Source organism: Equus przewalskii, chromosome 10 (assembly GCF_037783145.1).
Source record: "Equus przewalskii isolate Varuska chromosome 10, EquPr2, whole genome shotgun sequence".
NCBI lineage: Eukaryota > Metazoa > Chordata > Mammalia > Perissodactyla > Equidae > Equus > Equus przewalskii.
In genome coordinates, this window is record NC_091840.1 from 32,144,102 (window position 1) to 32,286,404 (window position 142,303).

Consider the following 142,303-nt stretch of genomic DNA (forward strand, 5'->3'; position numbering starts at 1 on the left):
TCCCCCACCAAGAGCTCTGTGCAGGGGTTGTGCTGAGGGTTAGCGGCCCCAGGAAAGGCTGAGATGCATGAGGCCGTGGGAATAAAGGGCCCAAGGTGCCCAGAGGGTGCTGGGGTCAGGGGTGGGGACCAGGCGGTGTCCGTGGCTCAGCAGGAGAGATGGGCAAGGGCAGGGGCTCTACCTTCAGGCAAAAGAGCCTCTGGTAGGGTCATCCTGCCCTTTCGGGCACTCCAATTTTTGCCTGTTTTCTGGGACTTTTGTTTTTTTTTTTTTAAGAGGGGGGGTTGGAGGTTGGATCCTGCATTTCCACTCATTGCCCATAGAACAGCCTGGCTACAAAAGGGGCTGTCGATGGCTGCCGCCCCCCAGGTCCTTCATCCAGTCACAGCACACAGCTCCGAAGTTCCAAGTCCCATGGAAAGTGGCAGTGGCAGTGGCTGGGCTGGACTGTGGCCGGAGAATCCCTGGGCCTCGGCACTCAAGCACCATCGGTCCAGCTGCAGCTGGCTCTTCAGCTGGGGGCTGGTTTTGCTCTCCGGCTGCCTCTGCCGGGTCAGATCTTCTCCGGCAAGGAGGAACTGCTGGCATCTGGTAGGGAAAAAGGATGGAAGAAGTCTTTTTCAGTGGAGCCCAGGGGTGTTTCCTCATCACTGGTTCCTGGCAAGAGGGGTTTAGGCAGAAGCTACCAAAGAAAGGAGCCCTCTCTTTCCTCCAAGGACTCTGTGTCAGCCTTGGCACTCTGCCTGGGGTCACCTCCCCCCAGTCCAAGCTCCTAGAAACAGCAGGGACTCTGGCAGCTAGAGATGGAGTGGGGAAGCTGGAATTCCAGGTGGCAGAAGCTGTCTGGGAAGGGCTGAGAGGTGGGGCACTGGCTGGTCCGTTCTGGTACAGTGGCAGCTCAGCTGCGCTAGACCAAGGGCATCTGTAGGGGCAGAAAAGTAAACTGAGTTCAGAACTTGGTGGGCCCTACACCAGGCTGAGGAGTTCATATGCCTTTACTCAGAAGCCCCATTCTGAGAGCAAGGAAGAAATGGAAGTAAAGCATAGGGTGACGGGGTGAGCAGAGGAGGGACGGTGAGGAGCCCAGCCACTGTCAGCCAGCTGATGAGTCTCCCAGGGCAGTGATGGAAGGAATAAGGAAGAGAACTGAAACGGGGAAGTCAGGACGACTGTCTGGCTTTCAGTGAGTTGACATCCAGGGCTCAAAAGACAATCATGGGTGCAGCTGGGGATACAGAGCAGACTTGGAGGACTGACTGAGATGGCAGTTCACATTCTGGAGCCAACTGCACAGAAGTATTGCTGATGCTGTAAAAGAGGGTGGTGGCACCGCTAACGAGAGAGGGCAGTGAGAAGACTTTGGACAGGGTCAAGGGCAGAGCTGCGGGGAGAGCCCGGATTGAGGGAGTGGAGGAGCATCCAGAAAGCACACAGGAATAAACAGCAGAGAGCAAGGAGGCGCAGGATTCCTGGGGCCACAGGAGCCAAAGGAGGGCAGTCTCCAGATGATGGGTATGGTGTGCAGAAGAGAGCACCAGAGGATGCAGAGCAGCAAAAGGCCCTGGCGCTGGTGGGTGCCTTTCTTGAGTCAATCTGGGAGTGAGGGAAGGACTGCCAGCCTGCAATGGGTGAAGGAGGATGCTACCTTTTTGCAAGTTGGATGTTGAAGGAAAATATCGAGGACTCTTGGTTTTTAAGAGGGGGAGGAGGAGGATGTAGATTTGAGGAAAGAGCTGGAAAGGGAAACACTGGAAGACTCAGGAGTGAAATAAATGATGAGCCAAGTCCTGATATGGGGTGGCTTTGGGCTGGATACATTTTCCCCAGGGACCAGTGGGAAGGAGATGGCAGCAACCCTGAGGGGGAGGGGGAGCCTGTCTCCTGGCTGGCTTTATGTGAGCATTCCAGAGAAGTGAGAAGCGTGGGTGTAGCTCCTCGGGTGAAAAAAGCCTGAGAGAACAGAAGGGATCTGGAAGTGTCTGGTGGAAGATGTGGCAAGGAGTCAACAGAGGTGACGTGATGGCCAGCGCCCAGGCTGAGGAGAGAGGGCACTTGTATCCTCCCTGGCTGTGTCCTCAGTGCCCTGGTTTATCTCACCTCCATTACAAGTATCCTGAGGGTAGCAAATATTTCTCCATAGTCTGAAAGAGGGCTGTACCTGCCACACTGTCAGCTCAAGAAAGCACTGTAGATGCTGACCACTGGGATCAGGACAGCGGCTGGGGGAAGGGCCAGCTGGAAGCTTCCTGATGGGGGGAGGGGCTGGAGAAGGGACAAGTGTGACTGAGTCCTGGAGGAGGTGTTGACATTGCCTGTTTCTCCCCCGGGGATGCACAGGAAGAGGAGGAAAGCAGCCTGGGGGCCCAGGGCTGCAGCCAGAACCAGAGCTGCCTTGAGAGGGGCGATTGCCACCCGACCCAAGCAGGCAATGGGAGAGTTCTGTGTGTGCACACCCGGGTGAAGCCATCTCAGCTTGTCTTAAATTGTCTCCTTAGTGTGCTGTGTGTGTCCTGGACTGTCTTCTCAACTGGGCTGTAAACTATTCAAGGTCAAAGCTGATTTTTTTTTTTTTCCTGTTCCCAGCATCTGGCATAGGCAGGTGTGATTATCTTCTGTCAAATGAATAAATAATCAAGTCAAAGAAACGCAAAGCCTAGTTTGCATGCAGAGAAGCCCGCATCCCCTGCCACAACTATGAAGGAAGAAACCCAGGGCCTGCGCTAACCAGTTGCCTGAGCCCAATGCTGCTAGACCCCGGGAAGCCCCCTGGCGTGTGGGGCCCGGCAGGCCCGGCCCGAGGCCGCTGTGGCTCAGGCCTTACCTCTTACTGTCTTTCCCTTACGGCTTCCTCCACCTTGGGCGCCTCCTGTTGCCTTCCCCGGAAGTCTTCATCTGAAAGGCAGAGAGAAGCTGCCTCATCATCCACCCTGCAGAGCCTCGCGCCAGCATGTCCCCCAAGCTGGGCAAGAAAGCTGACCCAACTCTCTCCATGCCCTCTCTTTGCTGGTGCACATGCTGATCCCAGGGGGTGATACGTGGGTCTGGTGAGAGGCAGCAGGGCACTGTGGGGGTTAGGACAGCTGGGTGCTGGCCTGGCTCCATGACTGAGCTCTGAGATTTTCAACAAGTTCTTCCCTTGGTTTCCTCGTCTATAAAATGGGATGGGGAAGTTGGACTATCCAGATGACCTCCAAGGCCCTTCCAGCCCTTGCTTCTGGATGCCTCCTGACCACCAAAGGGCCCCTCTGCTCTGAGGCATGAGGCTCAGGGTCTGGCTGTGGGCTTGGTAGGGTCCAAGGCAGCCTCTTCTGGCCTGTGTAGCCTTTGGGAGGGGCCGGATGATCGCTGACAGACCTCTGGGCCCAGAGACTGAACCTGCCTAGTGCTTGGCTCTCAAGGTGAGGCCCCTCCATGTGGATAGGGCTGTCTGTCCCCTCACATTCCAGAGAATATTCCCCAGAAACAGCACGTGGTACTTTGCGCTCCAGATAGAGATCTAGTGGAGGTGTGGCTGGGGCCCCCTGTCAGGGGCAGAAGGAAGGGAGAGGCAATATGGACCAAGTGGGAGGACCCATTTCTTTAGGTCACCTGCCCAGCAACCCTTGACGTGTCCCCCAGATTAAGTGCTCCCTCCCCAACAAGTTGGGTCCACTTATGCAATATCCAGGCCCTCCTCATGGACAGCCACCCATCACAGGCAACTTAGAGCTCAAGCTTCCCACTCCCCCGCCTCACCACACGTGTGGCCCTCCACGTCGTCCAGGAGATTGGCTGTTGACACTGCAGCCCCCAGCCTGCCCGGCCATTCAGGAAAACTTTCCAGGGATGGGTGGGCACTGCCATAGTCTTCCCACTCCCTGCCCCTAGCCCTCCACCACCCACTCCAAGCTCAGGAGGCTTCTGCCATACCAGCCTTATCCCCCAGCCTCCCAATGCCTCCCCCAGCCTCCTTTTCTTGGGCTCAACTGAGCAGCCAGGTCCTGACTCTCTCACTCCACTCCCATCCTGGGGACAGAGAAGCGACTTTCTCCCTGTTCTTTGGCTGTTCAGCTTCTGATATCCTGGGGCCCTGTTTGACGAGCATGGATGGGAGTCTGAGTAAAAATGTGGAAAACCTTATTTTACTTAAGGAACTGAAAGTCAGGGCAAAAATGCTTGAGATGAGGAGGTGGAAAGATCTGTCGATGAGCTACACTAGAGAAATGAGGGAAAGGTTTGCTGATTCTGATCGGAGAGCAAGTTTTCTCCCAAGATGCAGTTTACTCCAGACAAAAAGTTGAAAAGTTGTAGGACAACTTCTGAGCCTACAGAAGGAAGACAGCAGACGCTGGCCCACTCCCCAGGCCTGGTCGTGGAGGGCGAGATTGGCACTGAGAGAGGGGGCAGCAGACTCGCAGCAGGGCTCACGGAGGAGAGGAGAGGGCCTCAGAGCCTGGTCCGACTCCTGGGGGAGGGTGCAGCCTCAGGGAGCCCAGCCCACTGCCTCGGTGCCCTTAGCGTCCCCCACCCCTCCCAGTGCCAGGCTGGAAAGGATACGACTGATGCTTCGACAAGTGTTTCCTCTTTGACTTCCTCATCTTGGTCTTCTCCGAGAAGGCCCTGGCCAGTTCAAACAGCTTCCTCCGGGTGGCTGGGGGCAGACAGACCTGTGAGCCAGCAGCCTGGGCACTAGGTAGCTGCCCCCCAAGGCTGGGGCAGGCCCCCCAGGGTGGGGGCAGGTGGGCAGGCTGGCTTGGGAACCCAGGGAGCAGGTGACGTGACAGGAATTGGGGACACGGGCCAGGCTCGTGCCCCGGGGCAAGGAGGCTGCCATCCTGGGTCGGCCTGCAGGGGCAGCAGAGGCCATGGAGAGCCAGACCAGGGACCGTGGCTGGCAGCCAGAGATCCGGGTATTCCTATCCAGCTACAACAGACAACGACACATCTTGGCTTTCTTTCCTGCCGCCTTCCCGCTCCCCTTGCCACCTCCTGAGTTGGTTCTGGGATTTCCAAAACTAATCCAAGATTTTCCCTGAAATGGAGCCTGAAAGGATGGCAGGTTCATTCACACATGGTTGTGTGTCAGGCGGGGGGCTGGGGGGCGGGAGTTGGTTTGGGATGGCCCGTTGGGACTTTGTGGGACCGCCCGCAGAAAGTGGACTTAGTGAAGGCCTCCCCGCTGGATCAGGCCCAGCCAAGCCCCTTCAAGCCATAGAGAACACTAAAAGGGGGGTTGGGGGTGGAGGGCAGCACATTATTCTTCTGCAGACAGCTGGCTCGAGAGGATTTAAAACTTAATTTGTATCCAGACTCAGCTGCAGAGGGAAGTGAGGCAGGAAGGCTGAGGGAGCAAGCCTGCGATTAAAATGTCACTTCGGTTCACCAAGAGTCAGCTGCATTAAAAATTCTGGGTGGCTCCCTCCCTCCCATGAGGCCCCAGGGCCTGTCTTAGAAGAGTTGGGGAGGGGGACATCAGCTTGACTCACATTTTCCCATGTGTTTCAACTTGTCCCTGAATAAGGCATCTTCAGACACAGCGGGGTTGGCGTCGCCGGTTCCTGGAAGGGGGAGACACCTCTGAGGGCCAGGAAGCGAGGAAGGGTGGCGGCCCAAGGCCTCAGGAAGTGGGTCAGGGCTGTCCCCGCAGGACAGGGGTTCAGCCGTACCCTTCCATCTGAGGGAGGAAGCAAAGAGCAGGCTTCTTCCCTGACCAGGAGGGAGCTCAAAGCAAGGATGATGCTCGGAGTTCGAGGAGCATTTCTTTTCCCACCCGAGCCTCGCTTTCCCCCTCTGTAGAAAGAGGGACAGTCCTGTGGTCAGCTGTGTGTGCAGAGAAGCCACTCACATGGGCTCCAGGCTCTGCTTCTCTGACCAACTCCCTGTTCCATGAAGTCGCATTGGTAGCTTGAAATCAGCCGTGATGGGAGTATTTACACCACGGAAGTCACCAGACACGGAGCACTGGGGCTTCCCCTGCACCCCGACCCACTGTTAAACATTCACCAGCACGAGGCTGCCTGGTCTGCATCCCTACATGGTGGGAGAGTTAATGAGGGGGATGGAAGGAAGGTGTGGGGCACAGAGCAGGCCCTCGCCTGCCCCTGGCGATTCCTGTCCCCTTCCTTCCAGGGCCAGCCCCCTCCATTACTGCCCCGAGGCAGAGCTTCTGCCTTGTTAGACAATGAGTGAGAATGAGAATGGGGCTGGTCCCCAAGTCCGAACCCAGTCAGTCACCCAGTGTCCCCGCTCACTCAGCACCCATTCGGGTCTCTCTCTGCTCTTCTAAAGCCCCTGCTCTCCACCCAGCAACTCAGCTAATCCCGAGTCACCTTGCCTGCTAAGTCCCCTGTGAGTCATTCTGATCCATCTCAGCAGCCCTGGTGTCTACAGTTAATTCAGGATCAAGGACAAGAGGCTGTCCTTAAAATCCCCAGATGCACTTCTGGTGGGGCCTAGGCTCCCAGCCCGCTGCTTATGAATCAGTTCCACGGGATTTTCTCTCCTCGAGCCAGGATCAGCTGAGCTCCTCATCCTTCTGTTCCCCCACCCTCACTCCACCGTGCCATGTAAGGTCTGTTTGGGGCTGATTCGTTCTCTGAGGCAGGCAGCCTGTGTGTGTGTGAAGGGCACTGACTGACTAGGGGCCACTATGCACACGTATAGGCAGAGACCAGATGGCGAGTGTGAAACCCGGGCCTTTCTGGACCTCTCGGCCCCACGTTCCCAACTCCAGCTCAACCCTCATCTATGCATCTCAACAGCCTGCTGTCGACCCCTGACCCTGTTTTGATGCAATTCTTGCTTCTCACCATCTTGTACATGAAGCTCAAAATTCTCTTCCTCCAACACTAGGGCAGGGCCTTGCCCACGGCAGATATTCCCCAGATACTGAGCGAATGAATGAGGGAACCCTCCCCAGAGGCATCCTGCCCTTCTCCTCGCCATGTGCTTGCTATCGTCAACGAGTGTGTCCTCAGCTTTGCTGGTCCACTCTACCTATTTCTTGGATGTAGCTCCTGCATTCCCCACAAGACCCTCAGCTCCCCAGGGCAGAGACCAAGCTGTCTAAGTCTCCCAGTCCCTCCCACCCCATGGGACATTATACGGTGTGATGTGTGTCCCCTTCTTGCCCATGCTCCAGTCACCTCTAAGGAGTCAGCCAGCCTCCTGCCAATCCCAGCGGTGGGCTCGAGCGCCAGCTGAGTAGGTAAGAACCCAGGGCTGCTAAGAGGAGGGACCTCTCACTCCGGGGAGAGTGTGGTAGGGGCAGAACCTCCCCTCAAGCTTATTTCCTCCTTTTACCCCCAAACTCCAAATACACAGAGCACAGCCGGGTGTGGGCCCCTACACCCTCCAGGCTTCTCCCCCAGGAAGGGCACAGTTACCTGGGGCAGGAGATGGAAAGCCAAAGTCGTTGCCCACAGCTGTGCTGCTGGATTTGGATTTCTGGGACTCGTATTTCAATCGATCTGGAAAAGGACCACATTCCGGGCAGGGAAATTAGTTCCTGGGCTGAGACACAGGACAGTGTTGGAGGGCAAATCCCCACAGTCGCACACGAGCACACAGAAAATATGTGCACACACAAGCGATGTCATAGAAACTACTGCCCTGACGAGCACCTGGGATGTCAGAATGTCAGAGTTAGAAGGACCCTCAGGGGCCCTATAGCCCAGCCCCTCCTTTAAATGGAAAGGCCCCGAGCCCTGCAGCACCTTTGCTGCAGAGCTAGGGCCAGCCTTCTCCCTGCACACCTTGCTCCCTCGCCCCCCGCTGTCAGTCACACATACGCACACACACACAAATATACACACACTGTGACCCTCACAAGACAGACCCCCCCACAGCTCTCTCACTGTACCCCACCCCAAACACACTCCCATCCTGAAGGGGAAAGGCAGCCAGGCTGGAGAGCAGGGTTCCAGGCCCAAAGACAACCCAAACCCCTCAAAAACTCAAGAGTCCCAGCTCCAATGTCTGCTTAAACCCCTGGACACAGTCACTCTGTTCCTGGAGCTCCAGACACGTCATGCCAAGGCCAGTACCTGGCACAGAGCAGATGTGCAGGGGGAAGGAGAGAGCCTAAGGGGACATACCCCTGCTTCTCTGAGTCCCAGGGGAAGCAGAAGGGGTGGCTGGTGACTCGGGGCCCCGTTGGCGGCATTCTGGGGTTCCCACAAGGATAACTTGGGGAGAACTGTGTCTCAACAGGACAAAGGCCACCCTTAGTCTCCAGTTCAGTGCCCCTTCTGAGCCCCAAGGCTAAAGCCAACACCAACTGCCTTCTTCAGCCAGAAGAGTGGCCGCGGCGCCCCACCCGGTGCGCCACCTCTCTCCAGGGCGAGGAGGAAGTCGCGGTTGCGCTGCAGCTCCTTCATGAACTCCTCGTTCTGCAGGAAGAGCGCGACCCTCTCGTCCTCCAGGTACTGCTTCCAGCGGCTCTCCTGGTCCCGGGGCCCAGGTCCGGCTGCAGGGGGTAGGCCTCCCTCTCCGCTCACGGGCTTGGAGCCCCCGAGGTTACCCTGAGGAGGGGAGCAAGCATGCTGAATGGCTACCCACAAACATCCATGCACACCTGGGTGTACACACGTTCCTTCCCAGGATCCTCTAGCCTCACCCTGCGGCCTGCACCTCCTAGCGGGAGCTAGTCGTCAGCCAAAATCCAACTGCACAGGCCAGAGCTCTCTCTGCTGGGGAAGCAGCAAGGACTTAAAAGTTGTTTTTCCTGCCCCTTGGACCACCCCATCCCTTCATCTACAACCTGGACAGTCCTGAAAAGTGACCTGCAAATAGCTCAACAGCCAACACATGGATTCCCAAACTCAAAACTCTGCCTGTACTCAGGTTGAGACCCCCGCTCCTGCCAAGGCCCCTTGGGACATACCAGCATCTGGGGAGAAGCCCTCTGGCCCTTTCCCAGGGCAGGGAAGGAAGGTGCTGCCACCCTGTGCTGTTGGTTGCCCCCATGCCCACCTCCCTCCAGCCAGGGGCGATGGTGCAGCCAGAGAGTCTTCAGGGCTGTCACCTCCCAACAGGAGACCTCTAGACCCAGACAGAATGGGCCTTTTGGTTCAGTATTCTTTCCCTGCAAACCCGGGGCAACAGAAATAGCTCAGCCTGGGCTTAACCATCAGGAAGTGAAACTGGCTAGCACAAACCATGTGGGCAAGCAGAGACGCTGACAGGCAGGTGGGAGGCAGCCCCCTTACCTGTATGCTATCCAGCTGCTGGGGCAGGATGCGGAGAAAGTCATCGGGGAGGTTGCCCAGCAGTGGTGGGTTCCAGTTTCGATAGCGCCTCTGGCTCAAAGGGGGTCCAGAGCCCAGGACATCGATGCTGGGGGGTGAGAGGAGACAACGAGGAGGGAAGTCAGGCCCACACACAGGTGTCCCTGCCCATCGCACCAGGATCCTGCTCAGAATGGGGCTCGGCTCTGAAGCTTCCCATGGCCTCCCCTGCCTCCAGGACAAAGGCCCGGTGCTCCAGCTCATCTTCTCAATCAGGCCTGGCTGACCCCAGCCCCTGGCCCCTGGCCTGGGTTCCTGCTGCACCCGAGTTCCACCCATCTCCAACCGCTCAGTGCCCTCAAGGTCCCGAGGCCTAGAGCCCTCTCTGCCCATGGTGCTCATGGCACTCACATTGGGCACTGTGGCCTGAGAAGTCGATGTTTATGAGAGTCCTCTAAAGACAGCAGGGGTCATAGCCTTTCGTCCTTATATCCTAGCACCCGGCACAGTGAGCTCATGGCTGATGAATAACAGGTAATATGAATAGACCCATAAGCCACCAACAGGACAGCCTGCCCAAATGTTGGTTTGCTGGGGTGGGGGAACAGGGGGACGCCAGGATCCCTAGAGAGAGTAGAGCGGATCCAGGCTCCAGTTCTGGCTCAGCCACCAGCCAGGAGGGTGGTCCTGGGCAAGACCCTGCTCTGGGCTGGGGCTCAGTTTCCTCATCTAGAAACTGCTGCCTCTCTGCCGACGCAGGTGGGAGCCCCTCAGGAGGCTGTGCGGAACGGCGTTCTGAAAAGGCACACTGCCGCGTGGGAGTGCGAGGGGTCTGTGTCCAGGGGGCACTCAGGAGCCACTCTTCAGAGGTAAGGTGCCCCGGAGGGGTCTGGGCCCGGGCAGCGGCCGCCGGCGAGGTGGGAGGAGAGGCGGAGAGGCGGTGGCACACGCCCTGCCTGACCCCCAGGCTGCAGGCCTGCCTTCCCGGGCCTGAGGGCAGCCTGGGGCCCGGCCAGGAGCTCCCCACAGCTCCTGGGCAGCCTGCAGCGTGGCAACCGCAGGACACGTGTTCTGCTGAATCAGGGAAATGACACACACAGAAGGCAGCCGAGGGCCGGGGGCGGTGGGGGCCACTCTCGCTCTCGGCCTGGCTTTGATTTGGCCTCCAGCTCCAGGAATCCCGCCCGCCCCCTCACTGGAGGGGAGCTTTTCCGGGCTGCCGCTGACTATGGAAATAACTTCCTTTCCTTTTCTATTTTGGGCGGGTGGCCTGGCGGGGGCGAGGGGGAGGGACGGGGGCGGCAGCAGACGGGCTAACAAGCTGCTAAGAGCACGGTGGGAGCGCAGCGCACGCAGACTGGAGCCAAGGGAAACCCGGCGCGCCCCGCCCACCCTCTCGCGGTACCGATGAGGGAATGGTCCCCAGAAGAGCTTGCGTCACAACCCGGGACTCTGATTCCTGGGCAAATTTCTCTCTACATCACTCTGCCGCCTTCCGTGACTCTTGGAAGCTGCGTTTTTCTCCAAGGGCCTGAGGGCAGGCGAGGGGATGCCCAGCTCTCAGGGACTTGCAGACCAGCACGGAGAATTCTCTCAGGGTCACCACCCTTCCTCGGGCTTCAGGGTCTTCGTCTGGGACACGGGTGCCCACTCCAACTCAGCCACACCCAGAGCCACCCAGCAGAGCTTCACGGGGAGAGCCCCGGTATTGCATTTGGACGCCTCCAGCCATTTGTTACTGAGAACCCAAGTGGGGAGTGGGACAAGGATCGGAAGGCCCCGTCCTCAGCCAAGTTCCCCTTGCTGCTGGGCCCGTGGTCCTGGAGGAAGGACAACCCCAGCCCCCTCCCGGCCCCTTGCCTTGGCACCAGGCGGAGATGAGGTCAGCCCGCAGCTGCGAGAGCCAGGGGGGCCCCCCCGGAGCCCAGGCGGCCCAGGCAACTCCATTGTGGTCGGAAAGGAATGTCAGAAATGAGCTGAGAGGCAAATAAAAAACTTCCAAGGCTGTAATTTCAGCGGAAAAACAGCAGGTGGCCCGTGCGGAGGGGCACCTCTGAGTTTCAGAGCCGGTCTTCCATTCAGCAGATGGAGGGAAGGACAGGCTGGGGGAGGGGAAGGAGAGAGAAGGCTGGGGAGGCTCTGCGGCCCAGAGCCTCTGCCCCTGGACCCCAAAACTAGAACTTCACACCCCATCAGAGCCCCAGGTTTACCACGGGACATCAGACCCCAGAAGGATTTCAGAGAAAAACCTTCCAGGCAGGACTTTTGGTAAAGACTGGACAGTGAGGTGCAAATGGGGTCAGGCCCTGTCTCGGGGTCCACAGATCATCCAGGCAAACCCTGGGCCCAGGGACCCTGGCTTTCCAGGCACACTCCCCTGGGATCACCCTGCCTCTCTGTGTCCCCGTGGGGCACGCTCCCAAACTCGGCCCATCTGCAGTCTCACAGGCACCCCAGTGACTGGAGGTGGCAGAAGGGTACCAGGCCATTCCTCCCTGAACCCCCTACTCAAATCTGATCTCCCCCAGTAGCCAGAGGAGATTCCAAAACACTAACCTGGTCACATCACTCTCTAGTTTAACCTGCTGGCTGCAGGATAAGGTCAAACTCCTTGGAGGACCCACGAGGCCCCCCATGATCTACTGGCCTCTTCAGCCTCACCAGCCATTCCATACTTCCTGGAGCACCCCAGGTGGTCCCCTCTTTCCTGCCTCCAGGCCTTTGCACATGCTGTCTCCTTTGCCTGGAACGCCCTCCTTCTTCACCAGGTCACAGCTTGGACCTCACTTCCTCTAGGCTGCCTTGCCTGTGTCTATGCCTCCCCCAGACTCTGATCTCCTTGGAGGCTCCTTGGTATTCAACCCAATGAATACAAGGTCCCTGTGTTCATCTCCACATCACACATATTGCAGGTGACTCAATAAATGCTGGAAATGAACGTCCTGGATGGAGAGACTGAGTGAGGCCCTGGAAGTGGCTTGGGGTGGATCTGGGCCAAGCAGGGCCATCCTGGGGTAAAGAGGCATGTGCTCAGAGGCTGGCCCTGCCTCTTGTGAACACTGGTCTCTGAGGGGAGCCTCACCACTGGTCTCAATGTTCAATGTTAGAGCTGACCTCCGAGGCCAGCCAAGCAGCCATGGGGTAGAAGGAGCAGTAAACCATTGATGGCAGGTCTGGGCCATACCTGGACTGCACTAAGTGCTCCACACACAACATCTCATTCAATCCTCCCAACAGTGCTGAGGCAGGGATTAGTATTCCCATTTCACAGATGAGGCAAATGAAGCTCAGAGAGGTTTAGCAGTGAGCCAACGGCCACACAGCAAAGGTACCTAAAGAATCAGAAGTTAGGCAGCTGAAGGAAGGGGATGGGGAGAGTACTCTGCTTCTGTCTGACTCACAACTCAAGTTTTCTTCCTACATCCACCCCCAGCCCAGCAAAGCCTTCATTTCTGAGTCAGGCCCCTGAACCTCAGGCAAGGGCAATAACTTGTCCAAAGTCACAGGCTGTGAACGAGGCCTCCTGAGCCTAGGTCTAGTGCTGAGGTCACCTTGCCCCCAACTGGAGCTCCCATCACTGGGTGCACTCCCCCTGCCCAAGGCCCCACCCCAGCCACAGCAGCTGAACACCCAGCCAGAGGGGAGTAAGGATGTGGCCAGCGTAGCCAGGCCAGGTTTACACTGGGATTCTGTCTCTTACAGCCTCAGTTTTCCCTCCTGAAAAATAGGCAGAACTATTCTGCCTAACAGAAACTGAGGTTTTTGTAAAAATATCTTAGGATATTAAAAACATAAGTCAAAGGAAAACCATTTGGCCCCGGGCTCTGTGACCCATTCCGGCCGCAAGTCCTGCCAAGGCCTCATCCAGACCCACCCACTCACTCCCTGCCTCCCACTATTACCATGACAGCCTCCTGGTGCCACCTGTGATAAAGGAAGGACCCCCCCCCCCCAGCTCTGCTCCTGTCCCTGCCTTGAAACACTGCCCCTCCCCCGCTCCCCCCATAACTTTGGGGCCTCCTTTAGCTCCCGGAGCTGCAAGCACAGAGACTTGTCTCCTTAGGCATGTGAAGGACACAGCAGTGAAGAGCACTGGCTTTGGAGTCAGAATGACCTCGGTTAAATCCCAGCTCTGAGGTCTTGGGGAAGTTACGAGACCTCTCGGAGGCTAGGATTCCTCCACTGGAAAGTGGGGATGACCACAGTGCCTCCCTCGCAAGTTGTTAGGTGATTGGAATGTGCTGGTGTAGATCCAGGACCTCGAACATTTCTGGCATTCGAAGGCGCTTTGTAAATCGTAGCTGTTCTTCTGACCTACGCCTGGATGACAACAGCATCCTCCACTGCCCCTGTCTGGGGCTCCCAAGATCCCCAGAAGGAAGGAGCCACTGGAACAAGCCCCCTGACCCATCATTACCACCCCCGGCCAGAGTCATTCGAAGGAACAGTGGCTCGAGGACAAAGAGGCACCCGGGCTCCTGCAGCCCCACCACAAACAGGGGGCACAGGAAGCCAGCACCTCAGAGACCCATGGGAACTGGCTGGCAACCAGCTTCACTTTAAACTTCCAAATTACAGAGTCCCTGACCTGGAAGAAGTCTCTGGGGACCTAGCAGTCTATTTGCCTGCCTCTAGCTGTCCAACTATCCCAGAAGAAGAGACTTGCTCCCATTGCTTAAAAATCCTCCCGGCATCTCTAGACCAGGGATGGCAAATAGATACCATTCCATCAATTACTGATGACTGTTGGGAGTGCTGTGTTGAGGAGGATTCTGAGGTTCCGTCTCGAGTCAGCAGGAAAGAGTACAGTGATCAATCAGTACTGTTTGCGTGGGCTCGAGAGGGGAAGTGTCAGCACACGTTCCATGAGTTTGTCATTCCCACTCTGCATGTCCCTTAACTCTAAGCTCCCGGAAAGCAGAGGCCGAGCCTTATTGTATTGAACTCAGTGTCCTGTAAGGTGTTCAGCACCTAGAGTGGGAATTTAGTGAACCTTTATTCTTGCGATCCTTACATTTTGAAAGTTCTCCTTGTTATCTAGCTAAAATGTCTCTTGCTGCAATAGAAGTCTTTTTTTGGTGTAATAATATACTGAGGGGTCCAGGCAAGTTTCCCACTGTGTTTGTATTCAACCCCAACCCCGATCCCCTTCTCCACCGCCCTGCGCTCTGAAAGGAGGTGGACTCTCACCGGGGAGGCGGGGTGGGGGGGGCCAGAGGGTAAGGCCTGTCGAACATGTGCATGTGGTAGGCCGGTGGGGAGTACACAGGGGGCGGCTCTTCATCGGAGCTATCAGGTTCCAAAGTCCTTTCCAGGATCTAGATCAGAGGCAATAAAGAAAGAAATATTAACAATCCTTCCTTGAATGTCAGTAACATTCAGATGAAATCAAGCATGGCCGAGGAGGTGCAGCGCGGGAACTCTGCGTTGCTGGGGAGCGTGTAAACTGATACAACCACCACTTTGCGCAACGCTTTCGGCTTTATAAACTAAAGCCAAACGCACGGCTACCTCTGCCACTACGATTCCAACACACGCAACAGACATGAAAGCGCACGTCCCCAGAAGAATGTTCGGAGCAGCATTACCCATCCAAAGGAGGTTCCGAAACAGGCCAGACAAAGCACAGTGATAGAAGCAGAGCCATGTGACCTCTGTGGGGTGGGGAAGGCTGCAGGGGGCACAAGGGTCTCCAGGCTCTGTAGATGCTGCTTCTTGACCTAGGTGCTGCTGAAACTTCACTGAGCTGCACACTTATGATGCGTGGACTCTTCTGGACATGGGTTATTTTTGCTAAATAACTTTAACGTCGTTCATACCCTCTCTCAAAGCACGTCCGTGTCGATTATCTCACCTTAACCTCAAATGACTTAGCAGGGAGGATGTGGATCGTCCGCCCCATTTCACAGATGAAGAACCTGAGGCCTAGGCTGACTAAGTGGCATGGCAAAAGCCATACACTGTTTTCAGAACTGAGTCTTCTACTTGGACATGGTCTTGCATCAAGGGTCCCTCCCTGCGGCACGATGCCTGCACACCCAGACGGGATCCTCAGGGCGGACAGTGGCCAGGGGAGAGGCCAGGGGCGTGCCCAGGATGCCTGCTCTCCCTCCTACACTCCTTTCTTCATCCAGATGCTAGAAAGAGGGGCAGGAAGAGGCCAAGGCTGGGCAAAGGCTTGGGTTCCTGCTACACAGACTGACCTGGACCCTTCCCCAGAGGACCACAGAGGAGTCTGGGGCAGAAGGCGGCCATTGACCAGGAGATCCCAGGTCACACGCACTTCAACCAGCCTACAGCTTAGCCTCCTGCTCCCCTCTCCTCTCCTCCCCAGCTCTGTTTCCATCTCCTCCAAGACCAAAGAACATGGGAAGGGCTCAGAGGCGGTCAGTCAGCCCCAAAATCCCCAAGCCCCATGATGCTTTAACCCCAAATGAGTTTGCAGAAGTCACTGCTAACCCACTCCTGCTTCTGCCTCTGCAAGCCTGGGCTGCACTGGCACATGCCTGGCCTGAGCCCAGCCATGCCCAGGCACCTGGGGATGCACAGGGACACCTGCAAGGGACACTCGCAGGAGTGAGCATGCGCATGAGTGCACACACATATACACACACACACATACTGCCACATTCTGTGTACACACAGCCAGCCTGACCTAAGGAGGCCTCCCGCCCTGGAATGCACTAACGTTCTTTCCTTTGAGGCGGAAAGTATTTAAACAGATGCTTTGCAGAAAAAGAAGAGTGTAGCTGCTTTGCTGGCCACTGCTCTGTTTACCCCAAATTTCCACAAGAAAAAAAAAACATCGCGATAAGCTCCACTCCTGTTCTTTGGCGAGCCCGGGACAGCACCGGGGGACAGCGGTCCAGGCTGAGCCTCTGCTCCCTCAGCGGCTGGCCTGGCCTGTCCCCACTGAGGCTGGTCTGAGTGAGTTGGAGGGGAGAGCTCGGTAGGAATTGTTTCCAGAAGGAAGCTTCTCAGCATTCCCTGCGTCTGTGGCCTGTAGCAGTGGGCCCCCCAGACTCAGGGAGATCATTCTCCGAGGCGGCACCAGAAAGCCCCCTCCCCTCTCAGCTCCTCAGCGTGGCCTCCTGGGGCTGCACGAACCAGACGTTCATCAGAGGCTCCTGGAGCAGAACAGGGAAACGCCAAGGGGCCAGGCGGCAGGCCAGGCACGCTTGGGAAAGGCTGATCCCACTTCTCTGGGCAGAGTACCCTCAGCCATGCTCTGGCCTCCTCCAGCCTCTCTCCCCCCAATTCCACCAGCCACAATGAGGTGGTTCTTCTGGCTCTAAAGGTGCTGAAGTTGTCAGCTCTGCAGCCTCCTGACTTAACTCAGTGTGGGTGATGGATGCCTGCCAGGTGCTCTCGGGGCCAGGGTCTGGGCCATTTATCTGACAGGAGATATTTCTCCGTGGCAAGGATACCCCTTAGGCCAGCCCACCATCCATCAGCCCCCAGAGAGGGGGCTTTTTCCAGTCAGCAGTTATTGTCATTCCAGCTGCTGCTCATAAATTTTCCAAAGCACTTTCCGCTGGCTCAGGAACTGCCTGCCGATGGGCCCAGGCGGAGCTCTAAAGGTGGGGGGCTGGGGAACAGCCGAGGAGGGGTGCTGAGAAGGGGCTCAATCTGGAGAGCAAAATTCTTAGGGAAACAGAAGCACACACAGTGCGGGCCCATCTAGCGGATGGTGCAGCCTTGTGGAGATTCACAGGCTGTGGGTGCCGGGGACAAAGGAGGAAATATCTTACCTGCCAGACTGTCAGAACAAATGAGACTGTAGAAAGGGTCAGAGTTCACAGAGAACTTTCCTTCCAGCTCACATTTAAAGTATGTATCTGCAAACACACACACACACACACACTCTCACACTCACACCTTCTTTTCACATAGAGGATCTGGTTTTTCCAAAACTCCCTCCACTGGCTAATCCAGGCAGATCACAGGAGTGGTCTTCCAGGAAAAGGGACTAAAAGCTGTGCAAAGACAGCAGCAACACTTATTCATTTAACAAACACTCCCTGAGTGCCTGCTACGTGCCAGTAGTGTCCTGGGTGCTGCAAGTGAAATAGGGATGAGCCAGATGTCACGGCCCACAGAGCTGCTCCTCTACCTGGAGAGAGAAATCTCAGGCAGCACCCACTAAGAGAGGAGGATCAAGTGGGCTCTGACCTGCAGGATGACTCTGATTGATGGAGAGCGGCTGCCTGCAGGGCTGTGTTGAGAAGGACTCTGAGGCCACATTGGGTCTAGGTTTTCTCACTGTAAATAAGGGTAATAATGATGCCACCTCACAAAGTTCGTGAGGATTAGAAAGAGACGATACACCTAAAGCTTGTAGGAGGGTGCCTGGCGCAGGATGCGACTCAGTGAAGAGCAGAGTTAAACCCCTTCTGCTGGCTCCTTCCATCTTCATGTCCCAGACGCCCCTGCAGGCAGGAACCCTCGCACTGAAAGATTCTGTGTCCCTTCTGTGCCCAGCACCGCAGGTCCCGTGGAGACTAGGGGTCCAAACGTGTGCTGAACTCTGAGATGGGGCCAGGGAGGACTGGCCACGGCCAGCAGGTGGGCCTGGATGCAGTGGGGTGGTGACTTCTCCCCCAGCCACCTCCCCAGAGAGAGGAGAGAACCTCTTGGGTGGCGCTCACTACCGCCTCCATCACCCCATGATCAGAGGACTTTAGCTAGCTAGTCTGATCCATCGCTCTCCTCCGTGGCTCCTCATGCCCTGGGGATACAGCCCCACTGTTTCCGAGCAGCCTTGTCAACCTCCCGGTACCTGCTGACTCTAGGAATCTAACAGAGGCTCCTGCTGCCAGTTCCCTAACTACTCATGCTCTATTTCACCTCTGAGCCTTTTCACAAGCTGTTCCCTATGCCTGCACACCCTTCCCCTCATTCTTCACTCTTCCTTTGGGTCTCAGCTTAGGCATCTTTTCCTCTCTGCTGCTTCCATTTCTCCCATCATAGCACTCACCACTCAGGACTGGGATTGCCTGACTCTTGCCTCTAGTCCCCACTGGACCGTGAGCTCTGTGAGGGCAGAGACTGTGTTTCTGTCTTGGCCAAAGTGGATACCCAGAGGTTTGAGAGGAGCCTTTCTTGAAAAATACAGACTAGAGGGCTCCAGCCTGGAACTGGGATTCAGTGTTGGGGTGGGGCCCAGGTGTCTACATTTTTAACAAGCTCCTTGATTCAGATGACCCCTGACCTAGAGTCTAGTACTGTGCCTGGCACACCACTGAGTTGGTGCTCAGTGTTTGTTGAATGACTGCATGATTTCTGCCCATAAAATAAGTCCACTGACTGACTTGGGTACAGTTTCTCTGGGAGAAATAAGGCTGCTTGCTAGTTAGAACCCAGACAGGGGTATAACCTAAGGCCGCTAAGAGGTCCTAACAGTTGTTGGAGCTCCTGGTGAATTCCCGGGCCGCGCCCCTACCTCCGCGGGGATGCTGTCCTCCGAGTCGGAGCTGTCCTCGTAGACGCTGCCGCCCCCGGCCTCCAGGTTCATCTGCAGCAGCTGGTCGATGGTGGCGTCCACCGCGCCGCTGTTGGCGCGCAGCACGCACTCGATGATGTCGTAATCCATATTGGGGAACATGGTCTTGAAGTCGTCCATGGCCTGGTTGAACTCGAGGCGGCGCACCTGGCGCGCGGGCCGGCTGTTGTTGAGCTCCTGCGCGGCGGCCGCGGCGCTGCCCTCGGCCCCGCGCGCCCCGCCGCCCCCGCCGCCGCCGCTGCTGCTCCGGCGGAACAGGCTGGTCATCCTGCCGAGCCGCTGCGGGAGAATGTTTCCAGGCGGCCCGAGCCCCTTCCCCCGGGGCCGCTCCCTGCGCCGTCGCCCTCGCTCGGCGGGGCGGGTCGGGAAGCTCACTCCCGCGTCTCCCCCGGGGCGGCCAGGCGGGAACCGCACGCGCGAGGTCCCTGGGTCAGGAGACTAGGGCGCGGGGCCACTGGCGGCCCTCGGCGAGTGGTCTTCGCGGGGCGGCGGCATCCGGGCCTGGGCCGGGTGGGGCTTCACGGCTGGTCATCCACACCCCCGGGGCATCCTGGGGCCGGCTCCACGGACGGACGGTCCCACCTGAAACCAGGGGAAACAGAGTCAGGGGCACAATGCAATCAACTTGAGCTCAGGGGGATTAGGGCGACCCCTGCCCCGGGGGAACTGCTGCTTTCTGCTCTCTCTCCAGCTGCAGCCAGAGTTCTCTCCTAACACAGGAGAGCTACCAGCCAGCAAGGGCTTACTCTGGGCCAGGCACCATCTAAGTGTTCTGTGTGGGCTAACACCTGACACGGCCATGAAGCAGGTGCTAGTATCCCCATTATGCAGATGGGAAAACTGAGGCTTAGACGCTGAGGAAGTGGAGGAGTTGGGATTTGAACCCAGGACTGTGGCCCGCAAGCCACTGGTCTCAACCAATACACACACTGCCAAGGACCCCTGAGGACCTGGTTGGGGCAGAAGGGGCTCTCTATAGGCCATGTACTGCCCCTCTGGTCTCCAGCCACATCCAGCCCCTGCTTTCCTCATCTCCCCACATCACAGTCCCAACATCATGGTGCCACCATCATGGCGTCCCATGTGTGCAGAGCTCCAGGAAATCAGCGGCAGGGAACCTGCAGCCCACACAGAACAGGACATGGAAGTGACCACCAAGGTCGCACTGCTGTTAGTGCATCAACTGAGAGTTGAATGTGTCCAAAAACAGCAAGTTCTGACTTTCTCATGCTTATTCCAAGATTACAGTAATTTTGCTAATTGTAGAAAAGTAGCAGCTTTATTTTAAGGGACTGTTCCATCAAAGGACGTTCTTAAGTTTGATGAAACGGGTGCAAACCTGTTTTCCCTTTTCTGGGACTTGGGGTCTTAATCTTAACAGCCGATAGAGCAAAGTTGGTGTGAGCAAATCAACGGGATGGTCTTCCTTGCCGTGATCTCAGCAGTCAAATAACAGATGACGTAAGGAAGACCAGACCAGCAGGGTGCGGAAGGTGCGGTGGACGTGCCAGCTCTCACCCCGGGGCCAGAGAACCCATCGTTACCACTGATTCCCTCTGTCCCTTTAGGTCAGCCCCCTCAGAGGTAAAATGGGACCTCATTTTACTGTCCCCCAGTGCCCCAGAGCCACCATGCTGAGTTCTTATCTCCTTCAAACCTCCATCTCCTTAGGGGGACATGGAAAGTGTCCAGGGCTCCTGTTCTGGGCCTTGCTGGGTGGCTGTCTGCCTCGTCCGAGGGAGGCAGGCCCTCTTCAAGAACAGGACACGAGAAGCACGTGGGCCCCAGGCGGCCTCCGGACACTGATGTTACAGGACAATAATCTCCTCCCACCCCCAGAGAAAATCTGCTAACACTCTGGTGTAGGGAGATCTAGATGCTTTTTCTGTGCATATACTGCCATATGTCGGAATTTATTTTACTGAAATGTGATCAAACCATAAATTCTACTATGCAATTTGTTTCTTCCACTTAATAATTTATTGTAGCCATCTTCCCGTGTCAGAACATATAGATCTACTTCATCGTTGTTAATGCCTGAGTAGTATTCTTTGACTGGGTGAAGTATGATTTACTGTCTAACCTCCTCCACCCCATCTCTTCCCAGATGAGGAAGTCACAGCCCAGAGAGGCCAAAGCCATTTCCCAAGGAGACAGAGAGGGGTGACCTCAAATGATCAGTCCAAGAATTTTGTTATGAGAATCAACACGGGAAGGTGGCCAAGTATGACACAGCCTCCCTCAGCTGGCTTTAGACACCCAGCTCCCCACCTCCACGCCTCCCACCGCTCCCGACACGCTGGAAGGTTGAGGATGCTGCTCGACTCTGTCCCAACCCCTCCGAGGCGCGGTTCCACCCCGGCAGCTGCTTTTATGCTGTGTTCAGGAGACCTGCCCTGAGGCCTCTAACGAGGACCTCAGGGCCAGAAGTCCCCAGAAGCCAGTGCCCCGGGCTGCCATCTGCTGTCCTGGTGTCGTCAGACACAGGGGTCAGCGCCTTGTGCTAAGGCCTCTGGAGTCAAGACGCCTTCTCCCTGCCCCTCAAGTAATTTAGTAAGAGAGATTGAGGGACCCAGCTCTCACTTTGCCAAGGGCAGTCCCTTGGAGAAGGAAGCCAGGACCCCATCCACCCTTGGCAGAGGAAGAAGGAAGATGATGAGGCCATCATTTCCCCCATTAACAGCCCTCTTTAGGGGTCCCTCGGGCTCTGAGCCTCTCTGACTGTTGGGAAGCCCCAGAGAGGCATTCTCTCACTCCTGCCATTTATAGTAAATGCCCTGTTTCAGACTCAGGCTGCAATTCCTGCTCCGCCAGGCCCAGCTGGGGGACCTCATACAAGTCTCCTCTCCCCACTGTGCCCAATGCCCTCACCTATCGTATGGGGCTTCAATGAGAATTAAACAAGATAATCGTCAGCACCGTGCCTGGAACATGGTTAGCAGCTCGACTGTTGTTGCCCCTACCCCAGAAGGCTGGCCAAGAGCCAGGAGCAGTTGGTATACTAGCCAGGCTGCTACCCGGAGTGGATGGGGCGGGGGCTCCAGGAGATGCTCCCCCAGCATCTGGATGTCAACTCCTGGAATTCCTTCAGCCCTCTGCTGACCTGGGCAGCTGGATCAGACATCGCAGCTCAAGCAGCCTCTTCCTACCCCAGGTGCAAAGCCTTGAGAACTAGCATTTTGTGTGTGTGCTGCGACATATAAACAGCTGACAACTTGAAGGCGGCCGCACACCCTGTTCCACATTACAGATGAAGAAATGAGACCCAAGACCAGGAGGGAGTTGCCCAAGGTCACAGAGCCAGGGGTGGCAAAGTCTAGACTTTTCCATCAAAGGGCAGTTCTGTGGGTGAGGAGAAACAGTGATGAGAAACGCAGACAAACAGGACTCAATGTACAGAAATACCATTTTCACTTGATCTGCAAGGACTCACAGACTCCCGAAAGCCAGGCTGCCTATAATTAGCACCAGGTGGGGCTGTGGGGGCCCCCACTTCTCACAGGACCGTCCCTCTCCCCCTCGCTGAACTCAGGTGCAGAGTCTGCGGCCAGGGCTGAGGTGTGACTAGTGTGGCTGGGAGCAGAGAGAAAGACTGTCCTTGGGGTCAGAGTCATCCGCACCACCCTGCCTTTTGCAACCAGCACAGCTCAAATGAAAAGCAATTTAAAACACATGAAAGAATTAAGGCAGGCAACTTAGGTTTATGAACTTGTGCCAGGCGCTTTCACATTTAATCTTTATTACAACTCTGGAGATAGATGTTATTGTCTCCATTTTATAGCTGTGGAAACCAGTTCAGAGAAGTTAGGTAACTTCTGCAAAGTCACACAGCCAATATGTAGAGAGGCCAGAATTAGGAAACCCACTTCCTAAGAGCCAAAAATGCCAAGTCAGGCTTACAGGGCTAGGAGCCAAGGAGCCTCAGAAATGCAGCCACGTGTGCCCCAGGCTCAGGAGACTGGGCACAGCATAGCTGACTCGCCAGCAGAGGAAATGTGACCCAGACAGCACTGGGGGAGGGAGGGGAGGAAGGGTGTCTGTTGGCTCTGCCCTAGAGCCCTCTCTGTGACCTTGAGGAAACCACTCCACCTCTCTGAACCCCAGCTGCTGGGCGCGGGCAGGGAAACAGAGGGAAATAACCCCTGACAGTCTTCTGAAAAAGGAGGCGAATTAAACCCGCTGAGCCCATTAGGCGTCTTGGAGGCCGACTCAAAGGTTCTCCTGAACTCACAGCTGTGAGCAAGCTGGGGATTGGGAAGCAGAACCCCACACCTGTCCTCCCCCAGGTCCCAGGGAGCCAGACCTTCCACCTCCCCAGAAAGGAATCCAGGCCTGGCAGGGCGGCAAATGGCCAACCTTCACTCCAGGCTGAGCAGACAGCCAAGGCCTGAGTCACTCCCGGCCTGGCCCAGGAGGTAGGCATGCTGCGTCGTTCTCCTGACCTTGCTCAAGGTCATCCCCGCCAGTCTCCTGCAGGGCCAGGTGGGCCCCACATGGGGGATGTGAGAGCCCAGGAGCCAGAGGCCCAAGTTCCCATTCTGACTGGGCCAAGTGAGGCTGTGTGACTTGGAGAAGTTCCCTCACTTCTCTGAACCTCAGCTTCCTCGTTTGTCCAAACAGGGATAATACGGACCTGGAAGGGGTGTTGTGCTAGAACTTATTCAGGCACCTGGAGCATAGTAAGCACCCAATGAGACCGGTTGGCGTGGCCTCGGGCACAGGCCTTGGCTCTTTTCTTGGGCTGCACTCACGCCCAGAGAGATCTTATCCAGTCCCATGGCTTTAAATACCGTCTATACACTGGATACTGGCTCCCAAGTTTCTCTTGCCCTGAGGTCTCCTGGGAACACGCCCTTCACCTCCACACATCCGACCTGCTGCCTCCACTGGGACAGCCAAAGGCAGCTCCTCCATTGTAACAGGTCATCCAACTTCACGGTTCCATCCAGCCGCGACCTGCTCCTTCTCACCTTCTCCACCTCTGTTAATGGCGACTCCAAGTGGCTCTGGCCAAAGCCAGGAGTCGTCCTGAGTGCCTGCGTTCTCTTACACCCCACATCCCAACGCAGCAACTCCAGTCTTCTCCATCTTCAAAATGATTCCAGAATCTGGCCACTCCTCGCCACCTCCACTGCTGCCACCCTTGCCTGTCTCCCTGCCTCCCTCATTGTCTCCCCCATGAGACTACTCATCACAGGGATCACGTCGTTCCTCTGCTCCAAACCCCCCATCGCATTCTATGTCCTCAAAACACAACCCAGAGCTTTACTGTGGCCCACTAGGCTCCACATGGTCCTGCCCGTGCCACCTCTCTGACTTTGCCGTCAAACCACGCACACACACAGACCCTCACTCTCTGCCCGCCTCACTCTCTCCAGCCATCCTGGTTCCTCGCTAGTCCACCCACAAGCCACACACGCTCCCATCCAGGGGCTTCTGAAGCTATTCTTTCCACTGTCTGCCATGTTCTTGTCCCAAATATCCTCAGGGCTCCTTCCGTCCCCTCCTTCTGGTCCCTACTCAAGCATCAACATATCAGAGAGGCAATACCACGCACCCCATCTGCCAGCGTTCCCTGACCCTTTACCCTGCTTTGTTTTCCTCATCAAACAGACCACCTGAGAGATTATATACTTCATTGTCATTGACCGTCTTCCGCACTAGAATGTAAGCTCCATGCGGACAAGGTCTTTGCTTTAGTCACTGTAGTGCCCCAGGGTCTAAAGCAGTGCCCGGCACTGTCTGTGGACATTTGTAACATGGGTAAGCAAAGAGAGAAGGAACACAGTAACTGCGGGCTGTCTTCCCCTCCCTTCCTCCTCGGGTTCACAGCAAGTGGAGGGGTGGAGGGGGCCGTTTAGTTTCTCCTCTGTGTTCTCAGTCCTCACAGCAAGCTGTCATTATACAGGGCCATGCATTACTATCCCGCTTCACAGACGAAGCGACCAAGGCCAAGGCGGTCAGTGATGTGGTTAGGGTCCCATGAATCTTCTGCTGCCTGGCCTCAGGGCCCCCTCCCTGGCACACAAGGTTGATGGCAGGCTGGTTCCCTTTCTAAGCCAGCGTCAGCTCCAGAGGGCAGGAGGTCGACCCCCTCTGAGATCTGACTTGACCTTCCTCTGCCCCCAGGAGGACAAAGACCCAACTCTGAAAGGTGGGGTTAGAACAGGAGGCCTCAGGAGAAAGTGTGGGGCCAGGAGGCTAGAGGTCCCAACTGCCAGCACTTTCCTGCCCCCTCCCCAGGGTCACTCTTCTGAAAGACAGTGAGACTGCCCCAGGCCAGCTCTGTCCCGGCACACCCCTGGCTCCCTCCTCTGAAAATTCCAGAGGGACCAGCGACGGACTGGTCTCGTGATCCATCTGTGACTGCTGTGATCCCGGCCTGCAGAGGGACTTGCTGTCCCTTCTTGCCTAAGATCTGGGCCCAGCCCAGTGGCATCACCATGCCAGGCCACTAGGTGGTGTCCCAGGGCTCAAGCCATGGCTGCTCCCAGAAGAAGAGCAACCAGCAGCTTCTCTCCCAGAACCCAAGAATGTACCCCACCTCCACTCTCAGACTGACTAAAAGGGAGAGGAACCACCTAACCGCCCCAGAGGTCTGAGAATCCAAGGCTTGCAGAGTTTCAAAATAATTGACTCCCAAGGTGGGAAATACAAGGCACACTTGCCAGCACTTTCTATTCCGTGTCCTTGGCAGACATCACTAATCCATCCAGGTATTATTGTCCTATGAACCCACACAACCTCAGAACCCTTTTCAACAGGGTGCTCTGGGCAAGCCACCACCAAGTGATTAGCACTGGCAGGCAAGACGCCACCTGCTCACTAGCCCTCTCACTTCCTGGAGGAGGAGGCTTGGCCGGGCTCTGTCTCATCAGGAGCCCAGGCTGCAAAAGCCAGCGGCGCCAGAGGAGGTCAGATGACCCCTGGGATGCTTGTGTAACCATGGTTAAGTCCAGGGGAAACCTCCAGTGGGTAATGGCAGTGTTGATGGAGAAGCTGCTGGGCCCCGGCAGCTGCATCCTTGTCCGATATTCGCCTCAGACGCAATGGGGGCAGGCGGGGCGCAGGGAAGTCTGCCCAAGCTTCTTGGCTTCTGCGCTGGAGGGACCCCAAAAGGGGGAGAAGAGAAGGGGGACAAGAGACAGAAAGAGGTTCTCAGGGTCTGTGTGAGTGTGTACGAGTGTGCAAGTGCATGTGTACGTGTGTGAGCACCCAGTGGGAGGAGGCGGGGGAGCCCTGACAGAGGCGCCTTGTCCTCCTGCCCCTGCACAGGCTTGTTTCCTTCCCAAGCTATTAATGTCGCTGCAGCTTCAAAAGCCGGGTGACCTTTAAATGCCGAGCCTCCTGCTCCTGCCGAAGGCACGGAAACGGCTTAATGGAAACTCCAAGGGCCGCAGCTGCTGGGGCCGCAACAAAGCCAGCCTCATTCCCAGGATGCCCAGGGCGTCGGGGCAGCCACACCTGTGACCACCCCGCGTTGGCCAGCAAGGGCAACAGCCACTGGGGAAAGGAGGCCAGGCTGGATCTGAGAGGAGGAGGAGGAGAGAGGGAGAGGCAGACTCCACTCTGCCATGCCCTGCTGTGTGATCTTGGGCTGGCCACTCACCTCTCTGGGCCATCCCCCATCATTTAGTCCAATGTAAGGCATTTCCCCTCCCCTCCAAAAATCTTCAGGAGAAAAAAAGAGAAAGAAGATATTTTCTTGCCTAATTTTTCTCTCTCTTGCCTCAAATTCTATGATCAGGTCTGTCACCAAGGAGGGTTGTAGGGCAGGACCAGGGTAAGAGATTCCAAAGGAACTTAATAAGGTCCTTCCCCTGTGGAAGGATTGGCCCCGAGCCTCAGTCCTAAGGAAATTGTCGTTCATCTCTGCTCCTGAGGCCCAAAGACCAGGCTTGGTGGCCGTAAAGGGTGCCACCAAGAAGCCAACTCTGCCTTCCAGTTGAAAAGATCCAGGATGAAGCTCCTCAGGCATGAGCAACATGTCACTTGTTTGGCTCATGTTGGTAGGATAATGGAAATACAGTATTAGGGATAATAATAACACTCACTGCCTGCTTCTTTACGTGCCAACCACTGTTCCAAGTGCCTTATGCCTGTTAACTCTTCCATCCTCTCTACAGCCCTAGGAGGTGCCTATTACCACTGCTAGTTCCACTTTACAGATAGAAAAATGAGGCACAGAAGAACTGAGTAACTTGTTCAAGGTCACACAGCTAAGAGGCCAAGCTAAAATGTGAGCCCAGGAGGTCCGATTCCAGAGTCAGCACTCACTCACACATCAGGATGGACCACTGCTCGGTATGCCCTGGAGCTGAGCACAGATCTGGCCACACAGCAAGAACTCAGTAACTGTCAGTTGAATTGAGCTCTAAAGGGGCAGAGTTGCCCATGGAGAGGCTGGGGTGCCTGGTGCTCCTGTAAAGGGAGTGAGGGCGGAGTCTGCAGGCAAAGCCTCTTTCAGAAGGACAAACAGAACCAGAGCCGTGGTAGTGTCCTTATAAAACCCTTTTCCCCACCCACCAAGGTTGTCAGGCTGCCTGAGCACCAACTGTTTTCCATCTCTACCTGAGCTGGTTGGGAATATTTCCACAACAGTCCCTCTCTCCATCAACAAACGCTACCAGCTCAGTCAAGACAGTCAACCCAGGCACCTGGGAGGAGACCAAACCTCGCTGGACTGAGCAATTGCTGCTTGTCCTGCCCCACCCAAGGGCTGCAGCCCTGGGAGGCCCCTCTCAGCTGGCAGGAACCTGTGTGTACCTGGGACCAAGTGCAATGGCCCAGATTGGGAGAAGGCGACCACTGGCAGCTCAGGTGCAGGGCCAGTGAAGCTGGGCTGGCTCCAGGCATGAGCTCATGCCGACTCAGGTCCAGCTCCTTAGGAAAGAAGGGCCAGCTGCCTTTCCCTGGGCCTCTCCTTCAGGCAGTGAGGCCGAAGGCCCCTCCACAGGTGGGGCCTGCATGGTCTGGACAACAACAGGAGACGTCTTTGGGCCCTGGCACAGGCGGTCAGTTGAGGCTGCCACACACTTTGTATCTGAGCATGCCCTGGGAGTCCAGGCCAAGGAACCGAGATTAGGGAGAGGTACTCAGGGTGAGCAGAGGAGGGTCCTGGGAACAGAAGTCCCAACCCCTGCTCCCTTTCCCCACACTAACACAAACTTTGCCCCCACCCACTGATCCATGAGTTCCACTTCTGTGGAATTCATATAATATATATAATGAAACACCATATAACAGTAAACAAAGATGAAGCATCTCTATGCCTCTATATTGCTACGGGGAACAATGCAAGGCACAAAACAGTGAGCAGTCACTACACTGTAGAGCGTGATGGTATGAGAGCGTCTGTATGTCTGCAGGGGGAGGGGGGAGTGCTCTGTAGGGTTCACAAGAGACCCATAATGTAGGTTTCCTCTGGAGAGAATTGGGTCGTAAGAGACAGATCAGGGAAATTTTTCCCTGTAAATCCTTGTATACCTTTTAAATTTTTACTCATGTTTATTAATTTAAAAATAAAATAAGCAAATAACCTACAAAGGATATCAAAGTGACAGCATAGGCAGTGATTTTTTATGGTGTTTTTGCATACATATATTATCTACAAAGGACATGAATGAGATTTTAATGACAATGATAGCAAATATCTCTGAGCACTCACTATGTGCCAGGACTTTCTAAGTACTTGGCATGCTTATCTCATCAAAGCCCCACAGGAAAGCAATTATTCCACCCAGTTTACAGATAAGGAAACTAAGGCTCAGAGAGTTTAAATAACTTACGTAGGTAGGTAGGGTCTCACAGTAGTCACAGAGCCCGAATTTGAATCCAAACAAATTCTAGCTCTGAAGTCCATGCATTTCTTAACCTCCACTTATATTGTCTCTTTATTTAAAAAAAACAGGGGCCAGCCCCATGGCCGAGTGGTTAAGTTCGCACACTCCGCTTCGGCGGCCCAGGGTTTCGCCGGTTCGAATCCTGGGTGTGGACATGGCACCGCTCATCAGGCCACACTGAGGCAGTGTCCCACATGCCACAAGTAGAGGCACTCACAACTAGAATATACAACTATGTACTGGGGAGCTTTGGTGAGAAGAAGAAAAAAACGCAGATTGGAAAGATATTAGCTCAGGTGCCAATCTTTAGAAAACAAACAAACAAACAAAAACTGAATGATGATAGAAAAAGAAATCTTAAGAAAAAAGCAAACCACAGAGCCTCTGGGGCTTTAAAACCTTTACCATCCTTAGAATCCCGACTCAGTTCTTCCTGCTGCCACTGTTTCGACAGATCTTCTCCAGTCTTGCCTCAGTGGGAACCCAGGCACTGCTCCTCCCACGGGGCTTCCTGGAGCCCTCCTGGTCAGGGTCCTGCCAACCTCCTGGTGGAGTTGCAGAGGAGAATGAAGGCCCAGTGGGCAAGGTCATGATCCATGCCACAGCTGTTTCGGAGGTCAGACCACGGGGTGGGGGCCGCACAGGGGCACAGCAGGGTCAGGGCTGGCCAGGAAGCTCCTTCTGGAAGATATATGGCAAGTTGGATTTTACCGGTCCTGAGTCTGGGGCACCAGGCCATAGGGCAGAGCGGTTAAGACTGGGGCTTTAGCTCCGGGCCGGCCTCAGCTCACATCCCGATCCTGCTGCCTCCTGGGTGAGCGGACTTCTCTGAGCCAGTTTCATCATCTGTAGAACGGGATACCTACTCCTCCTTGGATGAATTCCTGAGGGGGATTCATGTGATGGGCACGCACAGGCCCCACACGCAGATGCTCTCAGTGGGAGGCAGCTGTTAGCAAGACTGTCATGGGCCATTTAGGCCTGAAGGCCACATAGTTCTCAGGGGTTGAGTCTAGAGCCTGACCCAGGAGGGGCCTGGGGTTATGATCTTGTATTCAGCCCTGGAGGGGGAGAGTGTGCAGCACAAAGGCCTCCTCTCAGGACCTCAGGCTGGGGGGGCTCTGGGACCCCTGAGTGGAGTGCAGAGCTGGGCCACAGCCCTTTCCTGCCCATACCCTGCCCCTAGCTAAGCTTCCCGGGGAGAAGAAGTGACTGGACTGCCCTGGGTTGCCCGGGCCTCCCACTCCTGCTTGGGGGGGTGGTGGTGGCAGGCAGGGGGAGGCAGTAGGAGGTGGCTGGACAGCTGGACAGGGGCCTGCCCTATTGGGAGGGACTTGAGAGACCCCAGGCGGCAGGAGCACAGCAGAGTGGCAGTCTCAGAAGTGCCGCCTCAGGCAGCTGAGGAATGCAGGCCCGGCTGGGGAGTACGGCTTGGGGAGGGGGTGGTTGGCCCGTGGCTGAGCTTCAAAAGAGCAGGCGGCAGCTGCAGCTGGGAGGGCCATGCCCCGCCCGCCTCGCCTCGGGCAACGGGACACATCAGAAATTCCACCCCTGGAGAAGGGCCCAGCCCAGACAGCAGACAGGATTGTTTAGAGCCACTTACCAGGCCAGCTACTCCCCTCAACCACAGGCTGCTCACTCCTCCTCGCCTCCCCTTGCCCCTTCTCAGTCTGTGTAGCAGCAAAGCTCCCCTTCCACAGCCTGGGGCTCCCAGAGGCCAGCTGCCAGGCGTCCTCTCCCCACCTGAGGCCCTCCCTCATCCACACTGCTTCACCGCCACGTACCCACACACCCTCTGGAGACGCCACGGCTGGGAAGGCAGGAAGAAACCTCATGTTCTCACTTCCAGATGGTGCGTGTTGCCAAAGGTCACAGAGCTCAGTGGTCGCAGAGCTGGGATTTCAACCCAGAGCTGTGACTCCTGGGCCAGGACTCTCTTCCTGAGCAGGCATACACACCAGTACGTGCCAACACACAGCTCATGTGCCTGCGTGTGCCACATGCACCAGCTCACTCAAACCCGTTCACTCACACAGCGCCACATGCTCCTCTCAGGCCCTCACAGCCATAGGACACAGACACCTTCTTCAGATTTTTCCTGAACCCTCCCATCCAGGCCAGGCACTCAGTCTACTCCTCTCTTCACCCAACTCTGAAGCCGTGTTTTTAAAATTACAGCCACACTCTCCTACACACACACTAATGTGCACCCATAGCACCCTCACCCTTTCCACAGCTCAGCTGCAAGCCACTCCCTCACTCGGCCGACGGCAGGGCCAGATGAGGCCCGGATCCCTCTCTCTCTACCCTTCTGTGCCCAGAATGGTTTCTACAGTGTCTGGTGCAGCGAGGATGAGGTTGGGCCAACCTGACTTGCAGCAAAACTGGCCAGAACGGGAAAGTGGCACATGCTGGCCAAGATACCGGCTTGCTGGTTGCCAGCAGGACCAGCTCCTGGAAGGGAGTTCAGGCAGGGGCCTCAGGCCAGCTGGGGCTGGTAGCCCTGACCCTCCAATCTGACAGTCAGAAGAATGGGGCAGAAGCTCCTAGGGTCCCATAACTAGCCTCTTAGCCTCCAGGGACCACAGTTTCCACCTCCAGAAAATGGAGAGAAACAGTCCCTATTCAGTCTGACCTTTCCCATCCCTGGAACCTGCCAGGGATGCAAGGACATGGGCGGGATGGGTCAGGGCCCGAAAAAGGCACTCCCATACGCAGTACAAACCACGAGGACGCCTCTGCAGAAGGAGGTGGCTGCATCTCAGGCCCAGGTCCGGAAGGACCTGTACCTTTTCTTTAACTACAGAACCGGAACTCCTCTCCTCAAATGAAATCCACAGCAGAAGTCCATTCTATAAAGACATTAAGCAGAAGCCTGCCCCCCACCCTGTGCCCCTGCCCCTTGTTCCCCTAGCAATTATGCACAGCCAGAGAGCCTGCCATTTACTGAGGGCTGGCAAGGTGTGTCTCGTGCATCGTGTCAGTTCATCCTCACGATAATCTAGTACTGCAGATTATTTCCTTCTACCATTATCAGAGCCATTTTACAGATAGGGACCCTGAGTCACGTGTGACCCACAGGTTGTCCAGGGTTATGCCACATCCAAATTGCATGGCCTTACACAGCAGAGACCAGTGTGCCTGTCAAGACTCCTGACATGCCAGAGTCACTCTGGAATGTGGTTTAAACCTGGGGTTAACCCCTTGTGCTCTCATCTCCGGAGCTCTTTGCACCCCTGCCTGTTTCCCCCACTGCCCACGACCAGCTCACGTGGCTCTAGGAAGTGCCCCATGTGCTTTTCCATCAGTCTAAGAAGGAAATGCTCTGTGTGTTATAGCAGTGTATCTCCGAGGGTGCTGGACACACCTTCATCAGAACCCCCAGCAGTGTCGCTAATAACACATATTCTCCACTCCACTTTTAAGTCAGAATCTCTAAGCGTGTGCCCTGGGAATCTGCATGTTAGCAAGCTCCCCAGGTCATTCTGATGCCCAATAAAGTGTGAGGACCACTACCAGGCAGGAGGATGCAGTTTGCAGCCCTGGATTCTGCTTTTAGCTCCATCAGCCAAGTGACTTTAGGCAAGTCATTTTGCCTCCTGGACCTTCAGTTCCCAGCTGAAAAATGGGCAGGAAGGACTAGATGCTCTTTAAGACCCTTTCACCCCTGACATCCTCTGTGGCTGCCCTGAGTCCCCAGATGGTCCACAAGTGCATGAACCTGGTCCCGGTAGCAGCCAATGTACACTGTAGGCACACATTCAAAAGAGTTCCTGTCTGGGTGACTTAGGGAGATCTGCAAAAATACCTTATCTCTGGCTCCAGGCCCTAAACAAATGGCTCTCGGATTATTCATGCCACCTCCCCACTCCCCCAAACGTCTATCTTCTTCATTCCAACTTGAGCCAACCAGAACTCTGTAAACACTGGGTCTGCACACCTGGGCTTAGTTAACAGTCATTAAACAAAAGCATTGCCAAATCACCCCACAAGCCCAAACCCGCATCCACTCTGTCTCTCCCGGGAGGCAGCCAGCCTGGAGGTGTGGACCCTCCACTCCCTCTTGTCACAGAAGGGGCATGATGGGTGGGTCAAATAGAGGGTGCCGCCAGAATGGTCCTGGTCTACAAATGGGTAGCAAGGTTATCCAGACTTAATGCGTGTGAGGCAATGGCACAGGGAGCACCCAGCAGTTGCTGGAAACTTCCAAAAGCAGCTAGACATTCCTCAGTGCTTTGGCTCTTTGCTGATCACCATTAAAACACCATGTATTCAGCTAGTGCTCAAGCATTGCTTGCTGGCGCAATCATATGACTGACTCGCCCTTCAAGGTCTAGGAATCCTTAACAGAGGAGCTGTGGGGGTTATCAGACCACAGCTCGCAGGTGAATTCTGATTCCTGCTACCTTTGGTGTATGGTGAACCTGTGTGTATGTGAAATAGCCAAAGAGGAAGGACGAACAGGAAGGGCAAGAAGGAAAACCCAGCTTCCACAGTGGGAATATCCGTGAATTGTAGCCAGGGTCTGCTGAGCCCAGTCATTTAAAAATCCCGAAATAGATCATTCTCTCACTCTGAGCATGCTGACTGCCCCAAACAGTCATGCTCTACACGTGCATGCACTTAACAGTTTCCAGCGCTGGGGGACGGGGTGCACGCGCCCTTTCCATTTAGCCAGGCTCTAGACCAGGCAGGGACCCTACAGCTACCACCCTGCAGGGGACTCGCCCTGGCACTATGCTGGGCACGTTCCCTCCATGGAATCTTCGCAACAATCCTCCGAGGTAGGAAGTGCTATTTTGCAGAGGAGGAAACTGAGGCACAGAGGAATTAAATAACTTGCCCGAGGTCCCACAGCCAGGAAGTGGCTGAGTCAGGATTCTGCCCCAAAGCCCACACTCTCAACCACTTACTGCACTGTCACCCCACTTATAATGCTGAGCCTTTGACCTCTGCATGGGGCAAAGAGGGAAACTGAGGCTCCAGGAGGGTTGGGAAGATGGGATCAGCCTAGCAATGGTCCCACCTCCAGGCATCCTGGAGCAGGAGAGAAGTGGCTGCACAGAGGAGGTTGGGGAGCAGGGGTTGGAAAACAAGCGGGTGCACCCCAGCTCAGAGCTGAGCAGGCTAGTCCTGCCACATGCCTCCTCTGCCACAGCAGTCCCAGGCCCAGAGGGGACTGTGCCAGGCTCCCGCTCCCACCCCCAGCAGGGCCTCCCTGTCCCCGTCTGGGGTCTCTTCAGTTGTGTTTCCATCCTAACCACATCAGGCAGCAGCCAGAGTGAGTCAGGACAGGCAGGAGGAAGTGGCCACACTTGAAAATCATTAACATGCAGGGCTGAACTTGGGGCTTTTGTTCTTGAGCAAGGACTGTAGCATTTCACTTTCAGGAAGGAGCTGGGAGGGTGGGGCAGGCTCAGAATTGCACAACCAAAGCACAGGCTCAGACACACACAGGTCCCACGTGGAAGTCTACTTAGACGGGCCCCCTGCAGAAAAGCTCAAGCCGACCCACCAGTCCTCACACACGGCAGGTCCACACAGAGGGAGGGTTCAGGCCAACCCATCCCCACTGCTTTTTAAATCAGAGAGCGCTTCCAACAGCAGGTGAGTGGGGCTTTGTGGTCAATTGACTTTCAAGTCAGGGAAGCCAAGCAAAGGAAGGAAGCAGAAAGGCGGCAGAGGGAGGGTGGGAACTCAGGCCTCTGACCACCACCATGCTGGGAGCCCGAGGTCCCAGAGAAGGACAACTGCCCCACATCTGCCTGGGAGGGGCGGCCTCAGCCCTGGGAAGACTGCCTTCCTGCACCCTCTTCTTCCCAAAGACAACATCCCTCCTCTAACCATGCAGGTGTCACGTGCCCCCCGACCCCGTGTCTCCCAGATGCAAGGAAACTACAGCACACAGCCTCACAGGCTCCCCACCACGTCCTGAAACACCGCGTCTAGGGCAGCCTTCAGGGCTGCGGCTCCCCCTGAAAGCGGCACATCTCAGCCACCAGCGGTGGTGGGAAAGGCTGTGAAGTGAATTAGTCACTTCTGGGGGAGGGAGAATGACGGTTGGGGAGGTGAGAGGGAGGGAAGGAAAGAAGTCAGTGGACAAGGAAAAATCTGTTTCAGAAAACGTAATACAAACAACAAGAATAAAACAGGCTTTGAGCAAGCCCCATGAGCCCTTGGAACCAGGACTGTCCCTCGATCCCAGAGAAAGGGCCCCTGCTCCCCGCCCCTCCTTGCAGGGCTCGGTCAGAGGCTAAAGTTTTACCCTGATCCCCCCCTCCTGCGCCTCATTAGAGCTTCAGCTCCAGGCCTTTGAGGAAATTGGTAGAAATGAGACCCTTGTCTTCTGTCAATTACAAAGTAAATGCTCTCTGGGGGATCGCCCTCCTTTGGGGGATCCCCTCACACTCTCAGACAACCCCCCGGTCCCCACCCTCCTTGGCTCCGTTGGGGACGGCAACACGAGGTAGAGAGGCCCACTGAAGGAAGCTGGCTTCTCAGGGAGTGTTGTGGGGCGTCTGGCAGAGGCAGGCCACCCACCAGGTCCAACTCACCCCCTGGAGGCCACTCTGTTTGTGAAGGGCTTTGGGGACAGGAAGCAATAAACAGAGTCAAGCGGCCAAGAGGCAGGGGCTGATTATGCAGTTTATGGGTTTTCCAGGCCTCTGTGTACTCTCCCACCAGCTGCCTGGGGCTCTGCAGAAAAGGGTGCTGGCGAAAGCCAGCCTGCTCCTTGGCTTGAAAGGTGGCCTTTTGCCAAGCCTAAGCTGGGTCTTTCCAAGTGGGTGAGGGGATTGATGGCCTCACAAGCACCTCCTCATAGCCCCAAAAAGAAACCCGGCCCCAAACTACTAGATCCCAGAGACATACACATATACACACTCTAGCCCGCTGCTCACCTCTCTGCCCAGCTCTGAGTTCCTTATTTCCGAGGAGGCTGGCTCGTGGAATTCCCAGAGGGGTGGGCATTCCTGGCCTGGGCTGCCCACTAGCTAAGGCCAAGTGGGTGGCCCTCCCCCACAAACAAGCTCCCAGCTCAGCTTAGTCCAGTTGCCCTGGAGGTGCAGAGTAACTAGAGAATAGCAGAGACTGGTGTGGAAGCTGGTTCTGGGCTGCATGGCCTCCCCACTGCCAAGCTCAGCTCCCATTCCCCAAACAGGCTGCAGTCCGGTGAAATGGCACCCCACGTGCGCAAAGCTGTAAGTACAGAGCGGTTTGTGAGAGCGAGAAAGGGGAAAGCACCTGCTTGGCTCTCAATACAGAGTAACCAATAAATAACACAAGGTACATCCACAAAACGGAGGAAACACATGCAGCTGAGACCATCAGTGCCAACACGGAGTGACATGAAACACCATGTTGCGGTACCACGTGTACCCTCCACTATTTTTCTTGACGTGTCCAAGTGTATACCCGGATACGTGCATATGCGCAGGAAGATGTCTGAGTGGATACGCACCAAATACTAAGCAGCAGTTGTCTAAAAGGTAGGGTGGCATGAGGAGGATCTTTTGCTGTTACTTAATGCTCCTCTGCATCCTTTGAAATTTTTCAGCGAACATGAATTGTTTCTGTAGTTTGAAATTAAGAATTTAAAAAAATAATAAGGTGCATTTCTGGTGGGAATGTAAAATGGTACACCTGCTGTGAAAACTGTTTGGTGGTTCCTTAAAGAGTTAAACACAGAATTACCACAGATCCAGTGATTCCATTCTGAGGTATATATCCCAAAAGAACTGACAGCAGAGATTCAAACGGATGTTTGTGCACCAATGTTCACAGGAACATTATTCACAATAGTCCAAAGGTAGAAACAACCCAAGTGTCCATAATAGATGAATGGATAGACAAAATGTGGTATAGACATATGGACTAACGGAATATTATACAGCCATAAAAAGGAGTGAAATTCTGATATACACTATGACGTGGATGAACCTTGAAAACATGCGAAAAGCCAGACACTAAGGGACAAATATTGTATGATTCCACTCTTAGGAGGAACCTAGAATAGGCAAATTCCTAGAGACAGAAATTAGAATACAAGCTACAAGGAGCTGTGGGGACAGGGGATTGGAGAGTTAGTGTTCAATGAACACAGAGTTTCTGTGAGGGCTGATGAACAAGTTCTGGAAATGGATAGTGGTGATGGTTGTACCACATTGTAAATATACTTAATGCCACTGAGGTGCCAATTAAAAATGGTGAAAATGGTAAATTTTACGTGATGTATATTTTACCGCAATAAAAATAAATGAAGACACACGTGAGGCAGGGTGGGGCACTGGGCTGTAGAAGGCACTGTGAGGCCTCGGGCAGAAGGGGGCACTTCTTGGGCTGTTCAGACACAAGGCAACCAGCGCACAGGAAATCCTGCCTGCACAGAAGGGCTCTGTCCCCATGTGCACGGAGTGGGCCAGGCGACAATGCCACCCCTGTTGATGAGGACTGTTCATGCGGCCGGCAGAGCCACACACGCCACGGGGCTGGCGGGAGACAGCGGTGCAGGGCTTCTTTCTGGACGTTTGGAGTAGCTGGATTAGGATACGTTAGGAAACAGCTATTAGAAAAGGCTAGTGTGCTGGAAAACGAGGCACACATCTGAGAGCCTCGGATAGAAGGGGAGGGGAGAGGAGGGATGGCTTGTCTGTAGTGCAGGGGGAGAGGAAGAGAAGGGCAGGAGTAGGAGAGAGAGAGAGAATAAGCAGAGGTCTGTTCTCGAGGGTGCTCTGGCAGGCAGAAATCACTCACTCATTCATTCAACGAACATCACAGAGCGCTCCCACGCACTAGGCAGTGGAAAAGCGGGGGCGGGGGGAGGGATGAGAGGACCAACTCATCCGGCAAATACTTCAGCGCACCTTCAGTCCCATCATCCGCCTTGTTCAAAAATATATACATATGTAAATCAAGAAACCAAAAGCTGCCCCCAGCCTCTGCCTTCTCGCAAAGGGTGAAAATCCCTCTTACTTGAGGCCGAGCTGTTCAACCCAGAAGAGGAAATAAGGTTAAAACTGCTGGCGTGGGCTGACCACCCTGGGGACAAGGCCTTATTCACACAAGATGCCTGTCTCCAGTCACCAGGCATCGACCGATACCAGGTTCTTTCTTCCCAAAGGGGAGATGCACGGAGGAGCATGGGCGTGCCAGGGGGGGACACCAGGTTCTGGGGCCCGAGACTGCTGTGCTCACACTTCTCGGTGCACCCTTCCTCAGGCCTTACCCCGCTTATCTCCAATTGTGCAAGGACAACGAGAAGCCACCCGTGGGGCCCCATTTGTGGTCAGTGGCAGCTCTGCCTCATTTGAGATAAGAATATATCAACAGCGGACTTTGTTATAAAAGGACATCGTGTCCAGGGCCTTCCTGAAATGTGTAATGTGTGTGCTTGTGCACACAGGGAGCAGGGGGCAGGCATTCTGAAACATCTCAACTTGGCCACATGTGGCCTTCAAAGACCTACTCCTTCTAGAACTGTACTGTCCACGAAGGTAGCCACTACTCACATGCGGCGATATAAATTGAAATTTTAACTAACTAAGCTTAAATTAGATTCCACCTTCAGTTCCCCGGTCACACTACCACATATCAAGTGTTCGACAGCCACTTCGGCTTGTGGCCATCGTATGGAACAGTACATATTCCTGAACATTTCCAATGGCAGAAGTTCTATCCGACAGTGCCATTCCAGAACGGAAAGGGCAGCCCTCCTCACCAGTAGGAAGCCAAGGTTCACGTAACTGAGGGCTTTCTTACATTATCTGGGGAAGACCAAGGACTGTGGACAACCGAGCCCCAACAGAAGGGCCCTTCCACATGCTTCTGGGAAGGGTGGGTAAGTGCAAAGACCCCCTTCTCCTGGGCAGGCAGAGCACTGGCCTGCAGTGAGCACTAGGCCCCTTCTGGTGGCCCCAGCCGCATTCAAGATCAAAGCTTTGGCCTGGTTCCCGTGAAACTTGACACCCCAGGCGAGAGAAGCAAGAGGCCATGGGGAGCCCAGTTCTGGGTTCAGCACTCGCAGGGCCCTGGGCTCAGAGGACCCGATTCAGAAAAGGCCCTGCAACATGCTCGCCAGGAGGAAGGGGATGCTCAGCATCGGCAGGGCTCCCCCACTGTCCCCTCTCCTGGGTGTGCCCCATGGTGGCCCGGGCGCTGCCTCCTTGGGCTTCTCCAGAGCAATGGGAAGGAGTCAGAGAAACAAGGCAACTGGGGCTGTGGTTCGTGTGTGAGGGTTGGGGATCCAGGGGGTAAGTGCTTACTAAAGAAAAAAACATCGTTTCAAGGAATCCGATGGGTCAGGCTAAGGAAATGAACTGAAAGGGGTTCTGAGAAGGCAGAGATGCCTGGGTGTTGGGCCTGAATCTTTGAACTAACCAGAGAGAGAAAGCAGTCAAGCACCTCCTCGCCTGCAACACACACTGCACATGATGGTCCGAAATGGCTGAGACACTTTCACTCCGAACTTAACCAATCTCCTTAAGAATTTCCCCATTTGAGTCAAAGGGTATCACTGTTCTCCCCGCAACTTGCCTCAGCTTCGCCCTGAAGGTAAACCAAAATGAGCTGTAAACCTGCAGTTTTTCCGGCAAGTGCAGCTGGGGGCTGGGGGCTGGGAGCTGGGAGGTGAGTAGACAACCCACCAAGCGTGGGAACAAGGGGAACGAAGACCCCGAGGGGGACCTGGGAACCTGGGCTCGGGTCCCGGCTCTGCCACATGGATCCTCGAGCAAGCTCCTTTTTCCTCTTAAGGTTTTTCTTAAATAAAATAAAACAGATACAGAAAACTGCACAGCACAAATGAGTGTTTAATGAATTATCATATGGCAAACATCTTGTAACCACTCATGTCAAGAACCGAAACTCTGCCGCCACTCCAAGACCCTCGACGTGCCACAAGCCGACTTTCGCAGTCGTCACTTCCTTGCATTTCTTTATCACTCCAGTGTACATCCCTGGACACTCTAGTCTTGCCCGTTGTTTTAAGTCTATTTTAACCTACAGGTTCCCCTTCATCCATTTTCTTCCTTATAATTTATGAGCTGAAGAACCTAGGCTGTTTGACTGTCGACTTCCCTACTGTCTGAAGTTCCTGGAGCCAGTTTCCTCTTCTCTCTGAACCTCAGTTACTTCTTCCTGACCAGCATCATCCTGCCCAACTTATGGGGCTCCCGTGACAATAAAAGGAGACGGCCTGGAAGCACATCAGGAAATGCTTATGATATTTGTTAAGCAAAGAATGCAGGATGCGAACAGATACGTATGGTATGCTTTCAACTACATAAAGAAAAAATGCATAGGAAAAAGGACCAGAAGAAAACATGCCAACGTATTAACAGTCGTCCTGCACAGTGGAATTCTGCATTCCCCCTCCCTTTTTTCTTCTCTTATATTTTCCCACAATTAGCATATAACAATGTGATGGGGACAAGTGGTTTTTAAACATTTTAAAGAAAAGAGTGCTCTTAAAGTGTGACATGAGATCAAATGTGTCACCAGGCTTGTCCACTCTCCCTTCACAGGACCACTTGGCTGTGCTCTCTGTTTCCACAGCCACCACCAATCCAGCTGAGATCCTCAGCATCCCAAGCCTGCTTCCCTGGGTGCCTCCTAGCTGCTCTTCCCGTCTCCCTCCTGTCTTCTCTCTGTGCCACCAACAGATGAACTCATCCAAAACATACCCGGTCACTTCCCAGCTCCTCAGCTTCTCGTGTAAAGATCAGACTCCTTCCTTTTTCTGTACCAGCGGTGACTACACTCAAGGAGCATCAGGGTCACCCGCAGGGCTTGTTAAACACAGGCTGCTGGGCTCCACCCCCAAAGCTCCTGGTGCCCTAGGTCTAGGGTGGGGCCCAAGAATTTGCATATCTGACAAGCTCTCAGGTGATGCTGCCACCCCCAGTTCAGGGACCAGATTTTAGAACGATGATTTGTACCTCTCCTCTGTCCTTCTCAACAAGCCCTATCGAGCTTTCAGGACCTAGCTCAAGTTCCCCTTTTTCAGGAGGCAGTCTCTGGAAACTTCGCCAATACTGATCTCTCTCCACTCTTCCAGACCACCACTAGTGATGCCACGTAAAGTGGTCTGGTGGTCTGGAAGAGGGGAGAGGGCACTTAGTGGCCATGATGATGGGCAATGTGGCACTTTATCGTTTGCTGTCTCTCTCTAGCCTATGGGCTCTTAAGGGCAGAATCTGGCAGGGACACTTCTTCAGGGACCCCACATTACCCAGGAGGTGTTCTACATGTCCCAGTGAACGGAATCTGTTTCATCACAGGCACCCCAGTGACATTCACACACAGACTTCTAATTATTCACTCATTCATTCACTGTCAGTCAAAAACACTTAGTGAGGACCTACTGTATGTCAGGATACATAGGACAAAAATCTCTTTTCTTGGGGCTGGCCCCAAGGCATAGTGGCTGAGTTCCGTGCACTCCACTTCGGTAGCCCAGGTTCACGGGTTCAGATCCAAGGTGCAGACCTATACCACTCATCAGCCATGTGGCAACCCACATATAAAGTGGAGGGAGATGGGCACAGATGTTAGATCAGGGCTAATCTTCCTCAAGAAAAAAGAGGAGGATTGCCAATAGATGTTAGCTCAGAGCTAATCTTCCTCAGCAAAAAAAAAATCTCCTTTCTTCACGGAGACCAAGAATTGCAATAGCATGAGTTATAACAGAAGCCTGCAGAAAGGCTCCATGAGGAATCCTTCTAACTGCAGCCAAACGGCCCCCCGCCCCTGCAGCCCTGGAGACCGCTACGCACACACAACCTTGGCCTGAGATGCAGGTGTTGGTGCCCGCCAGCAAACACACACAGTTGTGGTCACACCCTCGTGTAGCCATGGTGAAGGTTTGGCCGCCAGTCGAAGGCTTCGTTGTTCCCCAGCTAAGCCACCCTGGACTCGGGGACAGGATTTATGGGCAGATATTGTTAGGAGAACAGATGTCCAGGCAAGCGGGCAGAGCAACTGGGAACAATGGCCGTGATTGTGCAGGCCTGGAACCCACTGGGGGGAGGCAAGAAGACACTGCCTCCTGGTTAAAAGGCGGTAAGCGTCTGAGGAGCAGACCCCTGCCCCATTTCTTCAAACGGCTGGGGCTCTGGACACTTGAGCCCTCTGCCCCCCAAGCCATTTTGAGCAGGCTGAAGACACCATGGATTCTGTAAGGCAGATGTTGGCTTCTCGTGACCTTGGACCACTTTGACCGCTTTGTGCCCCAGTTTCACTAATATCTTTTTAAAAAGTAGTAAAGCCAAAAGATGAGTTGATGGAGATCCCTTTTGGAAGAATAAAAGGAGAGATTCAAAAACAAATGAGAATAATGCCACTCTGTAAAAGTAAAAAAGAGAAACTGGAAGGAGACAGGGCAGGGAAGATCCATCCGCGGCTCAGGGGGGAACCCTAACTGTACACAGGCATCCTGAGCAGCGATTCTCAGCCGGAGGGTGCGGCAGAATCCCTGCGGAGCTTTTGAAAGACAGAGGCCCAGGGCCCCCTGTGAGTCAGAATCTCCTGGGGTGCACGCCATCCCCATCCCCCAAACCCTAGCAAGTCAAAGAGGTTTGGGATACTCTGCGCTACTCCCAGTTAGGAGACGCCACCCCAGGGGTGGAGGGCAAATCATCCTGTAGGAGGAAAAGAGGGAAAAGCAGTGGCCTCAGGGGCTATAAAGCAACAGAGGAGCCCAGAGACCAGCCAGAGAGGAGAAGGAAGGTCAACACTGAGGAGCCCTTCATTTCTGCCCCCCGCCCGAGAGATCTGGTGCTGGAGAGGAGCTATCATCCTCCTAGTGCAGGTCCACCAGTCCTCCAGGGCCCTGCTGCGTCAGCTACAGCATGGCCAAGTCCTCGGCAGCTCCTTCCTCCGGCCACCGCTGACCACACCCCATCCCAGCACATTTCCCTGGTCCTGCACCCTCACCCCTCAGCCCCAGCAGCCTCACCCTGGTCAAAGGTAACTCTTTATTTTAGGATTCTGACTGCAGACCTCCTCCTCCAGGAAGTCTTCCAGACACCCTCCTTGGCTCACCCCCACATGGCCTCGACCTGTTAGATTCCCTCTCTTCCTGCACCATCGAGGGGGCAGCATTAGTCACGTGATGTCACAATTACCAATGTGCCAGGTTGGTGGCCCCAATAGACAGTGCCCACCTGGAGGGCAGGCAGAGATTTTTTTTGGCCTCATTCAGTTCTCTGTCCCCAAAACCTAGCTCAGTGCCCAGCACAGAGCAGGCAAGCGACATGTATCTTTATGCTGATCAAGAGAAAAGGGAAGGGAGGAAATTTTAAATCAAACAGCTCCACTAGGCAAATTTTTCAAAGCTCTAGGGAAATTACAGCAAATATTTTTCTTAGCACTTCCTACGTGCCACAGAGAAGGCTGAGACACAGGGAGGTAAGGTGTCCACAGTGGCAGAGGCGGGCGAGAACCCGGGCAGTGCAGCTCCAGAGTCCTTGCTCTCAACCACTCTGCTATGGTATTTGTGGTTCCAAGGGAGATAGAGTTTTAAAAATCTGGAAGAAAATAGCTACCTCTGCAGTCCTTGCTCCCTGTGGTTTAGGGGTCCCAGTGACTCCATATCTCACAGTTTGGACAAAGCACAGATCCAGGGTGCTGTCCAGAGGAGCAGAAGCAAGTTGTGTCTGCGGAAGGCCTCTCGCGATGAGGTACCAGGGACACTGCCGCATCCACTGGGAGAGCCTGGGAGTCAGCAGTCCCAACTGGGAGCTCCTGCAGGCCATTTTGCAAACAAGGACAGGAACAACACCATCCAAGGCCTTGGCTGTCCCACTAGCCCAGGGGAATCTACTCAGGAGAGGCTGTGACGAAAAGCAGGGGCCCAGAGTGGTGTAAAAGTAGACAGGAAAGAAAATGCATTTGGAGTCACCTGGAGTAATTGAAAGCGAACCATATGCCAGGCACCTGGCTAGGTGCGTCCCCACAGTCTTTATTTAATTTTGTCAGCAACCCAATGAGGCAGCTACTATTCTCCTTGTCTTAACAACAGGAAACTAGGGCACTGTTCTGCTGGAAGGAGAGAAAGCGAGGAGGCAACCCTCAAAAATCCGGTGTGTTTGGCCAAGGCTGAGTAGAGATTTAAGGGTCTTTGAGTAAAGCATTAAGGATACCTGCTCTTTGTTCTCTATCTTTCTTAAAGACAGAACAAAATAAAATGAGATTTAGGTTAGATTCCAGGAGAAACCTGGGGACTGTAAAGACGTATTACTTCCCGGGACAGATCCCGGAAGTAGCGGCTCCATTAGGTGCCCATTCTGCAGGCAGAAGACTGAACAAGCTGACCTTGATCACCATGGGAGCCTCACCCATCACACTCAGAGGTCTCGCAGGCAGCTTAGCTCCAGCTCCAGTCTTGAGCGGGGCTTTTGGACAATGCAAATCTGAGGTTAAACACATCCTTTGCTAAATTTAAAAAGCAGATGGGTAGAGAATTCAGATATTAAAATGCAGCGTGGCATTGGCTGGCTTCATCCATGAGGTGGATGTGACTGGGCAGGGTTAGCACAGTGCAGGACCGTATCGCTCAGCCTGCTGTTTCTCCTGCTGGGTAATGTAGTTCGTCCAACCAGCAGTGACCGAGATGACTACGGAAAGTGTGGGCGGCAAATGGCTCTGGCAGAAAACTGCTGCTTGGCCTCAGGAAGCCCATCCTGCGTAACCATCCTCGCCCACTCACTGCTGAACTGCTGGGAGGACCGTGAGGACGCAGAGCCGATCGGCTGTGGTCCCGGCTGCTCCGGCCAACGCTTGTACTTCGGCCTGGAACAGAGGGCTCCCCTAACAGGCCGTGGTCAGCCCGGGATGCAGGACACCCTGGGCAGGAGGATGAGCCATCTGGGGGCTGGATCATAAGCAAGATGCTCAGTCTAAAGAGAGGTTCCCGATTCTGAAGTTTCATTTCAAACCAGGCAATTCACTGGTTTGAATCACTGACTTTACTATTCACCATAGAACAATCCTATGACAATAACTTTGCAGAGTTTACCCAGATGTGGGGTTTCCTTAAGGTAAAAGGGGTCACATTACGAAAGAGGTTCAAAACCTCTCCACCCTCTAAGGAGAAACCAAGGCCCGGAGAGGTTCAAGGCCTTGCCCTCAAGGTCCTGCCAAAGAATCAGAGCTGGTGCCAGCTCTCACACTCAGCCTCCCACCCAGGTGGCAGCAGCTGCCTCTGAGAATACAGTGGGCCAAGGGGTGCTGAGAGTGTCTATAGACCACTGTACACTCCGCTCCATCCAACGGCCTCATGAGGAACAAGGTGCGAGCACACAGGGCAGGCCAGGCCAGGAGCCATGCCCCGGGGTCCTCAGCTGGAGGACTGATTATAGCTCCCTCACCCCTGGTGCTTCAGGCCACCACAAGGCCTCCAGCACTGCCCCCACCTCCCCCTTTGATCCCAAAGAGGGGAGCGGGGTGGAGAGCAAAGAGAAATCCCCAGTCGGCCCGGCCTCGGCATCGATTCGCCCAAAGCAAAGGCAGCACAAAGGCTGCACCTGTTTCCATGGAGACGTGATTGGCGAAGCAAAGGAACAAAACAGAGCGAGAAACACAAACCCGTCACCACCTTCCGGGCCAGAGTGATCGATGGCGGGCCAGAGCCCCGACAGGAAGACATCGGAAGGATTAAAGGCAATCAGAAGATCTAGAAGCCAAACCGGGAGCCCTTTCAGTTGGTGGAGAGGGAGGCAGCAGCCTCCCCCGCCCCCAGGCCTACGAATTAGCCTGGGCCCCACTCTTGAGACAGATCCTGAACAAAAAAACCCCAAACAGAAATCCAAAGTGAGCGATTATTCACTTGACAAAAGGATTCTTTGCTTGACAAAGGGATTCCTTGAAACTGCAAAAGCCCACGGTGGACTGGAGGGCCCTGTTTTGTCTCATTATTTATTTCTCTGCGGCTGAGGAGGAGGAAGACAAGGGAGTAACTTCCAGTTGAAAGTTTGTAAAAAAAGATGACAAAATTCCCAAGGGATTGGAGGGGTGGGGACAAGACTCTGTTTATAAAACATCTGCTGGGAGAGGCCCACAAGAAATTGAGACAGAGCAGCTTTAAAACGGAAAGGCGAGTGAGCTGAGCGCCTGTGGCCGGCCGGCCGTTCACCAGGGAGGGCACAGGAACCTCCATGGCAGTGGAGGAGGCTGGGCAGCAACAGGTTTCCAATAGGTCCCCAGCGGGGTGGACCCCTAAAGCAGGGCACTCTCAAAGACCTTAGGCTGAGGGGAAATGTGTGGAGCAGTAAGAGGGCAGCCCACTCCGCCCCCCCCCCCCCACCTCCCGCAGCAACAAGAAGTCAAGAGGCTTGAAATGCTCCGGGGTGAAGGCCAGAGGAAGATGCCAACAGTCAACAGTTGGGGATCAGCAGCTGGTGGGGCTCAAGAGCAGCCTTAAGAGCCTCCTGGCTTGCTCTCGCCTTTCATCAGGTGACACGTATTAAGTGCCTCTCTGCGCATGTTGCCATCCTGGGAAGGGGACAACGCCACGCACCAGCATAGCCCTGCCCTTGGAGAGTCCCAACCAGGCCTTTGCTCCATGCAGTCTTTTCCTGACTGTAATTCCTACGGAACGAGAAACCAGCACGACAACAACAATAATAGTTACTGAGCACGCTGTGTGGCTCCAGCACTAAACAGCGATTGTCTCATTTATCCTCTCATCCACCCCATGAGGGAGACGCTATTCTTAGCCCCATCTACCCATGTGGAGACAGGCACAGAGAGAGAGGTAACTTGCCCAAGGTCACACAGCTATTAAGTGGCAAAGCCCGGATTCAGACACAGGCCTGTCCGACTTCAAAGCCTGTGAACACCAGGCTAAATGCTACCACATCAGCCCATTTCACAGAAGGAGATGCCGAGGATGAGAGACTGCAAGTGACCTGCACTGAGGCAGGGCATGGACTCTGAAGACCAGCTCTCCTGACCCCCCTAAGGCCTCTTTGCCTTGTGAAGCCTCCCCGGGAAGGCTTTCTCAGTGGGGTACATGGACTGTTCTGTGGCCATGAAGTCATTCTCCTGTTCTGGGCCTCAGTTTACCCCTCTGAGACAAGGAGGCATCATTGTAGTGTGAGCCCCCCGCCACCGCCTCACTGAGAGAGAGGAACTGGGAGGAAACATGGGACAAGGTCCAGGGTTGTCATCAAGGAACCTGTAGGAAAAAAAGGCTCCGTCCCAGCTCTGCAAAGATTCCCAAAGATCCACAGCCCTGGAGAGAGCAGCGTAAGGTAACAGAGCAAACCCTGGGCAGCCTCTCCAGGAAGCAGCTGGTCCAATGGTCTTCCCACCAGCGTACATTCAGGAAACCCGGGGACTTCCTGGGGGTGTTCAGACATGGTTGGCTTTCGGGGAATCAATTTCCAACCCTCCACTTCCTCTCGTAGCCTCCCGTAAACTGGTGTGCTGGGAACCGTAGGGGTCCACCAGTTCTCTTTCACAAGGGCCCTCCTAAACATTTCAAAGGCAAGCCACCCTCCCAGCCATCCCAACTATACTCATGCTCTGCCCTGGGGTGAAAAAGCCACCAAACAAAGGGACAATGGAGAATAGAGCACTCCTGGGGGAGCCGCCCCTGCCCCCCTCCCCCCAGGATGGACACTGAGATGGGGCTGGCCTTTCTTTACCAAGGCCTTATCTATCTTACCGCCCATCCGTTTGTTTTAGGCTTAGAATTAGGAAGCAAGGAAGCTGACACAGGGACACCTGTTTAACACATTTATTGGAATCAAAAAATCGAGTCAGACATTTTCTGCCACGAAGCGTGACTCGCCCACCGGTCTAACGGCGAGGTCCAGCTCCGCCAGTTAGGAATTACAGCAGGCATTCTCCATAACTGCCTGGGCTGAGTTTGCCATCCTAAGGCTTTGACAAAAATATATTTGAAGCAAGTATATGACTTACAATAAGCCTGGAAATACACTCTACTTCAAGTTAAGATAAGAAATTTATATGTGAATTTTAAAATGTGTAAGGGGATACAGTTTTTTGGCAGCCTTTTCACAGGTATGGGAGGAAAAACAGAATGAAGCCTATCGCGTCACTTCCTTGGAGCCATGCTTCAGAGGCTCTAGCTTCCAGGCCACCGGCAGCCCCACTGGGCCACGCCAGTAGTAAGCTCTCGAGAGAAGGCAGCCACAGTGTCTACAACAAGCACTAGACCTGGAGCCTGGGTGGAGGTTTGTTTCTGCTACGTTGTAGCTGTGTGGATCTGGTTACATCACCCAAACCGTTGGAGCCTCAGCTTCCCCAACAGCAAATGAGAATAATACCATATAAGGCATATTAAAAATGCTGATGGAGGCCAGCCTGGTGGCGTAGTGGCTAAGTTTGAGTGCTATGCTTCAGGGGTCCAGGGTTCACAGGTTTGGATCCCGGGTGTGGACCTAGCACCACTTGTCAAGCCACGCCGTGGTGGCATCCCACATAAAACAGAGGAAGACTGGCACAGATGTTAGCTCAGGGCCAATCTTCCTCACAAAGAAAAAAAAATCCTGATGATGATGATAATACTAAATGAATAATGGAGAAGTGCATCCGCATAAACAGCCCCAAATAGCAGCCAACCAACAAGCATTTTCTGTTTGGCTTGGACAACTTTATGGTATTTGCCTCTAGACGACATTAATAAGTGATATTTATTGAGTGCTCACTATGTGCAGCACTGGACTGAGTGCTTCACAGGCCCCAGCTGATTGTGTTTTCACTGCAATCCTATGGGCAAGGTGTCATTCTTAGCCCCGATTCACAGGCGTGAAAAGCTTACACAGTTGCCCAGCTCCATCAGCCAGCAATGAAAGGCGGAGGGGGTCTGTCTGATTCCAGAGCCTGTGCTCCAAACCCAAGTATGGCCTGCAACCAGCAGCATCTGCACCAACCGGGGCCTGAACAGAAATGCAGGATCCCAGCACCCACTCTTAACCCACTGAATCTGAACCTGCATTTTAGCAAAACCTACGGGTGATTCACACGCACATCCAACTCGGAGAATCACTGCTCTAAACCACCCGTCCCGCTGACTCACCATCCTGGCTTTCTCTGCGGAAGGTAATATTAGAATGTTTGCTTTCTCCACGCACACACACACAGCTGGCAATTAAAGCAAGCAAGATGGTGAGGGATTATAATAATCCGTCAGCAACACATGCGAAATGCATTTTTTTAAAGGGCTAGGAGGATTTGCATCCAACTGTCATCAGTAGTTATGTGATGAGGAGCGGTACGGGATGGGGAGACATGGTGGTCAAAGGGGAGCTTTCTATTTGTATTATTTGAAATTTTTACTAACAATAATGCACTTATGTATTGGTTATATAATTAGAAAGGAAAGCATGTTTTAAAACATAAGTTCAGATCACTGGAATTTTTTCTTCTTCTTCTTCTTCTTCTTCTTCTTCTCCCCAGAGCCCCTGAGTACATAGTTGTATATTCTGGATGTAGGTCCTTCTGGTTGTGGCATGTGAGATGCCGCCTCAGTGTGGCCTGATGAGCAGTGCCAGGTCCGCACCCAGGATCCGAACTAGCGAAACCCTGGGCCTCTGAGGCAGAGCACACAAACTCAACCACTCGGCCACGGGGCCGGCCCCTGGTGGAAACTGATTGCACTTTATGAGCTACACCTACCCAAGGCTATTGGCAGACCCCAGCTCCAGGCCCTGGAAAGCCAGGGGAGGGAGCCAAGGGGAAGCGTTGGTGGAACAATAGAGTGCTATGCTTGGAGTTAGAAGACCTGGATTCAAGTCCAGGCTTGGCCCCTAATTTGCTGTCGGACCCCAAGCCTCTCACTCAGCATCTGTAGGCCTGTTTCTTCCGCTATAAAATGAGGATCACCCCCCCACACACCCTTCCAGCCCCACAGTGTTGATCCCACAGGATCAACCCTGCACTGAGATGCATGAACGGCCCCTGTGAACAGCAAGGTGCCGTACAATGCAAGGGCTGAGTGTTTTCTTGGAAAGAAAAGCGATGAAAAAGAGCTGTGAAATGTTCACCCTCACTCATTCCCTTCTCTGCACAGATACTCCATGACTTTATAAGGAAGACATACAGAGTAACCTGGACGGAGGTTCCACGGGAGCCGCAGGCTGAAATGCAAATCCTTATTCGAACTTAAAAGTTCAATTTGGACGTAGTTCAAAACACAAAGAGAAAGGGCTGTTTCTCAGTGTCTGGCCCATTTTCTTTGCTCTGCTCGCCTGGTTTCTCTGCGGGCCCACAGCTCCAGGGAGGTTCTGTTGCAGGTTCCGTGCACTTCCTGTTGGGGCGCAGCGCCCGTGCTCTGCTCTGCTGCCCACGACCGCCTAGGGCAGTCGTCCCCAGCCAGTCATCCCCAGCGCCGCCTCCCACCTGCTCCTGAAGCAAAAGACTCGGGGTCGCGGTGTGGCTCCTTCTGGCCAGCGTCTCCGCCTCCCAGCTTTTACCAGAGAACTCAGATTGGCAGGGCTGGAAGGAGCAGCAAGAGGCACCCCTCGCTCATCAGGCGGGCGGGGGGGCTGGGCATAGAGGGATACAGTGACCTCTCAGACCCACACAGGGAGCTTAAAATAAACAGAGCCGGGCCAGGTCTCTGTGACCTTTGGAGACACCTTCCCTCCTTAAGATCTCTCTCGCATTCGTTGGCAACTTGCCTGTCACCGACCTCGCCCCTCTGTCCCTTCATTCTAGGAGACACCCAAAGCTGAGGACTAAAAGCGGCTGTGCTTTTCCTCAAATGAAACGATCCTAAAACCACACAGTCTGAAAGTATCGTTGAAATTGAGCCAGAAAAGAATCCCCTGCCAGATTTTCCAAGGAGAACCAGGCCCGTCTAAACCATTATGAGCTCCGGTTACAGGAAAGTAATGGCAAGAGAAACCTCTGGGCAGACAGTTCCAGCCCCACTGCTTACGTGGCCCTGGGTGCCTTGCTTCACCTCTCTGAGCCTCAGTTTTCTCACATCTGAGAAAAATCACTCAGTGACAGTGAGGGGACTGCCGCCTTTCCGTCTGGAACAAAGACTCTAGATAAGGGTTACATCCTTCACGCAGAGTAGGAGCTTAATAAACAGCAACTATTACCATCATGATCATCTTCGTTTGGGACCATCCCTCCCAACAGGGGTCCAGGTCAGTTCTCCCCTCCAGCAGCACATTAGAATCACCTAGGAAAGTTTTGGTTTTTTTGTAACACCAATGCCTGGATCTTATCCTCAGTGATTCTGATTCATTGGTCTGGGGTGGGACCCAGGGAATCAGGACTTTTTTTAATAGTTCTACATGTGATTCTGAGTGCCCCCTGCGGTGGAGAAACCATCTAAATCAGTGCTCCTCAACCGTTAACGTGCACACGAATCTCCGGGGAATCGTGCTCAAACGCAAGTTCTGACTCAGTAGGTTTGGTGTGAGGCCCGAGAGTCTGCATTTCCAACTAGCTCCCAGGTGATGCCAGTGCTACTGGTCCATGGCCTCAGGAGGAATGGCACCCACAACTCAAGGTCTTGGGGAGATGGCAGGAAAGTTTATAAGATTCTTCTCTGGACAGTCTCACAGGCCAGCTCTGTCTGACTAGACTAGAGTTCACTGCCTCCTGGAAGCAAATAATCAACCATATGACCCCAAACTGGGACACGGGGACCCAGAATCAAAGCCTGTCCCTAGATGACTCTCTCTTTGGCCCCCTGTTGGCTTTTTGGGTCCAAGCAAGAGCCTGCAGACAAGCGTGGCCACAAGGACGTGCTAGCAAATCAACCGTGACGCCACACGCTGCGTTCACGTGGAGTTGCCTTCTCAAGGCTGTCCAGGGGAAAAGCCAGAAGGAAAAGGCCCTAGTTACTTTCACTCGGATGAGCAGGGTGGAGGAGAACATGGCCTGACTTGGCAGGATGTCCCAGCCAGAAGGAGCTGAAAACAATAGCAGCTCTGGTCAGCCAGACTCCTCTGATCAGCCAAGCAGAAAGCCTCCTGCCTGGAGCTGGCTCGGCAGGTACACAGTTGAATGGACTCCGAGGAAACGTGAGCAGGAAGGGGGCTGGGTGGGCAAGTCCCTTCTGGCTTGGAGGTTGGTACGTTTTGTGACCCTGAACAACATCAATGAAACAACACTGATTGGGTGCCTATTACGCACCAGGGAGTTTTACAGAAATATTCTCATTTGCTCCTACATCAACTTTGCAAGTCGGGCATCGTTGTGTTCATTGTGTAGATGAGGAAACTGAGGCTAGGTGGATAAGTGACAGCAGAACTTACAAAGGACAGAGCCAGGATTGGAACCCAAGCCTGGCCAATCTTCCCTATTACTTTACATTGCTGCTCAAAACTCTTAAATCTCTTGATACCCCCTTTACCCTTTCACCGGAGCAGGGAAGAAGGGGACAGGGTATAAATCAACAGAACTGAAAGCAACTTCGGGTCTCCAAGAACAAAGAAAATGCCTATCATCAGTGTAATTCTTATTAATCATTATCATCGTAAGAAGTGTAATGAAGAGACACTGGGAGGAAAGGATGGTGTCCATCCTGACGTTTAGGTGGCTAAGCAAGGCACCGGCCCCAGGCAGTTTCCAGCAGCCCAGGCCACTGCAGTCCCAGCCCCTCTGAGAAAGGGTGAACAGCACCTGATGACTCCAGGGTGAATACCGGGGATCCTTGGGGGAAGGCCCCGGCTGTGGCATAGAACAACAGTCCAAAAACCCAACAGCTCAAGGAAGGAGACCGAGCTGGGTCACAGGAGCATGTTCCTGGCAGTTGGGCCACTGTGCCAGGCTCGAGGCTGGAAAAGACACTCAACTGATGCACTGATGGGCCCTGAGAGCCAACATGACCCTGTGTCCCATCGCCTCCCCCCTGCATAAGCCACAGAAGCTTCCTGAAGCAGCCAGAGGCCACTCGAATGAGTGCCCTACTTTAAGGACTATGGAGTTGAAGGCTGATGAGATCATCCTAAGAGCCTCTGTCCCATCAAGGCCCTGGACCTATCCCATGGCCAGGCCCCCCTACCAGTGCCTTGGCAAGAAGGGGCCTTGGTAGAGGCCCCAACTCTGGATTAATACTACACCAACAGAACCCAAACAAATGGCTCCCGAGAGTCATGCTCCCTACAATTTGGAGGCTTAGAATAAAGATGTGTTGGGGAGGAGGGTGGCTGACAATAGGGGAATGCACAAGCCAGCCCTGGCATGGCCACTGGATGAAATATTATACAGCCATTTAAAATAATGTTTTAAAACCACACCAATTCATTGAACATGCTCACTGTGCAGCAAAAAGCTAGATATAAAAGTGTGTAACCAGTAAGATCACAGTAAAAAAAAAAAAAGTAAGACTTCTTTTTTTAAATTCAGGCACGTAAAAAAAAGAGCAGAGGGAAATACAACCAAATGTTACCAGTGGCAGTATTTAAATTACCAGAATGATCATTTTTTGTTGGAAATTAAGCACTTTCCGCTTTTTCTTTAATGAGCATGTAAACTACTCGGGGCAAGGGGAAGACATTCTGACCAAAACTGGTGTCAGAGAAGTCAAGATGAAGACCTGCTGGGATGGCATAAACCCACCCCCATCCAGGCAGCCACAACAATGAGATGGAACAGGCCCAGCTGTAATCCAGAGGCCCACGGGGCTATTGTGGTCACACCTGGACAAGCAAGCCAGGGGGGTGCCCTTCCCAAGGGGCTGAAATTCTCCAGGGAAGATAACAAAAAGCCCATCAGCCGTTAAAGTGCTCTAAAGGATTTTGGTGAAAGACGCCAAAGTGAAACAGTGCAGTCAGGTGCTCTGCCCCCGGCAAAGAGACAGAAGACAGCTGCCACTGCGGGGCCAATGTCCCTCGGAGGCCCGCAGCAGACGAGGATTTCTGCCCACAACCACGCAGCACAGGGATATAAAAGAGACAAGCTTCACCATATGGGGCTCAGGAGCCTCCTGGGAATGCTGGTGGGAGGGAGAGTGGCAGGTCCCTAAGCCATGTGCAAATGTGAAGAAGGAAGGGGGTTTAGAGAGAAAAAACTGCACCAGCTGTCTCCAAAAGAACACTAATTACAGGCGCTGTGCTGCCTGAGCAAGGCCTGGTACCACAAGCAAAGATGCTCCCAGGGGCCCAGCAGTCACCCAGCCGCCTGTGCTCGGCTGCCTGTGGCTGGCCCAGAGGGCATCTGACGGGGGCTGGGGGCCTGCCGCCTCCCTGAGATGGGCAGGGAAGCCCAGGCCCAGAAAGCAGCTTCCACAGGTCCTGCTTACTAAGAAGTCCACATGACAAGGTCAGGAGGCCTGTGCCGGGTGCCAGGGCTGGGAGACACAGGAACGTGGAGAGGACTAGAGAATTTCCTTCTCTGGAGATTTTAAAGACCTAAGCATCTGGAATAGCTCAATCCTGGAATGGAAAAAAGTGACGTCCTCATCCCTTGAAGCTGGGGACGCGGCAGAGTCAAGCAGAGAGATTAGAAACCCAAGTTCCCAGGGGTCCCTCACTCAGGGGTCAGAGCAAGGAGCTCAAGTTCACCATCACCCACGGTGCCCCTCCTGGATGTGGTCCTGCCACTAGCATTTTTGCTGAGACACCGGGAGGACTGAAAAGGCCCAAACTCATGAAGTCGGGAAGGCAGGGAGGGCCTGGGAGTCACACCAGGGTCTTGTCCATGGTCTGTTGCTTCCTAGCTGCGGGGCTGGGGGCAGGCCCCATCGCTCTCCTGCAACAGGTGTATTATCCATCCTAGTTACTGCATAAAAATGTTTGCAGACCCATGAGAAATGTATGGGATGGTACTTCTAAAAACTATCAAGTTCTAAACAAACGGAAGGTGTGACTGTGGTTAGTGGGGTGCCATTATAAGGTGGGGGCATTTTGCTTCCCTTTCATGATAACATGCAAATTAGCAGCAAAAACAAAGGAGCAGGTTAATTTTCTTTTCAAACTATTCACCTATACAGTCTAAAACAGGATTGGATGGGCTGCTTCAGGAACATGTGAAATGGGGCTCGGAGGCTGGGGGCCACATCTGACCTCCTGAACAGGAGGAGAAAGGAATGGCTCGGAGAGAGGAAGGGGAAAGAGGGAAAGGAGTAAATGGAACCAGGGGAGAAGTAAGGAGGTTAGAACAGAGATTCCACCCTCCTGGGAAGGAGCCCCGCATCCCTGGGAAAAGGGCCGAGATGAAAGGGAGGCGCAGCTGGGGGAAACAGGCCGTGAGAACAGACCGGCAATTGTCCGCCAGGACAGGCGGGCGCTGCACCCGAGCAGCCAGCCGGCACTGCGCTTTGTGCCTTAATGTAATTAAGGCCCCGGTGGGGGCAATGTTTGGAATCCTTTAACTCCTCGCCATTCTCACAGAGCAGCTGAGCCAGAGCGTGGGGCTGGGACTGGGGGCGGCACCCGGTTTCTGGGCAGCTCTGCTAAAAGGGGGCAGCAAGGGGCTGGAGGTCTGGGCAGCAGGAGGTGAAACCCTCATTCTAGGCCTGAGAGGCACTTCCTCCTCCTCGGCACTGTCCCCAGGAGTGCCCTGAAGCCCTGCCACTGCCCTGACCCCAGTTAACACTCCCACTAATTGCTGGGGCTGCCGGAGAGCCTGAGAGCCCAGGCGAGCAAAAGAGCCAGAGTTAATTAAGGAGAGAAAAAAAGTCTGCTTCTCTTCATTTCCCTCCTCCTCAGCCTGCTGGGTTGGGCGTCTCGTTTCAGGGAAGCTCCGGAGGCGGGAGGCAGGGAGCTCCACGCCCAGAGCCAAAACCAACAACGGCACATGGAAATTATTGAACAGGAGCAGCTGGGTGTAGAGGGCTTCTAGGAGCTCTGCTCAAAGTTCTCCAAACCTCCAGAATCCCAGAGGTATGTGAAGGGGTCCACTCCCCACCCATCCAAAGAGAAGCCTCGTGTTCTCAGTCCAAATGCTGGGTGCTCTCCAACAAGGGCGGCGCAAGTTCTTGCTACCAAGGTGGGATTCCTCCAGAGGGCAATGGGACACTCCGTAGGCTAAAGCAACACAACGCAACGTAAGCATCTGACAAACATTCCCTCATCTAATCTCACAGCTACCCTATGAGGCAGGCGCTATTCTTGTCCTGCTTTATAGATGGGGAAACTAAGGCTTAGAGGAGATAAATAACCAAGGTCAACAAGCCAGCAAGTAGCAGAGGAACAATTCAGATCCCAGCACATTGACTCCAAAGCATTTAACCTCTATTCCACGCTGAAGGTCACTCAGATATTCTAGAAACAAGCCTGGTGGTGCTTACAACCCAGTAAGAAGTTCTTAGCCAAGGGTCCTTGAAGTTTCAATGAGGTCCACGGACCCCCGTCCCCAAAATCAAATGCACAACTTAATGTGTTTGTGTGTGCATGCTGTTCTCAGGGTGAAGGGGGTGTCAAAGTTCTCTTTAGATTATCAAAGGGGTCTGGGACCCGAAAAGAGGCTAAGAGCCATGGGCCAATGAGGTAACACTCCAATGCCTTGCTAAACTGACGCTAGAACACAGATCTTCTGACTTGAGTTCTCTACTTTTTCACTTCACATCTTTGCTCTGCACAAATGACCAAGAGGGCAGTCTGAATTTCTCCAGAAAGAGAGGATGCACTGGCAGTCTAGAATTCAGCAACTTGGCCCTGAGTGTGTATCCAGGAGATATTCTGCGGGGGGGGGGGGGGGCGGGTTAACAGCTAGGCCCTGCGGATGGAAGGGATTTTCTACACAGTGTTTCTTACTTCTCTCCATCACTTAAAAACAAGTTCCAGCAGTGTCCCAACTCTGATCCTGGCTTTTGCTTGAATCCATATAGAGGAAAATTCATTACCAGCAAGCCCAAACTATCAGAAATTAGCAGGGAAAAAGAATTCCTGTTCCAAACTAATTTGCTACAGTTTTAAAGACCACTGTCTTTCTAAAAACAACAGTATTCCTCAACTGGGGCCATTGTCCTCATTTTCAGATGCTCCAAGACAGCAAACAGTAACAATGGTGCTGCTGCTTACATTTGACAGCCAATATTATCAAGCGCATATTCTGTGCACTGGGCTCCATGCTTTCCCCATGCTTACTTCATTTCATCCTCATCCCAATCCTATGAGGCAGGAGCATTATTACCTCTGACTTACAATGACAAAATTAAGCCTCGGAGAGGTTAAATAGCTGCCCATGAACACACAGCAAGTAAGTGACAGAGTCAGGATTCAAACCCAGGTCTATTTGACCCTAAAGATAGGGCCCTGGACCAGGACCAGTAACAGCAAGTCCGCAGACCACTCACAAACTGTTGGTTATGGGTTCTTGGCAAAATAAGGAGAGGAGAAGAAACTAAGTAAGGATTTGGAAATGTTTCTAGCAATTTGACCTTGCCACATCATCTGAGGCGTGACAGCGAACTTGCCTCTTTGAAGAAGGAATGCATACAGACCAGTTGAGACACCATCAGACTTGTGCAGGCTGGTCATGCTCATTGGGACCATAGATACGTCCCCAAATGAATGAAGGAACAACCTGTCCTTCACCTCAGAGTTTGGGAAGTGCCCTGCAAAGACCTGCTCAAAGGAGGCCCTCAGTCACCCCTCAGCACCCTGTCTTCTAGCACAGCGCTTCTCAGACTTCAGCAAGCACACACACCACGCGGGGATCCTGTTAAAAGGTGGACTGACTCGAGCAGTCCCAGGTGGGGCCCAAGACTCTCCATTTCCAACCAGGTGACATGGGTGCTGCTGGTCTGGGGACTGGACTTCGAGGAGCAAAGCTCTAATTGCACAACGACACCGGGGCAGATGAGGCTGGTGCCGGAAACTCCACCTGACAAAGGCAACCAGAGCCCAGCAAAGGGCCGGAGAGCAGGCTCCCCTGTGGGTGTGGACCAGCTGCGAGGAGGGCAGAAGGTCTTGTGCGGGATGAGGCTCGCCTCACAGGCAGCCCTGGCCACACACTCTTCCCCCACTCCAGACTGAGCCTGGCACACCCAGGGGCCCTTTCTTGCTGAGCTGCAGAGACAGAAGTCCTTTCTGTCCCAAAGGCTTGACAGAAGGCAGAGAGAAGCAGCTCAGAAGCATTTGCGAATGCTCAGAGGAATACTACCTGTAGCCATACCCGAGGAGAGGAGGTGTTCTGAGAAAACTGTGCTTCCCGCCTCGGCTCTGCTTGTGCCAGGCTGCGGCTGGCTCTCACACAGCAATGCCCTGGGAGGATTACCACACACGCACACTCGGACAGCACTTTTTACTTCTTAAAAAAGGATACTCGCATCTATTGTGAGAGCTAAGAAATCTAATTAAGAGCTAGAAGCCTCAGAAGAAGGGGCGTAATGTGGGTCACCTCAGGAGTGCAGAAGTTGCTCCTCAGTGGCCACTCCTGCAGCCGGAAAGGGGCATGAGCAGCACAACTCTAAAGGGAAGCGGTCCCCACTTCCTTCAGGTCAGCCTCAGGTTACCTGTCCTACTCATGGCAATTCTTGACCGTAGAGGCCTTCCTCCTCATTACAATCTCAGTCTCTCCTAATTCAACTTATGGCACAAGCACTGAAGGACTATGGACTTATTAAGAGCAACCCACAGTAAAAGGCCCAGATCTCCCATTCATTCAGAGCCGCACTCATTCATTCAAAAACATTTATGGAGCAACTGCCACGTGCCAGGCACCATCATGGACCTGTCAGATGAGGGCCCTTTCCATACCTTTCTTGGAAAGCAGGAATAAATGACAGAAGGGGCCATGAAGCCGTGAACTAAGGCAAAGGGCACTGCCTGTTCCTGGAGCTGGAGAAAGCGAGCTCCTGAACACTAGCTTTCACATACGCGTGGACTTACGGAAAGTCAGCCCGAGCTGGGACTGGGCATTCGAAGCTGATGGTACCCAACAGGGGCTCCTTCACTTGACTCACACAGAGCGAGGAAAGGCCTGAGGGTTACGGACACACACAGAAACAGTCAGAGGGGCTTGATGTCCGAACCAAAAGTGTCTGGACAAGAAGCAAACCCAACTCCAGGCAGCATCAGGCTGTGAAACCTCTAGATCTCAGATGACTCTCATGAAACCATGAGCCCCTTTCTCCTTTGCAAAAACCAAACCACATTCTCCTATCTCCAAACCGCGCCATGTGCTATTTCCCTACAAGATGGTCTCACCCTGCCCCTCTCCACCCAACCACCGGTCCTTCCCTCTCTCAGAATTCTGCTTAACACAAATCTCCAGGTCTGGTCCAGGCACAAGAGCAGGGTCTCTCAGCCTTGGGTACTACTGACATTTGGGACCAGATAATCGTCTGTTTTGGGGGGCTCTCCTATATATTGGAACATGTTGAGCCTTCTACCCAGAAATGTCACTAGCACCCTCCCCTCAATTATGATAACCAAAAATGTCTCCAGACACTTTTGTCTCCTGCCAATGTCTCCTGGTGGACAAAATCATCCCCATTTGTGAACACTGCACTAGAGGGATGGCCTGCAACCCTAGCTGCACGTAAGAAACACCTGGAGAGCTTATAAAACTCACCCATGCCTGGGCCCCCACCCCACACACATTCTGATTCTGGTCTAAGATTCTACAAGTAAACAAGAGTGTCTGTCACTTCACAAGCCCTTAATGTTCTTTTAATGTGTTGGTTGGTTCATCCATTAGATTGAATCTCTATAGAAACATGAACTGTATCTTCTTTTGTCCTCCCTCCACAAAGCTCTAGACACTGCTCCATGCAGTCCCTCCTATCTTATGCTAATCAGAAAGCTTTGGAAAGTTACTGAGCCCCCTCCATCCCCACTTCGGATGACGAAGCCACGTCAAATGGCACCATCTCCCCCCAATTCAACAGCATATGACAAGAAGAATTTACAACCTTGCAAACTTCAAAAGGAGGAGGAGACGGAAGAGATGGGAGTCTGTGAGAATCCAGCCACCTGATTTTGGTCCCAGTGTCCAGCCTCTGAATGAGCCCCGGTTCATGCATTCTCGAGTGTGAGGAAACTTTGCTGAGTGGCCAGGACGCCCACCCATGCATACTTAAGTTTATGGCTCCCCATCCCTCTTGACCAGAATGGAAGGCATGAGGCTGGGGGTCAATAACAGTAGTAAAAACTCCAATCTACCAGATTGGACGCTGTTTTCCTCAGGCTGACAGTGACTTGAAAATAAACACACCCAAGCCCAGAATCAGCTCCTTCCTGAGTGCGAAAGGCTGGGATCTTTTCCCACACCTCCCTCAAGAATCCCCATGAGGACTGGCGAGCTGACCGAGAGAGGCCCGGCCAATGTTAACAGTTAATAGAGGTAGTCGGGTCTGTGTCCTGCCTCCCCACCTCCCCACACCTGAGGCTGCCCCTGCTGGTCACCCCTTCAGACAAAGCCAAAGAGGAATGCAGAGTCCAAGGAGAAGATCTGATTATTAACCCCCATCTTCCCTAAGTGGAAATGCACTCATCACTCACTCATTCAGTAACAAACATATGGAGTACCTTATAAGCGATCGAGGTGCTTAGAGAGCAGACAAACCATCCTTCTCGATTTTTATACTTGGCTTAAAGACAAAACGATGGGAGGGAATCCCAGGACCAAGCTCCCCCAAAGAGAGCAGAGGCTACTGCAGCTCCCAAGATCAGCATTCTCACTAAAACTCACTGGTTAACACCTAAGAAACCAAATTGCCAATGCGGTTGCATTACATTTAAGGAATGATTTTGTGTTTTCTCGGAGATTATACTCATTTGATATTTACTGCCAAAAGGATGAGTAAGTCTTAAAGATTGCTTCAGGTGGCCCTGGCTAACTAGCTCAGTTCCGTCTGGGTGCTCCCTTCTGTGGCACATATACTGAAATGGGTGCAGGGCCCTGAGGCTTCCATTCTGAGGTGGCCTAGGGGGATGGTGATTTTTTTTCCAAGCTTCCTTCCCTCCCCTCAATCTCAAACACACCCTGTTGCCTGGAGACTGAACACATTCCTGATGCTCAGGCTTCTTTTCATTCTCCAGAAGCAGGAGCTTTGGAAACTGGGGCCTGCAGGAAACATGCCCGGGGCGGGTGAGAAGGGGGGAACCCGGAGTGACATTTCCTCACACACAGGCCCGTCCGTCCCGGCTCCCCTCCCCTTCCTCCCAGGTTTGAAAGGCCCCAGCAGGCTGGAACTGAAGGGCTCCCACAGGGAACAAGGCCCCCTTTGACAGCCTGTGTTTACTGGCCGGGCAGGGGTTGCCATGGCCACGGGCCACGGCGGGCCAGAGCCGGCCTCAGCGCGGACACCCGCCCCCACCGCCTTCCAGGGGACCCGTCGGGCCCCCAGCACCCTCTCCCGAGCCCCGCGGGGCTGGAAGCGCTGATTCTCCTCGTGTCTTCGGCGGAAAACCGCATTCTGAATGGGAGGAAGGAGGACTAAGGCTCCCCCAGCAGGCCCAGCGGCCACCTCCCTGGGGCTCCCCAGACAAAGGCCGGGCCACTGGGCCCGCCCGCGGCCCAGGGATGCGGCTCCGCGTCCACACCACCCCGCCCGCCGCCCGCTCCTGGGGGCGACTTCCTTCTGTCGCTCATGGCCGCCGCGTCCCGAGCGGGCAGCGTCGGGGGCGAGCCCCGGGCGCGGGGAGGCTGGAGGGCCGACCCTGGGCCTCGGCCTGAACTGCGGTCGCAGCGCGCGGCCCAAGGACAACGACGGGGCCCTGCGCTCGCCGGCGGCCCGGGCGCCTCAGCCCTCGCCGGCCCCGCCCTCCTCCCTTGTCCCCTCCCCCGGAGAAGCCAGGGGGAGCGGGGCACCCAAATAACTCAGCCCGCAAATCGCTCTGTGGTCACAGGTGTCTTCGCTTCTTTGTTAACTCTCCGCGATCTGCAGGCTCACTCCGGGGGGCACCTTAGTCCCACTCCGCCTGCACCAAGACCCAGCGCCTCCCCAGCCCCGAGCCCAGGACTGCAGGAAGGAGCCGCTAAGCTCCAGAACTTCGGCGGGGCCGGCCCGAATTTGGCGAACGCCGGGGCGCAGCTGCAGCGGCTGGGAAGCGGGCGGCGGGCTCTCCAGGACCGGGGCACCAGCTGTACGCCCGAGCGCATCCTTCCCAAGGACCGAGCGTCAGCCCGCAGACCCGCCTCTGTCCCACAGGCTGCCCGGCGCCCTGCGGCTTCCCACCCCCCACCCACCCCTGCGCAGCCCTCGGGTTCCCTGTGACTCAAACGGCTGGGCACACAGCATCACCACACCGCCCAGTCCCTGGAATTGGCCAGCTTGGCTTCTATTAAGAGTATTAGCTGATATTTTATTGAGCACTCATTTCATGTAATCCTCGCAACAATCAACTGAGGGAGGTACTACGAAAATCCTCATTTCACAAGTGAGGAAACCGAGCCTCAGGGAGGTTAGGAAACTTCCCCAGGTCTTACAGCTGGCAAGTGAAGAACAAGCACTTAGATCCAGCTAACTGCAGACGCCGCGCCGTTAACCCTCACCTTACACAGAAATATGCATATGCTGCACATGCTGAATCTTCAAAGAGCAGAACTAAGCTCAGAGAGGTGCAGTGACTTGCTCATAGTCACACAGCCAGCTGGGCCAGTTTCAGCCAAGGACCAAAGTGCCATAATCTAGGCTAACATCCTTTCTCCATCACACAGCTTCAGCTACAGAAGCATCCATATATACGCAGGTGAGAGCATACTCAAGGTACTTTCTGTTTTACAGTGTTATGGTCTAATAACCTATAAATCCAGCCTGGCAATGCCCCCTGCTAGTACCATCCACTGCCTCGAGTCCCTGCGCCATGACCTTCCAACGAACAGCTCCCCCTCCTGCACCAAGACTTTCAAATTCTCTCTCACACCATTATAATCTCTCCCGCCCGTCTTCAGGGCAGTGCAATCTCCAAGATTCCTAAGGAGAAATCCCGCCACCATGCCAGCTCGCATTTATGCAGCACATAGTTCTTGGAGCTTTCTTACAGACATTATCATAGACATTATCCAATCAACTCGATGACCCTTGAACCAGGCAAGCAGCAGCACCTTTCTGAGTACTCCTTCCATCCCCATTCGCAGACAAGGCCCCCAAGCCATGATGATACTATAGGACCATGTCTTCTCAGCTACAGCTGATTGGACCAGTGGGAGACGGCTGACACAAATGGGCCAATCAGATTCCTTCCCCAGGAATTTGAATCAAGGTTCTGAGATAAATTCAGTCTGATGACTACTGGGACCCAGACAAGTGTAGTTGGGAGATGAGGGGCCATGACATCTGGCACATGTCCACAGAAGCAGTGGTAGCCTGCAGTTCTAGACACTTGGGAGTTCTAGACAAAGACATATTTCCTGCTCTTGAGTCTTCCATTTCCGCCTGACTTCAAACAGCTCGTGCTGGTTTCTGTTATTTGCAATCAGTAGAGTTGAACTAAGAGTTGGGCTAGATTAAGATTTTATTTTTCTTTTTTCTCCCAAAGCCCCCCAGGACATAGTTGTGTATTTTTAGTTGTGGGTCCTTCGAGTTGTAGCATGTGGGATGCCACCTCAGCATGGCTTGACAAGTGGTGCCATGTCCGCGCCCAGGATCTGAAACAGCAAAACCCTGGGCCGCCAAAGCAGAGCGCATGAACTTAACCACTCAGCCATGGGGCCGGCCCCCCTATTCTCTTTCTTTTACAGATGAGGAAAGAGGCTCACTGAGGTGAAGTGACTAAAGGAATGTCACATGACCAACATGTAATAAAGGGGAGGTTAAACTCCCTGTTATGTGACTGTCCTTCAATGCCATCTCATGCCTCCTTCCCTGGATCAAAGGACGTGGCTGGTGTTCCCCTCCTGTCAGTGTAAAAAATGGTAACTGAGGATAAGTAACTAGGCCAGAGGCTAGTCACTCCAATAGACTAAAGCCAGGAAAAAGAAATACAAAATCCTCTCCTTTGAAACCATGAAGACAGCCCTTGTCCCCTCTACATTTCCCAGTATCCCTTGCAGTTAGGTTGGAGCCATGTGACTAGTTCTGGCCAATGAAATGTGAATGGAAGTAACAGGTGTCAGTTTCTTGCCAAGACAGTTAAAAGCCAGGGGCTGGCTCCATCTCTCTCTTCCCCTCCTGTGGTAACCCTGAAGGCCCCATATTCCAGATGGTGTGGCTACAGATCCGGTGTGGTGGGGCGGGGGGGAGGAGGAGACTGCCTAACCCACATCAGACTTTCCATGAGCACAAATTAAATCTTCATTGTGTCCAGCCCCTGGGATGTCAGGGTTTGATTATTTTTGCAGCATAGTCCTGCCTCTTCTGACTGAAGCACATAAATTATTCAGCCTGGGCCCATCAGCACATTTCTCTGATGTGCAGGATCCTGCACTCGTTTGTTTAACAAATATTTGTAGAGCACCAATGCCAGATGCTGTAACGGATACAGCCAAGAGCACAGTGGTAAAAAAAAGACCCAATCCTGCCCCTCAAGAAGCTCCCGATCTGGTGCCCCACAGGCCCTACTTCGGGACCACAAGGAACGGTGCTACAGGAGTGAAAGCAGGACCTCCCACCCAGCCACTGGCTAAACTGAGCCGGAGAAGAGGTAAGCTGCCAGGAGGCAAAGACAGCTTGTCCCAACAACTCTGGGAGTATGGCAGCCAAGAGTGAGTTCACACCAGATTTTCACACCCTGGGCTCTCCCAGCTCCCTTGCCGCCAGCCTCGTGGCCAGACACAAGTGCTTCCCTTGCCCTGGGCACAGAACAGAGGAGAGAAGGCATCAAGGAGGAGTCATCCAGAGAGCAGGTGGCTAATAAAAAACAGCAGCAGCAAAAGACGCAGCTCATCTGCCCTCCCGCTCTGCAGCAGAAGTATCTCCTCTGGGGATCACCCCCCTGCTTAATTTATTTTAGCCCCAAAAGTCCCCAGTGACTGAGCTTTCCTCCCCTGACCCCTCATAGTTGAGGACCAACCAGAGAAATCATCACTCTGCCAGGAATTGGGCACAGTTGAGAAAAGCACACAGTCTGGGAAATGTGTGCCAGGAAGCCAGAGAGAGTCTGAAACACGACCACCCCATTAACATTCCTGAATCGGGCTTCCAGGGGGCTGAGCCCCGGGGAGCTTTCCTGCAACCCCTCCCTCCAGGGCAGACTTCACATTCTTCTGGGGACCCCAGCCTCAGCTCAGAGTCCAGATTAAGGTCCACAGCAAGGTCATAAAGAGTGGCACAAAAAAGGATGTGCTCCCCAGCCTCCCGGCAAACTCAGAGAAGGGCAGGGCGGCTCGTGGGGTGAGCGGCTGGCTGGGCAGGGAGTACTCACACCTGGAAGGAGTCCTCAAAGAGAACAAGAGCTCCCCAAAGGTGTCCCAGGGTCAGGCATAAGCACAGAGAGGGCCCCTGCCTGCTTCACGGAAAGGGGTATGACTAGCCATTCACATCCCTGAGGGTCAAAAGCTATTTGTGAATTGTCTAGTTTTATGTAAGGAATTTTTATGTTAATGTTTTCAAAATTATCACTGCTGTGTGTGAATTTCACCAGTGGTTTATCATTATAAAATGACACACTCTATTCATTTCCCCTTAAGGCCTATTCATTCCCCAGAGCCGCACAGGGATGGAGAGGGCTGAGGGTGGCAGTGACAGGAAGCTGGGATCCCGACCCAAAGTCCCTAGAGGGACCTCACCCTTGGCTCAAACCACCAAGGGCCCACACTGTCAGCCTCTGCCCTGGGAGACGGACACAGAAGGCTTCTGGTTGCAGTCAAATGCCATCTCACTCACTCGTTCTCTTCTTTCTTTTTTCTTTCCCAGGATGAAAGCTAATAGGATGATTCATTCTCTTATTAAGTTGCCTCATAAGAAAAAAGGAAGTCACCCAAGTTCGCAATCCTCTCTCTGAGGAACGCAAGCCACTCCATGGCTCATCCTCATACGCACTTCACAGAAACGAAACAACAAAGAAGAAAGTCGACTAAAAAGCCCATCCCTCACCTCTCCTTTCATGTCTCAAGAGTTCACTATCCTTGGCAGTTTTCTAAGTTTCTAAAGCTGTCACAGCTGAGGGCTGAGTCGGGATTTAAAGACGGGCTTCCAAATAAAATGTGATAGGAGAGGGAGGAGACACGTGGCTCTTAAGTCCACAGACCCTGCAGTCCCTCAAGGCAGATAGTAAAAATCCGCCCAGAAAATGTCCTCTGTCCCTGCCGGCTCTCTTCAGCTCTGGCCCAAACTTAGAAACAGCTGTTTCCCTTTAACTCCAAAAAAAGCTCTCATATGCTCCGTCTCCTCATTCTTTCCAACACTGTGATCTGTACACTTAATCTACCACCAGGCTCAGCTTATCCCTCCCACAGCTCGTCAAATAAGAAGAGGAACAGTCAAAGAATAAGAAGCCCAATGCTGCAAAGTTATAAAGCCCTTTTGTAAACACATCTACAGACCCAGCAGCCTGGCTTTCTGAGTTCGGATCCCAGCTCCTCAACTAACTAGCTGTGTGACCCTGGGCAAGTCGACTTAACTCTCTGTGCCTCAGTCTCCTCATGTGTAAAGTGGTGATAATACTATACTCATATAGGGCTGAGTACATAAATTTTCGTAAAATGCTTAGAAAGGTGCCTGGCGTGCAATAGCATGTAATAAATGTTAGCTCTTACTAGACCATCAAAACAATCCTGTGCAGTAGGGACTATGATTACCAGCTCTATGTATCAGATGTGTTCAATAGGCATTTGTTGCTGTGGGTATAATAATACATTAGCCTCAAGAAAAGTACAAATTAAGAAGTTAAGTGATCCTCTCAGAATGACACAGTCCATTCGTGGCAGAGCCGAGACTGGCTCTCTGGTTTTTGGACTCCAAATCAAACACTCACAGATTTCACACTTTAACACACTCCCTCCCTCAGGCATGGAAATTTGAGAAGTCCCGTGGATCGGCATCAAAAACAGATTAAAGTCTGTAACCCCCAGAGAGCCGGCAGTATCTCAAGGGAATGTCGCAGGATTTGCCAAACAAAATTAATTTCCATTTGTTTTCATATTCTAAGGAAACATATCAAAGCCTTACAGGAGAGGGTGCCACCCGATCAAAGGTGTCAAAAGACCCCTCTGGGCTGAGGATCACACCTGCCTCAACAAGGTTTCAGACTAAATGGGCTCCCTTGGGAGGCTCCTAGGCTGTCTGCAATTTGCAAAAAGGGTCAGTGCGAATCATTTGAGAGCACATTTGTGCAGGCATGGCCTAAGACATGTGGACTTCTGCCAAGCCCATAGTTTTTTAAAACAAGTACTGTCTTCACCCTTGATAAATAGCAGCCAGGCTACAGAAATATTTCCATTACACCCAAAAGCTTGCTTGCCACCACAACTCATTGAAATGGATGTTTCCAGTTTGAGAAGAACGCCTCAACAAAAACATCAAAAAACACCCCAACCTCTCCAGCAGAGGTAACCAATCTGGCATTTAAGAAACCTCTAAACACTAGTAAATAATATTTGTGGAAACAAATTATCTGGTAAAGATACACCCTCATGCCCAAAGTCTCATTATATCGAATAAACGGATTAAGCCCATTTCTTCCAGCTCTATTACGAACATTCATTAGAAGATTTCTACAGAAACACTTCCATAAACGCTCTCCACATATTTCAAGACTGTGATGAAATCACCTACGGCCATGCTCGAGACAGCTAAGAATAAAAAGAGTTTAGCCTGATAGCCCTGGCTCCACCACTAACTAGCCACATGATTTCATGAAATAATAATAATAACAGCAGCGGCGGCAGCAGCAGCTGACATTTACTGAGAATTTACAATATGCCAAGCATCATGCTAAGGGCTTAATAAGTATTTGATCCTCGCTAGCAACCATTAGGGAATATTCCTCCCATTGTATGGCATCAGGAAACTAAGACTCAGAGAGACTGAGTGACTTGCCCCAGGAACACAGCAGCGGCTAGCGGAGGCTGGATTCACACACAGGTGGTCTGACTCTGACTCAGTATTCTTAACCACATACCATAGGTCTTTTCAAGGTGCTTAACGACCCAGGACCACAAATTCCTCCAGGAGCAGTCTGGATGATCTTCCAAATCCTTTCCGGCTTTAAAATTCAGTGATCCGCTCTCTTAGAAATAAAATGAATTTACCACTTTGAGAAATAAAATGCAGTGATGGTCCAAGCCCTGTGAAGACGGAATAAAACATTTGTGCGTGCCTCCCCCAGGCGCAGACAGGGGAGGAACACTGCCGATTTTCTAGGATAATAATGCCCTGTGAAACAACCAGCCTGGCCTCAAACCGTCTCAGGAAAAATGACAGCTTGAGGTTCTTAGAGGATGCACCAACTTGCAAAGGTCTGCAAGATCTCAACTATCACCCCTCAAAGCTTCATTTGACTTTTTTTTTTTTTAAGGAAAGTCAAATGGAAGAAAATGCAGCACAGCGGGGGCTGGTTTTACGGATGTCAGGACAAGACGCATGTAAGCCTTGTGGCATACTTAACACCTTGCTTTCCTCTCGGGCCTGCACCTGCTCATGGGAAACCCACCTCATCCAGGTAATCCGTGTGTTACAGCCTCCCTAAGACCCCCTAGCCTGTAGCTCAGTAGTCCTGTAATTGCACAGGTTTTGGTCCTGGGCACACCTGCTGATATCTTCGCACACTCCCTCTCTCATCAGCACCCCTGTCTCCAGATACACGGACACTCAATGGCTGCCTTCCCCGACTCCATCTCTGATTCATCTCCTTCCCCTCCCTGCTCAGCACAGGAGTTCCCTGCCCACCCACCTTGCCACTAGCCGACACAGCCAATGGCGAAACTCTCTCCCAGCTCAGCCCTCCTCTCGCTCTCCCTAGCTCGCCCTCTCAGCTCCTGGTACAGCCTGAAACCGAAACTAATCTCAGACCTGAACAAAGTGAAATCATTTCCTACGCCTGATCACCCTATGTGACCACAGAGAATCTCCTCAACAGAGCGCCAACCCAGCTTGCTGGTCCCCCAAAAAAACAGCTCTATAGGTGCCCTCCTAGAACCTAATGCTTTCTTAATGAATAGGGGATGACGGGGTTACAGGAGGAAGCAAGAGTTCTTGCCATAGTGTTTTCTGCTGCTGCTTCTCTTTAATTTGTACAAGTCAATTTAAATTCACCCCGGAAAGTATACAACCCAGTATTTTAAACTCGTTGTCTAGCACCAGTTCATATTTGGCTCATGCTTAATCAGAGTCTCCTCTGGGACCAAGCCTTGTTCTCTTTGGAGATCCCTGTGGCCATCTTGCTGAATGCAGTTTAGATTGCTATGCTTCATGCTTTTCCTAAATTTGAAAAAATGCAGCCTTGACTTTTGTGCTAGGAACAACAAAAAAAAGAAAACAAACCAAAAAAGCAAAAGTCATTACAAATGAACATAACATCACCTCTTGATGATCCTTCTGAAAACTATAAATTTTGAGAAAGATCCTAAACTGTGTTTTGTTAATTACTCATGCCCCCAGCACACTTCCGGACACCTTTCTCTGTTGCTGGGGGTATTATGGAATGATTCTACTGTCGGCTTAAGCAAAACAGAACTGGCAGGGTAAACGCACCAGCCCAGCAAGTATATGGTAAGAGTATTAACTTTTGGATTGTCTGCTATGTACTCTTCACTCAACAACGTTTACTGAAGACCCTGTATGAGCACCAGAAGCTCCTCTAGGTGCTGGGCCAGCAGGGTGAATAAGATGACCCTCTAGCTCCAACTGGGAAACTTATTCTCAGAAAAATCTCCTGAGGAGCTGGTGCTTTCTCCAATTCCAACAGCCAGACAAATGGTCAACTACTTGCAGGCTCCCTGCAGCCCTCTTTACCAGGCCTGGACTCCATCCTGTAGGGCTGCGGGGCCCTCCCAGCGAGCATTCCATCTGAGCAGGAGCAGCGCAGGACAAGACCCCAGCTGTGGGGCAGATGTGGTTTGTGTCCTGGCTCACTAATTAATGGATGAGCCACTCACCATTACTGGACATGCTTCAGTCACTTCAATGGTAAAAGGACGGGTAAGGCCAGATTTGAGCAACCTTCTGGCTCAAAAATTCCAGCTCCTTTTCCCCTCCTATCACTGAGCTGACACAGACCTCTAGGGGCCTCTACTGCATCTTCCTGTCTCCAGATGAAAGCTCTTAAATCACAAAGACAAATGAAACTTGTTCCCATTTCTAAAGACCTTTGGGAGGCCGTTCCCCTCTGACCCTCTGAGTCACTTGTTCTCACATCCTATCTGGAACGTGGTCCCCATATCTTACTTGAGTCCTTGCTCTGCAGTTCACATTCCTTTGGCCCTGGTTCTGCTTCTAAGTATGAAGAGACAAGCGTGAATCACTGTGTTCTGGGCAGTACTCCTTATGAGATTTTTATTTCTTCTTCAGCATGTTCACTGCAGGCATTACAGGAGGTGACTATTAAAAACCACAAAGGCATCAAGGAAGCCAACCACACTTCCCAGTTCCTGCCTCACCCTGGCAAGGGTACAGCAGGATCCAGAAAATCTGACCCTCGGTCCTACGTACTGTTCACAGAGTAGGAGAGCAATGTCCTCCTTGGCCAGAGCAAAAGCCCCGGAGACAGCAGCCACCTTTACCCTCACTCAGCTCAAGTGCCTCCCCTTCCAGGAAGTCTTCCCCGCCCCAACTCCTCTTCTAGATGGCAAAGCGCCCCTCTCTTCAGCACTTTGTCTCATCGCAGTACTTGCAACTGGGGCTCTAGGCTAACATGTTTGTCTCCTCTACTAGACGATAGGCATCTCGCAGGCAGGGGCCATGTCTTAGTGACCTCTGTACTTGGGGTCAGGCTCCTGGAGAGAATCTGGCACTTGGCCAGTGGTTCTCAGCAGACTGTGCTGGGCTGAACCCTCCAGGCATGTTCCAGTGATGCTTGAACACTGCATTGTCAGGCCTTCAAGCAGAGCACAAAAGCCCTCCAACCCCCCACCCCCACCCCATCATCCCCACCTGACTCCAGCGCGGAGCTCAGCAGGGGTCTCTCTAAGAATTTCTCTAAGGATGTAAGCTCTGTAGCCAGGCCTTTTGGGTTCAAATCCTGGGTCTGCCACTTTGTAGCCACATGATCTTGGGCAAGTTATTTAACCTCTCTACGTCTCTCTTTCTTCACTGAACAATACATATAACATCTCATAGGGTCTTGTGAGGATTAAATGAGCCCATCCGTGAGAAGCACTTGGAATAAAGTCTGACCCACTAAAGTAAGTGCTCAGCGGGTGTTGGAATGACTATTTTCCAAAGCTATTCCTTCACAGAACCCCCACCCACCCCCTGCAGCTTCCACTCTGGGCTACATATTGGTCCTGCCCCCTCACGAGATTCCCCTCCTCCTCCAGGACAAATGCTAGCGCTAACATAAAAAGCCATACGACCCTCCTCACGAGTTACCACCCTCCCCCTCAAATTCTCCCAAGAGCAGAAGACTTGGTTCCATAGCCCGGCTACAAATGCTGAGTCGTTCTGCGCCCAACCACACTTCTCTATAGTCACCCTTGACAGTCCAGGCTCCCTGGCTCCCCACTGTGCAGTCTCCTCAGCTCATCATTTAAGAGCCTTCCCCTACCCCATGCCACCCCTCCAAAAGCCAGCCTCAGGCTCTACAGTTTTCACCAAAGATTTTCCTTAACAATAAGGAGCCTCAGCCCATTAGCATCCCTGCGCAGAAATAATAATAATAACAACAGCTTCTACTCCAAAGCATGCCTACTCTTCGTCTGGCATACATGTTAGATCTCCTTTAACTCTTTCCAAAGCTGAGAAACTGAGGCACTTACAAAGTCCTCGAGTAAAATGGAGAGCTGGGATTCTAACGGGATATGTAACTTCAGATCCTACACTCAAACCACTAAGCTCTGACGGAAAAGGGCATGAAGTGGCCGGACAGTCTCCTGGGGGTGGAGGTTAGAGAGAGTTGGGACTTTTTTACCCCACCAATCATTCCTCAAAGATACTTGGTGCCACCGTAACCAGGCGAAACGGTCACTTTTTCTGAAAAGGGAGTTTCTGTTTACAGCCATTGTTACCATTTTTATCATTTAGGACCTGTTTCAAAGATGAGAGTGGTAGCTGCATTATTAGGAGTCCATTGTATTGCTCTGACACATCAGAGGAGGCCGGAAGCAGAGGGAATCAGAGAAGCACTGAGTGAGCCAACACAACCAGCATCCTAAACTCAACAACCTGTGGCATGTGGGCAGCAGCAGACAAGTCCTGGCCACCGAGGAAGGTGAATCTTTAGTCACTGCCATAGGACCCTTACATCCAACCCAGACAACTTCCAAGTCACAAGTCAGGGACCACCTGCCAACAGCATTCCCAAGGCCCTTTATGGCTCTTACTTCCCATAAGTGTAAGAGCAACACAACAGAGGCATCGCCTCTTCCAGGCTACCTTGTATAGTCAGAGGTGGTCCCTGTCTGCCTCCCAGCTTCCTGCCCCCGAGTACTAGAATACTCCTGCCTATGTTGCTTATGGCCAGGATGGGGAAATCCATCAAGGCAGAGCAAATGTAGGAAGCTTTTAGGGAAGAAACAAATGTGAGTGCTACGATATGCCAAACATGGCGCCTGCTAGTTAGACAAAGAAAAACCCCATGAGCTACAGTTGTCTGCAGGCACTTGAGCCTAAGAAGGGCTTCTCAACACCAAGGCAGGGAATTCACAGACGCGAGACCCTACTACAGGCTCTTCCAGATCCCCGGCGAGTGTAGATGCCACAGTCACCTGAGCAGCAGCCCAGGGCCCAGTGAAGTCTGGCTAAGAAAGAAAAAGCAGGCCAGGCGCCCTCGGGGATGCCCTGGGGATGGTGACAGCCATTCCCTCTGGCCCCCACTTGCCTTTTAAGTCCAGAAGGACCTGAGGAACCTACAATACCTAGATCCTGACCTTGGACAACTCTGCCCCCACACCTCCTCAAGAGGAAGAGTGTCCCCCTTACACTCTCCACTGAAGCACCTTCTCCCACCTCACCCCATTTCCCCAAGAATGAGCTGGGGCTCCTAAAGCACCTGGCTCCTACAGCCAATTGAAACACCAGAACATCCATCCCTCACCCTAATCCCTGTATTTACCTAATTCTCTGGGCCAGCGCCCAGAGCCTTCCCACCACACGCACAGCAAAATCAGCCCCGGAGAAGGGCCACCCCATCTGCCCCCATCCTCTGGCTATCCGTAAGGAGCTGGGATCTGGTCCAGGGTTTCCAGATCTCCATGGCCACAAGCCCACATTTGCAGTGGAAGGTCATGAGAAAAGACCTCTCTTGAGAGGTCTGCTCTTCGCACCCTGGGGGTTATTCACGGACTGCTCACAAAGGAGGGAACTGTTCTGAACGGCCTAGGCTGGACTACAGACTCTAGATCAGGGGTCTTAATAGGCGTCCCAGTTGCAACGGGTAGAGTAACCCTCTGATACTGCATAGGAAATGTGTCCCTGCAGGCAGGCATGTTTCTGAGGAGGAAGGAGTTAGAGCTTTCATCAGATTCTCAAATGGGCCCATCCAACCTCTGGCCCCAAATTCCCCCCTAGTCATAATAATATCATCCCCAGGCCATCCTAGTGGTCCAAGGTCTCGCTCCTATTCAGGGATGTGCCCTGGCCTGAGGCACCTCTCCTGTTCCCCTGTCTCCTGCTTCCTCCAGCTGCAGAAAGTGGACAGAGGGGTTTCAAACCCAGCCTCCAACTTCCTGGAGCCCTGAGCCATCTTTGGGATGATGCCACCCTCCATTCAAATTGAAGTCCCAATGGCATCGACCCCCAACAAGAGAGAGGGCCCAATTTCACACTTGATCCCACAGGAGCCGAACCTCATGATGAGATGACTTCCCCCATGAGAGTTCCTGGCGTCCCTCACCTCCTTCAGGCACACCTGGCTAACTCCACCCAGGCTGTAAAGATGAGCATGCCTGGCCAAGAAAAGAGATAAGAGGCCCAGAGCATCTCCTGGAGTCCCTTCTCCTGGGCCAGGTGGCTCACCCCGCCGCAGGATAAACAACAGGAAGGTGATGCTCCTGCCTCAGGGTCAGGTGGGGAGTGAGATGGTCTTCTCCTAGCCTGTATCACCTCTAGGATATCTTATTTCTAAACTCGCGGTCACTCCCCTCACCTTCCATTCTCACCAAAAAAAAAAAAAAAAGTAAAATCTAAAACCTCCCTCCCCCTAAAACAAATTCCTCTCCAGGAATTTAATTTCAGTATAAATTCTTGGAGCTAAAACTTCTTTTAAGGGGAAAAGACATGGGCAAGCCAGCGCTAGGTGTAAGGCAACAATGCAAGGAGAAAACCAAGAGGAGAGAATGAATTAACGGCAACACCAACCCCCTAGAGCTTAGAGCCCGGGGCACCTAGCGCCGGAGGGGCGGGGGAGCAGGGGCGGGGACAGTGCGTGCTGAACTTTCCTAGCCGAGCCGGCGGGAGATGCAGCTCCCAGGGGACCGGGTGGGACCAGGAAAGGCTGAGCTGACCTGTGACATCGGCGGCGGCAGGAAGCGAACCTCCCCTCCTCCTAAAAGGAGCTCTGCCCCCTGCGCCCCCCGCCAGCCGTCGCCAACCAGTCAACGCCCCCAGGCCCAGGCACAGCGGGGAGGGGCGCCCGCACAAAAGGGGGAGCGGCGGGAGAAGGGGCTCAGGGCGGCGCCGGCACCGGCACCGGCGCAGGGAGGCCTCGCTTCCCTTCCCCGCGCCCACCCCTCTGATCCCACGCCCGGCTCCCAGCCCCGGCTGCCCGCACGCCCCGCGCGCCCACGGCCCGGGATGAGGTGGGGGCTCGGGCAGGAAGCGCGGGCCGGACCTGCCGCACGCGGCCGGGGCGGCGCGGGCTCCGGGAAGGCGCGGCGGTAGCACCGGGAATCAAACTCGCGCCGACCCGGCCCTCCCGGCGGCGCCTCGGCGATCGGGGCCGGGGAAGGTGGGGCCGCCGGGCCGGGGCCGGGGCCGGGATCGCGCGCGGGGCGGCCCGCGGGGTCTGCGGCCGGGGCCCGGGCGGGCGCCGGCGGGGGCGAAGGGAGGGTCTTACCGAGCAGCCGCCACGCGCGTCCGCTCCCCGCGGGCCGGTGGGGCCGGCGGGCGGGGGAGGGGCCGCGATCCCGCGGCGGCGGCGGCGGCGGGCCCGGCGCGGCGGCGCGGCTGGGGCGCGGGAGGCGGAGAATGCGAGGCGAGGCCAGTTTCCTAGCGGCGGGCGGCGAGAAATGCAGCTGTCCCTGCGCGGCTGCCGGCGGGGCCGCAAGTGGGGCGGCGGGGAGGAGCGGGGCTGCGGGCGGGGCGGGGGCCAGGCCGCGGCGCCCCCAGACCCTCTCCGACGCCTGACTCCATGCAAGAGAGGCCGGCAGCAGGAATGGGGTCCGAAAGCAACACAGTTTCGGGGGCCGGGGGACGCCGGGTGAAGATTAGGAAAATCCCGGTCGTGTCCCCCCAACCCCCCGCCACCCCCCGCGCCACCCAGGACCGGCCGCGGTGACTCCTGGTGAGCGAGGAGCCTGGGTCTCCCGGGCAGAGCGGGGTGCGGGGCGTCCTGCTCCCCCTGGCTCGAGGAGCGGCGCTGGGAAGGCGCACCCCCAAGAGAGAGGGGCGGGGAGACCCGAGACCCGGGCTCGGAGGGGAGCCTGACAGCAGGGCTGCACCGAGAGAATGCAGTGTGTGGACGCACATCTGGGGCCTGGGACAGCTGAAGGGTGGGGGAGGGGCGGCCTTCTAGGAGTTAAGGCTCGGGAAAGGAAACAAATAAAATGCTGAGGTCAGAGGAGATGGTGGGGAGGGGGTCAGGAAATCAAAGATATTCCTCATTCATACCATCAGATACCACTTGCCATCTCCCCTCCTGCTTCCCCAACATCCCTGGCCACTTCAGGGGTTTATGAGCCCTGAGAAGATTTTCCACAGAAGATTGTTTAATAAATGGGAAATCAACCTTGGCTGTTCTTTCTCCACGTAGTTTGGTTTCTGACTCCAATTTGGGGATGGGTAGGGTGGGGCACATGGTGACCACCAAGCACCTGCTTTGAAGAGGAGCTGCCTTCGTTGTTGAGGAGGGTGAAGGCCAGAATGCAGTTCCAGCTCTGCCCCTAGACAGCTTGTGAAGGGTCTGCACCCTCCTCCTGGAAGAGCCTGCCTTGGAGACCCACTTGCCCGTCGGGGCTCAGACTCCTGGGAATAGCCCCCTCTCCCCTCCTCCTCTGAGGGCCTGCAGTCCCCTAGCTCTGCTGAGACACATCAACATGCTCAGCCACAGAGACATCTGATGGTAAAAACCACAAACCAAAGTGCCCCAGACACCAGTGTGTTTCCATCATTTGCATGTCAAGGGTAGGTTTCTTCAGCAGGTTGGGAACCTGGGAGGGGGAGAAACCTCAGAACCGCACACTCTTGAGGAGGCCCAACATTGGGTTCGCATGTGGAGCTGAGCTCCAGGACTGGGTTCCCCTACGCATCCCAGGATCTGCTCTCTCCTGCTGCCTCTCCTCAGGCTCCTTTGCCTGGTGGTACACTCAGTTTCAGAGGGCTCTTGAAACCCCAGGACGTGGTCGACACACCCAGGTTAAAGATCTTAATCTGGATGGCCTGGCCCTTCCTGCATGTTGACTCCTGGCTCCTCTGCTGAAGCTGTCACAGAGCTCAGGATTCAGCCTCCTCGCTGGATCCTGCTGCCACGTTTGTTACGCTACACATGCATGGCGTGGTTCATCGGCCACTTTTCTGCTTACTCGCAAGATCCTTCCGCAGTTCCTCCCTATCACTTTGGGGTTTCAGAGCCCAGAAAATGCATCTGCAAACTTGGGGGTTTCCCTGTTTGCACTCGCCTCTGAGTGCTCACAAAATCTTTTAATATGTTACTCACATAGTCATGAAATGAAACCAGTCGCGGTAATGGACGCTCTTCCCTGAAGAACTCTTCTTGGGCCTGGCTAACGGATGCTTCCTTTCAGGGCTGTCTTGCTGGAAGCTTTTCCTCAGACCCCTTCCCTGCCTCACACAACCACTGGGTAACCTCCTGCACTCCCACCACTGCCTCTGAGCTGACTGTTCCCCATGCTCCAGGCTCCCAGGCCAGACCCCTGTCCTGCGGGTCAGACCCCACACCCAGCTGCCCACAGAGGCTGTCCACCTGCCGGTTCCTCAGAGGCCTCATCCTCAAGGAGGCCACAAGCAAACTCAGAGCCTTTCCCTCCCCAAGCTGCCTTCTCCCTCTCTGGCTTCCCAGCAGGAAACCTCATTCCTCAGTGTCCCACTCTCCACATTCAGTTGGTTATCAGGTCCTGTTCATTCCTCCTTCATGCCCCTTCACCCTTTACTCCTCCAGCTTCTACCTGGTTCAGGCCCTTATTGTCTCTCCTCCTGTCAGAGGATGAGATGTCCTTTTTGCTCTCAAGCCCAACCCTCCTGTCTGCTTCAGGAGACACTCAGTTCCTTCTTTCTCCCCCTGTCTCTGCTTCATACCTATAAACACCACAGGATGCCCTCTTCTAAGAAACCCTTACCCCAACTTTGCCCTGCCCTCAGGCCATTGCCCTGGCTTTCCACAAATCCTACAATTTGCTGGATGTTCTCGCAGAGGGAATCCAGCGGAGCGGGTACCACCATCGACTGGTCCACTTGCACGCTACATGACTCTGGGCCAGTCACTCACTCTGTGCCTTAGATTCCTCATCTGTATTTGGGGCTCACAACTGTGCCTACCTCAAAAGGTTGTGGTGAGAATTAAATGCACATGTGTGAAGTATCCAGCATAGTGCCTGGCACATTACCTGTTCGATAAGTGCTAGTGTTGTTACCGATGATAATGCTGTCAGGTGCAGTGTGTTGATGAACGACTCCTGCACCCGCTCCCTCTCTTGAGCTCCTGACTGGATTGTGTAGCTGCCATTGGACAGACTGTCCCACAGCCACCTCACCTTCAGCATGGCAAGTCTGGAACCTGTCATCTCCACATCCTCCTCTGCCGGAATTCTCTGTCCTGGAGAAGGGCACCTCCCATTCACCCGAGCTACTGACTTCACATGCTGCCTTCCTCCTCTCCCACGTTCAGACCCCTAAGCAAACTCAGGGCTTTTACTTCCTGAATTTCTCTGGACTCAGCTGCCTCTCCATTCACACTGCTCAGGCTACCAGGCCCCCTGCCTTTCAGTCCATCCTCCTCGATGCCGGCATTACTTCCTAAAGCGTAGACTGGTGATGTTTCTGTCCTGCTGAAAAGTCATGGATGACTCCCCATTGCTTGGAGAATGACATTTCAACGCCTTAGAGTGGCACTTCCTAGCCTGCACTTAACCCACAATCCAGCCCCTCCCCTCTCCTGTGCTCACCCCACCACCCTCCCCCAGGCTAGAACAGCTAAGACCACTTGCTGTTCCCATGGAGTACACGGGAAGGTGAGGAAAGCCTCTTGCCAAGTCTCTGGTGATATTCAGCACAGAGAAATGGGAGAGCGTCTGCCACGTCTCACTTCTCCACGACGATGAGGTTCATGGAGTGCTGTGGGGCTCAGGCTTGGAAAGAGTAGGTTCCAGCTGGACCACAGGGAAAACAGGACATTTCCCTTCTGGGATTTCCCCAGCCCAGGACAAATGCCAGGGCGCGTATGGTGGACGAGAGCATATGGCTGCGGCTTTGGAATTGACCACATTGTCCCAGCCACCAGGAGACCTTCGCATCCTCCTACAACCACCAGGGGCAGCTTAAGGAGGCCCAAGGTGGGAAAGAAAGTGATGCTAAAATCCAGATAATTTGGGTAGTCCTATCCCTTTCTCCATCTTCATCTCATCATCTGGTGTTAACATCCAGGTAAGCTTATCGCTTTCGCCATCTCTACCATTTGACCAAGAAACTCAGAGGAAACTTTTAAAGAATTAGCAATATCACTTGGGAGTTTTGAAAGAACAAGCGTGTGAAATGTGGAAGCAGTGGCCCCCCCCAAATGAGTAAATGCCCCCCTTCTGGGATAATAACCAGATGGATGCCTATGGGATTGCCAGTGTGACTCCCATCTGAGAGAAGGGTTCCCAGGGACCCTCATCTCTTTCCCAGAGTGCCAGCACCAATGCCATGCCCATGGCACTTTCTTTGAACCCTCCTTCCCTTGCAGTCCCTGTGTCTATCCTGCCAGCCTATATATAGTGTGTGGTATTGTTGTTGGTCTCTGCACGAGCTCCCAGAAGGTAGAAGGTGTCTCCTGTCTCAGTGCCCGCACCTCCCAGCGTGAGGCTGGCAGGTCCCACGAGTGAGTAAATATTTGCCAGAGGACTGGCTTCTGACAGGCAGGTGAGCCGTGCCCAGTTTGCTCTTACAAAAACCATGTGTTTTCCCTTCATGGGCAACATGAGGCTCCAAGGGTCCCGCCTCTCGGACGAGGCTGCCACCTTGACCTCTACAAGGTGGTGGGGTGGACAGTAGGCGTAGACAAATGGAATTCCATATAGCCATTAAAACTGTTTTTCAGGAATATTTAATACCTATAAGAATATTCATGATATGTTATGGGAAAGGGAGGCCACAAAACAGTATATGCAACGTGAGCCCATTTATTTATTTTTATTTAGTTAGTTACAAACGTAGAAGAAAATTTACCAACATGTTAACAATTGTTGGATGAGGGTTTTATAGATAACTTTTACTGTGTTATTAATATTTTTCCAGATTTTCCAAATTTCCTACATCAAACATTCTACATTCCTTTATAATCATATATATGTGCCTAGATTAGGCCTTCAAGATCGTTATGATTGGAAGGAGGAGTTAACATAACTAACTGTTGTCCATAGTCACGTTTAGCTGAGGCTATTTCAATCCAGTTCCATGACTGGTTTTGTTCACCTCCCATGTACCCATACTGAGACCCAAAGATGAACAATCTGTAGCCCCTCCTGGCCCCCCACGTCTAAAGGGAAGGCGAGATGTGGAGCAGCTAGCAAATAGTACAAGCAGAGCGTGACACTTACTAAAATCAAGGTGTAGGCAGAGGGCTCTGGGGCTGCACAGGGGGGAAGTGCTTAATTCTCGTGGGGGAGAGGTCAGAGAGAGCACCTTGAAGAGCTGGCTTTTGAGCTGGGCCTTGAGAGATAGAAACGATTTTCGCTGAGGACAGGGGTCTTCCCATCTTGGGGCACAGCATAAGCAAAGGCACTAGGCTGGGAATGTTGAGACGTATTTGACGTGGGGGAATATCCACTGTGGCCGGAGTGCAGGGTGGATGGCAGCAGCAGGGTGGGCGGTGGGTACATAGCAAAATGAGGCTGGAAAGGCAAGGAGGGTGTGACAATGAATAGCCTGGAACACCAAACTAAGGAATCTGCAGAGAAGGGGTGTTTTACAGGCTCGGGCCTGAATTTGAAAATGCAGTATTAACCTTTGCTCTGATTTTCCTGACAACACCAAGAATTGAGGCAGCGAGGTCCCCCGGTCCTGCACCGGACCAGCTCCTGGGGAAAGCCAGCCTCGAGTTAAGCATTTGCTCCAAAAAATTCAGAGGCTAGAGGTTCAGTCCCAGTTTGGAGCAGCAGATTCCTTCTTCCTCCTATACTCTGTCTAAACTCCTTAGGGACGGTGTGGTGGCTCAGCGCCCAGACCTTTGTGCCAGTCAGCCCAGGGCACACAGGAATCCCTGCTGTACCCACTTATGAGCTGGCTGGCCTTGGGCAAACTACTTAACCTCTCTGAGTCTCGGTTTCCTCATCTCTAAAATGATAAGAATAGTACCTTCCTCCTCATTAGACAGAAATAATCATAGTAGATGATAAAGTTTCTTGAGCATTTACAACATGTCTGGCCCTGTTTTAAGCACTTTTGCACATTTTATCTTATTTAATCCCCAGAAAAACCCTAAGAGGCAGGCATTATTGCCACTTCTATTTTACGGATATGGGAACTGAGACACAGGAAGTTGCCCAAGGTCCAACAATGAGTGGTAGAACCAAGACACAAACCCAGCCTGTGGCTCCAGAGCTCACAGCCTTCACTATGCCCCTGGAGATAACAATATTGACAGTAACAAAAATGATAAAAGCAGACACCACATGAAGCTTACTATGTGCCAGTTAACATTTACATTGTTAACTCACTCACTCCCCAGTGGCCCTGTGGTAGGTACTACCATCAGGCCCTGTTTACAGATGAGGAAACCGAGGCACAGAGAGCTTAAGGAACTTGCCCAAGCCTCTTCGCAGAGCCAGGATAAGAACTCAGGTGGTCTGGCTGCTGAGCCTGCTCCTCATCACTCTGATACACTCCATGAATGGTGCCTGCTTTACTCCTTGTCGTGGTTATGATTCCAAGCAGGCCTGCCTGAGATCAATGTAGGCCAGATGTTCAGATCTGGTTCTTCCCAGTGATGCAGATCCACGGAGGAGGTTGGGGGTGGGGCAGGATGAATATTCCTGAGTGGGACTTGGGGAGCAGGGCCACAGGTAGAGGGGCCTCTGGGTGGTGTCCTGGGGAGGGCTCCTTCCTACTTGGAGGGTAGACGGTAGATGGCCAGGGAAGGAAGGAGAGGAAGCTGGCACGACCTCGTCAGCCCCTGAGTGGGGCTCTGGGCACTAGTGGAAGTGGCAAAAATCTCTTATTCTTTGGTGGGAGAGCCTCCCTGGGGTGGGGCACAGCCAGCTCCCAGGTGGTGGGTGGAGGACCCTGGAGAGCCGAGTGATGTCTTTGGGGGAGAGTTCACTGAACCGTATCTCTTTAAAAGGGAGAACAGAAAGCTCTCCCTGAGGCGAGGCTGAGCCTCTCTGGGCAAGAGGACCCTGCGGCTATGGCAGGACTGGGTTCCCAAGTCCAGACTCTCAGCTCTAGGTCTCCCACTTGAGCCTCTGAGCCTGCTTCCTTTGAGGAAGGGGTTGGGGAGGGGTATAGTCCAGGGCTCAGTTCAGCTCTATTCCCTAGGCAGGGAAGTGTCACCTGATGGTGGCAGTCAGAGGAGTCAGAGGAGAGGCACAGCTGGTACCATAGCACAGAGGGGCACAGCAAACACTGCAGGGCTGGTTTACCGGAACGCTGAACTGAGAGTTAAAGGAGCAGGAGGATATAGTCACTCATTTATCAGGAATTCATGGATTATTGGTTTCCTTCAATAGCTTATAATTTATTATTATCATTATTTGCTTTTCTTTTTTTTCTTTTTTAAATTTTTTGTGAGGAAGATAGGCACTGAGCTAACATCTATTGCCATTGCCAATCTTTTTCCTTTTTTTTCTTCCTCCCCCAAAGCCCAGTGCATAGATGTATATCTTAGTTGTCAATCCGAGTTCTTCTAGACACCGCCTCAGCATGACTTAATGCGCAGTGTGTATGTCTGCACCCAGGATCCGAACGGGTGAATTCCGGGCCACCAAAGCAGAGTGCACAAACTTAACCACTACACCACTGGTTGGTCCCTATCATTATTTGTTTTGATGCTTAGATTGTTCTGGATTTGGCCATTTGCTAGCTTTTGCGTTCTTTCAATATGTTCCCATTCTTATATGATACATTCCCGTCCTTACCTTCTTGTGCAAAGAGATGTTTACACCATCATGGTAAACACTGAATCAGACCATCAAGGGATGCTCAATCTAGGGGGAAATTTTGATTAAGAGTAGGATATTTGAATGGTCCTCAAAGTGTTTCCCCGCAGACTGCTTATTAGTTGCAAGCGGGGTGGGGGGGGGAGAAATCCTACGGTGGAGAAACTGTGCGACACTTGGATTGGATGATCTAAATTAACATCATCTATGAGGGAGAGAGCGACATTGTGTGACTCCAGATATGACATCCTGAAGACACATGGCCTCGGCAGTATTCCAGCTGAGGATGCATAATCTCAATTTAATCATGGGGAAACATCAGACCATCACAAAATGAGAAATGTCCTATTAAAAAAAAAGGCAAGGGTCTGTAATTAAAATAAAATAAAAAGCCAGCTACGCAAGTGTTCCAGATTTAAGGAGACTAGAAAGACATGACAACTAAATGCAGTACCTGACCCTAGACTAGACTTTGTACTGGAGGGGAGAAATAATTAGATCAACTGACAAAATAGGAATATAGATGATAGATTAGTAAAAGTGTCATATAAATGTAAATGTATAAAGTTAATAACTGGGCTGAGATGTAAGAGTGACTCTCTATTTTTAGGAAATAGAAGTATTTAGGGGTAAGGGCCGTGATGCATGAAACCCTGAAATGGTTCAGAAAAAAATGAGAGGGAGAGAGAGAGAGTGCCCACACATGATGAAGCAAGGGATAAAATGTTAATAACAGGTGCGTCTGGTTAAAGGGTGTACAGATGATTCTTAGACTATTTTCATTTTTGCAACTTTTTGCAAGTTTGAAATTATTTTCAAATAAAACGTTTTTCAAAAATTCCAGGCTCATTTTGTGTTTTCCCTGCCCAAGCCCTGCAATCAGCCTTTTGCTCTACAGGATCCTATTGAGCAGGATTATTTAACCACAAACAAACGATGTAGGTAAATGAGAAAGAAAAGTATTCCTAGCATACGGAACAGCATGCCTGAAGGCAAGGAAATGTGAAATGTGAGTGTAGATGGTAGAAAGGACTGGTGCTGGCAAAAGTGGGTCTTCTGAAAAGCTAACCCAAAAAAGGGCATCCCAGGATAAACCGTGACCTCGCCCGGAGATGCATAACGCGTCCTCCCACAGCTTCCCACAAGCCTCTCTCCATTCACTCGCACCTGGGATTTGGACATATGATACAATAAACTGACAGATTCGGCCGTCCTTCAGAGGGCCAACGCTGTATTCGGGGACATGTAATCTATGGAAATCATAGAACTGAATTTTATGTATTTACATAGAATGCGCACAACTGTTGTGCAGAGTGTAGAAAGTGTAGCAGCAGCGATGTAAACTTCAGCCGGAGAACAGCAAAGCTCTCTGTGAATGAGCAGCCTTACCCAGCCAATCAGAACGCAGGAGATATCAACCAATCCCGGCTCGGCAATGCTCCCGGCGGGGCGGGCCGACACGCCCGGGGTTGTTTGTTTGCTTGGGCTCCCCACCAGCCCCGCTCTAACTCGAGTCTACGGTGGGGGAAATCGCGGAGGGGAGGCCGGTGAAGCAGAAGAGGCCAAAAGGTGGAGGGCGTCGGGTGCTAAGCCTGGCAGCTTGGGCACCACAGCAAGTTGACTGATCCAGCCCTGGCAAAACCCACATTTGTAGCGCGCTCTGAGGGGCTCCTCTCCCAGAGCGCGTGAGTCCAGGCAGCCTTAGCGAGAGCGGGTGGAGCTGATGAGGGCTGACTCGGAGCGAGCAGGTCTGAGAAGGATGTCAGGCTTCCCTCCTCCATCCTGCTTGGGTAGGTGGTGGTGCTTCCTTTCCTCTTGGGAAGGAAGGGTGCCAGGCCTGTGCCAGGCTTGCAGCATGTTTTAAGAACTAACTCTCCAATTGTCAGGATGGTGAGATTGGAGAGGGGGGCTGTCCAGGCGTCTTCTCTAGCTATAGTGCCCGTGGCGGAATAAAGTGGTATGAAGCAGGATGCTTCCCTTTCCCGGATAGGCACATATCACGGCACCTTTTCCAGGTCTCCCAGTCTGGTGATTCTTCTCTGGCTCTAACCTGAACCCTCCTTGGCACATCTCTGGCCAGCCTTCAATTAGCTGCTTTTCAGGAGATGTGCTGTCCATCTAAGTTTCTCATTCCTGGGATAAGGCTTTGGTTCCCATGCTGGATACCAGTTCTCAAAATCTGAGTGGGGAAGCCATGCAGGAAGGCATTTGACTCCTTTGCCGGTGTTTCAGAGAATGCAGTTGGTGCCTCTGAGCGAATTGATGTTGCCGTTACTGAGACAGGAAATAGGAGGACTGGGTGGAGGTGGGGTACATTGAATTTTGAGGCTCCTTTCTCTATACCAGGCTCTGTGCTAAGCACTTTACAGACATTAGATTCTCAAATACTTTACTAGGTTGGAACCATTATCATCCTTATTTTACAGCTGAAGAAACTGAGGCCAGAGAGGTTACATATCTTGCCCAAGGTCACACAGCTCCAAGGGGCACAGCCTGGATTTACACCCAGGCCTGTCATATTCCAAGCCTCTGTTTTTGACTGCAACCCTGTATCATAGCACCTCCTGGCCGTCCCTTATGCCAGCTGTCGCCCTGCTCTGGATCCTCTGGGGGCCTCACTTACCTGCTGTTGCTGTTTCGGGCCATGGTGCTTGGTTCCTCATTGTGTTTCAGGCTTCCTGGACATTGGGATTCATTGATACAAGGGAAAGTCAGCAAAAACCATAGACTGCCATGGCCCCACTAATTTGGGACCAAAAATTTAGGGGATGTGGCAAAACATGTGGAACCCATAGTTGAACTTACGAACTAGCCTCCTTCTGGGGGGCGCTGGTCTACCTCCACTTTATTTGGATATCTCCCAGCTCCTCCTGTTATACCAAGGAGGAAGGAACCAATGGCCTAAAGTTACAGGGAAGGTCTCAAAGGGAGCAACATTTAATGTGGACTTTGCAGGATATCTGTGGTCTCAGAATGGAGAAAAGTGTTGAAAAGTTGCTTGTGGGGAGGACATTCTAACCCTAGGGAACAGCGTATACAAAGGCTCTGTCTCCTTTCTCTCTCTCCAGCGCCACCCTTGCCCCATTCTTCACCCTCAGAGATCCTTGACAGCCACACAACTTCTGATGCTGACAAAGTGGTACAACTTCCCCCCCCTGTGTTGGACAGGCCACCCTGGAATCGGGGCCTCCTCTCTTGGGATGAAGCTCTGGGACTCCAGGAAGGTGGAGGCCCACCTCTTCAACTGGAAGTGGCTCATGGGTCCCCACTGCAGGGGCGATTTTGTACCAACCCCCTGAATCTTGCCTGTTTCTTCAGCTACTGATTTTGTCCTTTTTCTGGCTAAGAAGAGCACGTCTTCTTTTCTGCCCATTGACTAAAGCTGAAATTGTCACAGCTGGCTTGGACTAGCAGCCTGTCTCAGAGCCTTCTGAGTAATCATGTCCAGCCCAGGGCAGATGCAGGGAGAGCAGAGGGGGTCAGGGTAGGGGTTACACCACAGGAAGCACAAGGACATTTTTTTCCAAAATCTTTCTCTCCCCTCTCTGGGCCTCTTCCTAACCTCTAAGTCTCCCCTTTCCCTCCTCCCTCTCTCCCCATAAGCAAGGCTGATTTCTCTCTGGCTCTTTTCCCACCATTAACAAAGCTAGGAATTTCTTGGCTCATGAGCAAGGGCCTTGGGGATCCAGCCTCTTTCAAGCCAGATCTCTGAGTGGATTTAGGCTGACTCTGTAGGGACTGTGGCTTTGGTGGCCCCCAATTGCCTTTAAGATCAACAAAGGCTTAGCTTCCCATCTTAGTCTCTGAGGCTGACTCCCCTCTCCGTGAGCAGCCTCTAGAATTGGCACATCTGCTCCCAGCTGGACCTGAGCACTGAGTGCCAGACAGAGCTGCTGGACCAGTCACTGGAAGGGCATGTCCCTTCCACTCCCCTTGGTCTCCTCGTCCTCTCCAGCTACTGTGCCAAAGGAATAGCTCACTGGCAGAACAGAACGTTGTCCTCAAATGTCCATCTTTAGACGAGTAGTTCTTGCTCCAGGCTCTTTATAGATGTGTTTAGGAAAAAGTGACATTCAGGTAACAGGGCTGATGCAGCCAAATGCAGCAGATCTCACTTTGAGAAAACTCCATAAACATTGTGAATTTACAAAAACACCCAGAGAATTCTTCCTGCATAGTTGGCAGTTACACACATCAGAAAGGATTCACTCCAATAAGAATAGTGATTTTAAGTTATTTTATGCACTCTTCAAAGAGATATTTAAGAGTTGTTAGGGAGGTGGGATGTCAAGAAGATAATCAGGGATGAAGAAAATTTCTGAAATTATGATGGAAGTCAGTGGCGATACAGAATTTGAAGTGTGAAAATCCATTCCCTTACCATGACAGGGCAGTTTTTGTAAGGTGAAGTATACTTGACCCTCATGGTCCAGGGCCAAGATCTGGGTCAAGTGCCTGCCTTGGGAAGGGGAAAGCTAACTAGCCAACCCCCAATTGTTGGTCCAAGCAGAGGGCTAGATCATACAAAGATCCAAAGCAAAGCCCTTGACCCTCCCTCCATTTCTTTCTTGGCAACTAAATGGGCCTTAGATTGCCCAAAGGTGGGCAGCCAAGACAAGGTGGATTCTCGATCAATGCACAGACCCAATCAGTGTTCAACCCTAAACCATTACTCATTGACCTGCTGCCCCCCGACTTTTACAACACAGGGGGAGGTTATCCAGTAATCTGCCAAGGTCAGATCAGCTGTAGAGATTTATAGGCCCAAACGGGGACAAACGGAATTCTTTCAAGCCAAGACTCTTTGAGGAGGAAATGGAAAAGGTGCTGGACTGAGGGCCAGATTTATTAGGCAGGGAGGGGAAAGTGATTATCATCCTATGAACACATTGGACTTTCAGTCCAATGATCTTTGCGGATACTACAGAGAAAACCTCCAGTATCCCCTATACATCCGGAACCCAAGTCTTTCCAGGGTAGACCAAACTGCAGGGCTGCTTGAGAAGAGCAGAGACACCTGATCAGCCAGGACTGGAAAGATTAACCAGGAACTCAGTGAAATAACACTTTCAGTTCCCAGACAAAAGCAACACAAGGAACACTTTTCCTCCAGCTGGTTTCACTGAGTCAATAAGGAGACTAAAGCAATTATCAGAGGAAGTTTGGAAAGCCTCTATTCTATATAAAACAGATGTAGGTATCCAAAACTTTTTCATTAAATTGTCAGATTCATCTTTATTTGCTGTCTAGTGATACTGTCACTTGGGTACTTGTCATCTCTCTCTTAACAGCATCTGTGAAGGCAGCAGCCATGTCTTAATTGCCTCTATATGCCCTACAGTGCCTAACAGTGCCTGGCACATTATTGATACTCAGTAGACATCCGATGAATCTAACTGAACGCAAATGGCTGGAGCACCCAGCCTAAAACCCTTTTCAAATAAAGAAACTGGGTCCTAGAGCATAAGAGGAAATGTTCTAAACCCATCTTCTCTGTTGGGTAGGTCAGGAGCCTATGGCCACTGCCCCAAGGCCTGGCTTCCTGGGCTTTACTCAAGCTGGTTGGCAGGAGTACTTCCCCTCCTACAGTCAGTCTGGTCCATTTGAACCCTCCCCTCTCTGTGGTATCTCAACCCCAACCAGCCTGACATTAGTTCCTCTCTCTCTCTCCAGCCCAATCCTGAGATGTGTACACCTAGAGAAGCAGTGCTTCAAAAATTTCTCTATCATCATAGTGAATTGGTGAAGCTTCTGAGGTATTAAGCAATCCATCATAACATTTGTGACCGGTTAACTTTAATTTGTTAAAATAAATCTGCAGTATTTTGCATGTTAGTAATACAGTGCTGGTATTGACAGGAAAAATCATCATCTGCTTACATAGAAACCTTCATTTAGGAGCACACCTTAGGAGGGAAATGGATACACAGTAAAAGGCAAATGCAGGCCAAGCAGCGAGCCCTAGAGCATAACAGGCTGGATGTCAGATTTGAGGATTATCTAATACAACTGTTTAGCTGCCAATCTGATAAAAAGGAAGCTCTCAACCAGGTTACAACCAGAAGGGAAAAACAAACTGCTTTTTCGTAGAGCGGTGGCCGTCGTGCCTTCAGCACTTGGTTGAATCAGTTCATCAGCATCAAGACTCAATTCCAGTTCCAAGACAGGAGAATTTCACCACGCAACCTATTCAGCCCCCCTCTCAGTGGCCCGCTGCCACCCCCATCCTGCCAACTCTCTCCCTCCCAAAGAAGACACGACGTGGCTTTATTATTGCAGACAAGCTTCTTAAGTGAATAAAGAATGCATACAAAATAGCATTTTAACTGAAGTCATACAATGAAGTCTCACTCCTGTTTATTATACAATGAATTGATAAAACAATCATTTCTAGTATATATCTTTTTTCTTTAAGAACTAATACTTTCAGGGTTCTGATGACCACACTCTAGCCTGGGGGTAGGGTCCACACCTGCCCCCACTGAGGACTGCTCTTTAGGCCACTGTGGAGGAAGCCTGGGCTGTCTGAATCATGGGGAATCACAATTGCCAGCCCAGCCAGAGAGAGATGACAAGTCCCAGCAGGCAGAGCCAGAACCGGGTCCTGGGGCTGCATGCCAGGAAATGTGGGCTTCCTCCAAATGTGGCCACTACCTGCCCAGTCCAGGCCTCAGCAGGGCCATGCATGGGCCTTCCCTACATGAGTCCTTCCAGTAGTCCACACATAATGCTCTACATATTAAAAAACAAACCATCTTTGTACTGTGGATAGGAACAGTTGTAACAAAGTCATAGCTACATATTTTTCTCTACATTTTGTTTATTGAGACAAACTAATTAAAAGGCACAAACATAGGGCATGTTTACATGGACATTATAACAAACATATACATTAAAAGTGTAGGAATGTGTTGCCTTCCTGCTAAACAGAAAGTTCCTAAGCTTTTATATATACAAAAGTTGTACAATTTAATGTCCTAAAGTACAAAAGATCATTTATAAAATTATTTTACACTAAGTACTATTTATTTTATTTTTTACTATGTAGTTCAACCCCCTAGAACTGTTTTGTATAATGACACACAGATACCTGTCCCTGATGTAGGAAGTCTGCCTCAGATGCAAGGTATTTTGATGCTTGAACTGACACAGTGGGGTATAAATGGAAGTCATCCAGTTTGATAGTCAGTCCTGCAAACATTCTGCAAGATTAACACAACTAATTTCCATCTCTCTTAACTGCAAGATTAAAATAGGAAAAAAACCAAAAACATATTCCAACTTAAAAAAAAAATCACAGAGTCTTGGTTTTAGTAACTTTTTAAAAAAACACAATGCTTTAAAAACATTAATGTGTGGCATGATGGTGTAAAGAGTATCTGTTTCCCTAGCTTTTGGTTTCTACTTTATGTACATCCTGCTAAGAAATAAAAAGCACATGTCTTAACGTGCACTGTTGGGTTTCTACAGGGAGTGCAGACAGCTGTCTCCCTGAAAACACCACAAAGCTGATACAAGTGTTTTCTCAAAGAAAAGAAAAAAAGTGATGTCCATATTTACAAAGTTGAACAAATCTGCACAATACTTGATTAAGAAACGGAAGGAGAAATTAAAAAAAAGAGACACTCTGCTTGTTCTGAAGGGGCACACTACCTAGTTAGTGGTTAGAATAAAAACTGTATACAATTTAATATAAGACATAAACTCTAGTGAGCGACTAACACATCTTTCCCTGTTGTAACATCAACAGGCTCTGATTGGGAGAGAGAGGGGCATATCACATCCCAGTGCCTCCAGCGTCTTCCAATTTAAAGCAACATATTTTAACTGTTCCAAAGTACTCCTTGGCTCCTGAATAGGAGTCCCATTGGCCTCCGTTTGTTAGGAGTCTGCCTGTCCGCAAGCTTGACTTCTCCTCTGTCAGTTGCGGCCTTTCCTTACCAAAACACAATTTGTATATTTTGGTTGGGATTTTTTTTTTTTAATTTTTTTAAAAAAGTCAACTACAATGCTATATTCCATCAGGATTAATATGCTGAGCAATATTTACATCTCCAAATATCAGGTCACAATCCCTATTATATGTTGAAGTTAGAATGATAAATTATCATATGCTTTGCATATCAGAGCTGGTATCACCTTTCCCATAGGGAATGCTGCCTGAAATTAACATATTCCCAAAGGTAAAATGCATATTCTCTGAAATGCATTTTATTATGACAATGCATGTATTTACTCATAAAAACAATAAACACAGACAATTCTACACTAGCTCTCAATTCGTGGATTTAGAACTTCAGGTTAAAATCAGCCATCCACCTGGTATAGGGAGAAGAGTTCTGCTAGTGTTTAGAATAAAATAATTTCTTGGGATTAGAGACAGTAATGCTGTTTTTTTACTTTGAAATGGGTTTTGCTTTTTTATGACTGGTTCAATTCTGGCATTTCATCTTGCCAGCTACTATCCTGTTTAAGCAATGCTGTCAGCTGAAAGGAATTTCTGATTAAACTAAAGTGGTCCAGTGATAAGTTACACACACCCTACTGTGAACAATCCCAGCCAAATCGGAGAAAAATGCTACTACACTATTATTAACTAATGTAATAAAATCTCCCAATTTCATGGTTTACTTTTTGCTTTAATAAACTAAAAGTAAGTTGCTGGTAAATATTTACTTTAACCCATATTTTGATTTTATAATACTGTTTACCAAGGCGGTGATGTAGGCAAAGCTTGGGGTAAGAAAGGCATGCTCTCTACAGGCCTCATTGCTATATTGAGAGGGGCAGCTAACGTCATAGGTGTGGGCAGGTTCATTGGAGACGTGATCGTGACAGGGTGTGCTATATTCACTGGAGCAGTGACGGGGGTGGGGAGGTTGACTGGGGTAGTGAGTGTTAAAGGGGAGGTCATGGATAATGGACTGGTTATAGTTACAGGGTGCCCTATGTTCATTGGGCTGGTTATGTTAACCGCACTTGAAACATTTACTGGACTTCTCATGCTCATTGCAGCTGCCACTGTGACTGGGTTTGACATAGTCCCAGACGACACAGAGGACGTTATATTGAATGGAGTAGTGAGAGTCACAGGTGTCGTAGCAGCCGTGGAGGTTTGGCACAGGTTAGCAGCTTCTAAAATAAGAAGATAAAAGGGCCTTTAGAATCTCAAAACAGTGAACAAAATTCAGTTTCTGAATCAACTTCTTTTAATTAAAAAGGACAAACATTAATAAATTAAATTACAGTTTTCATCAAGTGGTCAACAGGAAGGGAGGAACCTTCTGAGCACAAGACCAGGGGCCAGGATCCCAGTAGGTGAATTTGATGCTATCCCTCCCACAAAGACTTAGGCATCTTCTTTAGCCTTGGAGCTTCTGGTTTCAACTTTAGATTTACTTACCTACCTCACAGTGATGCTGAGAAGATCAGTTAATTTCTGCAAGGCACTCTGAGGGGCAGAGATATCAAGTAGGGCTAAGTATTCTCACTACCACTTCATGCAGTTCCTCTGAGTTCTAAAGACTTTCGTGGAGGAGCCAACCACTGGCAGGCCAGGCGAAAAGAGCTTGTTTACAAAGAGCTGGGCCGATGGTTACACAATAACAAATAATCAGAAAAACCTTCTCATAACTGTAACTAGCAGAAGAGGTGTATATCCTCAATGCTATGTGCTCCACAGCCTTCTCAGACATGAAGCCACATTCTGTTAAGGTTTTAAAAATCCATAAGTAGGGACTGATACACTATTTTAACATCACCTGTTTATTTCAGTCTTAGGAAAATCATTTTAGTTAAATACTCCGGTTGTTCCTGGTTATGTTTCTTTACCATATTAAAAAAGAAAAAGCTATCCCTCAGTAGGTTCATGTTCTCCTCCCCACTCTTATTTCTTCTCTTTCTGATGTTGACATAATCACTGACTTTATGCCTAGTGTCATTCAACTGCACATCTTACACATAGCACCATCCACACCACAGACGACTATGCAGGCAAGGAGAGCCTTCAGTGAGTTAGGGGATCCTGGTCCTTATTATCCAGCAAAGCCTGGGAAACTCTTAAAGAAAATTTCCCTCAGAGGTGACACCCCCACCCCGCCCCTCAACAAAACTCAGTACCACCTGCTGATGTGTCAGAAAACATCAGTAAGAAGAAAGATGGGTGGGCTGGCCATGACTTGACTGTCAAAGTGGAGAAATGCACTTGAGACTAAAGATGGAGGTCTGCATGCATTCCCACACATGGGTCAAATCACCTCAGGTAGACCCTGGAGGCAATAAGCAGCTCTTCCTTGATCAATATGCTGTAACTTTGGCATACTCCATAATCCACATCAGGGGTTCCCAAATCTGGCTGATGATCAAAATCATTTATGTAGGGAGCTTTTTAAAAAATGGCTTTCCAGCAAATTCAATACTGAGACTTAGATGGAACTGGGAGATGTGTATGTTTAAAAAGCTCCTGAGATGATGATCTGATTGTCATCCAGGTTTGGGAACTTATATTACCTTATATAGGTCTGATATTTAAAAGGGACATTGTTGATTCAAGTTTAGGTTTTCAGGTCAGGAGTCTCCTCTTCCCCAAAATGTGACATTTACTAACATGAACACAGAAGTTTCTAACATCAGTGGTCGTTTCCAGAGAGATTCATGCTACAAATGGGAATACAATAGCATTTTGTTTCATGGAGGTCAGAAGAGCTAAACAACTGAATCTTATTGTGCAAGCAAACTGAATATAATACCAAATAGAAAAGTGCAGAAAGAGAGAAAAAACCCACTCACTTTTGAGGTGATGGTAGCATTGCTAAGGATATTCTTCTCCCATTTTCAATAAAGGAGTTTTTACTCTCACATGCACCACCTCCCTACCTCTCCTCCCACATCTTCTTTTGAATCTAAAGTGTCCTTTTTCCCATAACTTCCACACTTTTACTCTCACTCCTTCTCTACATACTATGCTTTCAACCCACTATGCAATTATCATAGCATATACACATATATACATTTTTCTTCTTCCCCCTCCGATTCTCCACCCCTTCTCCTACCACAAAGCATTTTATCAAAATAATGACAAATCTTCATTTGGAAGATAGGAACAAGCAGCACCTGAGGAATGCTGGAAAGCCTATCTGGACTGCTGCATTCTTTTCCTCCAATGCCAGTAGATGTATGTAAAGGGATGCTATTCCTTTTATCTTTATCCAAGTACAGGATGTTTAGAAGGGTCTGAGGAAGGGAACAGCCACACTATATGAAAGCAAGGGATGGAAGAAACTATACAGCAAAGGAATTACTGAGGAGCCAACACGCAGAGGATTCCTTATGAATTTAAAATAAAACAGTAAGACATGGCAGGGGTGGTGGAGGAAAGAAGGAATTTAGGAATCTGTCCTGTGGCTGGTGATACACTGACAGAATGATTTATTTGAAATGGCTGCAAAATAGTACAGAAGCCAAAGCTACAGTTAGTAAGTTAAAAAGGGGTGTTGAAAACTGATACTCCAACTGATTCTTTATAAGATACATATGAGAGAAAAGCAAACCATTCTCAATTTTAGTAACAATTACAGTAAAGTCCCTAACAACTGTTAAGCTAATGCCAGCCCCAGGGACAGAGAGAACGAGATTAAGGGTGAGACTAAGAGAAAAGACATCAGCATTATAGAGTCTGACACACATAATAAATAATACAATGCAGAAAGAACACTAAACAGCAAACAGCACAGTTGTAAGAAAATAAACTTATGTACACAGAAGGATATTTCATCTACCTCTAAAAGTGGGAATATTTTAGAAAGAAAAATAAGAAGCACATAATGCATGGAGGTTGACATAAAAATGGAACTCTGAGCAGACATAGCAGAGGACAAAATTTGGCTCCAAATTTGTAACAAAAAGTCAATCAAAAGAAAGAACATGACAAGAAGTACTAGGAATTTTTATTTCCTAGTAAAACAATTTATCTGGAAGCCTGGAAGCTTTGTTGCCAATAACTTAACTTTACCAGATACTTCTCAGCATATAGTATATCCATGTTTCCATAAAGCTAGATTCCCTAATCTGTGGCTTCTTTACTTCGATCACTTGGCATACTACACTTGGCATACATCTCTGCCATTTGAGCACTTCATCTTACCTTTCTTTCTTGCTTTGACAGCTTCTTCCCACAGTCTCAGTGTCTCTACCTGCTTCCCTGGCCAGCTCGTCACATGTTGTTGTTGCTGCTGCTGCTGCTGCTGCTGCTGCTGCTGTTGCTTCTGGTTGCTGGTCTCTTCACTCATGCATGCTATTCCAAAGAAAACCAGAAACACTGTATTTACCTTGAAAAACTGCGGCCATTTTTTCAAAATCTTTAGATACTCTGACTCCACATGCCTCTATGATCTTTATCATCTGACTTGATAGTTTTTACTATAGTGCATCCTTTTTGCTGCTTGTGTCTATATTGGTCAAAATAGGTAAATTAATAAAAGAGTGTAGAAAAAGTATAAATTGGGAAAACCAAGATAAAAGAAAAAAGTTCTTTGCTATATCAAAAAGCAGGTGTCTTTTAGAATGGAACTTAGGTATTATTAGCATGGACTAATTAATGCTCATCAAAATATCTAACATACTTGGTTACTTGACCACAACGATGTACTCTAAAAGTGAATTCTTGTAAAGTTGACAAAATATGACATGCTAGATAATAAACCCCACGTACTTACAAAGAAGCAAAAATGGATGAGATTAAAACACATTAAGCGTTCTTTCCCATTCACTTTTGGCCACCTATTTTGAGAATTTGATGTTTTTGCTGCATAAAGTACACACATAACAGAATACAGAATTAGGAAAACACTTTCTTCTGGTGGTTAGGGCGATCTTAAAGAAAAAGCCTGGCTAAACGCAAGTATTGAATTTTATCCAAAGTCCCTGGAACATTCCATCTTCAACTCTAAATTTAAGGTAAACAAAGCATTTAAATCTTCAAATGGATATGATATCCCATTTCCCTACAGATTTGGATTTGAAAAGCCAACTTATTAACACTGCTTTCATCTTTAAGATCATTAAGGACATGTTATTAATACAATCAGGAGACACTGATGCTTGAGAATCTTCCTAACATTAAATAAAAACAATTAAAATTGCCTGGGATAAGATGTAACTTCCTAGCACGGCTTCTGCTGCCACAAGTCTAACACACCAGAGCTTTTTATTCAAACCCCATAGAAGAAGGGACACACTGAAAAACAGCTATGGGGAAATTCTGCTCTTCTAACACGGGTGTTATGGGTAGACAAGCACAGGATTGAAAGCAAAATTAATGGAGAGCTTATCAGTGCTGTTTCTATACATGCATGTGAAGGATACTTCTAACACTAATGCACACTCTCCATTGATGTGTGTTTGCAAACTTCAGTATTAGGGGGAAACATGTAAGATAACACTAAATATAGTCCTGAGAGCATAGTGAAAATATCTTCGATATATTATAAAAAAATCTAGATTTTCATCAATCTGAAATGCAAAAGAAATACAATTTGAAGGGTCACCTACTTTTACTGATGCCTTGTTTACATGTATTACAGTTGATACTTTGGCTCTGCCCATGTGTCTTTAAGTGGCTGGTGATGTATGCTGCGCTCAGGAGCTTCCCACAGATGTTACATGATACCTTGCCTTCGTGGCGCACCATGTGTGTCCGCAGTCTGTCTTTGGTGGCAAAGGCAGCAGTGCACGTCTGCATGAGGGAGGAAAACTTTTTTTAAATATAGACTATCCTGTTCTACCCATTTTAAAGTACGTTATATTCTAGGCCTTACCCTACCCATGTCAGCAAGCAGACTGAGCTGAATTTTAATTGCATGTGTTACCTAGAATCATAATCATCATAAAACACTTGGTGAATTTTAGACCCTTACATTTTGGGGGAAGAAAGAAATATCAACACAGAGTAGTGTCAAGATGTGAGCTTTATAGTCAGTTAAACCTAGATTGAAATCCAGCTCCCCGAGTCACTAAACAGTGTAACATCGAGCAAGCTAGTTAACCTATCTGAATTTGTTTCTTCATCTGGAAAAGGAGAATAATACCTACCTCACAAAATTACTGGTGGACTAAGGGCATGGCCCGAGGCCTCACACATAGCAGACACTCACTCAATGACACTAGCTTCCTTCCTCCAATTGGATTTTTCTTAGAACTCATATCATTTACTTAATAAAATCAGTCAATAACAAATTTAACTGAAAGGAGCACAAAAAGACTTCCAGCAACAAACCAGAATTATTGATGCTTAAAACATTCATTTGATTTAGCAAGATTCTTTGTCACATCTTACGTCGAATAAAATCATTAACATGAACAGATTTTCAAACAACTAGAAAATGCTCCAATTTGGCAATAGCAGACAAAAATCCACTAAGTGATAACATTTGGGAGAAAATTCATATTTTCTTCTATTACAGTTAAAACAACCTCAATCATCAACCTAGAAACTAATTTAAAGCACTTTATTCACTTCAAATACACAATGACCTTTGCAAGACTATAAATTTTATTTCTTGTAACAATAAATACTGTTGCTCAAGGAAAGGGAAATGTAGCTTAACAAAAACAACACATTTACATCTTTAAATGATCTTGCCTCACAGAAACAGAAGCTGTCATTTATATTTTATAAAACTAGAATTCAAATGGACCGCATTTACTCAAGTCAGTGATTTTAAGACTATTCAAGAACAGTGAGATTTGATTGGCTCAGACCTTCTGGATAATGTGCATTAAGTGCTACACTAAGGATAAGTCATTTTAACTCTTACTTGGCATTTGAAGGGTCTTTCTGTTGAATGGACATGTTTTACGTGACAGCTTAAGTGGTCAGGCCTGTGAAAGAGAGAGTTTCAACAGAGTATGTAATGGAACACACATAGAGAAATGCTACTTACTGTGATGTTTACATGCTTGGCAGATTTGGGTGGGGGGCATTTTAAAGAAAGCTACCAGAATCAGCAATTCCCCGCCACCCCCCACGCCGTGCAAGCCTTCTTACCTCTCTTACCATAAACAAAAGTCTTAGTCCTTTACCTGTTAATTTTCTCTCCTAATCAACATCAAATCATATGAGATCTTGATTCTTTACAATCACAAAATACCCAAAGTTTTAGTTCTAACACTTGCCAGAAACAGCTACTACAATATTAACTTTAAAAGCCTTTAAAAATGAAAATTAGTGAAATGTTAGTCACCAGAAGAAAATGGAAAAACGTTCTTCTAAAAGTTTTAAGAGTATTCAAGGTCATCTCAACTTCTAGGAAATACGTTTCTTTGATTTGAGCAAACAGTGAACCTCATGTCTAGTCACCTAACTGGACTGGAAACTGGTGGTTTTGCAATGATAAGAAGTATTGATGTGCCAAATGAAGACCCGAGTCCACCCAGGCACTTCTTAAATGAAATAAGAAGTTAATCACTAAGTCACCACTTGTCAACCACACCAAACTGAAATTAGACCTGGAGGTGTAATACTTTATTGCCAATCTCCTCTAATAACACAGGCCTGCCCACAACTATTCTCACATAAACCTTCTAGATCATACAGAGACAAAACTGAAGTTCACTGATACCATAGTGAAAAAAAGCAAAGCAAAATGCAGTACCTCGAGAAGCCTTTCCCACAAACACTGCAAGTATACGGTTTGGTGATGCCTCCTTCATGAGACCTCACATGGTAAGTCATCCGGTCCTTCCTCTTGAAGCGCTGATTACAAATAGGACACTCAAAGGGCTTTTCGTCGGAATGGGAGAGCTTGTGCCGATTGAGGTGGTACACATCTCGGAAGGCCTTCCCACACATCTCACAAGCATGATTCTTCTTGACAGGCTTACTGGGTTTCTTGACAGACTGGGTCACGGGCATAGCTGTGGTGCTGGCACTGCTACTGGGGTTGGTGCCAGAGGAGGATGTAGTGACTGTTGACAAGATGCCTGCAATGGTTGAGACCAACGAAGTTCGGCTGCTGTCCCCAGCGATGGTGGAGATAAGGGGAACCACCGTGGTGGGGGTTTTCTTTGGCCGGGACACCAACTTGATCCCTGTGTGGCAGGACTCGTGGCGCCTCAGGTGATAGCTGTCCCTGAAAGCTTTACTGCAGTAAGTGCACACAAACGAAGTTTTGGGTTTTTCTTTTTTAATCCCAATGGCATCCTTTAATGTTTCTGGTGCAGCCTGAGGTTTCTGAGTTATTGGTATTGGAAGCAATGGTTTCTGATCAGGGGGCTCCACAGCAGAGCTCAGGAGGGGCAGCAAGCTGTTGGTGGGTGCCTGCTGTTGGTGATGGGAGGCTTCATGGGCCTAAAACCAAACATTTATACTTCAGAAACTCAGCCTCTCACAATGACCTTCAAAATTCAACATGCTCCAGACAATAGAGACCAGAAGAAACAATCAAAGAGCCTGTAAGCTACTCTCTGCAGCAGAGATCCAGCAAACACCTAGTTACTCTCAGAGCTCCCAATACAAAGCGTTTGTGCAGACACAAAACTTTTGCAACTAAGTTGCTGACAGTGATCTTGCTTTCAAACAGCTGACTAAACTACACACCACCCTGGTTCATAAGGGACATATCAGCTAATGAAATCAGTTTGCGTTAGTCTGCCAGCACAGAAACCAAGTTTAAATAACTTGTCAAAAGAATTACACTCCTGACAAGTATTTAACAGTACCTTACTGCAGCAACACACAAACCACACACTCATACACATACACATATATGCATGTAATCATCTATTTGTCTATCTTATCTAGGAAAAGAAAGGCACTATGTCTCTCCCTTTCCATCACAAAACTCTTAGTGACTGTTGCTAAGTGACAAAAGGAATCTAGTTCTCTGCATACATATGCTATTTGTTAAGTTTACTTTTAAAATTTTCACTTAACTCTACTAAAAGATTTGGTTGGAATGAAAGCTGCTATTAATCAACCTGGACAGCATCTGTGAAGGTAGCCCACAGCAAAACACCTGTCAGTTGTTTCTCAGTTTGTTTAATCTTATACTAGAAGTCTGCATCCTTCAGCAATACTAGTTGCTCGAACCCTAAACTCTCAAAGACAGACCAATAAGAAAAAACAAACTATAAATAATTAAAATTCCTTTCATTTTCATCTTCTTCCAGCAGTTGTAGGTTTTCATTAAAGCATTAGACATTTGCTGTTATAACGTGCTTCTCCACTCCAAAACCAGGGGCTGGACACTGTCTGGAAATTTTCTTTAGCTGCACTGAAACCAAACTTTCATCGTGGATCAGGTTCTCGGTATTTATGAGTAGTTACTCTTGGTTTTGATTCTTTCAAAATACTCCATACCTCCAACCAATAAACATTTAGGAAACGATGGGAAAAATTCCTGAAATAGTTCTTCCTAATATGTTGTACTTTACCAACATTATTTCTGAAACTCTTGACAGCGAGCCCAAGCCCCTATGCTTGAGTTCTGTAATCCTAAAAGGATACACGCACTCGGAGGTAAAAGTTCCAAACATTTTAAATACACAACGTCCTAAGAGGGGCCCATCCCATCATCTTAGACACTCTAGACACTTATTTACCCTTCTCACTCTATAATCAAGTCTTATAGTTAACTTGATTAAGGAGACAAAACCAAGGAGACAGACACACACAGTCACACAGAGCTCCTCCTCTGATGGATGAGAACATCTACCACGCATTGCTGCATGTTTACTTGATGGCAGCACAACAGCTAAGCCTGGAACCAGAACCAGTCTCCCCCAAATCATTAGCAAGCGTGGTATTCAGAGTTACTAGTTTCAACGTAATCATGTTGACTGAATCTTCCTTTGAATCCTGGAAGTACTCACAGAAATTGTATGATTACTTCTGAGTATCTTTCTGGACTTAGTGAACATACTGAATTACAGTCCACTTTTTAATTTAATTTATGGAGCTCCTGTAAATGTCAGTGTCTACATAGGTGGCATTCGCAGAAACTTTATAGAATTTAGACTCTAATCTTACCCCCTTTCCAACCTGGTTGTAGGATACCCAAGTTTCCATACAGTATACAAACGGTTAATAGCTGAAGATAGCTCAAGATATACAATTTCAAAGGCTAACAGATCAGATAATAGGGAATGCAAATCTTCTGGACAAAGTTCAGACTTCTAGTGTTTAGAGGCATTTTTTCAATTCCAAACAACCATTAGTTCGATGGAGTACTAAAAGCACTTACTGCCATTTTACCAATTCAGATGTCTGTGGCAACATAAAGTATTTTTACAGCATTGCTGAAGCTCACTCTCACAGGAGGGTCACACCAGGTCCCTGCTTCTTGGGTGAAAGGCTGTAGAATGCCTCGACCACTACGGGAATCACTCTCTGAGGATTCCTAGGATCCCCACACTTCTACATGAAGCCTTCTAAGAGGGGAACTGGCTTTCCCCAACTTGTTCTCTAGGGGAGAGACAGAGTAAAATAACAACCATGGCCTGCCTTTGGTTAAGTGTTTAAAAAAATATATATAACTTCTGGGTAAACTTTTATTTGACTAGCATCATCAAATCAAAGTTTTAATTTTATCTCCCGTCTGATTCAACTAACCCTGCCCAAGCTTTCCTTTTGCTGGAGCTGGCAAAAAATGAAACAAAAATGTTATTTCATCACCCACGGTGGTAGAATATGGCACCATGAAATCTTCCAGCGCCACAGGGTAAAAGATTTTGTACTGAAACAAATTAGCATCAGTGAGTCATATCTTGAATGTCCTGTTAGAAGAATCATCCATCAAACATTTTAACAGGTATGGCTTTCACTTTCCACCAGCTTATCTGGAAAGCAAGCAGGTATTAAACTGTTTTAAAATGTAAATTCAATAGGATGCTCCAGGAAACAAACAAGAGAGTTTAACTCTCCATTTCCCCAGTAAAAATTACTTAAAACTAGAACTGAGTAAGTCTATTCATACCTTTCCATAGAAAAGACTGAAACATTCTCTTTACCCATTCAACTGTTCTCGGCTCTAAATTATAAGTTTTCCAACAATTTTCACTGCACACATTGCCAAGCCCAGGATCAAATATTAGCTTTCACACTTCTCCATCAGGTGGAAAAAAGATTTTAATAGCTGAAAAAAATTAAATAATATAAAATCTAATTAAAAAGTTGATCAATAAATGCTTGGCATTTGATTTATCCAGGAAAAGAATAATAAATAGTATTCCAAAAGATTTTTCAACTATCTTTCCAAAAATTAGTTGTGGGTTTTCCTTTTGCATAAAGAATTCTCGTTTTTTTCAACGTCCGTTAAGTTTATAGATAGCAAATTTAACATGGTAAGTTTAAATCATTCATCATGTAAAAATCACTTCAGTGTTCCATTAATCCCATATTTTAAAAGGACCATTTGAAAGATTTTCCCAGAGAAGGCATTTGCCACCTTTACACCAACCTGGATGCCGGCTAGTTATATATCACTTCTTTTTCAATGCATTTTTAAGGTGACATCACATTATCAAGCTCAACAAAGCACGATAAAACAATATCAGATCAGAATGAGAAAAGGGGGAAGTTCCTGAGCTCTACAGTTCTGAGTATGTTCAATTTTAAGAAGCCTGAATATATTTCAACAACTACGTAGAAATCAAACTACTCACATTTGAAAGAATATAGTCTTAAAACAATAAACCAGCTCTACACAATAGGTAACGTGTGAGTTATCCAATCCCCTATATTAACTCCCGTGGGATGGGTCCAGTGGCTGGGAGGATTTTTTGAAAATTCTGCATCCCGTTCTGGTTAGTTCCAACAGATCTCAAGCACCCAAGCTATGCGTTTGGGATTTCACGAAGTTATTCCAAGAAGGAAAATAACTCGGAGAGGCGGGAAGAAGGCACTGAAAGCGACGAGATTCCTAACCTCCTCGGGTTCAGAAGTTTCCCCGTGAGCTCATCACTACCGCCCGCTAAGTGCTTCGTTTGCAAATAGAAACGAAGCAGGAAAAAAATAAGTTCCAGCCTAGGTCTCCAAATAGGGGGTCCCCCACCTAAAGTGGGCGGGCAAGAGGACTGCCAATGTATCGACTGCAGTCACTTTCAGGTTTCTTGCAAAAAGTGAAGACCAACACCCCAACGAATGACTCATCTGGGGGCTTTGTAAGCGGACTTTGTTTGCTCTCTCCACTTTCCGTCTCCCCCACTTGGCTGGAGGAAACGTTCGAGGTGGCACGAGAGAGAAAAGCGCTCGGGAGAAGGTCGGGCCTCCTGGAGTCCCGGCCCCCGCCGCTCCCCCCGCCCCGGCCCGGCCCGGCTGGGGGATTCCCCGGGCTGAATGGGACGGCGGGAGAGCTGGACAGAGGGACAGGGTGTCAGCTGCCAAGGCTCGGCAGAGGCTTGGGAAAGACAAAATGCAAATCCAGTGAAAAAGTTTGGGGAGAGGATACACACAACACCCCCCAACTGGGTAAACACGAGAGGGGACGGCGGGAAGGGGGAGTGGCGGGGAACCCAGGGATACCCGCTATTCGCGGGGGGGGGGGGGGGTCAGAAAGTCAACACACACGCACAAAAACAGGAGAGGGAGGTGAAAAGGAGGGAGAGCGAGCGAAAGACGGATGAAGTGGGGGGGACTCAGAGGGGAACCCGGGGACCCCCTCACCCCACGGTGCGGGCCCGAGCCCGGCACGCCGTGGCCGAGCGGCCCGCGCTATCCAGCGGCCCGGCGCCCTCCTTTCTCTGGGCCGCGGGTGGTGACAGCGACCGGCCTCCTCCCTTCCCCTTCAGGGCGGGAGGGAAGGGTGTGTGCGTGTGCGTGTGCGAGCTAGGGGGGGCCCGGGGTTCACCCCGAGGCCTGCTTTCTCCCCCGCACCCCGTGAGGCCGCCTCCTTTCACCTCAGCAGCCCCGCTCCGCCGGGGCGGGCGGGCGGAAAAACAAAGGGGGATTAAGGCCGGGCCGGAGAGCGGAGCCGGGAGGGAGGGGAGGAGGAGCGCCGCCCGCCCGCCAGCCCGGGGCCCGGCCCCCCTGTCCCCCCCGTGCCCCCCCGGGGGGGCCCCCAGTACCTGGAACAGGAACGCGGTCCAGTTGGCCTCCATGGCTGCGGCGGCCGACCCCCCTCCTCCCCACTCCCCCCGCTCGGGGAGCCTCCTCAGCCGGAGGAGGCGACAACAAAGCGGCGGCGGCGGCGGCGGCGGCAGCGGCAGCGGCGGCTCCTCAACATGGCAGCGCCGAGCGCGGCCACTTCCGGTAACCTCCGGGACGCACCACCGCCGCGGCGAGCGCGGGCGGGGGGGGAGCCCCGACCCGGCCGCCGCCGCCCCCAGCTGCCCGGACCCCTTGTGTGCGTCCCCGCTGCCGGCTCGCCGCCTCGGAGCTCAGCCAGCGCCTGCCGGCGGTGGGGTCAGGGCCCCCGCGGGGGGGCTGGGGTGGGGCCGGGGGCGGGGATGGGGCGCGGCGTCCCCCCCCGCGGGGGTGTGTGGTGCTGCGGTCCGTGGCTCAGGCAGCTGGAGCAGGGGGAGCTCAGGAGAGAAGATGGAGGACGCCAGGGTCTGGCGCTGGCTCGCTGGGCACGGCCGGGCTGTCTCCCGTGATTCAGACACCGTGCCCAGCAGCGTCGCGTCCCTATCAGACCGTCAACGGAAGGCACAGGCCACGGCGGTCACCTGGCTCTTCAGTCCCTTATGCGCAGCACAGCTCCGACCTCCAAATTGGGGGAAGCCCCTTCTACTTGGAGTGTCTGTCCCTTCTGGTACTTCATCCCAGCTAAACCTTCCGCACTCTCGCTGTGATATGCATCTAGCTCTGAGTTAGCCTTCCAACTCAAGCAGGGAATCCCACTGGGGTGCAGCCTCAGATCCTCCCAGTGCTGAGGGAAACACTTCCCACGCGCAGAGATGTCATTGCTGGGTTATTCTTGGGTGAAGGGCTGAGCTTCCCCATCCTCCCCTTAACTCCAGATATGACGTGCAATTCTACCCGAACACCCCCTCTCCCGCCAAAAAAATTAAAACAAGTGCTTTCAAAATTATAGACAAGAAATTATTTTAGTCCTTCAGTATACAGTGTGCTTCCTCACCCCACCACCCCAAAACAAAAATCGAACTTCTGGTTGGACAGCATCAGATGTCACTGAGGTGACCCCAGCCTCTGCAGTTCCAAGTCTTCCGTGTAGGCGTCACTGCTACTGGAACTTTGCATGACGATGTCCTGAACGTTTTCTCTCCTTTCCTCACATAGAGGTAGCTACTGGAAATATCAGAGACAAGCTATTATTAAACAAGTGTCTCCAGTCCAAGAAGTCTCCTCGGGCAGGAAATGAGGGGGCAGGCTGTATCAGTGATATTTTTATAAACTCTGGTTTAAAAAAATTCTTCAGATGGTCACATTATTTCAAGACTTTAACATCTTTCATAACCAATTGTCTCTTATCTCATCCCCTCCATTTATTCCTCTTGAGCCACGTTCTAATCAAGGTCACCATCTCCAACTTCTCCCATACATACACAATAAAAATAATGTGGTTGCAGGATTCTATTAGTAAAAGAAACTGAAGAGGTAAAGTAATTTGACAGTCTATGTTTCCTTTCCATCCACTACCCACGTATACCCCATCTCACTCCTTTCCCTCAGTCACCAGAGTGAAGGGGCTGGAAAATGTTGGTCTGGTTCCTTTTAGAGTCAGTTCCCTGGTGGATGCCGTCTGGAGGTCTTAGGACGAATGAGAAGTTCTGCAATTTGGATCAGTGGCAGAAGCAGGTAAACACATCAGGGAAATAGCCTATGACAGGAGGGGACAGAAAATGATAAATAGTTTCTGATACATTCCTCAGCTAAACTGCTACAGTGGCCCCTATGTCTCCTATAAATGGCCATTAGTCTCTTTTGGAAAGAAAAATAAAATGGTTGTGGAAGCCTAAGTTCATATATACATACAAGATAAGGAGGGAACTAAGATGTAAACCTAAGGAATTAACTAGTAAACTCAAACCTTTTTGCTCTGACCTTGGACATTGCACATTGTTTCATTTTTATTCCATGAATACAAGTCTCTGCTTCTTTCCTGCATTAACACATTCAGTTCAAGGTCTCTGTAATTTCTCTCCTAGTTTTCCTTCTCCCTTGTACAGTCTCTCCTACTTTGCTGCCTTTCAAACTATGTGAAAATGAAGCTTCAGAATTATGAAAACTACTACTTAATGAAGACCCTTATTCTAATGACAATATTGCTAGACTCTCTTGAGCTTCTTATCCCAGGATCTAGAAACTCTTCTCCAGCAATCTTTCTCACAGGACCTCTGGAGAGGGCTTTCCCCACTAACAGGAAGTGGAGGTCAAGTGAAAACAGTCTAGTTCTTATTACTGAAGAGCTGGGATTCAGAAGTACACTTTTTTGGAGGAAAATGGCTAATTTTACCTCTATCCATGACAGGACACCAGAATTCCCAGTTGTTCCCCAAACCCTCCATTAAAAAGAAAAGTTAACAACCTTTTAAATTCAGATAAAATTTTAAACCTTAGGATGTTTTCCCTATAGAAAATAACCAAGTTTGGAACAAGCACTCAAAAACAATCAGCTCCAACAGTTTGAGGAATATAATGAAACCAGGAAGATCAAAGACTCCAACCCTAGAAGGGGCATTTCTACCCTTAGGACAGACAATGTCCTTGACCACAAACAAAATGAGCCCCTCGTCAAGCCAGCTTCCATAGACCGTGTTAGGGTACCACCAAAAGACCAGGCATGTTTAAAGACAGTAAATTCATCTTGATCATTGTAAACAACTTTCAATAAGTGAATCAATGGTGTTACCTTCAGATATGATGAATAACTGAAATGTTTGGTGTCGGCAAAAAATACAGTGTGCCTAAATCCTCATCTCAGTCTCAGTTTCCTTATCTAGAAAATGAAGACAAAAGAAATACCTGTCTCACAGGGTGACTTGTGGATTAAATAAGAAATCCGTAAAATGCTAAGAACATTTCCTGGAATATAACAGGTGCTAGGTAAATATTTTTATTGGTGCTACTGAGTGGTTCTAGATTAACTTTGGGTTTGGGAACTCTTGCATATCAGCTCTGAGCCAGTTAATTATTCCTCTCACTTTCTCCCAAAGTGACAGGTTTTTCCCCAGGCCCCATCCCTCTCTTCCTCAACAAGCCCTAAGGTAAATGGCCAGAAGGCTAATGACACATGACAAAGGAAGGTGTCTATCAAGATCAGCTTTTCTAAAGACAACTTTTAGCAAACATTAGAAAGCAACAGGATATTTCCTTCCTATTTTGGAGAGAATTGTAAAATCCTGTAAGTACGTTAAGGATTAAGATTAGATTTAGAATCCTAGAACAGAAAGCATCTTTGCTGTTGTCAGTTACCTGTCCCCAAGTAACACTGCTCAACAAACTAAAAGCAAACCAAATCCAAAACTCTCAATAGAGTATCTAGTTAGAAGAAGCTTCAAACTGGCAATTAATGGATTAACTCTTCATGCAAAAAAGCTAGAACAATTAACAAATCTACTAGTAAAAACAAGGACTGCACTATGTAGAAATACCAAAAAAACAGTGGCCAGAGAGAAATGTTATCCTTCATTACCAGCTTCAGTGCAATTAAGGAGAAAAGCAGCACACTCTATCAGAACAAGGGGACCAACCCCTGCCCTCCCCCAAAAAACCCAAAACCCAAAACACAAAAACAACCAAGCCTCTTTGGGAGGAAAGCAGAAGTAATCTCCCCACCTCCCTCCACTCCACCCCAAGCTCCATAACCACACTAAGGGCTTAAGCCAATTGCCTGTGGCCCATGTGGTCAGAAGTTGGGTTTGTGTTTCAATTCTACCACCTAAAGTGTCATCACTAGTTATTTCTGTTTTAACTGGTAAGGTGAGGAAGGGGAAACAACGAAGAACTTTTTTTTTTTTCTGAATACCTATTTAAGTCCCTTGACAGCTGGAACATAATCACAGAGAACAAAAGGGACGGGAAATAAATCTACCCATTTTCCTAGTAGACATTTAGTTCAACTAGTGGTTGAGGGTTCTTAAACACTCTATTGTTTCTAAGAAGGGTCACATACCCAAGATGCCAAAAGCAAGTCCAAAGCCATGGAAACACATTTATCACCTTAACTCTTCTTGAAAGAAGCTGCCAAAAATCAATGCTAACCCTATCAGTTCCATCCACAAAGCATTTGAGTAGAAACACTAACTTCCATTTTATAACTCCTGAATGGCTGACAAAGGACAGCCAACAAATAGCAAGCAAAATAGCATAGGACACAAGAAGGAAAGAAACTCAGACAGGTCAAAAATACACCACGTAAGAAATTCAATACAACTGGAAAACATACTCTCAGGCACCAACATTTCTCCTTTGGACACCTGTTCCTCCCTGACCTCACATGCCCCAAGCCCAGGGTAATGGCTGAGCTTGAAAAAAAGTTGATACTTAAGAGGTCGAGCAAACTTGGTGGGCCTGAACCAAACTACAAAGCTTAGCTCAGTTACAGCATCATTCTAATAGCCAAAACCAAATTAAATCCCTACATACAGTTATTCTGAGGTACAGAGGTAAAGCTTTTTTCAGTGGCTATGGCCTCCACCCCAAATACATTCCACTGGTTAAGAGGGATGTAATGACACTGAAAGCATTGTGCTACCCACCTGCATTGCCAGAAAAACACTATTCATTTGCAAAAAAAAAAAAAAAAAATTACTACTTGTCAATGCCTGTCCAATCATTCTTGAAGAGTAGAAGCAGAGCAAAAACATAGATATATCAACTGAATACCCTTTACCCAAACTCCAATAGAAACATCTCTTCATTTTCTTCTGCATACCAGATTTGAGGATAGTCCAGAGTTCAGGAAGGATACTGTTTCTCAGAAGTCTCCAAACAGTTAGCATATTAATACACGCAGATTTTATGGCTGTCTCTTTCTCAGTTGGTACTTCTTCTTCTCCCTTGCATTAGCCTAGATTTAAAAAAGGGGAAAAAAAACCCTCATTGGATCAATCTGATCTTCAGCTGAGGATCCCTCCATTCCTGGTAGTGAAAGGAACAAAGAAAAATGAAAGAGGTGTTGAGGAGCCTGTGTGGTATGTTCCCTGGGTGAGGGAAGTGAGGAGTGGTAACCTAAGACACTGGTGTGACATCACAAGACTAGCTAGACTAAGCTTTAGGAAGGATTCTAGAAACCAATGCCAAGAGATGGCAACATAAGGCCAGGACAGCATAAAATCTGACTAAGGCTCCAGGAGAGGGAATTAGCTCCTTTAAGGATGTTTCTTGAACCCTGAAAAGTCTCTGAACTAGAAGCTGCCTAAAGTTCTACAGTCAGTCATCTGGTCCAGGCATAAAAGCAGGTGCACGGACCTGGCAGGCTGGTCATTAAAGCTCTACACAGGGACAACAGCTGTACTCAACATTTACTCGTTAAGCTGTGAATAAAACATCAAGCTTACCTGCCATCCACAACCACTACTTCACACATTTCACTCTTGGTTGCCCAAGCAGTGGCAGCAAGTTCTCTGCTAGACGTGAAGAAAGAAGACCAGAATTCCTAGAGGGCAGGATAGATTTTGACTTGATGAACAATTTACTATGGCACACAGGGAAGATGGGTCAGATTCAGAAAATCTAGATTTTTCCTTCCAAGTAACTTTAGCCTCTTTAACAAAACACACAAGGCTCTACTCAACTATTTGACAGAAGTTAATTAGCCCTCTACCCACAAGGCCTGACCCTGTCCTCTGCTAGCTTTTTCTTTTACTGACCTTACATAAGTCCCCCACCTCCTCAGCTCCCAGCTGTTTCCTCTTATTTTTCCAGCTTCCTCTTCCCCGCCACCTCTCCTTTCACTTTCTCTCCCCTTTCATTCAGCAGTGAATGCTCAGAGAGCAGATGGCAAGTAGTCAGACCAAGCCAGTGAAAACGTTTCCTGAGTAGCAGGTATAAGGTAATCCCAGAAACAGGTATTCTGGGGTTGGGATATACATTATTTCTGCCTTTTAGCAGTTTTCACTTTAGATGGGAGAAGCATAATAAACTTATTCCTCGTATATGAAAGACTATCTTCATACCAATTTATTAAAACTAGATTTATAATATGGGACAAAAAAAAGTCTCTCAGTGATGCTTCTGAGGGACAAGAGGACTTTTTTGTTAACATTGGAAGTGCTAACTTTTATTCCTACCGTAATTCATCCAGTCTTCTACATAGTACCTTTACCCAAACTCATGAAGCCTGAGGAAGCCCTCATGTATGTTCTATACACAAGTTTAGTTAGCTGAGGCAGTTACTCTGACTACTTACGCAAAGGATATGGAAGGGTCCAAGTTGGTACTATAATCTCTGATTAGCTGTCTCACCAGAGAAGAGTTGAGAAAACTGAAAAGGAAGATTGACTACTAGAGGTGGGTTTGGGGCTTATTCCAGTGATCTCCTTAAAAACCACAGGAATTTTGGGAGCAAACTCACCTAGGAAAACAGGGAGAGGAGAGGGAAAAGGGCACCACAAGTCCAACATCTCCAATCAGTAACGTTTACTTTAATTTAGTAAGTCTCTCCTGGTGGCTCTAAAAGCCCTGGTAAAAACCTGGTCCTAGAAATACTGCAAGGGTGATACCTAGAGAATCAGCTCTGCTCCAGCCTCAAATTCAGGCTGTGCCAATTCCAACCTAGAATGACACAGTCAAGATTTTGCAAGGCCGGCAAGGACACTCCAGGGACTAACTTTGCAGTTCACAATGGATTCTAATCAGCTTGAAGACAAAACAAAGACCTCCCTAATGTGAACTTTCTCCTTAGAACAGTGGCTCACGTGTAGCACTATCCCGTAACTATTATGGAGGCTTTGCTATCTCAAGAAACAAATATTTTTTGATCACCTATTAAATGCCAGGAACCGTCTCAGTCACTGGGGATACTTTTAAGGATCTCCTCCAGTGGTGAAATCAAAACTTGAAATAATTATAGACCAGTTAGACATTTGTACAAAGCACTTAAAGAGCACTGGGAAGGAAGCACATTTTTAAAGGGAATATTTGCTCTCTTTAATACTAAAAATGAGACTTCACCTCATTGGTTCTCACATAAGTGATAGCTTTGACACCAAAGATTGTCATCTAGGGTTGCTGATTATCAAAACTGTTGCCAAAGAGTCTGTATACTCAGGGCTAAGTGGAAATGCAGGCTTTTATTGTAAACTGGAAAAGTGTGAAGTCACTACACACTGGCTTTTAAAACTCATCTACCTAGAATGGTAAAGCAATTCAATCTGGTTTTGTGTTGTGGATCTATTTTACTAACACAAATTTGTCTAAGCATGTACTCAGCTACCAAAATAAATGCACATTTGTAGACATTTATGCATTCATAGGGTCTTTTCTATGCACTGTCCTTTGTGAGGCTGCTGCCTAGTTAGAGTGGCTAGCCAGGCCCTGGCCACTGTTATGATATGCTCTCCTTCTGTGGGGCCAGACTGACGAGTATGGGTCAAAAGAGGGCAAGGGCTTCTCCGATGCTGGCTGTACACTACACACTGGAAAGCCAGGGAACTAAACATCCCACTTTCTTGCTGCTGGGCCCTGGGCCATGGCCACTATTACTAGATTAACTCTTTGAAGCAGCCCCCAGCAACCTGGCTAAGATGATGGATGAAAGATAGCACCATGGGACACCCTGGTGGCATCAGGTGGATACTACAGGTGATGTTCACTTGAGTCAAAGACTTAACCTCCCCCTAGTAACCTCCCCACTGGAAAAGGCAGGCTGGCTTAAAAAAAGCCATGTGGTAGTAAAATAAACAGAAATTTGTCACCAGAAGACATGCATTCAAATTCTGGGCCTGTCACTTTAACATCTCTGAGCCTATTTTCTCAAACTGCAAAATGAGGCTAATACCATTTGAGGATTAAAGTGAATCCAAGTAGTTAACAGTTAGCTACTATTTTCATTAATAAGGTATTTGTTCTGTCCTTGCATTCTTCCCCTCAAAATTTTCCATTAAAAAAAAGGAAGCGAGGGCATGAACCCTTGAAGTCAACACTTTGGGAATAAGCCCCATTACTTCTCGGCCTTTTGGCTTACATCAAGTGGGAATAAGCTCCATTTGACTGGAGGACCACACTACATATCAGATCAAAGCTATGGGTTACACTTGCTTAGGATTTCATGAACGTATTTATTTAATCATAAACACTTACTAAGCTGTGTGTACTAGCACATTGGGCACCTTCAAAGAAGTGTCAAAAAGTTAACACAGTCCTTGCTCTCAATGAATTTAGCTGGGGGAAGTAAAACACAGACACATGAGACAACTAGACAGCAGCTTAAAGGCAACATGCAAGTGCGTGCATTATATGTGACACTATATAAACATGCTGAAGAAAAGCAAAGCAGAAATACAATGCAATTGGTCCAAGAATGCTGAAGTCTTTAGTTGATAATGAAAGGGTGGAAGTAAGGTAGCAAAAGGAATGAGGATGCTTGTAGGATGTGGGTGTGTGTATGTGTGTTAAATGTTTGCTGAGTCTCTTGGCTTTGAAAGAACTGCTTGAGCTAGTTGATCCTCCATCAGCCTAAGACCAGGGTAAGGGTCCTGGAGTAATGTTAAAGCTTCCAAACCAATGAAATATACCATCCAGTTTCTTTACATAAGAATCTTTTCATGGATAACTACTAATAATGAACCAAAATGACTGAATCCCAATGAGAAATCTGCAGGAATTCTTGACGAGGCAGGACCACTTAATTCAGAGATGATTTAAGGTTGCTTCTCTAAGAATCAAGCTTAAGTAAGAATGATGGGAAAAGGAACTCAGGAGGAAGCAGCAAGATAGAGAAGTGCTCTACCCTTTTAGGAGACAATGTCAATTCTTGATGATCTGTACTGGAAGAAATGTGCACAGCTTCCAACAAAACTCTTTCTGACTTTACAAGACTGACTTCGGGGGCAACATTTACTTTTCCAATTATACTTGGTTTAGGTTAGCATTTAAATTAATTTATATTTCCTAGCTTCCCAACTAAGGAGGAATTACTTGACACAATGTTAGGATTAGATATTACTTTCTCCAGTAATCCATCCACAGATAACTGTTTGTGAGACAGGCTTTTACAGGAAGCCTTCTATTAAGGAGTACTAAGTTCTTTCCATTTCTTGTCAATCAATATCTGTTAAACTGTGTCAGCACTGCATTTGGCTCATTGAGAAATAAAAATATTACAAAAATTCCACTGGGCAGGAAAAACTAACACAAAACTTTCAACAGTAACAAGACGAATTGTGAAGAGACTAAACGTATCAGAGAAGAGAGCTATAATATGGGTTAGAAACTTGCTTTTTATACTTTCAGGAATAAAGTTTAACTTGAGGATGATCAGGATTTGAAGCCACACGGTGACGGCTAAGTGGGAGGAGGAGAGGAAAAAAGTCTAAAAACATAAACAAATACATAGCAGCAAAAGTAAGCATAGTATTTGCCAGATCAACCAGAGCAGGGGAAGATGTGATTGAGAATAGTGATAAATTGGAAAGGTAGACTATAACCCACTGTTGATTCACATTAGGTGAGTGACATAACATTTTCAGAAGATTCGATGTGATGGCCAGGGTGGAGACTGGAATCAGTGAAACAGGCTAAAAATCTTGAGTAATGAATTTGGGTGCACAGACGAGGATTCTGGTATGGCAAATGGAGATGGCAGGGAAATCCAAGCAGCATTTCAAAGAACTCTATCTGGCAAGTAAACAAATCTCTAGTTGAACTCAAGTCAGATACAGTGGCACCGTGGCTAAGAACAAGTTACATTAAAAGTCTTCAGACTTGACTACCACCTTGCTGCAAGTTTACTACCTAGTTTTAGAGGACAAATGAGCCATTTTTAGTTTTCTTTGTTGCAGTGTGCTTTTTGTACTGCTAACCAACATTTTACATTCCTAGTCTTAAGATGTGGATGTCACTTTTGGTTAATCTCTTAATTCAAAAAATCTTTTAAACCTCCAAAAATAATTAGAAACACTCCAGGTTACAAAATGGAAAGTGATGTTTTAATGTTACGTACAAACATTTAGCTTCTACTACACAGTAAGTATTGACCGAATAGGGATTTATTCCCAATTTAGAAATAGAAGAAATTCAGACCTATATTTACTGGTTATTTATTCAAGATATTCAGAAAGGGAAACAAATAATTCAAACTTCTAGGTTTCTCTTCCAAAGCAACTGAACTGAGTAATTATCTTTCGAGTGTCTACTCAGTGCATAGCACCGTGCTATGTACCTGGGAGGAAAAAGGAAGAGATAATGACCTGTTAGAAAAGACAGATATATAAACAACTCACTGATATCACAGCAGAATGGCATAAGTTTTAAGATACAGTAAAAATAATACTCTGTAGAAACATTGAGGAAGGACCAATAAGTGTATTCAACTAAGTTTACTTAGTGACCATCATGTGCCAGACATGGTCTTGGCTCCTTAGAAAACAAGTTCATCAACCAAGAAAGTTGAATTAGATGGATAGAGCAAGCAGGCAAGCTAGGTGACATATGCTACACTACAGGTATATACACAGTCTGCGCCAACACACAAGGGAGTGATTCTGTCTGTATGATGGCTGTTAGAGTTTACAGAGGAATCTTTTAGGGACTATTCAAGGTAAGTTATCCTTCTCCAAAGGAAGAGATGAAGAACATTGCTCGAATAAGAAATAGTAGAACCAAATGCAAAGAAATGCTGGAGAACACCAAGTCCTGGGATATGAAGTATACCAAGGGGACAGCTAGAGATGAGACTAGAAAGGTGGGCTGGGGGTCAGGTTACCAAGGGCCGATATATTCACCTAAGGAGTGTATCCTCCTCGCAATGAGGTTTCAAACAATTTTAGCAGGAAGTGACATAATAAATTTTTCATTTTAGAAAGATCACTCTAGCAGCATTGGCTGGTGAAGAGTTGGACTTGGGGGTGAGGATACTAATGGATTTCTAACCATCAGTGGTGTTCATTGACCACATAAGTAGATGTTGTAACTTTAATTTCTAGGCATGCCACTTTAAGGGTAGAAGAGATTCACCCCAGGACTTAAGCTCCTATTTAATAGGCTGTCCTCTGTTTGACTGATGTGGCAGTCCATTCCTAAGTATTAAACCTTAATAATTGCCCCAACCTGAAAGCTCATCCCAAATTTACACATAAAGACTCCCCTACTAAGACCCAGAACCTCAGAGTACAATTCTGCCATGCCTTCTGGTACTTCAACAATCTCCAAGTTTCGTCTTTTTTTTTTTTTTTTTTACAAAGGGAATTCTCGATTCTCATTTGTGCCACTTTGGATTAGAATGCCTCTGCACAAGTTAAATTAAGGAGGCAACAGAGCTAACAATTTTAGGACTAAAGACAGACGTTATCAATCTAGTGTACTTTCAGTAATCTCAATCCAATTTGCTGCAAGGCTGCTAGTCACCAACCACATTCTGTGTAGCCTCACTTGCTGCATAAAATATCTAGCAAGCAGGGTAATCGCTATGTAAATTTGATTCTTTGTTCTCTACTAGAAACACCTTTATTTGTCCTCTTTCAGTCTTAGTCTTCAAAGCAGACAAGTTTTTAACATTGTTTTAAAGCAACTGCACCCACACCGATTTTCTTGACTAAATCGGATCAAGTGGGCCTAATAGACTTTTAATAAAGTATTCTAAGTGACAATTTAAAAAGAAGGCAAGTTTGTGTCCTTTACATTTTTACAATGTAAAGTTGGGGGAAGGGGGGTGATGGGAATGACAAATGCTTAGGTGTTAATTCCCAATAATTTTCATCTTAAAATGGCATTAAGTAAACATGTCAAGAGAACTGCGCAGTGACTTTTTGCTCACAAGATACTCTGTGTACTTAAGGCCTAGAGAACCCCAAAATATAAATAGCCAACCTGATGATAAGCAGGGTTTTAATACACACTATCATTAAATGTCTCTTAGTAATGCCCAGAAGACTGATACCACTCCAGAAACTGTTTCAGACCATGAAAAAAACTATAAAAGTCTCTGAAATGGACATTTTTCTAGTATAGGACCAATTTTATGCCTAGAATTTTTTTGCAGCACATCTCCTCTTGTACGCAATTCTTACAATTCTGGCCTTACTATTCCATACCTGGAGACGTACAAAATACGCAGAAAAACAAGCAGATTCACGTCTTCTGCATTCTCTCTTAAGTCCCAAAACCTAGGTATATTTTCCTGATTTACAGAAGTTCAGTACTCACGAAGTAAGCTCTGTCCAAAATCTAAATGGATCCAGAAGCTGAAAAGCGAAAGACTTTGCCAAAACAGATAAGGGAGAGGTAAAGCTAAAGGAAGAAAACATACCAAAAGACTAACTTTGGAGCTGATATAGAGGATTAAGAGTTGTCCAGCTTGCTGTAGATTCTTTACAGCAGGGATAATTTCTTGATTTTATATCATAGCTCCCCCTAGTGGCTAAGTGACTTTCCCTAGCATTTATTTACTCAAATGTGGTGGAACATTGTAAAGCAAAACCTCCCCCAAAAAACCTAATCAGACATGCGGCATCCCCACAAATTAACGTTTTGTTCAAAATATATTTGGTAAGTATAACTACAGCATCCTAGAGACGCTCTCAATTTCCACTATCTTCACATTGATAGTTCTAGCAATAGTAGATAGATAAAAGCTCTAATTAGTATGACAGGAGTTAGACACGTTTTAACTGTGGATTAAGACACAACACCCAGGATGTGTTGAACTAATGGTGTGTTTCGTGTACCTATCTAAAAGGCAACCTCCTTATGCAAAAGCATGCATGACTTCTCTTCCCCAAGACCCAGCCAGGTAACGATTAAAATGATTATGAGGTTATTTCTGCCTAAATTACCTTCTATATGACAAAGCCTAATTTATTCTATTTTCTGTATACTATAGAAGCACCAAGTGAACTTTGTAACAGAAAAAATACCCTTGATCCCTAAAAAATCACAACCATCTTCAAGGTTGTCAGGCAGTTTTCAGGAGTTAGTAAGAAGCAGCCCCAAAGCGCTCAACCACAGAAATAAGAGCTGGTTTAAGTATACTAAAACTTCTTGGGCCTATATTTAAAGCAAAAGTTTTTGCCAGGATTACCATACACTCAACAGTCACAATAGATAGAATCAACAGGCGATTTCTTATAATTTCTTTACTTCATGCAAATCCCAGCTTTTCCTATATGATCAGATTGGTCAGTGTTCCTGTAAACAAAGTACTGAGAAAAATTATCCCCAAAGAATAGAGTGTTCCACCATATACAGTAGGATGGCAGAATATTTCCTTCACTAGAGTATGTTTTGTGAGTCCACCACAGCAAGAGACTATTAAAAAATGTGGGTCCTAGCTTTCTCTTCTTTTGGCTGCTTCAGACTAGAAAGATGGGTAACTTACATCTCAATTAACAAAGGATCCACAGCAACAGGTCTGTTTTCACTCATACCCCCAAAAACGAGAAAGCTTTTGCCCTGTACATTCTACTACAGCTCTACAATCCCTTATACCAACCCTTGGGGGCAGATGGATTTGAAATTCAGAGCTTTTGCACTTTATATATAAAGATATGAATGGCACATAGACCCTGTATCACTTAACTCCCTCAGCAAAGCTGTGGCTACTGCGTAAGTAAACACATCAACATTTCCGCAGGAAGACAGTTTAGTCACAGTGCAAAATAAAGACATCAGTTCTGGTCAGGTTTTACATTCCATTAGTTCTACAACAAAAAAAAGTCTGTTTTTGGAGTTTTTTGGATAAGAGATTATAAACTTGTTTTCTGCCTTTGCATTCTTCGCATCGTAATAGAAATAGATTAAACCAAAGGATGGTCATGTTACAACAGAACTTCAGTCTAATTAAGAGTTTCTCTCCTTTTAATACTATTTATGGTAAATACATACATAGAACTTATTTCATTTGTAATTTCATTACAACTTCATATACAAAGGCACATATAAGAAATTCATCTTCACAGAAACTTTTTTAAAAAAAGACAAAAAACACAAGCCCTAATGAGCAAGATTTACTTTCCAGAGACAACACTGAGAAGGCTGAAATTCTACAATCATATTGAACTGAAGCATGAGTTAATAAACGAACACTTGAAATTTATTCAAGTATGAAACTTAGGAAAAAGACATTTTAAATGAAGGCAATCTTCATATTCCACAGAATTGAAGAAAAAAATTAAACTTACGTTATAAAAATAAAATTCAGATCCCAAACAATTAGGAATCAGAAAATGGGTTTCTTACCTTTTCTTTCCAGAATGATGTGGACTGAACAGCAAGGTGGGTTATTCACTCTGATGTTATGGAAAATAATTGCTTCTTAGAGAGACTTAAGTTTTTCCTTGATTAAAAAATAATTATAAGCTCCCTACAATATTCTAAGGTAACATAGGGAGAAGAGGAAAAATTCAAACCAGCTTTTTTAGTTCCAAGAGTGTGACTTTCTTCTAATAGCTGCCAATACAGATAGAGGTTTAAAGTCCATTTCCTAAGTCTGTATCTCCTCTCACAGCTTTTAGCTGTCTCATCTGAACTGCAAAACCTGTGCCCTTCTACCTTTCACAAATACAAATTAAACACTCACTAATCTTCACATAGCCTATATACCAGTCAAGGAGTATTTTGTATTTCACTTCAATTTCGGTGGGAACTACTAAAACTTTTGGTAGAGTACATCTTTCAACTTAGCTTAAATGCACTCAACCTTGAGTGAAGGAAATTTCCATCTTGGTCCTGTTACCAAAATAGTCAATGAATACAAATGAGCCCAGGCTTGCTAAGTCTACCTCACATCAACCTTCCACAAATTAAGTTACTTAAAAGTAGTGATGAACATTCTATACACGAAACAGAACTGGTTTTACTCTATTTTTCCGCTTGACTATATTTTCAATTCTTGCAAAAAACAAAAACAAAAACAAAAAAAAACACTAGTCACTTCCTTAATGAATCTATACCAAGTGCTTTACTTAAATACTTAAGGTGGAATCCTAGTTTTGAAATCGATATCCCTTCTTTTCCTCCTGACATTCCACAAGGTTCATTTAAATGTATTGGGTAGGTGACCTTATGCAAACCTCTCTTGAAGTCTGTTTCCTTCACTGCCGATTATTTCTAGTTTTTCCTAAGTTTGAAATTATGTCACCTGAACAGCTGTCTTAAATTCAGCTTCCAACTATGATCAGCACCCAAGGGAAATGTTAAGATTTAGTTGTTTGTTTTGGGTGCAGAAAGAGTGGTTTGATGGTTTTGACCAACCATGAGGAAATCAGAAGAAAAATCCCCAACTCAAGCAAGTTGAAAATTTAGCACCAAGGGGCTATAAAGTAAAAAGATACAAGAGCGAGTAAACTAGGTATCGTCACTGCTTTGTTGTTTTGGATACAGAAAAACCTTATAGCTGAGAAGGGTTTACAACGCAAAATTCTCAAGAATGCCCAGCTTTTTATTAGCAATAATGCATTCAAATAAGCAATTAATCTTCTAGTGTACTATCCATTTCAAAAAGCAAAAGTAATTTGTCTTGAGTACTAATCTGCGCTGAATATAACATTTAATACTTACCAATTTTTGAGATACAAGTTTCATTGAGAATCTCAAAGGCTATCTCTCCAAGTTAACATCAATCTAACAGTCACCACCTGATTTTGCACAAAAACTTACGCTGGGTGGCTGATCACCAAAAATTAAGCAGCATCTATAAATTTTTTATCACTTTTTATCCAAGTATGGGAAGTTTATCGTTCAGAGACTAAATCATCCCCTCATTTACCATATTACATAAACAATTGCCTTATTCTCACCCTTTCTTATCTTCCCCTGAAGACTTACAACAATTAACAGTAAGAGGTGGCTAATATCATTTATTACAGATTACCTTTCAAGAACCTTTAATTTACTAACACATAAACACAAGAGTCAGAATCTTACCAATTTAAAGTATTAAGTGATAGACTAGTCACCCATTAAAATCTTACATGAAGAGGAAAAAGGACAACCATGCATAGTTTTTTAAAAAATGTTTATTTTTTTTCAAAGAAAAACGGCAATAGCCAATTGGAAACCTACTTATTCTTCAACTCCAATTTTGTTTTCTTTAAATTTAGAAGTGACTTACTGATTTACTATTTTAAACAAACCCCCCCTTTCCCCTTTAAATGTTTACCATCTACTCGTGCTGAATCCTTCCAAGGAGATTGCTCCAGCGTTTATCTCCAGGTCCTCGCTTTGCTCCTTTTACCAAAAAATGCAAAACACAACTCCATCGTGCATCTTAAGGGCTCCAATCGTCAAAAATAGGAAAAAAAAAAATCTTTGGAATAGCCAATTAAGTTGAATAAAAAAAAAAAAATCCACACGAATGCGGTTTGGTTGGGGCAGGAATCCACTCCTATGTTCCTGGTAATCTGATCCCGCTCCATGAATCCTTGTAATTCATCCTCCCTATCCTATCCACATTATGATTTGAATCCAATGATCCAGCTCCAAGGATTGGGATCCAGTGAGCCCTCTCCAATCCAAACCTTTATAACCAGCAAAACCAAAAAAGAGGAGGCAAAATGTTAGATACTGTAATCAAAAAAGGTTTCTGGGGAATGATGAGTTATGTCTGTCATCAGTTTAACAGATGTACATCAATAACTATCAAATTCCCCAAAACAAGTTTCTGAATGGTGTTCAGATAAATTTTAGAAACTTAATCATCATAGAGACTAATTGGAAGAAGCATTTTATATTTACAGTTCAACTGATAATGCCAACACTTGTTACTGTACAGCGTATTACAGGTTTTGTGGTTGCAAAAAGTTATGTAGTTGAAAAGTTTACTGGTATTGCTACCCACCTAAGTCTAAACTAAATCTAATGTTCCCACCTGCAATTTGTAAATTAAAGTGTTTTAAACATACCAGTCAATTATGAATATTAGTTTAAAGGGAAAGGTGAGACTTAAAAGTATTCCCAACTAGATTATCTACACCAATACGTTGGAATTCTATATTTTGCTTTCATTTTGTCTTAAAAAAATGAAATAGCAACGCTATATCAGTCACACAGAGGACATGCAGACTTAGCAGTATTGATATTATACTCTATCTGGTTGGAATTAAAGACACCCTGTACCCACATGTACACCAACAGCAGGTCACACATTAACAGTTGTAACTAAGCACTGTGACAAATTAGCCAGTTCTTCCCACATTAGTCCCTATTAAAACAAAAAAGGGGGGAAGGGAGCAAAATAAATTGTTACAAAATGGGCAATGTAATTCTGCCACAATTGCCAAGGTTTAAAGAACAAAGCAATTGTAGCTAAAGATAACTGCATAAGATGTTTGCAAGTGTTTTAAGGTAGATGTATATAATCATTTTTAACCCCTGCCTTGTAGTATAAGGTCAATACTGCCAATTTCATCTGTGACAATAGCACTTGGAGTCATACCATTGCCTCCATTATTGATCTGATCCTCCTCAATCCTCCTTTTGACAATCCTAAAATGATTGAAATGTGCTCCACAATCCTTAATCCAAAGCATTCTTAATCCATCTCTTCAGATATGTCTACAGAAAGACACATGAAAAGCAAGATAAACATAAGAACTTCCCCAGGTAAGATAACCACAAACACCCCCAACATCCCAGTTCACACAAACCAGAGCAGAATAGACATTTACACAATATCACAGTCTGAAGAGCATGGAGAGTTAACTAAATTAAACAATCCTGTCTATGACATCACTTAAAATACAATTTATCAGACATGAGGGGAATGTAGATGTTAGGAGCAAGGGGATATTACACAAGAATGCAATTCAACACTTTAGCCCATTCTGAACAAAACAGTTTGAATTAAAAAATGAAAAGATTGTACTGAGTAAAGGAAAACTGTATACAACATGGGTTCTACAAAAAGTGTCACCAATCATCTTATGTACGAGAGCGAGATCTGCTATGACGGGGAGAATAGCGTGGTGATCCTCTGCTTCTCCTTGGGGAGTAACTGCGACTCCTGCTGTTGCTTCTGCTACGGCTTCTGCTACGACTACGGCTTCGAGATCGAGATCTTCCATAACTTGGACTTCTGGGCCCATCAACTTTAACCCGGATGTAGGCAGTTTCTCCCTATTGAATAGACAGAACTTTCGATTGAAAGATCTAAGCTTTCACCTGTCTTCAGGCATGCTGAATGAATACAATGTAACTACAGCCAGAAATGTGGCACTTTTACTCGGACACCCTTGCCTGAATCTTACCTTCAAATTCCACTGTTAAGACCACTGTATCCAATTCTGGCCAAACAAAAGAATAAGTGTATAACCTACCTCATGAGATCTAAACTTAGTGTTATCCAGTTTTCGAACTGCATAGGTCATATCTTCTTTCCGTACAAACTCCACGACACCAGTGCCATCTCGGTAAACATCAGCATAACATACATCACCTGCTTCACGCATGTGATCCTTCAAGTCCTGCCAGCTTCCACTTGGAGGCAGTCCTAAAAAAGTGTTTTTCAACACCAATTACCCTATGTTTCACATTAAAGTTTACATTAGAACAAAGACTACTTTAAAATTTATGATTATACTTAAGATCCTAGATAAAGAGCTGTAAGATTCTGGAATCCAGAGTCCAAAGTTATTTACAAAGTAAGAATCTTCATATTCTGGGTACCACAACCTAATTTGGTCCATCTCCATTACTTAGAGTAATCTTTGTTTACTAAATTCCCCTAAGAAACTAAAGTAACTTAAGACCCAGCATAAAAACTTGCATTTGTCAAATTGGGCATGCAAGTAAAATTTTAAAGTGGCTCTTGTCCCTTCTCATCAACCCACACGAACAAGAAACTCACCAGAGACAACCACTCTGTTTTCAGAACGCCTGGATGGCGGGCCATAGCGGCCTCGGGGAGCCCCGCCACCTCCACCCCCGCCGCCGCCTCGGCCGGTACCACGGCCGCTTCGAGGAAACTCCACCCGCAAACGGTATCCATCGTAATCATAGCCGTCGCGACCGTACACCGCGTCTTCCGCGTCTCTGCGTGATCACAGAAAGCAAAAGGGATGAGAACAAGGGCCGGGAGGGGCAGCCAGATCGGCCGGGAAGCAGAGGCCCCGCACATGCGCACCCAGTGGGGAAGAGCCCACATGCGCCGCATAATAGGAATGGCCCCTCCCCCACCCAGAAGCACGCCAGGCGCCCGACCACGACACCAGCCCTCCGCGCCTCAGTTTCCCGCTCCGAGCCTGCCAGTCGGCTCTGGGGACGTCCACGGGCCCAGCCACCAGAGAAGCCACACCGATTCGGCTCCTTACTCGACTCCTGCATGGGCGACATTGTCTTGCCCCCACCTAAGAGCCCACCTCCCCATCTCTGTTTAAGGCCTTGGAGCCTTCCCCAACTCCTCCAACCTATCTCCTCAAGGCCACAAGCCCCAGGCCGCCTCACCGCGGGTCTTCGAACTCAACGAAGGCAAAGGGCGGTCCTCCGCGGCGATTCTTGAGATCGATGTCGCGAATAGCACCGTATTTGTAGAACACGTCCTCAATGTCCTTGGTTCGGATGTCTGGAGGTAAGTTACCCACGTAGATGCGACAATCGTTGTTCCCTGCCGGGCCACGAATCACACCACCTCCCGACATGGCGGCGACGAAAAGCGCGGACTCGAGAACAGGCCTTCCCACCAAGCCTAGCGCACCGCAGAGCGAGCCCGCAGCGACACCACGTCTCCCGCGTCCCCTCCAAAATGGCGCCTTTATCAGCTCGGCGCACGGATATGGGGGGAGGGAGGAAGAGAAGCGGGAGGAAGCGGCTATTCGATCTCAGTACGCACGCGCAAGAGCGTAACGGGTGCTGCGAAAACTACGTTCGCGCACGCGCGACGTCACCCTCCGCGCGAAGGGGAAAAAAGTTCCCCGCGTTCCCGATTTGGGGAGTCGTTAGCCAATGGAGTGACCCGCCGTTTGGTAAAAATTAAATAGAGGCCTCGTTAAAGGGGTTACTAATCCCTGTAGAGTCTTAAAGGAGAGCCAGTTTCCCCAGGAATGAGCCTCTTTTAAAGCAACTCGGCGCCTTGAAAGGAGTTGGTGAAACCTAGCCTAGAGCTTTGTCCCACCATGCTCTGCGGTGTTAACGGCCTTTGGCGGGAAACACTCCCGGGGGCGGGGTCAAAGGGGGAGGGACCGGCCGGTTGCTCCGGAAACGGGGGCATCCTCGTAGAGTGCCCTTAGTCCGGGAGCTGTGTTCCTGGTGATTCAGCCGACAGCCAAGGCGTGCCTCTGTCTTCCCTCCTCTTCTGCGGAAGGCCGTGGACTGCTTAGACACGTCTCTAATTTAGGGGAACCCCGCTTAGATTCCTTAGTAAATATTCTGCGCTCGTACGGTTCCACCTTCGATTCAGAACTTAACTCTGTATAGCTCAATTCAACACTCACTGTACTAGTGGCAGTGGTTCGTGCCCTGATCGACTAGTCACTGGTGGTACCTGCCAAGTAGGACCCAGGCCTCTGCTTCTCTCCTTAATCGCCTGTCACTAGGCGTAGCGCAGAGGAGAGGTCCAGTGAAGGTTTGCAGAGTGGATGGTGTGTGTTATGTCTCCAACCCCTTTCAAAGAACGAGATGAAAGTGCGCGCGCGTGTGTGTTTGCAGAATCCTGAAGTTTGTTCCTTTTTTAAAACTCATTACCGAGGCTCTCAGGTAATATAAATGATCAAAACGAATGTGTGAGAACTGTGACCATTAGAGACCGCAGTCGCTGCTCAGGACTGATCCCGCTTGCATGCTGGCCCAGGGAGATAAGAACTTTTTACATTTTTTCCAGAGACATCTGAAATGTGAATTTTTATGTGAAATGCTGGGATTTTTAAATATTAGAAATGAATTCAATTTTTTTTTAAAAAACCCTGCAATCATAAGTATGCTAAAACAAATCTGCACTCTGAGTTTAAAGGTGATTTTCTTCGTGTTATATGTTTATTACAACAATCCCTCTCCCCAAGGCTGTGAAGCAGTTTACAGAGATACCATAAAACGTTATAACTGGATGAAGAAATCAGGAGGAATGGGAAAATGAGGGGGGAGGATTAAGATGAAGTCATGGGTAAGGTTAGAACAGAAAACGCCTGCAGTATTAGCCTGGTGAGTTCCTAGAGACAAACTGCAAGTTTGACTCTGGTCATCCCAGAAGTCGCAGTAAAGAGGGGAACATAAGTATATTGAAAATCCAAAGTGCCTTTGAAATTAAAAAAAAAAGATTGTTTAGGTGAAGGGCATGTTTTCTTAGTTCTAAAAGTTAATTGAATGTATTTTACAAATGTCTTTCAGTGATCGCAAAATACAAATTCAGTTTGGTCCTCAGCAGCTCCATAGAGGATCTTTAGTAGTCCTTGAACTCTCTGTAATAGTTTCCAAAATTATGTTTATATGTGCATGTGCTTTTTTCTGCAAAGAGTATTTGAAATTTTAATCAGATTCTTAAAGGAGTCTATAGATCCCAAAAAGGAAAAGAATCTCTGAAAATTTTAGAGGGAAGGACAGATTGTTTTTCCTTTCGACCATCCTTCAGTAATATTTTTTGAAACTGAGCTTTCAATAAAAAAGGGAAGAACCTGATAATTTTAAAAATGAGAAGCTGACCCAAAAGGATGCTATTTCAACAAATTGATTTAGTTTCTAGCACTGTCCTATTTGGTTAGTTGCAGAAGAGATGGGAGTTGTTAAAAAACTGCAGGCACATAATGTATTGATTCTTTCATTCAATAGTTATTTACTGAACACATCTTCTTTCTGTTCTAACTTTTTACCCATCAACTTAGAATTATTCAGGCTTGTCTTCTGTTGATTAATGTTAAGTCAATGATAAGTGATTTAAACATAGGTTCTTTTAATTTCTAGGCATTTTCATTCCAGAAAAATAAGAAAACCATGAATTTACCTTGATTTATTCTTGTCTGTTCAATTTAATGCAATCATTTCTGATTTTGTTCAGTTCAGAAATTCAAAGTAGAATTTAATATAGAGTAAATAGGGCATTCTTGTTTTCCTATTGGACTCTTTTATTGTATTTGAATGTAACCAAATTATAGGTTCTGGGATTCATGATGAGGTCAGGATATAACAGGAAAGGTCTGGATGGCTATTTATCAAGGTCTCCCAGGATGACAGTTAAGAGTGTGATCTTAATATTATTAGTCTCCCAGAGTTGATTAACATATTTTAGTTCACAATAGTAAAAAACAGGAAAGCAAATAAACCAAGCCATTTGTTCATTTGTTGGGGGCTAAGGCAGATTCATTTTTGATAACCAGGATGCTCAAATTGTATGTGCCAAGATAACTAACTGTTTTGGCAGGTCTGGCAAGCAAATTAGGCAGTTGCTTAGTAAGTGAGGGATCAAAACAAAATGAGGTGAATCATTTTGGGAGATATTTCATTCAGGTTATGGTGGAACCTGATAAATGATCCCTGGCCCACAGCAGAGTATACCTCTTCAAAGACAGGAGAATTCATACCTCCTGGGTTTTGTGCCTCTGTTCCCTGGACCGTGCTTGGTAAAGTTTGGTAATTCTCTTTCTGTAGGCTAATCTTCAGGCATACTTTCTCTAAACAGTGTACTAGACAATTGATTAGATTTCTGCTGACCCCATTACAACCATTTCCAATTTTGCCTCCCGAGATTACATCCTCATTTTAATTAGGGGTTTAGAGTGTTCCTAAACTCCTCAGCTACACATTCAATTCACAGGCAGTTTTATGGATTGCTCCCACAACTAGCTAATTTATTGAGTATGGATTTTACCAGTTTAATTTTCAGAAGCTGCCTTATTTTCAACTCTATTGCTAGTTATGAAAAGTTACTTCCTCAAAAAGAAACTTTAAATGCTTTCGATTCAAGCCAGTAAGTATATACCAGTGTCAGCTCTAAAAATACTTTACCCTACAAATGATAACTTGGGAGGAAAAAAAGAAAAGGAAAATTCAGAGTTAAGCACTGTGAGGCTTGAAATCACAAGACCCAGTTTTTCAGTGATTTGCCGAACATTTAAAACTCTGTACCTGTGGTGATAGTTACACAGCTCTATAAATATACTAAAAATCATTGAATTGTACACTTAAAGCGAGTAAATTGTGTAGGACATAAATTATAGCTCAAAACTGTTTTTAAAAATGACTGGGGAAAAATATCTCCACAATCAACCAAATCACTCTCTAGTACCATTTCTCTAAGGGCATTATTGGGAGTGGGGACTGTTCTAGAGTAATTCGCACTGAAATATGGCTTCCCTAACCTGGAAATTCTGTTTTCAGTATTCATGTGTCCATCCCTGCTGTCTTCCCGGGGCATAACTGTTATTTTTACTAGGTAAAGAGACACAAAGATTAGGAATACTCGATTCCACTGTGTACAGGAGTTACCTCCAGGAACAGTTCACTTGCGTAATTCTCTGTTCCCTTGCTCCACGTGTTTTCGTGGAAGTGGTATAAAAGGAGGCAATAGTATATATCTTTTAATTTCATTTATATTTGTCTCATCTTCGCTAGTAAACTATGTTGAGGACAGATTTCTGCTGTAACTCCTTTTATTACCGGTAAATCCTCTGTTAAGACGAATATTATTGACTGTTTACTGACTACTCTTTGAAAAAAGAGACATTAGATGAGCAGAATGTTGTTTCTATGGAAACTTCGTCATGTTGCTGTCAGTGGATAGACACAATGGGTACAAGGATTGTTCTTCATTTCACTGAATAATAAAAGATGGCCACTTTTCAAGCCCAAACATGTCATCTAATAATATAATCTTAGTAATCTTATTTTAGGACTGGCCTCATTCATTCTTGGATTCTTCGTGTTTTGTTTTTGGCTAATTCTTCCCATCTTTATTGTCCCATGATTGATAACAATAGGATATGATTTTGCCAGAAAACAGCTCTTAAAATGATCTATCACAAAGAGAGAGATTTTCACCCTGCCTTCCTCTTCCTATTATTACTCCCTCGCTCCCTCTTCCTGCTTAATTCTTTCTCTTAAAAATTAAAACTCATAATGTAAATTTTCTAACTGGAGTAAATGGCTCTTTAAGGAATTATATTAAAATATGGCAGATATGCTTTATTTGCTAAAAATGTTACCTTTTTGGCAATTTAATCTTATAAGGTGAGTCTTACATAAGTGTTAGCTATTATTGTTAGTAGTAATAATGGTACTATATGTTAATAATGCTGCCAAGTATTTTAGAAATAATTCCAATAAAAATTTTTTTATTTGAACTTTTGAGAGTGTGACTTTTTTCTCTTTATTGTTTATTTCTCTTTATTGTCTTAAAAGGTATCCTAGATTAGCTGAAATCTCTCAGAATTACTTTTCTAAATTTGCTTGCAGAGTTGAGAAGTTGCAACATAGACTACATGGCCCACAAGCCTGAAATATTTACTATTTGGCTTTTTACAGAAAAAGTTTGCCAACCTCTGACCAAGAGGAAAATAACCTGCTTTTATAATTTTTGCTTAAATCTAATTTAAAAATTCAGACTTGTCATGTTCTCTCTCTCTTTTAGGTGTTTTGTCATGGGTAATGTATTAAATTGTTAATATTGTAAACATAAGTGATACCCTTTTTCAAGTGATGTATGGTTTACACATGCTTCATCAGCATTACTACAGTTTAGTGATAAGGTATGAAGAGCTGGTGGAAACAAACTCCCCTGCCAGTCTGCCCAGCCTAGAAGATGAGGTGTTGCTCTCCTCCAATTGGTTGCTTTTTTTTTGTAGTCTAGTTGACTCAAAATTGCTCAGTGCAAGAGTGCAGGTTTCTGTAACCATTCTTGCACTGAAGTAATGTTGCATACAAAGAGTTCATAACAGTTTTTTTCATTGAGATAACAGTTTATAACGTTATGTACATTTCAGGTGTACATCATTATAATTTGACTTGTGTGTACACTACATTGTGTTCACCACAAAAAGTCTAGTTTCTATCTGTCACCATACAAATGTGCCCCTTTACCTGTTTTGCCCCCCTTTCAGCTTCTTTCTCCCACCTGGTAACCACCAATATGTTCTCCATCTGACTTATTCCACTTAGCATAACACCCTCAAGGTCCATCCATGTTATCACAAATGACAAGATTTCATCTTTTTTTATGGCTGAGTAGTATACCATTATATATGTATACCATGTCTTTATCTATTCATCCGTCAGTGGGCACTTAGGTTGCTTCCAAGTCTTGGCTATTGTGAATGATGGTGCAAGGAACATAGAGGTGCATATATCTTTTCAAATTAGTGTTTTCATGTTCTTTGGATAAATACCCAGAAGTGGAATAGCTGGATCATATGATTGTTCTATTTTTAATAGAATTTGAGGAATCTCCATACTGTTTTCCATAGTGGCCGTGCCAGTTTACATTGCTACCAGCAGTATACGAGAGTTCTGTTTTCTCCACATCATCTCCAACATTTGTTATTTCTTGTCTTTTTAATAACAAGCCTTTCTGATGGGCATGAGGTAATATATCATTGTGCTTTTGATTTGCATTTCCCTAATAAATAGTAATGTTGAACATCTTTTCCATGCCTGTTAGCTATCTGTATATCTTCCTGGAAAAATGTCTGTTCAGATCCTTTGCTCACTTTTTAATTGGATTGTTTTTTGTTGTTGAGTTGTATAAGTTCTTTATATATTTTGGATATTAACCCCTTATTGGATATATGATTTGTAAATATCTTCCCAATCAGTAGATTGTCTTTTTGTTTTCTTGATGGTTTCCTTTGCTGGCAGAAGCTTTGTAGTTTGATGTAGTCTCATTTGTTTATTTTTGCTTTCATTTTCTTTGACTGAGGAGACATATTCAAAAAGATAGTTTTAAGACCAATGTCATGGGGGCTGGCCTGGTGGCACAGCGGTTAAATGCTCACGTTCCGCTTCCGTGGCCTGGGCTTCGCTGGTTTGGATCCCGGATGCGGACATGGCACTGCTCAGCAAGCCATGCTGTGGCAGGCGTCCCACATATAAAGTGGAGGAAGATGGACACGGATGTTAGCTCAGGGCCGGTCTTCCTCAGCAAAAAGAGAAGGATTGGCAGCAGATGTTAGCTCAGGGCTAATCTTCCTCAAAAAAAAAAAAAAGACCAATGTCAAAGAGCATGCTGCTTATGTTTTCTTCTAGGAGTTTTATGGTTTCAGGTCTTAGATTCAAGTCTTTAATCCATTTTGAGTTAATTTTTATGTATGGTGTAAGACAGTAGTCTAGTTTCATTCTTTTGCATGTGGCAGTCCAATTTTCCCAACACCATTTACCAAAGAGACTGTCATTTCTCCACTGTATGTTCTTGGCTCCTTTGTCAAAAATTAGCTGTTCATATATGCGTGGGTTTATTTCTGGGCTCTCAATTATGTTCTATTGATCTGTATGTCTTTGTCTGCCAATACCATACTGTTTTGATTACTATAGCTTTGTAGTATACTTTAAAATCAAGGAGTGTGATACCTCCAGCTTTGTTCTTTTTTCCTCAGGATTGCTTTAGCTATTTGGGGTCTTTTGTTCATAACAGGTTTGGTGTAAGTAAATATCTATTATTGTCATTCACTGTGGAATTTGCAGGTGGAATTTCCAAAATTTGCATATTGTCTTCTACAATTGTGGGATCTCACCAGCTTTCAGACTGGTCCTGGTACTACTATGCTGTCCCCAGAGGGCTATTAGATATGGATACCTGTGTGGTCTACAATCTAGACCCATGCCCAAGCCTTTCTTGTCTGGATCCCACCTGCCTTCATGTGGCCTGGAGCCATTCTACCTCACTGGCTGCAAAATTGTTTTTCCCCTTGGCTCAGAGTCTCCATTTCCTGTCTTGGGATCTATGTTTATATAAGATGATTGAGAATGAGAGTGTTTGACTTTATAGGAATTTCCTCTCTTTTCTGCAGGAATATAACCTCTCCCTCTGCTTCCAACAGAATGATTTCATCAGGTCATAATAGGCCAACACTGATATATTTTCTGAAGTGTAGATTGTTCACAATTAACACCACATGGAGGACATTCTCAGTACATAGTCAAGATTGAACTTTGCCAGCCAAACATGGTCTATCTAGTACATTTTTCCTTTTCCAGTTCCAGTTCCAGTTCCTAGTAAATGATGAGAAACAAGTCTTCTGGATCTCAGTTTCTGATACAGTGCAAGCACAGCTTAAACAAGAGCGTACACATTCCCGCAAAAACATATCTGCATCATATAGAGATAAATATTTCATCTATACATTCCTAATCCCCTATAATAATTTTGCAGTGGCATAGCACGTCTTCGCCAAAAACATAATTTATATGCCCAAGTAATATATTCAGCTTCTCAATCTAGAATATCTGCATTCAGAAAAAAGCTTTCCTATAGTTTTTCCCAAGATGAATCTGTCTTGTGACTAACTTGATATTGTGGATAGATAGCGTAGTGGAGAAAAAGGTTGAAGTTCTTGTCTAAATTGTTTTTTTATTTGTTTGTTTTTGTGAGGAAGATTGCCCCTGAGCTAATATCTGTGCCCATCTTCCTCTATTTTATGTGGGATGCTGCCACAGCGTGGCTTGACGAGCGGTGCTATGTCCATGCCAGGGATCCAAACCTGCGAACCCTGGGTTGCCGAAGCAGACTGCACAACCTTAACTACACCCCGGGCCAGCCTCTGTTTTTATGGTGTTTTTAGAGAGGAGATAGGGCGTATGCTAAAAAAAGAGTTGAGAAATTCCCTCCACGTATCACACAGAGAAATAAAAGTGTCCCTGGCCACACAGGACACAGCCTCTAGTCCACCCAAATATATAACTAGAGGGAATGTGATGGAGCTCTTCTGCCTTTCTACGTTTCTGGAGAATGCCTCCCTTATGGAAAGGCTGGCAGGATGATAAAAACCTCCTGATTAATGTAATGCTTTTCTTTGTTGCTCGGGGCTTATCTATGTGTGTCTTTAACAACCAGCTAGTTGGAAAAACGTCTCAGGTTTCTCCATGCTAGTCCGTTTGATGTGCCGGGCAGCAGCCTATTTTGGAAGAGTACAGACTTTGGAGCTTAGCAGATCTGAATTTGAATCCTGACACCTCCACTTACTAGTTAGTTGTATTATCCTGGTCCTTTATTCATCAATTCATCTGCTCATATATTCATTCTTAGTCAGAACATTTATCGAGCTCTCTCGCTGTGCCAGGCCCTAGGCTGGACCTCAGGGGTACAAGGGTAAAGAAACATGACACCTGCCGAGGACACTTTGCCCTGGGTCTACCACAGTAGCTTAACAAATGTTCCTGAGCACTCATGCCATCAATAAAACATTTCTGAGTGCAAACCCCTCATAAATATACATTTTTATATATTATGTACATGACTTCTACAGCAGTATATTGTGTACATAATAAGATATTTGATTAAAAAATACATAGTATTGGGGCTGGCCCAGTTGTGTAGTGATTGGGTTTGCATGCTCTGCTTTGGCGGCCCAAGATTCGCTAGTTTGGATCCTGGGTGCAGACCTGTGCACTGCTTATCAAGCCATGCTATGGCAGGCATCCCATGTATAAAGTAGAGGAAGATGGACTCGGATGTTAGCTTAGGGCCAGTCTTCCTCAGCAAAAAGAGGAGGATTGGCAGCAGATGTTATCTCAGGGCTAATCTTCCTCAAAAATAAGAAAAAAATACATACACAGTGTTGTATTACATGCCACCTGGTACATATACCCAATTTTAGAGACTACTGGTTTAGTGGTATGATTTTCTGAACTTTGTTTTCCTCATTAAAATTGTGATGATGAAACCCTTCTCATGGTATTTCTTTTCTATAGAACTATTTTTTATTGAGATATAATTGACATGTAACTGTATTAATTTTAGGTGTACAATATAATAATTCGACATATGTATTTATTGTAGTGATTATCACAGTAAGTTTAGTTAACATCCATCACCACATGTAGTTACAGATTTTTTTCTTGTGATGAGAACTTTTCAGATCTACTCTCTTAGCAGCCTTCAGATATACAATACAGTCTTGCTAACTATAGTCACCATGCTGTGCATTACATCCCCAGGACTTATTTAACTTACAGCTGGAAGTTTGTACCTTTGACTACCTTTGCCCAATTCTCATAGTATTGTTGCTCATTCATTCACTTAACAAATTTCACTGATCACTCTCCAATATTAGATTCTGCCTGAGGGACTAGAGATAGAGTGCTAAATGCCACTTGTATTTTTTAATGTCTAAGAGGAGACGTCTGTTAGAGAGGGACACTTTTATACGTATACTTTCATTGATATTCAATATATTAAAATTCTTCAATTTAAAAAATCTAGCTTTTCTTAAGTCTTAAAGCTCAACTTAGTCTTGAAAATGATTAATCTAATAGGTTATATAAAGATAAGATCCATTATTTTTACTTGTTCTATGATTAATGTTCAGTTAATCCTTAAGTTTAAAAGATTAAGTCCTCAAACATTTAGCATATTGTGTAAGTAGTTCATCAGACTTCGTGAAACATTTAAAGTAATTACACATTTAATATATCTGATTCTCTCAAACACTTCAAATTCCTAACATTAGTCCTACATTCATCAGGGTTCACTGCAGGAAACAGAAACACTCTAGGTGTTTTAAGCAGAAAGGAGTTAGATACAGGAGATTAGGTACGTGCAGAAGAGTTGGAAGCAATGGAGGAGTGAGCTCAAGGCATGCCTCCAGGTGTGACTCCTGGAACATTGCAGGACCCATCTATCAAGAACGTTGCTTCCTCTGCCTCAGTCGGGAAAGTGGAGATCAGGAGGCCAGAACCTGTGTAATTGCTGTCAAAAAATTCCCAGCACCCTGCCTAAGATGCCACTCAGGGATCATAGAGCCAGGATCAGGAAGCTGTAGTGGCCGCTACCATAGTTGCCTCATCACCGAATTGTGCTTTCTGGCTGCCACTACTGCAGTTGCTTCTCAATACCCAAGAAACTAGAGACTGGACACTGGCAACCCCAAATTTCACCAGCACTATACACTGCAAAGTGTCAGGATGATGGACATTGCCACGCTTCTATCTTCTGTCTTATGTGGTCATTGTTGCTCATATGTACGTTCTGATTCTTCTAAGTGAATTGAAATCTCCTTGAGGAAAGGTGTCATGACTTCTTTTTATTTTTCAGCCTGTAGCACAGGCACACAGAAGTTGCTCAGTAAATATACATTGATGCTTGGGTATTCAACATATTGATAATTGAGACTGTCCTCTTGATGCCTTGGTTTTGATTGAGTATTCTAATCTTCCTTCTCCTTCAGCTCAATTTCCAGTGTGCCAACCATAAGCAACTGAGCATGCACAGTAAGTACTATTGAAGTGGAAAGGAAGACCTGGATCACTTCCACTGGCAATTGGTCAGAGACATCCATTGTAGACATTACTATGTAGCTATTATGCTGCTGATAATATATGTGTAGTAGTGGTTGTCTGTAACAGACAGTTTTAGAGTTGGTATTTGGGCACCAGTACACCTAATTGGTATAATTTCATTTATCCCTGAGCTCTAGCTGCACAAGTGTATTGGGAATGGTACCTGTATATAGCACACATGGTCATCATGCAAATCTAATATAAAGTAAAATTTCCTAATGTAACACTTCTTCCCAACCCAATAATTATAGACATCTGTTTAAGAAATTAACTAGGGACCAGCTCTGTGGCCGAGTGGTTAAGTTTGCACGCTCTGCTGCGGCAGCCCAGGGTTTGGATCCTGGGAGTGGACAGGGCACCGCTCCTCAGGCCACGTTGAGGCGGCATCCCATATCCTACAACTAGAAGGACGTGCAACTAAGATATACAGCTGTGTACTGGGGGGTTTGGGGAGATAAAGCAGGAAAAAAAAAAATACTGGCAGCAGTTGTTAGCCCAGGTGCCAATCTTTGAAAAAAAAAAGGGAAGATTGGCAACAGTTGTTAGCCCAGGTGCCAATCTTTAAAAAAAAAATTAACTAAATTTTATTCAACTTTTAGATTAAAATCACAAATATTAATCAAACTTTCCAAAACAAAAGCATGATTCTAGAAGACTTCTGGTTTTAAGATGACAGAGTAAAGACATTTCTGTCCCATTTTCATCTCAAAAAACACAACAGAAATCAGAAATACAAACTCAATCTTTGATGAAACTATAAGACATCTGAGGCCTTAAACCATGAAAGTAAAAAGTAGAAAGTAGAAAAAGTAGAAAATAGAAAGCAGAAGTAGAAAAGACTTGGCAAATTGGCAGAGTCACAGAGGAACAAACCTGGATACCCTAAACAACAAGCTGAATTTCCTCACAAAACCCATGAATGGCTCAGAAACAGGTGTTTCAGGTCCCTGGGTAAGTAAGGCTAATGGAGGAGAGAGAATCTCTGGAAAACTTCAATTTGACCAAAAGCAAAAGAAATGTAGCCACCTCTCCCTATGGGGAAGTCCTGCCCGTATATATGATGCTTTCCATCAACTTTATTCATAAATATGAATGGCCAGTCAAGAACTGCCAGATGTTTAAGTAAAGTGTCCAAGAAGAAAGAAAGAGACTGAACCAAATAAATAGGAAAAAAGGAGATCGGACATGTGTGCATGGTGTATATATAAAACAATCACGGAATAAGAAAGAAGCCCTCTTGAAAATTCAAAATATGATAGTAAAAATTAAACAAAAACTAAAAAGAAAGGTTGAAAGATAAAATCAAGGAGACTTCTCAGAAATTAGAGCAGAAAAACAGATAAATGACAATAAGGAGAGAAAAATAAGAATGCTAGAGGATTAATTCAAGAAGTTCAAAAACTACTAATGAGTGTTCCAAAAAGGCAGAATGTAGGCAGAATGTTATCACAGAAATAATAAAAAATATTTCCCAGAACTAAAGGATATGAGTCTTCAACTTGATAGAGACCACCAAATGCCCAGCACCATGAACAAAAAGAACCTCACCAAATTACATCCATTTTAGAATGCCATAAATAAAGAAAACGTTCTAAAAGAAAAAATAAATAGATCACATACAACCTCCCCCTGCCCCCAGGAATCAGAATATCATTAGATTTCTCAGTAACAACACTGGAAGCTAAAACAACAACAGTGGAGCAATTCCTTGAGTTTTCTGAGTGAAAATTTATTTTCAATGTTTCATTCTATACCCAGCGTAACTCTCAGTGAAGTCAAAAATTTCAGCGATGTGTCTTCCATTCACTATTTCTTGGAAAGTTCCTGGAGGATATGTTCCACTAATAGAAAGAAGTAAACCGAGAAAAAAGAAGACATTGGGATGCAGGGAACAGGAGGTTTATATAGAGAGAGATGCAGGAAATTTCCAGGATGATACCAAAGGGCAGACCCAGCAGGGCAATGAAAAACTGCAAGTCTATCTCTAGCAGGGGAAAAAAGTAGCATCGTCTGACAAAATTGACCATATAAAACTTGTATTGAAACCTTTCAATGTTGGGAAGTATTGCAAGATTTAACTTTAAGTTCAAAGAAATTTAAGTGCATGAAAAATGATGTTGGTGTATCCATACAATGGAATATTACTCAGCAATTAAGAGAAATGAGCTATAAAAAGACAAGAATGAATCTTAAATGTGTATTGCTGAGTGAAAGAAGCCAATCTGAAAAAACTACATGCTGTATGATTCCAATTATATAACATTCTGGCAAAGACAAAACTATAGAGATGGTAAACAGATCAGTGGTTGTCAGGGGCTCAGGAGGAGGAGAGTAAAATAAATGAAACACACAGGGTTTTTTTGGGGGGGTGAAACTATCATACGGTATTGTATGATACTGTACTGGTGAATACAAGACATTAAAAACTCAGAGAACTTTATCAAAACCCCATAGAACTTTACAGCACAAAGAGTATAAAGTTTAATGCATGCAAATTTTAAACATTTAGGAAATTAGGGGAACCCAGCATAAGCTGCAGAGTGTGACAAAAGAATCTAAATACACTGCAAATATATGAAGCAACCTCTTTGAAGGGGATGGGAGAATAAAAGTCTGACCTAAGTAACTTTGGAAATGAGTGAAGTCTGTAAAACTAAAGGCAAAAGGAACTGTACATAAGCGCTGTACACTAGTTGATAAAAAACTAGTTGCTTCTCTGGTTAACAATTCTGAAATCTTTATACATGTATACTGGAATTGAACAATTGAGTGAGTGGAGCTGATGGTGAGAGCTAGGTTCTCATTATTGGAATGGGAGCTTACAGATAAGCAATGAGAAGAAGCAAGAATGATCCATGGTAATGGATAATGGTAATGGAATGGAGTTGGAGACAGTATGAACTCATGTTTGTATATATGGATACAGATTGCTACATATAGAAATATTTATAGGTATATGTGTATACACAGGCTAGTATACACACTTATATCTCCTCACTCTGTCAGCTGAGAGGGCCTAGATGCAAGACCCCCAGTAGAAATGAGCACATCTAACAACCAGATCTTAGTTTCTTTTTCTTTCTTTTTCTTTCTTTCTTTCTTCCTCCCTCCCTCCCTTCCTTCCTTCTTCCCTCCCCCCTCCCTTCCTTCTTTCTTTCTTCCTTTCTCTCTCTCTCTCTCTCTTTCTTCCTCTCTCTCTCCCTTCCTTCATTCCTTCCTCCCTTCCTTCTTCCTTCTTCCCTCCCCTCCCTTCCCCTTCCTTCCTTCCTTCCTTGAGGAAGATTAGCCCTGAACTACCATCTGTGCCAGTCTTCCTGTCTTAGTCCACTTCACGTGTGGGTTGCCACCACAGCATGGCTGACTAGTGGTGTAGGGCTGTGCCCAGGATCTGAACCCACAAACCCAGGCTGCTGAATCAGAGCACGCCAAACTCAACCACCATGCCACAGGGCCTGCCCTAGATCTTGGTTTCTAATACTATTCTCCAATCAAAGGAACCAGGGCTCCTTGGAGAAATGGCTGATTCTAGGACTGGGGCAGGAAATATACAATATGAGCCTGGAGCATTTTGTAGCGCCAGAAAGTGAGAAAGTGTTAAGAGCAAAGAAAAAAACCCCACAACGATGGGGATACACCGAAGGGGTACAGGAGCCAATTGACAGAACTCCCAATGGCCAAAGTTGGAACAATTTTAGCAATAAACAAAAAACCCCAAAACATTGTATTGGATTATAACTCAAAGTATAAAAAATATATATCCTTGAGTCCATACTGATATAGATAATGACTGAATAAATGAGGAGAATCGACAAATCTCCCATAGAGAAAAATTCCAAATAATTTATGTAGAGCTAACTCCTTACTCATTAAGTGACTCATTAAGCTGAGCATAGTGACTTCCTTCCAAAGAGTACAGTATAGAAATGAGGCGACAAAAGAGTAACTTTATAGTGGCGAAGGCTGGTAAACACTCCCTCAAGCCAGGTGATCAAGGTTAACGCCAACAGTGATGAGTCATATCAATAACATGTACTGTTGGTATGATGTGATGAGAATAATAAATTAAATTATCCCAGTCTAATCATGAGAAAAACATCAGACAAGTCCTAATTGAGGGTCATTCTAAAAAATACCTAATTAGTAATTCTCAAAACTACCAAAGTCAAAAACAGGGAGAGTCTGGGAAACCGTCAGAACCAAGAGGAGTCTAAGGAGACAGGATCCTGGAAAAAACAACATCAGGGGAAAACTGAGGAAATCCGAATAAAATATTGACTTTAGTTAATAATAATACATCATTATCGATCCATTAATTGTGACAAACGTACCCCACTAATGTAAGATACTAATAATAAGGGAAACTTGGTGTAGAGTATATGGGATCTCTCTGTTCTATCTTTGCAATAGTTTTGTAAATCTAAAACTTCTAAAATAGAAAAGTTTATTTTGAAACTGAGTCAATTATTCAGAGAAAGACAGATACTGTATGATTTCACTCATATGTGGAAGATAAACAAACACATGGATGAGGAGAATAGATTAGTGGTTACCGGAGGAGAAGGGGTAAGGGGATAAAAGGCGTAAAGGGACACATATGTGTGGTGAGGGATAATAACTGGACTGTTGGTGGTGAACACGATGCAGTCAATACAGAAACTGAAATATAGTGATGTACACTGAAATTTACACAATGTTATAACCCAATATTACTCCAATAAAATAATTTTTAAAAAAAGAAAGAAAACAGTCAATTATTAATTTCCAGGAAAACTAAATATGATTACAAGAAATGAAGTAAAATCGGGGCTGGCCCTGTGGCGGAGTGATTAAGTTCGCGCGCTCCGCTGCAGGAGGCCCAGTGTTTCATTGGTTCGAATCCTGGGCGCGGACATGGCACTGCTCATCAAACCACGCTGAGGCAGCATCCCACATACCACAGCTAGAAGGACCCACAACGAAGAATATACAACTGTGTACCGGGGGGTCTTTGGGGAGAAAAAGGAAAAAAAATAAAATCTTTAAAAAAATAATAATAATAATTAAAAAAAAAGAAATGAAGTAAAATCATAGTGTACTATTGGATCAGCATTGAACAATATTTACATAGATATGGTAACTAAATGTGAACTATAGACCCAAGCAAAGATTGTGATGTAATTATATTTGGAAATTGGATGGGGAATGTAAGAGAGTTAAACACTCATATATCACAAGAAGAAGTTATTAGATACCATTTGTAATTCATAAATCAAAAGAGAACAATACACCATAAAAATACAGAGGTAATTACTAGAAGAGTTAAAGAATTGAAAGTGCTTACTACTGGAGTTGACCGGGAACTATTGTTTTTTGGTCACAAGTCTTAAATTATTATTTTACTTATTAAACTATGTTTAAGAACATAGTTTACGTTACAAAACATGGAGTACTTTGATAAAAATTTTAAAATAAGTCTAATGACATTAAATATTAAAATCATAAATTTGATATATATTAAATTCTATAATAGGTTGGGTTTTCTAGAACATTTCAGACATCTATACCTTTATCAGGTGGCAAGATCTCTTATCTAAGAGAAGCCAACCAACTAGACTTACTTTAAGACTGAGGACCACAATATAGTTACAGATTTGAGTTACAGTAAGATATTCTGTACTGAGACACTGATTCTGAGTTACTACTTCCAAGCTGATTCTACCTAAACTCCAGGTTTTCATGCCAGTTCCTTCTTATAGTCTTTACCACTTTTAGATGCAGGCAAGAGAGGCTCCTGCTCTAGTTTCAGCACATATCACGAATACACATTTATTTTGAAAAACGTAGGTGCCTCTGTCACTCAGGATTCTATGCTCAGCACAGAACCTGCGTGACTTGTCCTAAACGTTTACTCTTGTGGTGAACGCTCTTCAGCCCCAGGGCAACACTTCTCCACAACTTGTGCCCAGTGTCTGTGAAACAGAATGAGATGTGCTGCTGCCTGCGCTGGAGACAGAATGCTTTGGATTTGAGTGGCAGAGGGGCTTAGGTAAGAGAAAAGGCAAATTAACTTGTCCAGTCCTCCCTCTTTGAAATCCAGATAGCATAAATGCAGTAGAGTCTTGCACAATGAAGTATTTCCCAGTAGGGACAAGCATCCATTTTCTTGCTTCTCTTTATATTCTATTTGTGGTTTACAGTAATTAGTGTGGTATTTGCAAAAGTTGCACATAGTGACTAAGGAATATGTTGCAATACTAAACAATTCATATTACTGTTAAATGCATATATGTAGGTAATATGTGTGGAGCATGATACAGATTCTTTGTGTTAGTCAGTAGATGGACATAAAATGCTAGATTGAGAACAGTTTTATTTTTATAATAATGATTTAATGAAAATTTCTGAAAAATTAAAGTCTGTTTTATTTAAATTATTTTAATTTAAAATGTTGATATTTGTTTATTATAATTTGAATTTTGTCTTTTAATTTTAGTAGATATTTTTTAATTTTTAGAAGAAACTTTTGAAACTCTGAATATGATTTTACATTTTCAATATTTGACTTTTACTTTAAACATTTTTTTTTAAAGATTTTATTTTTCCTTTTTCTCCCGAAGCCCCCTGGTACATAGTTGTGTATTTTTAGTTGTGGGTCCTTCTAGTTGTGCCATGTGGGATGCCGCCTCAACATGGCTTGATGAACGTGCCATGTCCGCGCCCAGGATCTGAACCGGCGAAACCCTGGGCACCGAAGAGGAGCACGTGAACTTAACCACTCGGCCACAGGGCCGGCCCCTACGTTAAACATTCTTGATGAAACATACTTGTATTGTATATATTTTGAATAAAATTACGTTTTGAGTAAAAATTACATTTGAATAAAAATTACATTTTTTTTTCCTTTTTCTCCCCAAAGCCCCCCCCCCGTATATAGTTGTATATTCTTCGTTGTGGATCCTTCTAGTTGTGGCATGTGGGATGCTGCCTCAGCGTGGTTTGACGAGCAGTGCCATGTCTGCGAACCAACGAAACACTGGGCCGCCTGCAGCGGAGCACGCGAACTTAACCACTCCGCCACGGGGCCAGCCCCTAAAAATTACATTTTTAATCCCTTAAATCGGGGCTTGGCAAATCTTTTCTGTGAAGAGCCAGATAGTAAATATTTTAGGCTTAGTGGAGCCTCTGATCTCTGTCACAGCTCCTCTGCTGTTGTAGTGTGAAAGCTGCCATAAACAATAAGTAAGTGAATGAGTGTGATTGTGTGACAATAAATCTTTGCTTACAAAAACACACAGCAGGATGAATTTATCCAGTGGGCCATAGTTTGCTGACCCTTGCTTTAGATCATTACTATCAAAAGAATGTAAATTATGTGAAAAAATCGAGATTATAACAACATAATTAGTGATTTTGCTGAAATAAAGGCGCGAAAAATAAATTTTATGAAATAAAGATATAACTTATTCATTAAATGTCTTTACTTTATAATTCATCCAAAATTGCCAGACATCAACAGAATGCCTAGAGAAGCAAATAATTATCTTTATGACCTTGAATTAGACAATGGTTTCTTAGCTATGACACCAAAAACACAAGTGACAAGAGAAAAAAGTAGGTAAATCAGACTTCATCAAAAATTAAAACATCTCGTGCTTCCAAGGACAACATCAAGAAGGTGAAAAAACCCACAAAATGGGAGAAAATATTTACAAATCATGTCTTTGATAAAGGAACTTGTATCTAGACTGTATAAAGAACTCTTACAATGCAATAATAAAATGACAACCTAATTAAACAGTGGGCAAAGGATCTGAATAGACATTTCTCCAGAGAAGATATATAAATAGCCAATAAGCACCTGAAAAGATGCTCAACATTATCAGCCTCAGGGAGATGCAAATTAAAACCACAATGAGATACACTTCACACCTACTAGGATGGCTGTAATCAAAAAGTCAGACAGTAACAAGTGTTGACAGGGATGTGGAGAAGTTAGAACCCTCACATACTGCTGGTTGTTGTCAGCGCCGTCGAGTCGATGTGGGACCCTGTGTACAGCAGAGCAGAACCCTACCTGTTCTTTTTGCACCATCCTCTCATCTTCCCATGCTACATCAGACAAGGCTCCGCTGTTCTTCATAGGGTTTTCAGAAGTGGGTGGCCAGGTCCTTCTTCCTAGTCTGTCTAGTCTGGGAGCGTTGCTAAAATCTGTCCACAATGGGTGACCCTGCTGGTGTTTGAATACTAGTGGCATAACTTTCAGCATCACAGCAGCACAAAGCCATCACAGTATGACAACCGACAGACAGGTAGTGTGGTTCCCTGACCGGGAAACAAACCCAAACCCAGGCTGCAGTGGTGAGAGTGCCAAATCTTAACCCCTAGACTACCAGGGCTGGCTATACTGCTGCCAGGAATGTAAAACGGTGCAGCTACTTTGGAAAACAGTCTGGAAGTTTACCACATGATTAAACATGGGGTACCATATGTCCCAGCACTTATCCTCCTAGGTATATACTCTATGACATAGGGAAACATATGTCCACACAAAAACTTGTACATGAATGTTTATAGCATCATTATTCATAATAGCCAAAAGGTGGAACAACCCACATGTTCATCAGCTGAGGAATAAACAAAATGTATGTCCATATGATGGAACATTATCTAGCTATAAAAAGAAATGAGATACTGTTTCATGCTACAACATGGATGAACCTTGAAAACATTATGCTAATTCAAAAATGCCAGTCACAAAAGACCACATATTATTGTATAATTAGATTTATATGAAATGTCCAGAATAGACAAAAGAGACAAAGTAGAGTAGGGGTTGGGAGAAAGTAGGGGGGAGGATGTGACTGCTGATGGGTATGGAGTTTCTTTTTTGGGGTAAGGAAAACGTTCTAGAATTAAATAGTAGTGATGGTTGCAA

The 142,303-nt window shown here is 48.1% G+C and overlaps 3 protein-coding genes and 1 long non-coding RNA gene across 15 annotated transcripts; all 4 read right to left on the reverse strand.

The window, feature by feature from the left end:
- Positions 1–255: 255 nt before the first annotated feature.
- CUEDC1 (CUE domain containing 1) lies at positions 256–74,596 on the reverse strand. 2 transcript variants are annotated; one of them, XM_070560816.1, is made up of 11 exons: positions 74,459–74,596; positions 18,649–19,290; positions 14,397–14,524; positions 9,189–9,315; positions 8,309–8,501; positions 7,365–7,448; positions 5,466–5,537; positions 4,537–4,630; positions 3,736–3,794; positions 2,822–2,892; positions 256–588 (listed from the first exon to the last, which is right to left on the reverse strand). In XM_070560816.1, the coding sequence occupies exons 2-10, from the start codon at positions 18,973–18,975 to the stop codon at positions 2,825–2,827; spliced, it is 1,152 nt and encodes a 383-aa protein (XP_070416917.1). In that variant the 5' UTR covers positions 18,976–19,290; positions 74,459–74,596; the 3' UTR covers positions 256–588; positions 2,822–2,824. The 2 variants fall into 2 exon arrangements, with proteins under 2 accessions (XP_070416917.1, XP_070416916.1); XM_070560815.1 differs by lacking the exon at positions 74,459–74,596 and having other exon boundaries at positions 8,297–8,501; positions 18,649–19,124.
- A 13,107-nt stretch (positions 74,597–87,703) lies between these two features.
- Positions 87,704–103,340, reverse strand: VEZF1 (vascular endothelial zinc finger 1). 7 transcript variants are annotated; one of them, XM_070562250.1, is made up of 8 exons: positions 102,990–103,147; positions 100,935–101,059; positions 100,169–100,389; positions 97,580–98,274; positions 96,743–96,806; positions 95,478–95,661; positions 94,072–94,221; positions 87,704–91,064 (listed from the first exon to the last, which is right to left on the reverse strand). In XM_070562250.1, exons 3-8 carry the CDS (start codon positions 100,172–100,174, stop codon positions 90,637–90,639), a joined length of 1,527 nt encoding a protein of 508 aa, XP_070418351.1. In that variant the 5' UTR covers positions 100,175–100,389; positions 100,935–101,059; positions 102,990–103,147; the 3' UTR covers positions 87,704–90,636. The 7 variants fall into 7 exon arrangements, with proteins under 7 accessions (XP_070418351.1, XP_070418349.1, XP_070418350.1 ...); XM_070562248.1 differs by having other exon boundaries at positions 100,169–101,059; positions 102,990–103,142; XM_070562249.1 differs by lacking the exons at positions 100,935–101,059; positions 102,990–103,147 and adding an exon at positions 102,589–102,958.
- Positions 103,341–103,951: 611 nt separating this feature from the next.
- Positions 103,952–111,498, reverse strand: LOC103546332 (uncharacterized). Of its 2 annotated transcripts, XR_011523395.1 has the most exons (5): positions 109,238–111,498; positions 108,387–108,484; positions 107,762–107,896; positions 104,561–104,704; positions 103,952–104,172 (listed from the first exon to the last, which is right to left on the reverse strand). It is a non-coding gene; the product is annotated as an uncharacterized lncRNA (long non-coding RNA). The 2 variants fall into 2 exon arrangements; XR_011523394.1 differs by lacking the exon at positions 109,238–111,498 and having other exon boundaries at positions 108,387–108,526.
- Positions 111,499–118,982: 7,484 nt separating this feature from the next.
- SRSF1 (serine and arginine rich splicing factor 1) lies at positions 118,983–123,120 on the reverse strand. Of its 4 annotated transcripts, none has more exons than XR_543670.2 (5): positions 122,425–123,120; positions 121,829–122,013; positions 121,299–121,471; positions 120,419–121,098; positions 118,983–119,501 (listed from the first exon to the last, which is right to left on the reverse strand). XR_543670.2 is itself a non-coding variant. In XM_008512839.2 (4 exons), exons 1-4 carry the CDS (start codon positions 122,616–122,618, stop codon positions 120,904–120,906), a joined length of 747 nt encoding a protein of 248 aa, XP_008511061.1. In that variant the 5' UTR covers positions 122,619–123,120; the 3' UTR covers positions 118,983–120,903. The 4 variants fall into 4 exon arrangements, 2 of the variants coding, with proteins under 2 accessions (XP_008511061.1, XP_070418353.1); XR_011523393.1 differs by having other exon boundaries at positions 120,419–120,537; positions 122,425–122,780; XM_008512839.2 differs by having other exon boundaries at positions 118,983–121,098.
- Positions 123,121–142,303: the final 19,183 nt, after the last annotated feature.

Excerpts from the sequence above, each read along its gene's own strand:
- CUEDC1 (XM_070560815.1), bottom strand. The coding sequence starts at position 18,975 with ATGACCAGCCTGTTCCGCCGGAGCAGCAGCGGCGGCGGCGGGGGCGGC. Across the intron at positions 14,525-18,648 it reads AGGACAGCATCCCCGCGGAG|ATCCTGGAAAGGACTTTGGA; the intron begins GTAGGGGCGCGG and ends CCTCTGATCTAG. Across the intron at positions 8,502-9,188 it reads AGCAGCTGGATAGCATACAG|GGTAACCTCGGGGGCTCCAA; the intron begins GTAAGGGGGCTG and ends TCCCCTCCTCAG.
- VEZF1 (XM_070562244.1), bottom strand. The coding sequence starts at position 103,022 with ATGGAGGCCAACTGGACCGCGTTCCTGTTCCAG. Across the intron at positions 98,275-102,989 it reads GGACCGCGTTCCTGTTCCAG|GCCCATGAAGCCTCCCATCA; the intron begins GTACTGGGGGCC and ends GTTTGGTTTTAG. Across the intron at positions 95,680-96,742 it reads AAAGACCCTTCAAATGCCAA|TTTTCCTCCCTCATGCAGAC; the intron begins GTAAGAGTTAAA and ends ATTTAAAAAAAG.
- SRSF1 (XM_008512839.2), bottom strand. The coding sequence starts at position 122,618 with ATGTCGGGAGGTGGTGTGATTCGTGGCCCGGCAGGGAACAACGATTGT. Across the intron at positions 121,472-121,828 it reads AAACAGAGTGGTTGTCTCTG|GACTGCCTCCAAGTGGAAGC; the intron begins GTGAGTTTCTTG and ends ACACTTTTTTAG. Across the intron at positions 121,099-121,298 it reads CTAAGTTTAGATCTCATGAG|GGAGAAACTGCCTACATCCG; the intron begins GTAGGTTATACA and ends TCTATTCAATAG.